Source organism: Anolis sagrei, chromosome 2, assembly GCF_037176765.1.
Source record: "Anolis sagrei isolate rAnoSag1 chromosome 2, rAnoSag1.mat, whole genome shotgun sequence".
Classification (NCBI taxonomy): Eukaryota; Metazoa; Chordata; class Lepidosauria; order Squamata; family Dactyloidae; genus Anolis; species Anolis sagrei.
The window spans coordinates 276,160,639-276,273,733 of NC_090022.1; the positions used below are offsets into that span (position 1 = coordinate 276,160,639).

Below are 113,095 nucleotides of genomic sequence, written 5' to 3' on the forward strand. Positions count from 1 at the left end.
ATCCTGACTTGAAAATGCCAAGGAATTTGCAACCTTAACAACTGGTATACGGGATTGCTTCTCTAATCCTCAATTCCTTTTTGCTTCCTCTCTTTCAGAGTTTAATATCTTGATCATGGATTTGGGAACTGTTATTGGATTGCAAGTCCTAGCATTCTCTCCTGTCTACATTGGTGAGGGCTGATGCTGATGGGAGTTGCAATACAACAACAAGTAGAGACCCAGGTTGCATCTATTCATGCAGTATGACAACACTTGAACTGCCATGGCTCAGTGCTATGAAATCCTTGGAACTGTAGTTTAAAAAAATGTTTAGCCTTCTCTGTCATATAGTGCTGGTGTCTCACCAAACTACATGTCCCAGGGTTCCATAGCACTGAGACATGGTAGTTCAAGTGGCGTCAAACTGCATTAATTCTATAGTGTAGATGTACCTTCAATCTAGAATACAAGCTTGCAGCTTAAGTACCGATCTTATTGTAAGCCTCTCTGGAAGTGCTTTCAACCAAACATGACAAAATTGCTAAAATTAAATAAGGTGTCAGAATGATCAAAAGAGCAAAAGGTAAATGTAATATCTGCAACTGGCATATGTTGCTCCAGGAAGTCTTTCTCTACAGGCAACAACATCAAATGTACTCAAAATGTATATTTATCTTAGATTTTGAAAATAATTTACTTTATGTTGCATATTATTGGGTTCACATCATGTTTCATAGTAAACTAATTCAGTATCAATACAGATGGTTTGACTCAATAAAGAAAGCTACAGCCGAGTCTACAAGACCTAAGAAATGCTATTAATAAAACATGATCTTCTGGAGGTCGCGGCACATAAAAGAGCAACATTAGATACAGTTTCTATAAAGCAGAGGGTAAACAATTTATTGATTCCAAGAACCATACATTATGCACACCAGTAAAACTCTTTCATTGCTAGGATAGAGTGTTTTCAGACACTACCCAGACAATTCAATCCAGATTGAGGGTGTTATTGTGATATAAAGGGATTTGGTGAAAGAAGGTAAATGTTCTGAGCCCCAACATTAAAAAAAACCCTTTGTAATAAATTTAAGAATACACAAATTAAAACCATAATTCATGGATGTAACATTCTCAAAAGAAGCAGAATTCCTATGCACATATACCACAAAGTCATAAACCCTTTCTACATTGCCATATAATGCAGTATAATACACTGCCATATAATGCCACATAATGTAGTTTAAAATTATATGGTCAGTGTAATTCAATGAAGTTAATGCAGTTAATGCATATAATGCAGTTCATTGCAGTTAAACTGAATTATAGGAGTATACACAGCAGTTTAAAGCATATATTGTGGAATTTTCTGCCTTGATATTCTGGGTTATATGGCTGTGTAGAAGGGCCCTGTGTTAGTTACTTTTGAGAGACTGGAAAATAAAGAATGAATTTCACATTGTAACTGTAATGGCAATTGATTCCTCTGGGGTCATGGGATTGTAATTGTAAATAGCTACGAAGTGAACCTAGGGCACATTCAGACAGTGCCTAAAATGTTTGCTTCCTCTGTTTTTCCCTGGCGCATCCAAACAACGCCTCAGGTAAAAACAAATTCCTCCGGAAAACCCTGCTTTGTGAAAGGCCCGGGTCTAAGGGGCTATGGGTGCTATGTGGACAGGCCCATGGGGAATCCTGGGACTTTCCTGGAGCTCTCCATACACCCATCTGGCACCTTCTGGGCTTCTAAAGCCAAGAGGTGTGAGATGGCCCCCACCCATCCCCTTCATAACTGCAAGAAGGTCCTCCATTGTGCATTTGGCAGGGCTGAGGTTGCATTGCAGCAGGTGGTCAGTGGTTTGCTCCTCTCCACACTCTCATGTCGTGGATTCCACTTTGTAGCCCCATTTTTGAAGGTTGGCTCTGCATCTCGTGGTGCCAGAGCGCAGTCTGTTCAGCGCCTTCCAAGTTGCCCAGTCCTCTGTGTGCCCAGGGGGGGAGTCTCTCATTTGGTATCAGCCATTGGTTGAGGTTCTGGGTTTGAGCCTGCCACTTTTGGACTCTCGCTTGCTGAGGTGTTCCAGCGAGTGTCTCTGTAGATCTTAGAAAACTATTTCTAGATTTAAGTTGTTGACATGCTGGCTAATACCCAAACAGGGGATGAGCTGGAGATGTCTCTGCCTTGGTCCTTTCACTATTGGCTGCAACTTCCCAGCGGATGTCAGGTGGTGCAATACCGGCTAAGCAGTGTAATTTCTCCAGTAGTGTGGGGCGCAGACACCCCGTGATAATGCAGCATGTCTCATTAAGAGCCACATCCACTGTTTTAGTGTGGTGAGATGTGTTCCACACTGGGCATGCATACTCAGCAGCAGAGTAGCATAGCGCAAGGGCAGATGTCTTCACTGTATCTGGTTGTGATCCCCAGGTTGTGCCAGTCAGCTTTCGTATGATATTGTTTCTAGCACCCACTTTTTGCTTGATGATCAGGCAGTGCTTCTTGTAGGTAAGAGCATGGTCCAGAGTGACTCCCAGGTATTTGGGTGTGCTGCAATGCTCCAGTGGGATTCCTTCCCAGGTAATCCTCAGAGCTCGGGATGCTTGTCTATTCTTAAGGTGAAAGGCACATGTCTGTGTTTTAGATGGATTAGGGATCAGTTGGTTTTCACTGTAGTAGGCAGTAAGAGCACCTAGAGCTTGGGAGAGCTTCTGTTCAACCATCTCAAAGCTCCCTGCTTGAGCGGTAATGGCATGATCATCAGCATAGATGACACTCTCTGTCCCTTCTGGCAAACTGACAGATTAGAGAGATGGGCCAAAATTAACAAAATGAAGTTCAACAGTGACAAATGCAAGATACTCCACTTTGGCAGGAAAAACGAAATGCAAAGATACAGAATGGGTGACGCCTGGCTCGAGAGCAGTACGTGTGAAAAAGATCTTGGAGTCCTCGTGGACAACAAGTTAAACATGAGCCAACAATGTGATGTGGTGGCAAAAAAAGCCAATGGGATTTTGGCCTGCATCAATAGTAGCATAGTGTCTAGATCTAGGGAAGTAATGCTACCCCTCTATTCTGCTTTGGTTAGACCACACCTGGAATATTGTGTCCAATTCTGGGCACCACAACTCAAGAGAGATATTGACAAGCTGGAATGTGTCCAGAGGAGGGCGACTAAAATGATAAAAGGTCTGGAGAACAAGTCCTATGAGGAGTGGCTTAAGGAGCTGGGCATGTTTAGCCTGAAGAAGAGAAGGCTGAGAGGGGATATGATAGCCATGTATAAATATGTGAGAGGAAGCCACAGGGAGGAGGGAGCAAGCTTGTTTTCTGCTTCCTTGGAGACTAGGACACGGAACAATGGCTTCAAACTACAAGAGAGGAGATTCCATCTGAACATGAGGAAGAACTTCCTGACTGTGAGAGCCGTTCAGCAGTAGAACTCTCTGCCCTGGTGTGTGGTGGAGGCTCCTTCTTTGGAAGCTTTTAAACAGAGGCTGGATGTCAGGGGGGATTTGAATGCAATATTCCTGCTTCTTAGCAGGGGGTTGGACTGGATGGCCCATGAGGTCTCTTCCAACTCTTTGATTCTATGATTGTGGATGTTGAAGTCCAAAACACCTGGAGGGAGGAGGCCTCAAATTGGCCTGGGTTTGAAATTAGAGCCAGATTTGGTTGCTATGGCGACCCGGAAACGAGAGGAACCCTCCTGGGCGGCAGGGGGCGCTGCGAAGGGATTTTGGGCGACGCAGCCAGGCGGGGACGGAGGGAAGGAGGGCGGGCGAGGGGGAAGGCCGCCCTTCGTCGGTTTTTGTGTGAGGAAGCGAAAGCGAAGCGGGTTCGCCTCCGGAGGAAGGAAGGCAAGAAGGGGCGGGCCTCCTGCGGGTCCCGAGAGCGGCCTCCTTCCCCGCCGCTCATGAGGAGGAGGAAGCGGAGCAGCGCCTGAGGCCGAACATGTCTGGCAACGGCTTCGACCGCGCGCCCGGGGCGGGGCGGGGCCGAGGCGTCCCCCTGGCCCCGGAGAGCGGGCCTCGGCCGGGAGGAGGGGGAGGGGCGGGCCACCACCAGGAGCCCCTGAGGCCCCCCAAGACCGCGCCCCCGCCAGCCCGCACCGCCGCCGCCTCAGGTAAGCGCCGCCATTCGTCCCAGGAAGGAGACAGTCCTCATAATAGCCAGAGAAAGGGCTTCTCCCTCATACCATTAAGGTCCTGTAGTAATAATAAGGCCCAGAGTCACCTCAGGTGGGATTGCAGGTTGTTCTAGCAATCGTAATAATAATAAGGAGGAAGAAGAAGACCCAATGTCACCTCAGGTGGATTGCAATGAGTAGGGAGAGGAAACTAGGATCACAGGTGGACTGCATTTAGTGATATAATAATTAATTAGAGGAATCATAGAATCAAAGAGTTGGAAGAGACCTCATGGGCCATCCAGTCCAACCCCCTGCCAAGAAGCAGGAATATTGCATTCAAATCACCCCTGACAGATGGCCATCCAGCCTCTGCTTAAAAGCCTCCAAAGAAGGAGCCTCCACCACACTCCGGGGCAGAGAGTTCCACTGCTGAACTCTCTGCCCCGGAGGAAGAAGAAGACCCAATGTCACTTCAGGTGGATAGGGAGAGGAAGAATAATTATACCCAGTGTCACCTCGGGGGGGGGGGGGATTGCAGTCCATAATAATAATAATAATAGGAAGAAGACTCAGTTATCTCAGGTAGGTTGCAATTAGTAATATAATATAGAGTCTTGATGTATTGTTTATTGCTTGTTGTTAATATTGCTTAACAGTTTTTAATTTGCTTTAGGTGTTGTATTATGTTGTGTTTTGAGGCCTTGGCTTTTGTAAGCCGCATCAAGTCCTTCGGGAAATGCTAACGGGGTACAAATAAAGTTAATAAAATAATAATAATAATAAATATTAATTAAATATTAATAAGCAAATAGGAGGAAGAGGAAACTAGTGTCATCACAGGTGGACTGCATTTAGTGATATAATAATGAATTAGAGGAGGAAGAAGACCCAATGTCACCTCAGGTGGATTGCAATTAGTAGGGAGAGGAAGAAGAATTATATCCAGTGTCACCTTGGGTGGATTGCAGTCCATAATAATAATAATAATAATAGGAAGAAGAAGACTCAGTTATCTCAGGTAGATTGCAATTAGTAATAATATAATAATAAATATTAATTAAATATTAATAAGCAAATAGGAGGAAGAGGAAACTAGTGTCATCACAGGTGGACTGCATTTAGTAATATAATAATGAATTAGAGGAGGAAGAAGACTCAATGTCAACTCAGGTGGATTGCAGTCCATAATAATAATACTAATAATATTAGGAAGAAGACGACTCAGTTATCTCAGGTAGATTGCAATTAGTAATAATATCATAAATATTAATTAAGTATTAATAAGCAAATAAGAGGAGGAAGAGGAAACTAGTTTCATCACAGGTGGATTGCAATTAGTAGGGAGAGGAAGAAGAATTATACCCATTGTCACCTCGGGTGGATTGCAGTCTATAATAATAATAATAATAATAAGACTCAGTTAACTCAGGTAGATTGCAATTAGTAGTGCTGGAGACAAGCCTTTGAAAATATGGGGAAATACAGTATGAAGACAAACATTTTGGGGGTGCAAACAAAGGGGATGTAAGGTCACTCTCCAAAGACCCAGTGTCAGCTGAGATGGATTGCAAATAATAATAATAATAAGACATTGGCCTGCACTTAAACATAATCGGCACTGACAAAATTACCATCTGTCAGCTGCAAAAGGCCACCCTACTGGTATTTGTACGCATTATTCGCCGATACATCACATAGTCCTAGACACTTGGGAAGTGTCCGACATGTGACCAATACAACAACCAGCAAGAGTGATCTTGTTTGCTGTGTACTGAGATGGATTGCAATTAGTAATCTATAGAAATAAAAATGTAATTTCGTTTGTGGACTAATTGACACCAAATTTGGACACAATACATGTATCAGGCCAACGAGTGACCGTCATTCATAAAAACACTGAAAAACACTTTAGAAGAGACTTTAAAAGCAAAAAAAACCCCCATTACAACGCATGTGCAAAACCACATACACATACATACACACACAAAACACATATATACAGACTGGGTTACAGCAACGCATGGCAGGGGACGACTAGTAACTGTAATAAGACCCAGGTGGTCACTTCAGGTGGATTTCTAATAAGAAGAAGAAGATGGCCCAGAATCATCTGTGTGATCAAACTACAAGAGAGGAGGGCCTTCTTGGTGGTTGCCCCACAACTCAAGAACTCCCTGCCCAGGGAAGTCAGAATGCCCACCTTCGTGCTGTACTTCTGTCAGCAAGCTAAAACCTTTTGATTCAGGAAAGTATTTAAAGAATAAAGGTGCTAAGACCGAACATTAGGAAGAACTTCCTAACTGTGAGAGCTGTTCAGCAGTGGAACTCTCTGGCCCGGGGTATGGTGGAGGCTCCTCCTTTGGAGGCTTTTAAACAGAGGCTGGGTGGCCATCTGTTGGGGTGCTTTGAGTGTGATTTTCCTGCTTCTTGGCAGAGAGTGGACTGGATTCCTTCTATCGTTCTATCTCAGGTCGATTGCAATTAATAGTAATAATAAGACCCAAGGCTGCCTCAGGTGGATTGGGGTTAATAATAATGCTAAGATCCAGCATAGCCTCAGATATATTGCAGTTGATAATAATAGTAAGATCCAATGTCACCTCAGGTGGATGTTGCCATTAGAAATAATAATAAGATTCACCATCGCCTCAGGTGGATTGCAGTTAGTCATGATAATAGTGAGAGCCAAACTTGCTTTTGGTAAATAGGCATTAGTAATAATAATACCAAGATAACAACAACAACAGCAATTTGGACTCAGGTAGATTGCAAATCTTAATAATGATAATAAATAATAATAATAATTCAAAGAAGAGTAGGGTTGCTCCCAGTATACAGCAGTTAGTCATAATAACAGTGAGATGCAGTATCACCTCAGGTGGGTTGAAATTAGGAGTAGCAGTAGTAATTTCAATTAATAACAAGATTCAGAGTTGCCTTTTTACTAACTGAAGTTAGAAATAATAACAAGCAGGGCTGACCCTGATAAATTGCTATTAGTAATAGTAAGATCCAGTGTTGCCTCAGCTAAATGGCAATTAATAATAATAACATCTGCCATGCCTTTTTTAGATTACAATTAATAACAGTAGTTTCCAAGGTCACCTCAGCTAAATTGCTATTAATATTAATAATATGATTCATCGCCGTCTCTGGTAGATTGCCATTAGCCAAAATGATAGTAAGATACAGCATTGCCTCAAGTGGATTGCAATTAGTAATAATAATAAGCTCCACCATTGCCTCGGGTAGATTACAATTAATAACACTAGCAAGTATACAGTGTCGCTTCAAGTGGATTGTAAAAAATAATCTCGGTAATAATATGATTTAGCACCGCCTCGAGTAGATTGTTAGCCACAATGATAATAAAATACACTATTACTTTAGATTGCCATTAGTAATAATAATAAGATCCAGGATTGCTTCAGATAAATTGTTATTAATAATAAAATCTAACATAACCTCAGGTAGACTGCAAATAATAATAATATTCAGTGTCTTCTCAGTAAATTGCAATTAATAATAATGATTCAGTATCGGCTCAAGTAGATTGCAAATAATAGTAATTGGATCCATGATTCCTCAGGTAGACTAATCAATAATAATATTTAGTGTCACCTCAGGTAGATTGCTAAAAAAATATCCAGTGTCAGCACAGAATCATTGCAATTAATAATAGATCCAGTATTGTCTCAGATAGATTGATAATGATAATGATAGGATCCAGGCTGTCTGGGGTAGATTGCAAACAGTGATAGGATCCAGCGATACCTCAGGCAGGTTACAATTAATAATTATAATAGTAATACGGCTTTTTCTCGAGTAGTTTGTAATCAATCAACAATAGTAAAAATAAAAAGATCCAGCATAACTTCAGATAGATTGCAATTAGAAATCATAATAAGATTCACTATGGCCTCATGTAGATTTCAAATAATAATAATAATAATAATAATAATAATAATAATAATATTTGATACAGAACAACCAGCATAGTGATCTTGTTTGCTGTGTACTAATCTTGTTGTGTATCAAATAATAACACTAATAATAGAATCCATTGCAATAAATAATAATAGGATCCATAATTACCTCAGGAAGGTTGTAGTTGGTAATAATTTGCATGGTTCTCCCTGCTCCACTCGAACCATCTGCCCTTATTGTTTCCCTCTCTTCCATTTGAGGCTCTTTATTTTAAAGGAGAAAGGGATTGTGGTGACCCCTTCACTCCATGTAACTGAACTTATCTGTATTGCAGAAGAAAGGTAGACGAGCCACTCAGTATGTCAGGTTTTGCAAATGCAGGTTGAGTATTCTTTATCTTCAGTGCTTCAGACTAGAAGTGTTCTGTCCCTCTCTCTCATTCACACACACACACATATTACACACACACACATACACATACACACATGAATATACATAAGGAGTTATCTTGGAGATGGGACCCAGGTCTAAACACAAAATTCTTTTAAGTTTGATTTATACTTTATACATCTACCCTTAAGTTGATGTCATATACACTATTTTAATACTTTTGTGCTTGAAACAAAGTTTGTGTATCTTGAACCATCAGAAAGCCGAGATGTCACTGTCTCAGCCCCTCACCTAGACAATTTTGAAGTTTGAAGTAGTTCAGATGTTAAAATTCTGGATAAGGGATACTCAAGGGATTCCGCAGTTTAAAGTCCAACTAAGATGGAATGAGGCCAGAAGATTGGGGTGATAGAAAGAAATGCTGCTATTGACAGCTTTAATTTTTTGCCCCAAAATTTGCTTTCTTTGAGCCTTTTTCTCCTTTAAAAACATGTAACTGGCAAAGACAAACACCTTACAAAGCAACTCAAAATATATTTTGTTGAGTTTGAAATGCCATAAACTAATTGGAGAATGCAGCAGAAGGGTGCATCTACACTGTCAAATTAATGCAGTTTGACGGCATTGGTACAAAGACTTTAACTACCATGGTTCAGTGCTGTAGAATCATCATGGGAACTGTAGTTGGCAGGCATTGTATCAAACAATTGCTTTTTTTTTGAAATAGGATTTGTTTGTGTTTTTTGTGGGAAAGGGGGGCAGCTAGCTTGAATTCCCTTTCTTGTGTGCCCTCAAGTTGTTTATGACTGATGGCAACCTATCATGCAGTTTTCTTGGCAAGATTTGTTCAGAGCAGATTTGCTATTGCCGTCCTCAGAAGCTGAGAGTGTGACTTGTCCAAGCTCACCCAGTGGGTTTTAATGACTAAACGAGGATTTCAGTCCTGGTTTCCCGAGATTTAGTTCAGTGCTCAAACCACTCTAACACACTGACTTCCTTTGAATTCCCATATCAGTGCAAAAAGCAGTAACAAAGGGGGGAACTCCACACATTTTACAATCAGTGAAGATTACAAAATCCTGTTTGTTCAAATGTATGCAGAATCGAATTGCAGTATTTACTAAATAAGTTGGAGGGTGAATTCTGCTGGTCAGATGACATGGTGGGGAACGAGTTGCTATATCCTAAGATTGCTATGCCATGTTCTCAAATAATTACACTCTTTTGTGAATAACTGTAACTGAAAGCAATCTGATCTAGTGAGAGATTGGTACAAATTTCTCTATTTCAATACAGCCTTGATCATAACCAGTCCAGCGTGAATTCAGTGTTCATTGGCTTGATGACCACCTCTCAGGAGTGGTTTAGCTGTGGGGCTGGAATAGATGACCCTAGGGGTTCCCTTGACATGTATGATTAGATTTCTTTTGATATCACACATTCTTTAGTCCTTCAAGTTACTTGGTAGATTTTCAGACCACCAGTAATTGAGTTGAATTCTTTTGTAGATTGTTTTTGTTTTGTTTTATTCAGAGATTAAGCCTTTCCTGCAGTCATTCTTTTCTCCCTCTTTCATTTGACTGTTGTGGTAGAATGCAAAATGCCCAAATTGATTGCTTATGTGTACAGATTCAAGTGAGTTCCATCAAAATAACCAGAGACAGGAAATACAAGGTGGAATTGAAGTAAATAAAATTAGATAAAATAAAGTCATTCTTTTCTAGTGTGGAGTATTTCTTCAGAGAATTTTAGTCCCCTCCAGTGGAAAAACCGATTTTCCCTGAATAGATACAGCCTGCTGACAATCAGAGCATGTCATTTCTGCTTTGCTGCATCATGGTTTGCTGAAGAGCATAATAGAGCATTTTTGCCCCATTACATTACATTGTCTATGAGAAACTATTCCAATGGCAGAAAGAAATAGATTTGTTGGGGCACTTTTTAAATCCCAGTTTTTATTTGAGGGAAACATGCACTTAACAGATTAATTGCTGTAGGATTTCTGCAATGGGGGTTGAACTCTGTGATGATTCTGCAATAAAATCATCACAGAGGTTGAACTCTGGGGATTGAAATATCTTTTCCAAAAATATGTGTTCAATCAAGTGACATATTTTTCTGGTTTATTAGTATCTTTTAAATTATTATATATTCTTGTGTGCCTTCAAGTCATTTCTGACTTATGAGGATCCTAAAGCAGACATATTTCATGGTTTTCTTGGCAAAATTTGTTTGGGTGAGGTTGCCTCTACCTTCCTTGGGGTTGAGTGTATGATTTGATAAAGGTGGAGAAGCAGGGACTCAAACCTTGGTCTCATAATCGTAGTCCAACACTCAGACCAAGGTACTATGCTGGCTCCTAAAATTATATATTTGAGTTAAATTCACATGTATTTATCTAGCTGGTGACGTTGAAATGTCATAATTCTATATTTTCTATCTGAATTTGTAAGTTATAAATAGAATTCATTGTTTCTGGTTATTGTTTCCTAGCTTTATTAAAATTCTCAACTATTCAATGCGCTTTTAAACCATTTCTCAGAACAGGCAAGAATTACACCTTTATCAGAAAATAATTATTCAAGCTCTGCAATGACTAAACCTAAGGTGATTATGGCACCAGCGTCAATATCAAAGCTGTCAGTGAATGCACCTGAATTTTATCCTTCTGGATATACTCCTGATTTTACTGTAAGTATTTAACATATTTTCTCGCATCTGTTTTCAAGTAATTTAGGCAAACGTGGAAGAGATGTCATTGATCTTCTAAATATTACTATTTTCTCCTAGAAATTTCCTTTGTTACTGTAGAAATCTACCACCACTAGTTTAATGTGAAGATATTGCTTTCTCTTAGTCGCTTCAGAAGTGCTGTTCTTCTATAGTTTCCTTACCGTAGAATCATACAATCATAGAGCTGGAGGTAATACCAACATTCATCTAATCCAGTGGTTCTCAACCTGTGGGTCCCCAGATGTTTTGGCCTTCAACTTGCAGAAATCCTAACAGCTGGTAAACTGACTGGGATTTCTGGGATGGGTAGGCCAAGACACCTGGGGACCCACAGGTTGAGAACCACTGATGTAGTCTAACCTCATGCCAGTGCAGTAATCCATAGCTAAACATCCCTGAAGGATGGTAATTCAACTTCTGTTTAAAAACTTCAAATGAATAGGATTCTAATTTTTCCACTGTGGTACAGTTCTTCTACTCATGAAATGGCTCCTAATGTTTAAGTCAGAATATCTTTTCTTGTAATTTGAATCCTGTTTATTTGGGACTTTCTCTGTGGAGCAACAGGGGAGATAGGTTGTTTTACGGTATCTTCCATGATTATATTTTAGCTAAGTCACCTAGCCTGTTGAGGAATTGAATTAAAAACAACTATATCTGTTGTTGTATAGAGTTGTGCAGTTTTTAAACCACAGGTATCTGGCATGTGTCGATAAGAAAACAGCACTGTAGTGATATCTATTGTGGTTTGGCCCTTAGATTTCCCATATGTACAATGTAAAATGTCACAAATGACTGTTTTTAAGCTTGTTGTCCTTATTTATTTTCAGGATTCTTCTTCAGAAGACGGGAATGGTGGATATTCAACACTCACGGAATATGTGCAAGACTTTCTAAACCACCTTGCAGAACAGCCAGCTTGTTTTGAAACTGAAATAGCACATTTTTCAGAAACTCTAAATGCTTCTGTTACTACAGATGAAGCATTGCAAGAACTGGTTGAACTCATATACCAACAGGTAACTTCATGCATCTGTGCATGAGTATAATTGACAGGTGAACATTACATCTATATGAAAACAATTGTGACTTTCTAATACCTTAATTGAATTTAGCAGTGCATTCCTTTAAACTGAACAGAAGACTGAACCATCAGAGTTTTCAAGGATTGGGATGTTAATTGTTTGCACTGGGAATGTGGCTTTTCATATAACTTTAAAGAAGTAGTAGTAGTAAAAAAAACCCCTTTGAACACTAGCCTGCAAAGCATTTGCCCTCACTTTATCTGTCTTCAATTTGAAATTAACTTCTTAAACTGAAGTTAACCTATGAGAACATCCTGTTTTCCCTCTTCTTACTTGGGAAGGCAAAACTAATCCAAATATTGTACGCTAGTTCCTCCAAGAGGAAGCAGGATCCAGTACTAGTACTTACATCCTTTCCCAAGAAGATATGACTATGAAAGCTTGGGGGGGGGAGCCATTTTTTACTGTGCGAGCCTTCCATTTTTTCCATTAAAAATTAAAAACTACAAGAGCTATCTCCTTGAATTTTCTATACAATGACACAAGATAACGGGATCACACCCCCCCCCCCCCCACTTTCAGAAGTATTCATACAGTTTCAACAAAAACGTGGGTTTTTTTGAAGCCACAACAGCTATCTTACTAAACGTTTCTCATATTAACCAATAGAACTTCCATTTAGGGATTTCTTCCTAGCTCAGTACTGAGATTTACTTACTAGAAGTATCAACCAGTTCTCTTCTTTGCAGATTCAACAATTCATTGGAACACTGGCTGGCTGCTGCTATGGAGGGATAAATCTCTCCCCTATCCTGCTTGGGGCTTTCTGATACTGAGCAGAATTCTGGAAAATGTAGTTTAGGGTAGGGCCTTTTGAGTTTTCTGACATAGGGCTCCTCGATTTGCAAGAATTATGTGCTTTCTCAGTCTCTTTCCCAGTGAACTCTGTTTTCTCCCGGCTTCTTCCCTCAATCGCTAGAGGCCATTAATTTAAAGAGGAAAGGAAGCCTTTTGGCTTGCTTTGCTTCCTTATGCTGAAAATGAAACTGACTTTAGGAAGCTTCCAAGATTTATAAAATCAAACTATTGGGCACATTTAGATACTTAAGTTTTTGTCGCGGCCCATGCCCACACGTCAGGTATCACATTGTAAGTACAAATTTAACAAATTTGATATAACTTACGACGACTAATGAAAAAACTGTAAGCCCCAATTAGACATCTTTAGTGATTTATAAATGTTTTACTTGTTGCAAACTTTCCAGAGTCTTGAGATCCTTAGATCAGGATTTATTTTGCTCCCACCACTGGTTGTATACAGAAGATCACTTCTGCATACAACCAGTGCTGCTCCCACCCTGTGGTCTTCCCTTTATCAAGGGGCTAGGATAGAATCCCTTCTGTCCTATGGCTCAGATCCAGGCTATTTGGCAGATCATATATCCTGGCACGAACCTGCCCAAATCATGCGATCCTCGGGAGAGGCATTCTCTTGGTGGGAACACAAGAGAGGGCCTTATTGATGGTTGCCCCGCAACTCAAGAACTCCCTGCCCAGGGAAGTCAGAATGCCCACCTTCCTGCTGTACTTCTGTCAGCAGGCTAAAACCTTTTTATTCAGGAAATCATTTAAAGAATAAAGTTGTCAAGACCGAACTTGGGGTGCTGCTTTATCTTTTTATTGGTTTTAACTGTGTATTCTTAATAAATTGTGTATTTGATTCTATTTTAATGTTTTTATGCTTTTGGCTTTAATTTACATATTGCGTGATTTTTAGTGTTATCCACTTTGAGTTTCCTTTGGGCGAGAAGAAGCAGGATATAGATAATGGTGATTCTACTTTACTTGATAGGCAAAAAGTTTTATTGTTCAACTAGCTTTTTAAAAGTAATTGCTTGCTCATAAATGGCCTTTTATGGCAGATGTATGCTCCCTTGTAACTTGGTTATGATTTTATTCCTTTTCAAAGTTTTAATGGTTTTACTGTGATTCAAACTGTGCTTTCATTTTACTTTTTAGGTTTTAAAATTATTATGTTTTCAACTTTGCAAGCTGCCTTGGTTCCCATGTTGGGGGAAAGGACAGTGTTTAAGTGGAATAAATAATTAAGAATTATATCTGTGACTGTAGAGATGAGACACATGTTTTGTTCTTTGGCCTCGTCAGATAACATTGGGCCCTTGGCAGGGGTTTAATTCCACCATGCTCTGTGGATACGAAAATCTTGGAGTGCTCAGGTCCCATTATATACAGTGGCATAGTAAAATGGTGTCCCTTTCTGCAAAATGGCAAAATTATGTTTTGTTGTATGGATTGTTGTTGTTGTTGTTGAGCATTTCCAAGCTGTGGATGGTTGAATCTCTGGCTGCAGAATCTGTGGATACAGAAGTCCAACTGTATATTTTAAAAATATTCTTTCTAGTAAAGCAGCCCATCATGATCAGTAATCAGAAGGGTATATCACAGGATTACTGCTTACATAATGACTCCATCCTCGCATTTCCATCTTGTAACCAGAGTTTGTTGTGAAGTCCCAAATGGTATTATTTCTTGATGATAAGAATAACCTTTAAATGATTCATCTGATTATGTTTAGATCAGTGTGGAAGTGAAAGAGGGAAGCTGTGGAAGGAAAAGAAACTGTATATGAGCCCATGACTTGTTTAAAATGCCTTAGAATTTGACTAATTTGAGCCACAATCATGCACACTTAAATCCTGCTTAAAATCCTGCTTAAAATGAGCAAAGATGCTGCCATGTTCCTAAGGACACTCTTGAAAAAAATCTAAATGTTATGCATTTAAGTTTACAAGGTCTGTGAGAAAACTAGGACCTAAGTATTCTATTTGTGTCCTTTTAATTAATGCCAACTTTGCTCCTTCACTAAAGATTTCCAGAAACAACTGTCTCCGTATTCACTCTCCTTTCCCCTTTTCCATTCATAAAGATTAGCACTTATGTGGTTTTGTGATTTGAGAAAGAAAGAGATATTTCAGAGGGCAAAATTATATTCTAAATAGCTTAAATAGAAGGAAAACGATGCAAGCTTAATTAATGTATTCACCCAAAGGAATCTTCCTCGTCTAAAGAAACTGTAGATCTGTTTTAATCAACAGGTTGGCATTGGAAAATAACAGTTGTATGTGCCATTTTAAAAAATAAATTAGTAATTTTTTTTAGGAGGGAACTAGGTTTCTAGGAAAATAGCACAGAGATTCTATCTTGCAAGCTCTAACTCTCTTTCCAGGAAATAAACAGCTACAGCTTGCAAGACAGAATCACACTGCTATTTTCTTGACACTTGATATTCTTGACCTGATGTTGTGCCCATGAAATTATATCTATGGAAAAACTTGGAGGAGGCCTTAGACATCTTTGTTCCATGCCTCTCCTTTCACAAGGAGATATGAATAGATAATCTAACCCAGGGGTTCTCAGACTTTTAAAGCTGCAGAGCCCTTTTTTGAAGGAAAAGTTTCTCGTGGAACCCCAAGAAATTTTTGGACATGGGCCGCATTGCATTTTAAAATTTGACAGATGGGCTGAACCAGTGGCAAATGGATGGAAAATGTTTGTTTGAATTGGGTTGATGTGAGTTTTCCGGGCTTTATGGCTATGTTCTAGAAGCATTTTCTCCTGACATTTTGCCCACATCCTCTGAGGATGCCTGCCATAGGTGTAGGCAAAACATCAGGAGAAAATGCTTCTGGAACATGGCCATACAGCCCGGAAAACTCACCTCAACCCAGTGATTCTGGCCATGAAAGCCTTCGACAGCACTTTGTGTGAACTAATTTTTAAAAATTGAACTAATTTTATGGACACTGCACATATGTTTATTTGTAGTGCATAAAAACAGAAAGAAAGAATAATGTAATATTTAAAATGAAAAACAATTTTAACCGACATAAACTTAACAGTATTTCAGTGGGAGACCCCAGGGGCCGCCTGGTCCAACTTGTTCGTGCCATGAAGTAAAAGCACAAATCAAATCACTCCCAACAGATGACCATCCAGTCTTTGAAATAATACTAACAATAATAAGCATCATTATCATCATCATAGGAGCAACCCAGAGGTCACGCAGTCCAACCTGCTTCTGCCTTGCAGTAAAAGCACATTCAAAGTGGTGGCAGGAAAGCCTTGCAGGCTCGATGGGGCTCCAAAAGCCATTTGCTTCCTAGGCAGAGGGGAATGGGGGCCCTACAGGGACCCTGCAGAGCCCGTAACTGTGCTTCGCGGAGCTCTAAGGGCTCCATGGAACATAGTTTGAGAACTGCTGCCTTCCTTACTCTGAGCGAAACCTCTTGCTTAATTGCTGCTTACCTAAAAGAGAGACAGAGTTCATAGGCCAGGTGCTTGCTCGAAGCCCCATTTTCCCAAAGGATATACTCCTAATAGATTTCCTGTGAGCTCCATCCTTGTTCTTCTTCAAATATCTTGTGGTGGCAGTCTACCTCCAGCAATAAGCATTCAAAGGACTTGGATTGTATGTTTTATTTGCATATTTTGCTGCCTTGGGCATTAGACACAATGGGCTTGCTAATTCTGTAGGAGTTCAGTTCTGGGACACTATATGAATACAAAAAAAACATAGATTTTACTCCCCATATTATTGGATACTAGTGACTTGAACATGCATGCTTCAGCCATGTAATAATATGGTATGTGATGAAATTGTGGATATGGAGAGCCCACTGTATACATTTAAATAAAAGTTGAGTTTCCTGACCCTTTAGTGGAGGGCTGTTGGTGGGCTGTTATGAAATCCTTAAAAGCAGGTTAGTGCATCATCAAAGGTTATTCAATTGAAATTCTAGTAGTGCATTCCAGGAGAAGGTTTCACAAAAGTCCAACTCTTCCCACAAAACATAGTGTTGGTTTTTTAAAAAAAAATCTTACAAATAAAATTGTTCTTTTGTTTTAAGGCTACATCTGTTCCAAATTTTTCATATATGGGTGCAAGGCTGTGCAATTACCTCTCTCATCATCTCACCATTAATTCACAATGTGGTAACTTCAGACAGTTATTACTTCTCAGGTGAGTATATTTTGCGCAGCATGATCAAAATACTTGGGGGGGGGGGCATGTGGAGGGTTGTGGCTTTGCTTAAATAGATGAAGAACTGAATTAGGAAGAACTTCCTGACTGTGAGAGCCGTTCAGCAGTGGAACTCTCTGCCCCGGAGTGTGGTGGAGGCTCCTTCTTTGGAAGCTTTTAAGCAGAGGCTGGCTGGATGGCCATTTGTCAGGGGTGATTTGAATGCAATATTCCTGCTTCTTGGCAGGGGGTTGGACTGGATGGCCCATGAGGTCTCTTCCAACTCTTTGATTCTATGATTCTATGATTTCAAGAAAGATTTCCCAACAGATAATACAATAATTTTTTTATGCTCTCTTTTTGGTCACTTTACATCCAAGGGATTTTTTTAGGCTTGATGATTAAAAAAAAAGAAAAAGAAAGAAACATCTTATTTCTGCTTGTGTTCTGGTGTTTTGTCTTGAATGTTACAGTAAAGAATTTTCCCAATTTTCCCTGGTGCTGATAGCAGTACAAGTGGTGTCAAATTGGGGCAGCTCTCCGCCAGTCTGCAGTTCTCCCCCCACCCCCAATAGCAAAAATTTTGAATAGTCACTTAATAGGCTAGATCATGAACAGCTGCATTCATGGCATGAAACACAAGGATATGTAATTAATTTTCCATGAATCAAACCATCTTTTGCCTTAGTATCTATTTATAACTCTATTTTTTTTACTCAGTATCTTTATCTTGATTATTGCTTTTAATAGCAAAAACTGATAAACATCAAATTATGGAAAAGCAAAACCATGATGCAAGTTTTCCTTTTTAGGTGCCACAAAGAGTTTGAAAATAAAAATGAAGCTGCAAAGGGAGATGAAGCTGCACGAAAAAGATTCCATGCATTTGTGCTATTTTTAGCTGAACTTTATTTAAATCTAGAGGTAAAAACATTTTTATCTTAGTTAGAAACATTTTTTAATTCATAATAATCAGAAATTGAATGAGGAAGGTGGCATCAGATTACACTTGTAACATGTATCCAACCCCAAGAATGTTTGGAGCATGACAGATTTCTAAGGGAAGAGATTAAATGTAATAGGTGCCACCACATTAAATGCCCTGCTTTGAACAGCTGCCAAGCACACTGTAGGAGCTTGTAGCACTAACAGGAAGGTTTCTCCAGATTACCTCAAAAACTGAGTAGATCTCTTAAAAAGCGTATGACATCTCAGATAGCTTAGTTTGTGTCTTTACAAACAATAAAGCATTAAGCCTGGCTTATTAGCAACTAGGCAGCCAACATAACTCTTTCAGCAGAGGTGTTATGCTGTTGATAGTTTGTCCTGTTCCGAAATCTAGCTGAAGTATTCCTAACCAGCCATCGTTTCCACATCAGCCTTCAGGGCAGCCTCTCATAGAGTGACTCAGCAGTAGTCCAGCCTTCAGATTGCCAGTGTCTGGAGCTCTGCAACCAGACGTAATTCTTATCAAAGAACAGCCACAATTGGTGTACCAGCCAAAGCTGAGAAAAGCAGTCTGAGCCACTGAAATCACTCAGAATCATCAGATGTGCGGCAGTATTCAAATAAATATGGTATAATCCAGTGTTTATTAAGTTACTTTGTGTGACAGACTTGCATGGTTAATTTCCCAGTGAGACAGAGGCCAGCACCATATTTGTGTCCATTGACTGTAAGTTCATTTTTGCTTTTCTGGAAACTTGCCATGGAGCTGCACTGGTCTATGGACTTCTACTTTGTGTAGCACTGGAATAGACCAGTTAGGCTTAAATCCGGTTGCTAATCCCAGCTAGAATAGGCTCACTGAATTGGTAAGGTTTATGTAAGTGATACACTGATTTAGTGGGTTTGCTGTAGTTGTGAAACATTATTAGACCAAGGCCTTACTCTTTTACTTTTTAATGTGCAACAAAACTGCTGTAGTGGATTAAGATGATTATGCTTATTTTTATGCTCTGTAATGTTTTTCGTTACATGTTTGTCTGCCCCTTTGAGTCTCGATTAGGAGAAAAGCTGGATAGAAATAAAATTAATAAGAGCTGTTTCCAAACTAAAATTCCTAAAATGCCCATAGCTTTCTATTGTATCCTGTTACATGGTAGACTAATATATTTTCTGTGTGCAGTTTGGTTAATATGGGGAACTACAATTCCAGATACATGTTTTCATAACTTCCAATATTTTTAAGTTCACACGGCAGTGGTTCCAAAGGTGACAAGACTAATCTTAGCATCTTGTAACTGTTCACATTTTTATATATTTATAGATTAAAGGAAGTAATGGCCAGCTAACCCGGGCAGATATTCTTCAGACTGGACTTCAAGAATTATTACACACCCTGTTTTCTAATCCTGTGGACAACAATTTAATATGTGCAGTAAAGCTACTAAAAGTATGACATTTTTATTATTTGGAATTTCATTCATTTTTGAAAATGATTACTTTACACAGATGTTTGAGTTTTGCACACTTAGAAGAGTATATAAAAGGTGAATTTGGATGAACAATCTTGGTTAAGATCATCAGTCATTCATAAAGTTCATGTATAGATATGCCACAATCTCTGACTAAGCTACTTCATTTGATGGTTGTGAAGATGCAAAAGGTTAATCCATCATATACCACCTTCTACTTTCCTTGAGAAAAGTGTAAAATAAAAGAACTATTTATGCTATGTATGCAGAACCCATCATGCGACCTGTGGGGCTTGATGAATCCAAGGCTGGACTTAAAATTGCTAGAAGAAACATTAAGAACCTTACATATTCAGGTGATACCACTTTGATGGCTGAAAGTGAGGAGGAGCTGAGGAACCTTATAACCAAGGGGAAAGAAGAAAGTGAAAAATCTGGGTTGCAGTTAAACATTAAAAAAAAACAAGATTATGGCAACCAGACTGTTTGATAACTGGCAAATAGAGGGAGAATATGTGAAGGCAGTGATAGACTTTGTATTTCTAGGTGCAAAGATTACTGTAGACACAAACTGCAGTCAGGAAATCAGACGATGTTTACGTCTTGGATGGAGAGTAATGACCAACCTCAATAAAATAGTGACGAGTAGAGACATCACACTGGCAACAAAGATCTGGATAGTTAAAGCAATGGTATTCCCTGTAGTAATCTATGGATGCGAGAGCTGGACCATAAGGAAGGCTGAGCGAAGGATGATAGATGTTTTTGAACTGTGGTGTTGAAGGAAAATTCTGAGAGTGCCTTGGACCAAAAGAAGATCAAACCAGTCCATACTTCAGGAAATAAAGCCTGACTGCTCATTGGAGGGGAGGATATTAGAGGCAAAGATGAAGTACTTTGGCTGCATAATGAGAAGACAGGAAAGCTTGGAGGACAGTGATGCTGGGGAAAATGGAAAGAAAAAGGAAGAGGGACCGACCAAAAGCAAGATGGACGGAGGTTATCCTTAAAGTAACTGGCTTGACCTTGAAGGAGCTGGGGATGGTGACGGCTGGCAGAAGAGCTCCGGCGTAGGTTGGTCCATGAGGTCACAAAGAGTCAGAAACGGCTGAACGATTAAACAACATTTATGCTATATTAAATTGGACTTCAGGCATTCCATGAATGGAAGGCACTTATTGTTTTCTCATCCAGTACCGTGATACCTTAAAAGGGAAGTTTAAGAGTAAAATATTGTCCATATTTATTAGGAAATAAACCTTTAAACTTAAAACGTGTCTAGTAATTATACATAGTTGGTCACTTCTTCAATTAAATACAACACTTTTTTTCCAAGCCCCCTTCCCCCCAAAAAACCAGCATTTTAACCCAGTTCTTTGTGAATTTAGCATATCTGGCAAGCCATTGACAAATGTAGACGCTTAAAGCATGATTATTATTTTTAAGAAATATTAATTGTAAATGCTATATAGCTTTTCTGACTGAAATATATCCACGTGTAACCTATTTAATTGACATCTTCACAAGTATTTATTTAAAGATTTAAAGAGTAAAAGGTTTTATGCAGGAAATTGGTCGCTGTGTAGTATGTGACATAAATTTTGCAAGTGTATCTGAACCACATTTACTTTTCATGGATAAATAATATATTATTAATAAAAAATATGTGCTCTTCATATGTCACCACTCAGTTCACAGGACCTTGTAGACCTTTTCACTCCTCATTGACTTTTCTAAATTTTGTTGAAATATAGAACTGGAAAAGGTTTTAATTGGCATTGCTGTACACAATGTCCACAAGAAGCTCAACACTGTGGAAGTGCTACATACTTTTGTTGTGAATCAAAAGCTAAGCACATAAACCAAACTGGTACTTGTTTGGTGCATAGTACTCGCCCCACTGAACCACTGCTTGGAAGAATCACAGTAAAGGGAGTGAATTCTTATTTAACCTACAATTGCCAGTGTTTGTGTCAACAGTTTTTGACTGCTGCACAGTGTTGAGTATCATATAAACATCAAGTGTTAACAATGCCAAATTCATCCATCTCAGTTCTGGGTTTATAAAAAATGTGACTAGTTCATAGAATTGGAGTGTGTGTGAATATTTGTGCTTCACATTAGAGAAATACATTTCTTTAGAGTTAGTGAGAAAATGCTTTTGAAACAGGTTGAGCACACAACCAATGATATAGAAATTTTTACTGACTTCTGAAATCACTTTTGAAAATGCCTTTGCTAATAGCATGCCTTCCCCAGTTGACAGGTTCTGTGCTTGAAGATGCATGGAAAGAAAAAGGGACAAGTCATATGGATGAAATTATACAGAAAATTGAAAATGTTGTCTTGGATGCAAATTGCAGCAGGTAGTAATAAAATCCAAGTGGCCTTTTTTAAACCTTTTACTTTTGTATGTTAAGAATCCCCTGCTATTTCTTAAGAGGTAGCAAAACGGTGGTTTATAAAGCTTTCTGCACTAATCTTTAGTTAAAGATTGGTGTTGTGATGTTTGTTATGTTTAATGATATTGCCAAGTATAATTCAGTCTTGTATTGCTTCTCTGCCTGGTTTATGACTGTTCATTTTACATTATAACAAGTATGTTCGGGGATCCTACAGGAAATAATTGACTTCTAGACAGCCTAGATTAGTTCTCTATAATATCTCCCATCATTTAGAGACCCATTTGGCAAAGATTAATTTGGCATAGTCAGTGTAAAAAAAGCAGTTGATACTTTTGGAATAAAGCAGTATGAAATAAGCAAGCAAATGTTGGGGTGGACAGGACTAATTCTTTTTTGGTACATGAAAGATAACAGACCACACCAGTTTGTAAGGTCCGCTATAGGGTATCCCATGGAATAACTCAATAGGCCGGAGCCCTTGTGCTGGCCAAAAGTTCGGCGGTTCGAATCCGGGGAGTGGGGTGAGCCCCCTTCTGTCAGCTCTAGCTTCTCATGCGGGGACATGAGGGAAGCCTCTCACAGGATTGTAAAGCATCCAGCCGTCCCCTGGGCAACGGCCGCCAATTCTCTCATACCAGAAGTGACTTGCTGTTTCTCAAGTTGCTCCTGACACGGAAAAAAACCACACAAACTCAATAGACCTCCATTAAAAAATAAAGCCAACTTGAAATCAATGTAGATGTACTGTTCTACTGCACTGCATTTTATAGCTGTTTTTATTGTACGGTTACATTGTTATTGTTTTTGTTATACCTATATATTTATCCCACTTTTTTCAACACAGCTGAAAACAGTTAAAACAAACGTAGCTAAAAGTAAACCACATACAAAAAGTTTTAACTGTTGTTCGGCTATCACAAATTTTTAAAAACCAAGCACATTATGAAAGGCCCAGCCTTCCAAGGCCTGCCAAAATTAAAAGAAATAATATTGTCCTGCCTGTGAAAAGATAGCAAGAAAAATTCCAGTTTGACTTCTCTGGGAAGAGAGTTTCAATTATTACCATTTTTGGAATTATGTGAGTGTGTGTGTGTATTCACTTTGTAAATTGTAGAATACATTGTTATGCACAGATGAAGCATATTTGTTTTGCTATCTTTGTTAACAACCCGACTGTTATATTCTGAGCAACCTTGGGGTTTCCAAACACATTTCAATTAATTGGGGATATTCATCCTTTAACTTTGGAGAAGGACAGGAAATAAATCTAAAGAGCAGTACCTGGTAAATGCAAACGCTGAAGTGTCTCTGTGTCTTATTTACTATATATACATGTTGATAAGTTACATCTATATCAATTACATGACAATAGTGACCTCATTTTAAAATCATAAGAAAAATGTGAATGATTATTGCTTCTAAGTTAATTCCCTTTGACAATGAGTTTGTTTTCGTATTTTGTTTACTAACAGCTATGAATGAATTACAAACGTATAGCAAAAGTAGTTTTTATTCCTTCCTTCGATCAGTTTTGATTGCAATTAGTTTGAATACATTTCCCCTTAGTGCTGGAAACATTGGTTTTTATTTTGTATGTTTTTCTCTGTTTCAGAGATGTAAAGCATATGCTTCTGAAACTAGTAGAACTCCGGTCAAGTAACTGGGGAAGGGTACATATAGCTTCAACATACAGGGAAGCAACTCCAGAAAATGATCCCAACTATTTTATGGTAATACTTTTAGATAGATTTTATCAGAATATACATGAGTGATAAGCTTGAGAACTTAGTGGAAACTTATAAATAGTTGTGTTTTAAATTTTAGAATGAACCAACATTTTACACATCAGAAGGCGTGCCATTCACGGCAGCAGATCCAGGTATGCCAGTGTTTCATTTTTGTCTGGGTTTTTAATCAGAAAATATCTGTAGCTTGAAGTGCTAATTACCGTATATACCAGGCATGGGCAAACTTTAGCCCTCCAGATATTTGGACTTCAACTTCTACAACCAGCTGTTTGGAATTGTGGGAGTTGAAATCCAAAACACCCGGAGGGCCGAAGTTTGCCCATGACTGGTATATACAGTAAGCTAAATATTAGCAGTTGCTTTTTATACTTTTTGCAGAGTTTAAATGGTTTGTCAAGGAATGCTGTAATGGGAAGATCCTTTGGATACTTTACTATATCCATGATAGAACAGACTAGCAAGAGAAGCTTAGAGGGAATTGTCTATGGGATACGCAGAGTTCATAATAAGTAATGATGATGAAATGGAGTGAAAAATGATACATGATAACCATGAAGCTTCCAGCTTACATTGTTTTGTTGCGAGCATGCATTGGCATATTGTTGTGTTTATTATGGTTATTTTAAATAAAATGAACTTGGAAGAGCAGTCTTAATTTTTTTAATATCACTGTCCTAGACTATCAGGAGAAATATCAAGAACTCCTTGACAGGCAGGATTTGTTTCATGGATGTGAAGAAAATGGAACAGATTTGTCAGGAACTGGAGACTTGTAAGTTCTGCTTTTCATAGCTGTATCATACCTTCAGTCTGATAGTTAGAAGTACTGTGTTAGGCACTGCTTTTCAAGAGCCATACTTAAAATAATTTGCGACTTATATTTTTAAAAAGTACTATTCATTTCTGATATGTCTATCTTCTTACATTTTTGCCTCATTGTTTACTTTGTTATGACATCAAACTATAGCAAATGTAAATAATGACTAATAATGATTCAGACCCTTGCACAAAAATAATGCTGACTTTAAAAATATTCTCTGAACAGCTGGCCTTTTAGTGCAGTATCTCTTCTGTTTCCAGAATTACTGTTTGTACAATAGACTTGTGCCCAAACCGCTTTTAACAAAAAGATTTGTATTTTTCGAAGGGCTGTTTTTGTTTAATTTCCGAAAACAGAAAGGGGAAGAAAGAGATGAAAAGACCAGCGAAACGGATTCAGAGAGACAATATTTTCGGAAAGAATTAAATCCACAAAATACCTGAGGCAGGGTATTTTTTCCTTTTTTTCTCCTGGGCAGAAGAAGCCTCCTCCATTTTTCCTTGGAAAGTTACCTCCTCTAAAGAGGGCCCTGGGAACTTGCTTTTCCAGTGGCACTAGCATAGGGTGGCCATTGAAAGTTCCTCTCGGAGCATGATGGGAGTTGAAGTTTTTCTCTTACCTCTGTGTCTCTCAACCAGTAAAAAGCCTGGTGGTGTCCATGATGTTCCTTATCAGGATAATCTGGTCTTTTAATACTCCAGACATCGTGCTTTTTGGCTAAACAAAATCAGATACAAAACACAATAACAGATTTTATGATTCCTGAGGTAATAAAATGACTTAGCATCTGTAAAGGATACTAATACCACTTTTTCCCAAACATTTCCATTTTTTCTGGGGGGAGAAATGAGAAGAATAGTTTTAATTTTTTCCATAGCTTCAGAATTTTCAGAAATTTTATGTCTCATGTCATATTCCATATTCATGTAGGGGTCCATGTATCTATATCTATCTATATATGGCAAAATAAGAAACTAACAGATGAATTTATTACAGATATTTTGACGACGACGACGATGATGATGAGATGGACCCAGAAATTGAAGAAGCATATGAAAAGTTTTGCTTAGAATCAGAACGGAAGCGGAAACAATGAAACACTGCACATAATTATTAATGTTTGTGTTTTTAAGGAAACCAGCATAGGTATGAATAGCAAGTAGAAGGGAAGAAAAATCCTGTTCCAAGTAAAGCAAATTAAGTTTTTCCAAGTTATGCAATTATCATTTTGTTAAAAATCTGCCAAAAAATGTAAACAAATTCTGTAACTTAAAAACAATGTGTATATATCATAGTTTATTTTCTGTACAGTTAAATAAACCATGCTTAGATTTGAATTTTTTTTTGTTTGAAACATGCCTGAAATCTACAAATGTGAGGGCTGTTTTAAAGGTTCCTTTTTTCTTTTTTTGCTGAAAGTAAAACCCTTGAAACCATAAAGTAAATTTTGAATTTGTGGAATCAAATTGTACTATCTCTCCATGTGGTACGTATTTTAAATTTATGGGACTATCAAATACATTTTTAATTGTTTTACAATCATGAACACGAACAACCTACTTCATAAGGAAATTGAGAGCTCCCCATTTTCATGGTTTAAAGCAGCCTTTCCAAGACTTAAGTTCAAAATGCTGCCATACAACTAGCTTCATCACTTATCATTGGTCTTTTTGGCTGGAGAAGATGGGAGTTGTATTCCAAAATCTAGAGACTTTAGTTTTAGGCAAACTGGTTTTAGAGAATTCAGAACCGTCTGCCTCAAAGGAGCCATTCTCTGTTAATTTCCCCTCTTCAAAAATACATTACATTGCTTTTAGTTAGAAGTGGCACAAACATCTACTTCCAAAATGCAAATACTGCATTGTAATCAACACAGCATTTCTGTTGCTCTTAATTTTAGTTAATTTAGATTTATTATACAGTCACAACAAGGAATAAAGCAGTTCCATGCTGCAGAAAACAACGCATTTTGAATGAGTCTGTTGGTCACTGTATTTTTGCTTGTAATCATCCGTTTTCGTCTCTATAAAAATTATCCCAGGAGACTTCTAAATTTTTTGTCCCTCGTTACATTGAATAGATGAAGTAGAGTCTATTTCCTAACACCAACTGTGTATGTAGACCTTTCCAAGAAGTAGGTTAAATAACATATACAGAGTGAGGCAGCATCACTTCCTTTATTCAAAACTTAATAAAACCCATTGTATGAATCAGGAAAAAAAATTATATAATGGAGGCGCATACCTAAAGTTTTGTTTTACGTAGTTTTGAAGATCAAATTAGGTAGGTTACGTCCCCCAATCTCCATACACTGAGTAAACTGATTTCTGGCGTTTGACATTACTCTGGCCAGCATAGCAGGCGTTATGTTGGCAATTTCTTCCTGGATGTTGGTCTTCAAATCTTGCAGGGTCCTTGGACAGTTCACATAAACACGGGATTTCAAAAATACCCATAGAAAAAATATCACAAGGGGCCAAATTTGGAGAGCGGGCCGGCCACTCCAAATCCGCTTGAAAAGTAGGCCTCAACAGCCAAAGCACGCTCCTCACTGTTCCAACGCATGATGGTGACTGAACTGTGTCAGGACAAAACTTTATACTCCCGCCTCTCGAATGAGATCACTAGTGCTTCGCTATGTCTTCCGCTACGTCTTCAACCGACATTTTAAAAAAGAAAGTTATGCTGCCTCACCCTGTATAAAGACAGAAGAGGTTGTAAATATGCATGTAAATAGTGCTGTTTAATATTGCACTGTTAAAACTTGGTACAATTTGTGACTGTTAATGCAGCTAGCATCTACTATATCTGGTTCTTCCATTTCTTTAGTTAACATATTTTGAAAAAAAAATAAACTGCTTGTTTTATTGGGTATGTTTTGGTCTTCCTGTTTGTGCTCTTCTATTCTTAACACAGAATCTTCTCAAAGTTTCCTTTCTTTGCTTTCATGCTAAGTTGGCCTCTCCATACATGCTGGCAAGTGCTTCCTTAACATTTCATTTTCATTATTATTTTTAACTTGAATAGATAACACTGCAATTAATATGCAGCGGTGTACTGTTTAATATGAGGCATACTGTTTAGGGCCCCCTGGTGGTGCAGCAGGTTCAACCGCTGAGCTGTTGAACTTGCTGATCAAAAGACTGGCGGTTCAAATCCAGGGAGCGGGGTGAGCTGCCATTGTTAGCCCCATCTTCTGCCAACCTAAAAGTTTGAATACATGCAAATGGGATTAGATCAATAGGTCCCACTTCTGCAGGAAGGTAAGGGCGCTCCAGGCAGTTATGCTAGCCACATGAATTTGGAGGCGTCTATGAACACCCTATGAACACCACCCTCCAGAGTCAGATACAACTAGACTTAATGTCAAGGGAAACCTTTACCTTTACTTTTTTTTACTATTTAGTAAATGAAAACAATATCGCAGAACAATCTTTTGCAGTACCTATTTGAGGATGTGTTATGGCCGTTCTCATTCTTCACACAATTGCATCCCTCCTGATACAACCTCATACATACATACATACATACATACATATTTATTTATTCGTTTATTTGTTTATTTATTTACAGCTTTTATATTCTGCCCATCTCACCCCGCAGGGGACTCAGGGCAGATTACAGTGTACACATATATGGCAAACATTCAATGCCAATTTTAACATACAACATATACAGACATACACAGAGGCTATTTAACTTTTTCTGGCCGCCGGGGAGCTGTCGCTTTCATCGTCCATCTGCGACACTGATGAAGTACTTCCGCATTCCCCGCATGCTTTTTTCCTGGAGTGCTTTGCTGGAGTTTTTTTACGGCCTCATAAATTAGTTAATTTAGCCTCCCCACACTTTAAGGTGGTACCCAATTTTCCTACTTGACAGACGCAACTGTGTTTTGGGTTGCAAAGGTCGACAACAGGCTACACAATTGGTTGGAAACCCACTCCAACCCGGGCTGGCTTTAAACTCATGACCTTTTGGTCAGAGTGATCTTAATGCAGCTGACACTCAGCCAGCTGCGCCACAATCCCGGTGCTATGTCCTCTATGGTGGGTTCTTTTGTATATTTGCAGCTGAAATCACAGCTAAGAAATATGAATCATAAACACAAAAGTTTTCTGTCCAATAATTAATCCACCAAAGCCTTTGGCCAATCAAATGTCTTGCTTAGCTTCCAATTCACTCATTGCATATTTTCTGATTCACACCTAGCTCCAACAGACAAGAGTCCTTTGTCCCATCCTGGTCATTCAACAGATATATAAACCCCTTTTTCCTAGTTCCAACAGACCTCACTACCTCTCAGGATGATCTGCTACTCAAATATTAAGAATTCAAAGGTTATAAAAACATGGTCTACTAGTATTGCAAGGGGAATCTGATTTGGGGGATGGCATAGGAGTTAAGAAAGATCTATAGAGACTAGGGGTGCATCCACACAGCAAAATGAATGCAGCTTGACACGGCTTTTGCTGCCATGGCTCCTTGATAAGGAATCATAGGAGTGGTAGTTTTACAAGGCATTTTCCTTCTCTGCCAAAGAATACTGGTGCTTCTCCAGACTTCAAGCCAGGGCTTCATTGCATTTAGCCATGACGGTTTAGAAGTAGCGTCATATTGAATTTAATTGTACAGTGGAGATGTACTCTCAACTCATGTACCACTGTATCTTGCAATTGTGATGCCAGCCTATGGCAGTTGAAGAGGTCTCAAAGTGCTATTCACAGTGTAGTGTGGAAGAGATGGGAAGAGACATCTCCTAGGTCATGTAGACATGTGGAATTAATGCAATTTGACACCACTTTCACTGCCATGTCTCAGTGCTAGGAAATCCTGGGACTTGTAGTTTTTGAGGCACCATCATTTTGGCAGAGAAGGCTGAAAGAGCTTGTAAAAACTTAATTTACAAACCCCAGATTCCATAGCATTGAGTCATGGCACTTAAAGTAGTGTCAAACCGTATTACTCAGTAGAATGAATGCAGTTTGACACCACTTTAATAATAATAATAATAATAATAATAATAATAATAATAATAACAACAACAACAACACTTTATTTGTACCCTGCTACCATTTCCTCAAGGGACTCGGTGCGGCTTACATGAGGCCAAACCCAAATACAACAATACAAGTAATAAAACAACAATACAAGCAATTAAAATAAAAACATAGACAATAAAATATACAACATTATCAATAAGACAACACACAATTAAAAACAGTGGGAAGGCCAAATGTAAAGTTAAAATTGGAAGTAATGCTGGGACATGGACGAAAAGGTGATAGTGGTGTTAGTGGAAGGGAATACGAGCAGACTTAAAGAAATGTAAAGTGCTTTGGAGGACAAAGTGTTATGGGATCATTATTCCGGGAAGGCATACTGGGACAGCCACGTCTTCAAGCTCCTCCTGACCACCATATCTCAGTGTTAGGAATCCTGGTAGTTGTAGTTTGTTGAGGCACTATCACTGGGCAGAGAAGGCTGAAAGAGCTTGTAAAACCTTAATTTACAAACCCCAGATTCCATAGCATTGGGTCATGGTAGTGTCAAACCATATTACCCACTCAGTAGAATGAATGCAGTTTGACACCACTTTGACTGCCATATCTCAGTGCTAGGGAATCCTGGGAGTTGTAGTTTTTGAGGCATCGTCATTTGGCAGAGAAGGCTGAGAAGCCATTGAAATCCACAAGCATGTGGACAATTTCAACAGAAAGGAGGAAACCATGAAAATGAACAAAATCTGGCTACCAGTATTTTAAAAAAACTCTAAAATTAGAACAGCACAACAACAGAGAGGAAACAAACAAGGACATCTAATCACCTCTCAACAAAAGATTGCTCCAGACACTGCCAGGCAATCAAATGCTAATCAAGGTAGTCAGTTGAAACATTCATACCTAGCTCCAATAGACAAGAGTCCTTTGTCCCACCCTGGTCATTCCACAGAGGAGGGCAACTAAAATGATCAAGGGCCTGGAGAACAAGCCCTATGAGGAGCGGCTTAAGGAGCTGGCATGTTTAGCCTGAAGAAGAGAAGGCTAAGAGGAGATATGATAGCCATTTTAAAATATGTGAGAGGAAGCCACAGGGAGGAGGGAGCAAGCTTGTTTTCTGCTTCCCTGGAGACTAGGACAAGGAACAATGGCTTCAAACTACAAGAGAGGAGATTCCATCTGAACATGAGGAAGAACTTCCTGACTGTGAGAGCCGTTCAGCAGTGGAACTCTCTGCCCCGGAGTGTGGTGGAGGCTCCTTCTTTGGAAGCTTTTAAACAGAGGCTGGATGGCCATCTGTCAGGGGTGATTTGAATGCAATATTCCTGCTTCTTGGCAGGGGGTTGAACTGGATGGCCCATGAGGTCTCTTCCAACTCTTTGATTCTATGACATCTAATCTCCTCTCAACAAAAGATTGCTCCAGGCACTGCCAGGCCATCAAATGCTAATCAAGGTAGTCAGTTGAAACATTCACACCCAGCTCCAACAGACAAGAGTCCTTTGTCCCACCCTGGTCATTCCATAGATATATAAACCCCTTTTTCCTAGTTCCAACAGACCTCACTACCTCTGAGGATGCTTGCCATAGATGCAGGCGAAACGTCAGGAGAGAATGCCTCTAGAACATGGCCATATAGCCCGAAAAAACCTACAACAACCCAAGGCTGAAATAGCTTGTAAAAACTTAATTTACAAAGCACAGATAACATAGCATTGAGCCATGGCACTTAAAGTGGTGTCAAACCATGAGCAAACTTCCACTCTTCGGGTGTTTTGGACTTCAACTAAAAGCCTAGGAATTGTGAAAGTTGAGAGTCCAAAACAACTGGAGGGCAAAAGTTTGCCCATGCCTGTTCTATAGTGTTTCCAGGTGCTTGGAGTGGGAGGGGGCGTGGCTAAAGAGGGGAAGTAGGCGGGGCCTCGGCATTCCCAGGGATTGGCGGCTCACTCGGCGGCTAGACATTGAGAACGCCCTAGCCACGCCCACTCTTCCTCCTTAGCTCCGCCCCCTGCCATTCTCCCGCGCTCTCTGGTTTGTTTACCCGCCACTGGGCGCGCCGGTTCGAAGGTGCTGCAGGTAAGACGCTTTACTCCTGATCAATACTTTGTGCAAATTGGGAGGATTGGGCCGGGCTGTGCGTTTCCCAGCAAAGAAGGTAAAAAAATGTATGTAAATAAGACCTGCAACCAAGTCAACCAAGAGACTTGGAATAGCAAAAGAGCTTGTTGCTGTTGTTATTGTGTGCCTTCTGTTTGTTTCATGGGATCCTATTGTGCCTGAGGCTGAGAGAGTGTGACCCGCCTAAGGTTACCCATTGTGTTTACATATCTGCAACCCTTTTGATTGATTGGACTGGTCTTTCATGCTTAAGGTGGGCAGCCTAAAGACCACTGCTTCTTAAACACTGTTGTGTTTGGGTTGTTGTAGGTTTTTTCGGGCTATATGGCCATGTTCTAGAGGCATTCTCTCCTGACGTTTCGCCTGCATCTATGGCAAGCATCCTCAGAGGTAGTGAGGTCTGTTGGAACTAGGAAAAAGGGGTTTATATATCTGTGGAAGACCAGGGTGTAATAATAGTAATAGCGGAGTAATAATAATAATAATAATAATAATAATAATAATAATAATAATAATGGGCTCCCCTTAGCTCGATGTTAGGGGTCACAAATAAATGGGCCACAGTAAAAGATTTCTGAATGTCAACAAGTTAATTTACATGAATGTACACATATAGTGTCTAGATCCAGGGAAGTCATGCTACCCCTCTATTTTACCTTGGTTAGACCCCATCTGGAATACTGTGTCCAATTCTGGGCAACGCAGTTGAAGGGAAATGTTGACAAGCTGGAATGTGTCCAGAGAAGGGCGACTAAAATGATCAAGGGTCTGGAGAACAAGCCCTATGAGGAGCAGCTTAAAGAGCTGGGCATGTTTAGCCTTCAGAAGAGAAGGCTGAGAAGAGACATGATGGCCATGTATAAACATATGTGAGGAAGTCATAGGGAGGAAGGAGCAAGCATGTTTTTCTGCTTCCCTGGGGACTAGGACACGGAACAATGGCTTCAAACTACAAGAAAGGAGATTCCATCTGAACATGAGGAAGAACTTCCTGACTGTGAGAGCCATTCAGCAGTGGAACTCTCTGTCCCAGAGTGTTGTGGAGGCTCCTTCTTTGGAAGCTTTTAAAGAGAGACTGGATGGCCATCTGTCAGGGGTGATTTGAATGCAATTTTCCTGCTTCTTGGCAGGGGGTTGGACTCCTGAAAGAAAAGGGGTCTCCAGTGAAGCTTTATCAACAATTCTTGTTTCAACATTGAGCCAAGTTTTTCAAAATCCAATGATCACAGGGACAGAAAGTGAGGTGACATCTTCTGAACAGGAGCACAGACAGCAAAACAAACATCACTGGGGTCCTAACCCTTCCCTATGCTATCCAAAGCTAAATAATATATATTTTTGACTGGAGTTACACTTACAAAAATGTACCTGTTTCAACTTACAAACAAATTCAAGTTAAGGACAAACCATCAGAACCTATCTTGTTTGTATCTTGGGGACTGCCCATAGTCAACGCAGTTTAGCACCACTTTAACTGCCATGGCTCAAAGCTGGGGGATCATGGCAGCTGCAGTTTGGTGTGACACCAGCACTATTTGGCAAAGAAAGCTAAAGATCTTGTAAAAAGGTGCTCTTGATGGCATAGCATTGATCCATGGCAGTTAAAGTGTTGTCAATATACTTAAAAACCCAGCATCCCCCACTCATACTACTTCTGCTACTAATACCTCTACTACTACTACTACTACTAATAATAATAATAATAATAATAATAATAATTGTTACCACTTCTTATGGCTGGAGGTGGGGTGCAACACATCTGAAACACATCACTATAAAATAGATATATTAAAGTACACCATCACTATACACACACACACTTTCATACTAAAAACATGGGTTTTTTTTTGTCGTGTCAGGAGTGACTTGAGAAATTGCAAGTTTCTTCTGGTGTGAGAGAATTGGCCGTGTGCAAGAACGTTGCCCAGGGGACGCCGGGATGATTTGATGTTTTTATCATCCTTGTGGGAGGCTTCTCTCATGTCCCCGCATGAGGAGCTGGAGTTGATAGAGGGAGCTCATCCGCCTCTCCTCGGATTCAAACCTGCGACCTATTGGTCTTCAGTCCTGCCAGCACAGAGGTTTAACCCACTGCGAAACCGGGGGCTCCAAAAACATGGTACAAGGATTAAAATACAATCCAAATAATAGGACCCCATCTCTGCAAAAGAGCCTAAACGATGTCTGTGCAGAAGTGATGCAGTTTTACTTCTGGTGGCCCAAAACAGTGGCTAAGATGAAGTATCTGTGCTGCAGCACTGAAAACTAAAGGAGCTGGAAAATGTATTTATTTATTGTATCAGAACCGAATTGAGAATACAGTTGTATGTTATGTCTGCACTGTTTGTTTTTGATAAGGCCAATTGGCTAATCAATAAAAATTGTTGTTGTTATCGTTGTAATGTATAGAAAAACCACAAACAAAGTAAAACAACTTGGCATTATACTAAATCTCCTTTGACCAGAAGCTGGCCACTTGGAGTGCCTCTGATGTCACTGTGCATGTGGCAGGGCTCTGGCTGCATTGTAATAGGTGTTCTGTGGTTTGCTCTTTTCCACACTAGCATGCCGTGGACTCTGCTTTGTAGCCCCAATTCTTAAGGTTGTTTCTGCATCTCGTGGTGCCAGAGTGCAGTCTGTTCAGCGCGTTCCAACTTGCCCAGTCTTCTGTGTGCTCAGGGGGGAGTCTCTCATTTGGTATGAGCCATTGGTTGAGGTTCTGGGTGTGAACCTGCCACTTTTGGACTCTCGCTTGCTGAGGTGTCCCTGCGAGTAGCTCTGTAGATCTTAGGAAGCTATTTCTTGATTTAAGGTGTTGGCTTCCTGGTTGATATCCAAACAGAGAATGGGCCGGAGATGTCAATGCCTTGGTCCTTTTGTTACAGGCCGCTACTTCCCGATAGATGTCAGGTTGTGCAATCTCGGCAGTATAATTTCTCCAGTTTATAATGTTGCCACTAGAGCTAGAAAATTAATGATGTTATTTCAGAGTTTACCTACTCCAGTGCTGGGTTTGCTTAAGGGAAGGTTGTTGTTGTTCTTCATTCGTTCAGTCATTTCTGACTCTTCGTGACCTCATGGACCAGCCCACGCCAGAGCTCCCTGTCGGCCGTCACCACCCCCAGCTCCTTCAAGGTCAATCCAATCACAGTAGTTTTAATGATTTCTTAACTTGGACACTGAGCAGATGGCCTCATCTCAAAAGTCATGAACTTCACCTGCACCACCCTGAGTTTTCAGTACACAGAACTGAATCCAAACAATACCGTTTTGCACTCTTCCAGGAAGTTAAATTTGGTTCTTAATTATGTTGGATATTCCTCACCGTCGATTGCACTATGAGTGAGTGCACAAAATTAAAGCTGGAACATGTGTGATATATCTGTACCTCATTAAATTCTCTGTTTCTTTGCAGGTTTCCCTCTGAATCGGTACCTTTTCTCTGCCACAATGGCCCCCGAGAGCCTCATGATCCTCTACGAGGATGATTCAGTCGAAGTGCACTATATGGATGGCTCCAGGTTGCTCCTTTCGCCTTGTGGGTCTGAGTTTTTGTTTGAGAAGGCACCTCCTGCCTCTGCCCACCCCATGCAGCCTCCAGAAAGGGTTCGCCAGAGGACACCGTTTGCTATTAGCGTCTACCGGGTAAACAAGGACATTCATTCTTTCATTCATTCATTTTTCCAAACAGAGTGCCAGGGGGAGAAAAGGGAAGGACACCGTGGGATAATAATAAGGTGGTATTCGGGCGAGTTTTTTATCAGCTCAGAATTAAACTCCAAATAAAGGTTTGCAATTCAACTTGCATGAACATATGGCCAAAGCTGGCATTTCAGAAGAGTAAATAGAACTGATAACTTAATGTTTATAAAGAATCTGTACAAATATGCAGGCAACTCAAAGAGCAAATATACAGTGGACTGTCTGACTTTGTTGCTGCAATTCTGTTTATTTGCAGAATTATGGTTGTAAGAATTGTTGATTAGACAGTAGACCGTCTACTTTCACAAGGGTTGGGGCTCAAGATCCCCACAAAATTGAAAAAAAAACATAATTTTTTAAAAATCTGGGTTGTTGTAGGTTTTTTCAGGCTGTATGGCCATAGTCTAGAGGCATTCTCTCCTGACGTTTCGCCTGCACTTTGGCAATGTCAGGAGCGAATGCCTCTAGACTATGGCCATACAGCCCAAAAAAACCTACAACAACCCAGTGATTCCGGCCATGAAAGACTTCGACAATACATTTTTCAAAATAATTTTGTGTGTGTGTCTAGGAATCTCTTAAGTCCTCCTGCTTCTTGGCAGGGGGTTGGACTGGAGGGCTCATGAAGTCTCTTCCAACTCTATGATCCTATGATTCTAATTCTTTCTAGTTTAAAAGTTGACTATAAACTAGAAAGCATTATAATCCTAGAGTTGGAAGAGACTTTGTGGTCCATCCAGTCATACCCCCTGAATCATAGATAGAATCATAGATAGAATCCAGTCCAACCCTCTGCAAAGAAGCAGGAAAATCTCATTCAAAGCAGCCTCAACAGATGGCCACTCAGCCTCTGTTTAAAAGCCTCCAAAGAAGGAGCTTCCACCATACACCAGGGCAGAGAATTCCACTGCTGAACAGCTCTTATAGTCAGGAAGTTCTTCCTCATGTTCAGATGGAATCTCCTTTCCTGTAGTTTGGAGCCATTGTTCTGCATCCAAGGCAGCAGAAAACAAGCTTGCTCCCTCCTCCCTATGATGTCCCCTCCCTATGATAGCCCTCATGTCTCCTCTCAGCCTTCTCTTCTGCAGGCTGAACATGCCCAGCTCTTTAAGCCGCTCTTCATAGGGCTTGTTCTCCAGGCCCTTGATCATTTTTGTTGCCCTCCTCTGGACACATTCCAGCTTGTCAACACCTCCCTTCAATTGTGGTGCCCAGAATTGGACACCGGTTTGGGAAGCAATCAGCATACTGAAAACGGAAAGTGACTGCATGCACTCAGATGGTCAGAGGCAGAGAGGCTAGAGAAGCACGTTACATAGCGAGTTTCTAAGCCCAGAATTGAAACCGAAGAAGTGGGTCAGACCGTCCATTGCCTCAGAAGCTTCACTCCTTTTTTCTGGCAGTTAAAATACAGATTGTATTGACTTAAATAACAAGGACCTTAATTATTTCTAAACTCTGCTGACTTTTTCTGCCGTGTGGTGGGCTTTGGGTCCTTTGTAATTCTGCAGTTCTGTGAGTTCAAAGGCATGGCTCATAATTGCTGAAATATATAAATCAAACATATGTAAATATGTATATAAGTATAAATATTGCATGTGTACAATAATTATATAAATATAAAAACATTTTGGAAGAAAATACATGTTTAAAGGCTATTCCTGTTTTAGAAATTGTGTCTTTGAGCTAATCGGATGTTTTTGGTAACCTACACATTCTGATAGAGGCCGCAGTGGCGTAATGGGTTAAACCGCTAAGTTGCAGAACTTGCTGACCAGAAGTTCAGCAGTTCAAGTCCATGGGACGGGGTGAGCTCCCGCTGTTAGCCCCTGCTTCTGCCAACCTAGCAGTTCGAAAACATACAACTGTGAGTAGATCAATAGGTACTGCCTTGGTGGGAAGGTAACGGTGCTCCATGCAGTCATGCCAGCCACATGATCTAGGAGGCTTCTATGGACAACACCGGCTCTTTGTCTTAGAAATGGAGATGAGTGCCCATCCCCAAAGTTGAACTCGGCTAGACTTAATGTCAAGGGGAAACCTTTACCTTTGCCAATCTTTTCTAGGTGCAGCTTTTGCGAGCGTTAGATTTCCGGAATCAATATGCTGATCATCCTTATTTACCTTCAAGTATTATACCTGCTGAAAGGAAGAATGTAAGTTTTGATTTGTATCTTTTTACAGTTACAAAAAAGATTACAGCTGCAATGTTAATTGATTGATGGTCAATCCTTTTCTTGATTTAAAGATAACATGAAATAATTTGTTTCTTTCAAGTCTGAATTCCTGGAATAGATACCGTATGTATGTAGAAGAAGGCAAAATAGAACCTCCGGGCCGCATTAATCTCCTAAGGCTGTTTTTGTGGCCCATAGGTTCCTCCAGACATGATAATTAATTAATTAATTATTGGTGGCCCTAAATGGCATTAATGGCCTGGAGCAGTGTTTCTTTAAAAGGAAGTAAACAGGCCTCTACCAGACTTTGAAAAGCCTGTAGAAAAAATGCTATTGTGCCCCCCCCCCAATGCACCACACCTTTAAGGCAATTGTAATCAAGGATTTATCTTTATTTTTACCCCCTGGAGAGTGTGATAGAATGGTGAGACTGTTGTTATTGTGAGATTTCATTATTATTTTTATTATGTTTAAGTTTATTTATGCCCCGCTTTTCTCTCCACAAGGAGATTCAAAGTGACTCTAAACCAGTGGTTCCCAACCTGTGGTCCATGGACCACCAGTGGTCCACAAGAATGAAAATATGACTCGCAGCCTCACCATTACTACACCGTTGCCTCGAAAACACGCAGCAATGAGAGCGACTGGTCTCACGTAACCCTCTTATAGTGCCGAGGCAACGGGGATGTCGGGGAGAGGGGAGAGGCTGACTACCCACAAAAGATTACTGCTACCATCAGCTCTAGATTATTAAATATGGTTTTCTGTAGGTGAGCAGATGGCGACTCCTGGATGGCATATGTTCTGTATCAGAAACTAGAGTTGATGCGGTCTATCCAATGCAGTTTTCTGAATCAGCACCCCAAATAACCAAACTGAATCTAAAGTTGACCAAAAACCAATTCGTAACCCTTTTGGTACTAATGTTGGAGAGTGGTCCCTGGTCAAAGTGGTCCCTGGCCAAAAAAAGGTTGGGAGCAACTGTTCTAAACCAATTTTCTCACCAACTTATTCATACCTATCAATAGGTAAGTTAAAGAAAGCATTAGGACTCCTTAAGTCTTTTCTATCACAGACTGGAAGGGCCAGGGTTAAACTGTCATAGCTGGAAATGTCTCCCTGCCTGCAAAATATAACTGGTTTTTCAATAATTATGTCAGTCTTTTTAAATTGCCAAACTTCAGGCACAGATTTATGATGAAAATGACATTGTGTTGAAAACCGAATGGCTCTGCTTTCCCCTTTTCAGGTTATTTTCATGGATATCTCTGAAGCCAAGTGGCCCGGTCCTGATAATGCCGAAGGGACAATAGTTGTGCAGAATGGCAATGTGACAGTCACCTCCTTAGATGGACACGCTTGTCTCTTCTTACCGGAGCTTCAGCAAGAATTTACAGTAGAGTTTTTATGCAAAGTCAGCCAGAAGGTTTTGACCTCATTGCCACCTTTGGAGAAGAACTGCAGTAAACTGATCCAAGATTGTTCTGGAAGATCGAGCCAAAATGCTGCCTTAAAACTGTCTTCTAAGCAGTTGGCAACTAAAGGAAAGGACAATATCCCTAGTGCAGAAAATCCTGTTCAGCAAAGCGATTCAGGATGTATGAAGCCAGATGGGATTTCAGGGGCTTTCCAGAACTCTTCGTCTGAATATTGTAGAGTTACACAGCATATGTCTGTGTCTTCCTGCCCCAGAGAATGGGAGTCCCCTTTGTCATTGGCATTTATGTTTTGTCAGTCAGCTCAATCTGAGGAAGCCAGCAAAGAAGGTGATTACTCCAAGTGGGACACATCTAGGGCAATCACCCATTTACCTTCAGCTTTGCCTCTCAGCTGCCATGCTCCATATTTGCACAGGTACATTATTTTTTTCTCCAGGCTGAACATTTCTTGTTCTGAAATCTGAAATACTCTAAAATTGTCCACATGGGTGGCTGAAATAGTGACACCATTGCTTTCTGGGTTTTCTAGGTGTTTTAGCTAATACATCTGTGTTTTATTCCCAAATGCCAGGTGATCTCTTTCAGTAACTTCATATTGGATATAGATAAAGTGTAAGCACAGGGAGCCACAGCTCTGTTAGGGAATTCAGGCCTCTGAAATATCATCATGCCTGAAGGAACTCTCTCTTTTTCCTTTGAATTCCATTGCATTGTTTGTTTACAGCCTGCTGTTTCTCCAGAGATGTATTGCATCGTCACCATGCTGATAATCTTTTACTTAGGAAAACAAGAAAGATATCATAATGACAAACTGTAATAGGAAAGAAAGCAGGAGTCATGCTTAACTAAAGCAGATATCTGAGGATCCATGTTTGCTTCCAACCCAGGCATGGGCAAACTTCAAACTTGGTCCCTCCAGGTGTTTTGGACTTCAACTCCCACAATTCCTAACAGCCCCAGACCCCTTCCTTTCCCCCATCAGCTGGAAAAGGAAAGGGTCTGAGGCTGTTAGGAATTGTAGGAGTTGAACTCCAAAACATATGGAGGGACTAAGTTTGCCCATGCCTGTTCCAGCCTCTCAAGAAGACAGCCAAGGTGTAAGCTCCCCAGTTGAGGGTGAAAGGGAGGTCAGAGCAGACAAAAGATAGTTTAGAAAACACAATCAAACTTTCCATCAAACACAATTGTCACCTCAAATATCAAGGTGCAGTGTTGATAGAATAATACTGTTGGGTTTAAGTAAGAGAGAATAATATCAAAGTGTATCAATACAGTCAGTCCAAAGATTTGACTGTATTAATACACTTCCACGGATTCTACCATTCACTGCTTGACATTTTTTAAATTTATTTATTTATTTATTTATTTGATACACTTGTATACCGCTAATATCTCAGCCTGTGCGGCGACTCATTGCGGTTTACAACTTGTTAAAATGCAATAGTCACTTAAAAATATAAAATAAGATATCAAAATACAAGACATAAAACATACATAGTATGAACATACTTAGTATCGGGCCACCAATACAAGTCGGAAACATCTCATAGTTAAAATCGTAATTCAGTTCGTTATCCTTGGTTGCAAGTCCATGGTCAAAATAACCTTACATCGGAAATTAGTTAAAAACTTGCTCGAACATCCAAGTTTTTAGATTTTTCCGAAATGCCATTAGCGAGGTGGCTGATCTTAGTTCAATAGGGAGGGCATTCCAAAGCCGGGGGGCCACCACAGAAAAGGCCCTATCTCTCGTTCCCGCGAGCCGCACCTGTGAAGCAGGCGGGATGGAGAGAAGGGCTCCTCCTGAAGATCTTAGGGTCCTGGTGGGCTGATAGGCCGAGATACGTTCGGATAGGTATGTAGGGCCAGAACCGTTTAGGGCTTTAAAGGTCAAAACCAGCACTTTGAATTGGGCTCGGTAGCTGATCGGTAGCCAATGGAGCTGGTACAGCAGAGGAGTTGTGTGCTCCCTGCGCCCTGCTCCTGTTAATACCATGGCTGCCGCCCGTTGGACTAGTTGAAGCTTCCGGGCCGTCTTCAAAGGCAACCCCACGTAGAGAGCGTTGCAGTAATCAAGGCGGGATGTAACCAGAGCGTGGATTACCGTGGCCAAGTCAGACTTCCCAAGGTACGGTCGCAGTTGGCGCACGAGTCTTAACTGTGCAAATGCTCCCCTGGTCACCGCCGAAACCTGGGGATCCAGGCTCAGCGATGAGTCCAGGATCACACCCAAACTGCGAACCTGTGTCTTCAGGGGGAGTGCGACCCCGTCTAACACAGGCTGTAACCCTATACCCTGTTCGGCCCTGTGACTGACCAGGAGCACCTCTGTCTTGTCTGGATTTAATTTCAATTTGTTCGCCCCCATCCAGACCGTCACAGCGGCCAAGCACCGGTTCAGGACCTCGACAGCCTCCTTAGTAGCGGGTGGAAAGGAGTGACAGAGCTGGACATCATCTGCGTACAGATGACACCGCACCCCGAAACTCCGGATGATCTCGCCCAGCGGCTTCATGTAGATGTTAAACAACATGGGGGACAATATTGAACCCTGAGGAACCCCACAAAACAACGGTTGTGGGGTAGAACAGGAGTCCCCCAGTAACACCTTCTGAGACCGACCCTCGAGGAATGACCGGAGCCACCGCAAAGCAGTACCTCCGAGGCCCATTCCTGCGAGGCGTCCCAGAAGAATACCATGGTCGACGGTATCGAAGGCTGCTGAGAGGTCGAGAAGCACCAACAGGGACACACTCCCCCTGTCGAGCTCCCGACGGAGATCATCCACTAAGGCGACCAAGGCTGTCTCGGTACCATGTCCCGGCCTAAAGCCAGACTGCGCCGGATCTAGATAATCCGTGTCTACCAAGAATGCCTGGAGTTGTGAGGCCACCACACGTTCCATGACTTTGCCCAAAAAGGGAAGATTGGAAACAGGCCGATAGTTTACCAATTGAGTGGGGTCCAGTGATGGTTTCTTCAACAGCGGTTTTATCACAGCTTGCTTTAAGCTGGCTGGAAAAATGCCTTCCCGAAGGGAGGCATTAACCACCACCTTAACCCACTCGGCCAATCCCCCTCTGGCCTCCTTTAGAAGCCAGGATGGGCAGGGGTCTAGGATGCATGTAGTAGCTCTCATTCCTCCAAGCACCTTGTCCACATCCTCGGTTTGAACCAATTGAAATGAATCCATCAAAATCGGACAAGCAGATGCTCGTGTTACATCCTCAGAGACTGCCGTTAATGTGGCATCCAGTCCAGAGCGGATCAAAGCGACTTTGTCTGTAAAGAACCGAGCAAAAGCTTCACAGCGAGCTGCCGAGTCATCAGGGCACCCATCCTGGATGGTGGGTTTTAAAAGGCCTCTGACAACCCGGAACAGTTCAGCCGGACGGTTCTTTGCAGACGCAATAGAGGCCGCGAAGAAGGTCTTCTTAGCGGCTCTTATTGCCGCGGCATATGACCTTAAAAAGGACACAAACCGTGTTCGGTTTGGCTCGCTCGGATCCGAACGCCACACGCTCTCTAGTTCCCTCTTCTTTCGCTTCAACACCGCCAGCTCCTCAGTAAACCAAGGGGCTGGTTTAGCTCGGCTACTTGAGAGGGGACGTTCTGGAGCGATCGTGTCTATTGCTCTAGTCATCTCCCCATTCCAGAGAGCGACCAGGGCATCAACAGGATCACCAACCGAGGTGGCGGGGAATTCCCCAAGAGCCATCAGGAATCCCTCCGGATCCATAAGCCTCCTGGGGCGGACCAATTTAATAGGTCCTCCACCTCTGCGGAGGTTAGGGGGTGCAGTAAGTCTAAAGCTGACCAGGTGGTGGTCGGTCCATGGCAACGGAGAGATGGATAACTCCTCAACACCGCCACCTTCCTCCCATCCCTGACAGAAAACCAAGTCCAATGTATGTCCAGCACTGTGGGTGGGGCCAGATACTTGTTGGGACAGACCCATGGTCGCCATGGTAGACATGAAGTCCTGAGCCGCTCCCGTTAGGGCAGCCTCGGCGTGGACATTGAAGTCCCCCAGCACAAGCAGCCGTTGGGACTCCAATGCCAGGTCCGAGACTACCCCCGCTAGCTCAGGTAGGGAGACTGTAGTGCAGCGAGGTGGACGGTACACTAACAGAATCCCTAAACTGTCCCGGTCACCCACCCTCAGGTGGACGCATTCAAAATTTGTTGACTGCGGGATGGGGGTCCTGGTCAGAGAAATGGAATCTCTATAGACTACTGCAACCCCGCCTCCCCGCCCTCCGGATCTCGGTTGATGCTGCACAGAGAACCCGGGTGGACAAAGCTGGGTCAAGTTTACACCTCCAGCTTCGTCCAGCCAGGTCTCTGTGATGCACGCCAGATCTGCCCGTTCATCCAGGATTAAGTCCTGGATGAAAGTTGTTTTGCCATTGACAGATCTGGCGTTCAACAGCACCACTTTCAATCCCGAGGGACCGCCATCCTGGTTACACCTACTTACCGTATCAGGAGACCGGTTTGGAATTACTAATCCCAAAATGCAAAGGTTGATTTTGTCATTTTATATAAGGGAAACCATTTTATTACACCATTGTATACAATGGGACTTGAGCATCTACAGATTTTGATATCCACAAGGAATCCTGGAACCAAGGCTCAGCTGATGCCAAGTGACCACGCTACTCTCACCAGAGCCCAGCCATGTTTTAAAGGAACTGTTAATTGATTACACTATAACACAATCATTAATAATATTCATAGTTTTTCAGCTCCTGGAAAAAATCTTGCACAGGTTCAAGTAGCTAGAATAAATAAATAAATAATTTATATCCCGCCACCATTTCCCTGAAGGAACTCGAGGTGGCTTACAAAGCACTCCAGGATGCACATATAACATACAACAGGTAAAAACGGTGCAAAAGTATAAAACAAGTCACATAAAATTATAACCACAACCCTTGTCAACACATGTAAAATAGAAACAAAATAATACAATTTTAAAAACAACAGTAGATAAAACTAACTGCTATCAATTTACAAGATGTCAAGTGTCAGCTTCATATGGGCCCATTCAGCCTACTCAAGGTCAAAGGCCTGTCTGAACATCCATGATTTCAGGTTGAAATGGAAGGATTGAGGGGTGGGGGCTAATCTGATCTCTTTTGGGAGGGTATTCCAAAGCTGGGGGATGCCACAGAGAAGGCCCTCTCTCTGGTCCCCACCAACCACGGTTGAGACAGTGGTGGGACCGAGAGGAGGGCCTCCCAATCTATCTTAGAGCCCGCACTGGTTCGTGAAAGAGATGCAGTCATGAAGAAAGGTTGGACCCAAAGATTTCTTCACTATTAATAAATTGGTATCCATCTATTTTTGAAAATAGTTTTCTTAGGCTGGAACTGAGTCTCCAGTTATACCCGGAATACGTCTCACCAAACACAGTGGGACTTCTTCCTGGGTAAGAAAAAAAACAAACAAGAATGAAGTTCAGTTGCAATTGGACAGAGGCTTAAAGGCAACATTTATTGTATGTTTCCTGGTTCTTTTAAGGATTCCAGTTGGGTTTTGCATAATGTTCTGTTCCTTTGATCCACAGGTGGAATTTCACCAACTTCTTCCAACCAAAACAGGAAGATAGTAAACATTATTTGCACTCTCAGCCAATCAAAGTACTGTGGAGCAAGGACGTCATTTACAGGTTTTAAAAAAAAAACCAACAAAAACTTGTATTGTGTGTTTGCATTTGAGCACAAACATGATTGTTGACATAGAAAGTTTTTAAAAATGTGAGCTGTATTTCCTTAGTTAATTTAAAGAAAACTGGTTTAGGCAGCACTTGCAAAATTATGTTTAAATATATAATAATAAAATAATAAACTTTATTTATACCCTGCTACCATCTCCTGGAGGGACTCAGAGTGGCCTGCAAAGCACTCCAAGGTGCAAACAGGAAAAATACAAAAATTGCAGGAAAAAAAAGAACACCAAACAATAACAGCCTACATAAATATCTCACTTCACAAAACCCCATGGTAAAATCAATAAAATACAGCAATGGCAGGTATAAACAACAGAAATCAATCTCAGTCATGTAAAGTTCTTGGTGAAATATATGGGTCTTCACATATATTCATTAAAGAAAATTAAATATGATCAAAGGCTTGTTGAAAAAAACATGTCTTCAGTTGTATATGGAAGACTTGGACAGTGGGGGCTAGCCTGATCTCCCTCCACCGAGAAAGCCCTCTCTCTTGTCCCCACCAACTGCACTTGAGATGGAGGTGGTACCAAGAGAAGCACCTTCCCAGTAGATGTCAGCGCCCATGCCAGTTCATAGAAAGAGATGTGATCTTGAAGATAGGCTGAACCCAAAGTGTATAAGATATATATTAGCATGGATCTAGAATTCCTTGGATTAGACCCCCAATTTGGTACTAGATTCAATGCAACCTTGGTACTAGAGTCAATGCAACTAGAGTCATTGCAACCTTTGAAAATCTGGTCTGAAGGGCAATGCAGAAGGGATTCAGTTGAAAGAAAGGATGGATGAGAAACAGAAATGTAATGGAAAGAGGGCTGCTTCTAAAGTTTCCTTTTGACTAGCATATTTTTAAGAAGTGAGTTATATATATTGTAAATTTTCTAGTTTGATGCAAGATTTGCATATGTTTGCATAGGAATAAAAGTAAAGCAGCAAGTACATTCACTATGGAAAGATCAAAGTGTAGAAATGAAATGATTTTTTTCTTATGTGTTTGGTTTATTATAATTCAATTTGCTTCTGTGCAAGAAAAGGCAGAATATTAATAAAATATTAAATTAAATATGAAATTAAAACTAGAACCACAGTCTAGGCCAGTTACATATACTGATACTTAAATCCTGCTGAACTCAATGGAGTGAAAACCCAGAAAATTATATTGTAGCAAGTGTGACTTCCACCCAGTGAACATGATTATGATTGTGGTTATATTTATAGCACATCCATTATTTTCTGTGGATTGCTGGCCCCTGTTCAGTCCCTGTTCAGTCAGTTTATTTACAGTTTTCCCACATAATATCCCACAGTAATAAATGATGTAGAGAGTCTAATGAAGCATATTTTTTTCTTAGATTTTTTCTTAGAACTAAAAGCATAGAAATTTACCCAGGTGATGGATCAGTTTTCAAATCAGAAGGTACCTTCTGGGGGAAATATTTCACTCGTTATTATATCCAGGAGCAAACAAAGCAGGCAAGTGGCGGAGTTTTAAAAAAAAACTATTTATAAAATGAATTAATAAAGTTGGATGTGGATATAAATTACAACAACGGTTTACTGGTTGGAATTACGATTATGTACCAAATATACTACATTTTCCTTTTTATGCTTTTTTTTTTTATCTTGAGGGATGAGATGAGACATAACATGCAGAAATTTGTTTGTTTAATATATCCATTAGTAAATGGATATAATGGATATATTAGTATGGACTGGCTTGCTATTGAATGGACAAGTTGTTAAAACCAGCTGTTAAAATCATAAGTTAACAAATGTGTTCTTTGTGTTTGTTTTGCGGAATTCCTGAAGCAGGCTAGAACGTATTATGATGAGGAAAACTAGGATTTAAGTACAGCACTTATAATTATTAGAATGGGACTCATGCTTAGTGTTCATCTAAATATACTTTGTTTTTTTTTCCCTCAAGAGAGAAGAAACCACATATTCTGTAAGCAGTCTGCCTCCTGATACACCTGGAAGCCTCTATTCTGTGTGGGGCATTATTACACAAGCAGTAAGGTGAAATAGTTTGGCTTTGTACTTTGAGGGGATACTTATCCATTACTGATTAATTAACGACTGGCCTGTATTGTTGTTGTCGTTGTGTTCCATCAAGTCTTTTCCAGCACACAGCAGCTCTAAGGGGCTGAGAGTGTGTGACTCATGCAAGGTCACCCTATGAGTTTCAGTGGCTGAGCAGGGAATCAAACCCTGGTATCCAAAGTCATTAAAACATTTGCAAAATTAGACATTGATGATTACATAGGAATGTATTATATACAGAGGGAAGCATTCAGCCAACAAGGTAGTTGCCTTTTTAACTTGTATATAGATTTGTTCGTCTTGTCTGTCTTGTTTGTCAATTTGTCTATGTTGTAAAACCTTTTCCAGTAAAAATAAATTAAAAAAACAAACAATCACTCCTGACACGACAAAAAAAGAAAAAAAAAGAAAAAAGAAACTGTGCAAAAATTCATCACAGGACCAATATAAACACAACACATTCAGAATTCTTAATTCAATATAAAATGCCAAGAAATGAAAACCATAAAGCCAGGTCAACTTCAAATAGAAAAAAAAAGAGTGATAAAAATTGTGCAATACTAAAATGACAACCTGGGAACACTGAAAAAGTATTTGGTTGGGGCTGAAAAAGTATTAGAGTAGATACCAGGCAGACTTCCTTGGTGAAGCCGCTATTGAAATGGTTTTTCAAAATTAAAACAGCTTCAGATGTTGATTACAGAGAAGACATCCGTATAATTGGGAAGCATATTATGAAGGGCTTAGAATTAGGTCTAGAAAAGGCCCAGATGGAGCAGATAGAATATTAAATAAGGCGGAGTACTGGTATGATATATTATACTCCACCTTCCCATTCTTATTTCTTGCCCTGAAGAAACTACAGGTTTTTATTATTTGCCTAGGATCCTGAAGTGTGTGTGAGGGTGGAGCCAGTTTCCCGTAGTACTTCATAAGCGACTGGTATACATATGCAAGTTCAAATCTTCATCCTAAATTATTATAGTTCACAAATTGAGCCAAAGCCACAATAATTAAACAGCTGGGAGTCAGAAAATTTTGTCAATCTATTGCCAATCAGTGTGTTATCGAAGGCTTTCATGGCTGGAATCACTGGGTTGCTATGAATTTTCCGGACCTTATGGCCATGTTCCAGAAGCATTCTGTCCTGATGTTTCACCCATTCTGTCCTGATGTTTCAGAGGTTTGTGAGGTTTGTTGGAGACTAGGCAAATGGGATATATAAACACTGTACTCATGAAATATTTTATTTTATTTTTACCTAGAGTTCTTCAACACGATCTTGAGAACATCCTGTCATTAACACATAATTTCAGTGCCTGCTGCTGGAAGATGGTAAGTAAGTGAAAAAATGGATTGCTTTGTTCAATAAGGATGGGCAGCTCTGGCCTTCTGAATGTTTTTGGGCTGCATCTTTTGGCAGCCTAGCCAGGATTCCCAATAGTCATCAGTTATTATAGTAATGGTCTGTGGCTTTTCGATATCAGGGCAGCCACGTTTCTTTGCCCATTATAAAAAAGTGCCTGAACTTTGCTTTCAGATTAAGATGCCAGGCTGTTGGGAATTATGGGAGTTGAAGTCCAAAACACCCAGGGGGCCAAAGTTTGCCCATGCCCAGTTTAGATGCATATCCCTAGGAAACATGGAGATTCAGAGCAGGCGACAATATTGAAAAAAAGATGGAATCATAGAGTTGGAAGAGACCTCATTGGCCATCCAGTCTAACCCCCTGCCAAGAAGCAGGAATATTGCATTCAAATCACCCCTGACAGATGGCCATCCAGCCTCTGTTTAAAAGCCTCCAAAGAAGGAGCCTCCACCACACTCTGGGGCAGAGAGTTCCACTGCTGAATGGCTCTCACAGTCAGGAAGTTCTTCCTCATGTTCAGATGGAATCTCCTTTCTTATAGTTTGAAGCCATTGTTCCTTGTGATAATCTCCATGGAAGCAGAAAACAAGCTTGCTCCCTCCTCCCTGTGGCTTCCTCTCGCATATTTATACATGGCTATCATGTCTCCTCTCAGCCTTCTCTTCTTCAGGCTAAACATGCCCAGCTCTTTAAGCCGCTCCTCATAGGGCTTGTTCTCCAGACCCTTGATCATTTTAGTCGCCCTCCTCTGGACACTTTTCAGCTTGTCAATATCTCTCTTGAATTGCGGTGCCCAGAATTGGACACAATATTCCAGGTGTAGTCTATCCAGAGCAGAATAGAGGGGTAGCATGACTTCCCTAGATCTAGACACTATGCTCCTATTGATGCAGGCCAAAATCCCATTGGCTTTTTTGCTGCCACATCACATTGTTGGCTCATGTTTAACTTGTTGTCCACGAGGACCCCAAAATCTTTTTCACACGTGCTGTGTGAAAAAGATGTGCGTTTTTAAAGGATCGAGGAAAATGAGATAAAATTAAAACTAGAATGACTTCTGAATTTAACTGGGAAACAACACCATAAAATCATGAAGTGCATTTCAACCTGTTGAAATTAGGGGAAATGTCTGAGAAATCATCATGTGATAGTGGGACATTCATCTGGTCACCTAGTAGAGCTGGATTTTACCTCTATGCCTGAGGTTCCTTGTCCCTGTCTTGGACCATGATCTAAACCTTTGAAATGGCCAATGAGTATCAAATACTAGCATTAATATGTACATTTGTATTGAACTTATTTTTGTCCCATGTGGTTTCTTTTGTAATAGTCTCCTGAAACTGGTGGAGAAGAAATGCTGCCAGTCCCTTTGGCTTCAAAGTTTTTTGCTAATGTGGGAAGATTATTTGCATATTCGGATAATAAAGTACATGTTGTTTTTAATGATGGAATGGCCCTGAATATGATGTGGGATTTTCATTCTCGTGATGGAGACACACAGGTGAGACTTATTGGGAGTTGGTTTAAATTATGCTGTGTCTGAAGGGAGAATGCACCCTGTTTTTCCTCTCTGTAGAATGTGTATCGAACATGTGAGCGACCCCAATGTGACCGTTGCCTTTTTCATTTTCACTACGTTGATATTCTGCTAATGGAGATAATAAACACACCAGTACTGGAAGATTTAACATGTTTATTAACTGGCAAAATGTCATAAAAGCAATTCTAATATTCTGGATCAGAGGTGGGAAACTATGGGAGATTTGGGGGCCACATTACTCTCTAAGAAAAAAGCCCCTAAATGTCCCCCAGCACACTGTATAGGTTGTCTGAAGTATTGTCATTATGAACAATCTGGATAATCTTAGAAATTAAAACAAATACAATAAGTGCTGAGAAGTCACTTCTGGTTTCTTGCCATTTTAAAAGAATTCCTTTCCTGAGCTAATTTTTTAATATATTTATTTACAGTATTTATATTCCGCCCTTCTTACTCTGAAGGGGACTTAGTGCGGATCACAGAACACATATATGGCAAACATTCAGTACCGTTATACACTGACAAGACAGACAACTGTACATAGATAGAAGTATATATAGGCTTTCCCATCTTTGGCATCTTGGAGGCTGTTCTCAGTTCTGGCTGCAGGGGATGCTCTCGCTCCATCTCCCCTGCTGAAGAGCTTTGTTTGTTTGTAAACTTCCTTCTTGATCGAACTGCCGGCATTTTCAGGCATTTCCTTGTGGGTGTCTTAAAGACCTCCCTGCTTTAAAGCAGTACCTATTTATCTACTCACATTTACTTTCAAACTGCTAAGTAGGCAAAGGCTGAGCTGAAGGCCAGGAGCTCACTCTGACCTTGGCTCTGAACTGTCAACCTTTTGATTGGCAAGATTTACTACAGCCGGCGGTTAACCTGCTGTGCTAAAACCTGGCTCAATTTCCACATAAAATAGAAATAAAACCCATAAAGCAAACTCATATCTTGTTCAACTCCTGAGAGTCCTGGTGAAGCAATAGCAGAGACAGTCCTTTTTTGTCCAGTTTGCAGCACCTTGTCAGCCTTTCTGATCTGCACTAAGCTCACCAGGGCAAGTCCATAAGGCTTTCTATAGTCAGATAATAAAGTAAGGTACAAGAGTATTTGAAGTACAGTCAGCCCTCACATTTGGTGGGTTTAAACACACAGGACCCCTATGAAAGTGAAAAACTGTGAATCAAAAATGACTGTTTTATTGTGTTTCTTGTCTCTTGGTATAAATCTCAATAAATACTTAAATATGTTTTTGCTTAAGAGAAGTCCTCTTCAGGAATTTCTAAGTCCTTTTGTATGATTCTGTAGTCAATTTCTGCTGGAAGGTGAGCATAGAATCTCACTGGAGGGAATAAATTTTTTTTAGAGAGAACATCAAATCCATGAATGATCAATTCTGCAAAAGTCAGAACCACAAATATAGAGGCAACAGCATTTCATTTCTGATTATATGCTTTTCCAGTAGGTGGCAATCAGGCAACTTTTTAAGAAACTCGACTATTACAGCAAAAGGAGAAAGAGTTTTTCATGCTCTTGGAAAACACTGGTTTGGCTTCTGAGTTCACAGAAGAATTCGTCTCCATTGGGCTTCCAATCTGTTCTTAGGCATAGTAGAACTGTTAATCCACCCATCTGACTTCAGCTTTGAAACAGAAAACCAAACATAACTTTAAACAAATTATGGTGAACAGAAAGGAGCCAAGAGGGAAAAGTATCGTATATGCTTGAGTATAAGCCAAGTTTTTCAACCCTTCTGGATCAGGGCTGAAAAAGCCTCCCTCAGCTTATACTTGAGTCAAAGTTATTTATTATTTTACTTTATTTTTATTATTTTAATTAAATGTATTATTTGACATTATTATTATTACATTTACATTAAGTAAAGGTAAAAGTTTTCCCCTGACATTAAGTCCAGTCGTGTCCGACTCTGGACTTAATCCAAAGAACTCTAATCCAAAGAACCAGCGTTGTCTGTAGACACCTCCAAGGTCATGTGGCCGGCATGACTGTATGGAGTACCATTTACATTACTTTATTCTAGTATTATTTTTGCATTTATTATTTTATTCTATTTATTATTATTACAGTTATTACATTAATTATTTTACTCTATTATTATTGGAAGGATACATAAGCACAGTATTTATATTCCGCCCTTCTTACTCTGAGGGGGGGTGTTGCGCCAGCCGAGGGGCCCCCATAGAAGTGGTGGTGGGGAAGGGGAGATGCGGGAAAAGGAGACCATTAATTCGGCCTAGGGATCGTGTAACAACATTAGTGATTCCAAACCGGTCTCCTGATATGGTAAAATGGTGTAACCAGGATGGCGGTCCCTCTGGATTGAAGGTGGTGCTGTTGAACGCCAGATCTGTCAATGGAAAAACAACTTTCATCCAAGACTTAATCCTGGATGAGCGGGCAGATCTGGCGTGCATCACGGAGACCTGGTTGGACGAAGCGGGAGGCGTGAATTTGACCCAGCTTTGCCCACCAGGTTTTTCCGTGCAGCACCAGCCGAGATCCGGAGGGCGGGGAGGCGGGGTCGCAGTTGTCTATAGAGATACCATCCCTCTGACCAGGGGCCCCATCCCGCAGTCAACAAATTTTGAATGTGTCCACTTGAGGTTGGGTGACCGGGACAGAATAGGGATTCTGTTAGTGTACCGCCCACCTCGCTGCACTACAGTCTCCTTACCTGAGCTAGCGGGGGTGGTCTCAGGCCTGGCATTGGAATCCCAGCGGCTCCTTGTGCTGGGGGACTTCAATGTCCATGCCGAGGCGGCCCTTTCAGGAGCGGCTCAGGACTTCATGTCTGCCATGGCAACCATGGGGCTGTCCCAGCAAGTATCTGGCCCCACTCATAGTGCAGGACATACATTGGACTTGGTTTTCTGCCAGGGATGGGAGGAAGGTGGTGGGGTCGAGGAGCTGACCATCTCTCCGTTGCCATGGACCGACCACTTCCTGGTCAGATTTAGGCTCACTGCGCCCCCTAACCTCTGCAGAGGTGGAGGACCCATTAAGTTGGTCCGCCCCAGGAGGCTTATGGATCCGGATGGATTCCTGATGGCTCTTGGGAAGTTTCCCGCCGCCTCGGTAGGTGATCCTGTCGAGGCCCTGGTCACTCTCTGGAATGGGGAGATGACTAGGGCAATTGACACGATCGCTCCGGAACGTCCCCTCTCAAGTAGCCGAGCTAAACCAGCTCCCTAGTTCACTGAGGAGCTGGCAGTGATGAAGCGAAGGAAGAGGGAACTAGAGAGTGTGTGGCATTCAGATCCGAGTGAGCCAAATCGAACACGGTTTGTGTCCTTTTTAAGGGCATATGCCGCGGCAATAAAAGCCGCAAAGAAGGCCTTCTTTGCGGCCACTATTGCGTCTGCAAAGAACCGTCCGGCTGAGCTGTTCCGAATTGTCAGAGGCCTTTTAAATCCCACCACTCAAGGTGGGAACCCTGACGATTCGACTTCTCGCTGTGAAGCTTTTGCTCAGTTCTTTACAGACAAAGTCGCTTTGATCCGTTCTGGTCTGGATACCATGTTAATGGCAGTCTCTGAGGATGTAACACGAGCACCTGCTTGTCCAGTTTTGATGGATTCATTTCAATTGGTGAAACCCGAGGATGTGGACAAGATACTTGGAGGAATGAGGCCAACCACATGCATCCTGGACCCCTGCCCATCCTGGCTTCTAAAGGAGGCCAGAAGGGGATTGGCTGAGTGGGTTAAGGTGGTGGTTAATGCTTCCCTTCGGGAAGGCAAGTTTCCAGCGAGCTTAAAACAAGCTATAATAAAACCGCTGTTGAAGAAACCATCACTGGACCCCACTAAATTCGACAATTATCGGCCAGTTTCCAATCTCCCCTTCTTGGGCAAAGTCTTGGAACGTGTGGTGGCCTCACAACTCCAGGTATTCTTGGTAGACACGGATTATCTAGACCCGGCACAGTCTGGCTTTAGGCCGGGACATGGTACCGAGACAGCCTTGGTCGCCTTAGTGGATGATCTGCGCCGGGAGCTCGACAGGGGGAGTGTGTCCCTGTTGGTGCTGCTCGACCTCTCAGCGGCCTTCGATACCGTCGACCACGGTATCCTTCTGGGACGCCTCGCAGGGATGGGTCTTGGAGGTACTGTTTTGCAGTGGCTCCGGTCATTCCTGGAGGGTCGATCTCAGAAGGTGTTGTTGGGGGACACCTGTTCAACCCCACAACCATTGTCTTGTGGGGTTCCTCAGGGCTCAATATTGTCTCCCATGTTGTTTAACATCTACATGAAGCCGCTGGGGGAGATCATCCGGAGTTTCGGGGTACGGTGTCATCTGTACGCGGATGATGTCCAACTCTGTCACTCCTTTCCACCTGCTACTAAGGAGGCTGTCCAGGTCCTGAACCGGTGCCTGGCCGCTGTGACGGTCTGGATGAGGGCGAACAAATTGAAATTGAATCCAGACAAGACAGAGGTACTCCTGGTCAGTCGCAAGGCCGAACAGGGCATAGGGTTACAGCCTGTGTTGGATGGGGCCACACTCCCCCTGAAGACGCAGGTTCGCAGCTTGGGAGTGATCCTGGACTCATCGCTGAGCCTGGATCCCCAGGTTTCGGCGGTGACCAGGGGAGCATTTGCACAGCTAAAGCTTGTGCGCCAGCTGCGCCCATACCTTGGGAAGTCTGACTTGGCCACGGTAGTCCACGCTCTGGTTACATCCCGTTTAGACTACTGCAATGCTCTCTACGTGGGGTTGCCTTTGAAGACAGCTCGGAAGCTCCAACTAGTCCAACGCTCGGCAGCCATGATTTTAACAGGAGCGGAGCGCAGGGAGCATACAACCCCCCTGTTGCGCCAACTCCACTGGCTACCGATCTGCTACCGGGCTGAATTCAAAGTGCTGGCGTTGGCCTTTAAAGCCCTAAACGGTTCCGGCCCAAGCTACCTATCTGACTGCATCTCTGCCTATGAACCCATCAGGAGTTTGAGATCTTCCGGGGAGACCCTGCTCTCGATCCCGCCTGCTTCTCAAGCTCGGCTGGCGGGGACGAGAGATAGGGCCTTTTCTGTGGTGGCCCCCCGGCTTTGGAACACCCTCCCCATAGAGGTACGATCAGCCCCTTCGCTGATGGTGTTTCGGAAAAGATTGAAGACATGGATGTTTAAACAAGCATTCGGTTAATCCGTTGTAACGAATTGTGATGACTAAGGATTGGTTATACACGGACGATGAATTTTGGATTACGATTCCAGTTATGAGATGCATAGGATTGTTATTGGTGGCCCAATAATTTGTACTGTATATGTGTTTTATGCTTTTAACTGAATATTGTTTTTTAAATGTTGTAAACCGCAATGAGTCGCCGATTTAGGCTGAGATATTAGCGGTATACAAGTGCATTAATAAATAAATAATAATAAATAAGCACATTTACATTGAAGAAGGTTAGAATAATGGTTTAATCAGACAGTCTGATTTTACATTACAGTTTTATGTAAATGTTTTTGAATATTTACATAAAAGTGTAATTTAAGATAAGTCTGTCTCAACTGATGTAATTTCAGATAAGACTGCCTCAGTTAATGTAATTGTATTGGTATCTATTTTTATTTTGGAATTTATCAGTAGCTGCTGCATTTCCCAACCTTGACTTATACTCAAATCAATACGTTTTCTTAGGCTTATACTTGAATATATACAGTAATCAATATCTTCATTTTTCCTTCCAAGAGACCTCAGGATGCAAACACAGGTTGGTGCAAGCTGACTTCTCCTGATGGAGCTCAGCAACTTATCCAGATAGATCAACCTGGGCTTTATGAAAGGTACTTGGATATTTTTTATACTTTCAGAAAATTCTGCATAATTCTAACATTAAAATGTTTGGATTTACCTCAAAAAATATAGAGATCCTTCTCACCAAATTACATCACTACTGGCAAAATTATTTTCTAACATCCCAAATTTTGGGAGGTCCACCAATTTGTAATTCTCTATGGTGCTACAAGATCCTTTTGCATATTGATAGTCCAGATTAATATGGCTATATCTTTGAACAGTAAATTATACAACATTTTATATCAAAGGTTCATGATATCTCGGGCTGCTTCAGTCAGTGGACATCTTTGCCTTTAACTGCTGTTATGGGTCATACCTAGACTGGAAATACTGAGAAAAATGGAGAGGGGGATCTGTATCTACAAGGGTTATCCGGAAAGTAAGGTTACAAAGCATGTAGCTCTTGCAAGGAATTTTCTTGGGGGAAGTTGGTATCACTGCTGTGTAGCGGGAAGCCAGTGGAAGCTAACGAGCAGCACCAGTCTTCAGTAGCTCATTGACTGCCGTTGTGGTGAAGGCTAGAGATGAATATCCTCATTCCGTTTCCCTCCAAGTGCGAAGTCCGTGCTGTAATTTGCTACCTAAATGCTAAGGGCATGAACGCCACTGCAATTCATCGCGAAATAGTTTCAGTTTATGGACAAGACAGCATGTGACAAAATGCGTGTGGAATATATTGTGAGACCATGAAGAAACTTTGCAGAGCCATTCAAAAGAAACATCGTGGGATGCTGACGGTGGGAGTCTGTCTCCTTCATAGCAATGCGCGTCCACACACCGCTCATGCAACACAAAAGTTATTGACTTCATTTGGTTGGGATGTTTTAAGGCACCCTTCTCACAGCCCTGATCTTGCCCCCAGTGACTATCATCTGTTCACTAAACTGAAGGAACACTGTGGTGGAAAACACTTTCCCAATGACAACGAGGTGAAAATCAAAGTGATGAACTGGCTGAAAAAGGCAGAGGGAAACTTCTATGAAACTCATCCCACGGATGACAAAATGTATTGAATTGAATGGTGATTATGTGAAAAAAAAGGATGTAATACCTATGTTACAATCCATGTAAGTTTTATTAAAATATGTTCTTTGTATTTTAAAAATATCTTGTAACCTTACTTTCTGGATAACCCTAGTATTTCCAGGTTTGATTAGGAAAAGGGCTTTCCCTTTCAGTGGTTAAAACAATCCTCCTTTCCTAGAGGTCTCCAGTGTCAAGTTCTACAGCGTATATGCATTGAGGGTCTCTGTATGAAATTGAAGGTCATAAGAAATGGCCCTGGAGGCCACGTTTAATCAGGGTTGCAGTCTGCTCACTCCTGAGCTACCCCACTTGCTTCTGTTCCCTTGCTCTGAAAGATAGAACATAGGGCTAAAACTGTGCCATCCGTTGCTTAGAAGGGCCTCTACACTGCTCTGATACCGCCTTGTGATTAAGTCCACAAAAGTTACTGGCCTACTTTTCTCCTTGTACATACCTTTTCATTTATATAAGAAACTGACAGAGAAAGAACACTTCTTTCTTTCTTTCTGTGCTGGGTATAGAGAAGGGAGTTTGATATATACAGCATGGTCTCTGAGTCACAGAGGGAAGTACAGCTGCATGGTTTCCACATAAAGGTTGGAAGAGGGGTGCTAAACTTCCTACACACCTAACATAGGAACACCATCAACCCCCATGGTCTTTCCAGGGTCAGAGAAGGCTTTAAAAAAGCCCTCCATCATGTCCGTGAAATAAATGCAGTCAGCTACTAAAAGAAGATAAGTACCAAGTGTTTGATCCAGCAGCTCACTCATCTGTATCTTCTTCTCAGATGTGTCATGCAAAGCAAGTAGTTAAATAAAAAGCTACCCGTCGTTATTTTCGACGATGGCAGTACAAAAGCCAGTATTAGTAGATTGGTGGTTGTACAGTGGTTGACCCTTGGTATCTGTTCCAGGAGCCAGCCACCCTCCTGTGAATACTAAACTCCCTGGATGCTCAAGTCCAATGTTATACAATAGCATAGTACCATGGTGTCCCTTAAGCTATAGCTATACTGTACAATTAATGTGGTTTGACACCACTTTATCTCTCATGGCTCAGTGCTATAGAGATTTGTGAGATTTGTAGTTTGGAGAAGCACCAACCCTTTAGCAGCGAAGGCTAAAGACCTTGTAAAACAACAACATCCCAATTCCATGTCATTGAGCCATGGTTAAAGTGGTTTCAAACTGCATTAGTTCTGCACTGTAGATACACTGTTATATAAAATGGCAAAATCAAGGTTTGATTTTGGGAATTTATTTGGAATATTTTCAAGCTGTGGATAGCAGATACAGAGGGCCAACTGTACATAGGCTGAGACATGATGGCCATATATAAAATATGTGAGAGGAAGTCATAGCGATGAGGGAGCTGGATTGTTTTCTGCTGCCCTGGAGACTAGGATACAGAAGAATGGCTTCAAACTACAGGAAATGGGATACCCCCTGAACATTAGGAAGAACTTCCTAACTGTGAGAGCTGTCCAGCAGTGGAACTCTGACCTGGAGTGTAGTGGAGGCTCCTCTCCTTCTTTGGAGACTTTTAAGCAGAGGCTGGATGGCCATCTGTCATGGGTGTTCTATATGCAATTTTCCTGCTTCTTGGCAGGGGATTGGATGGCCCACAATGTCTCTTCCAATTCTTTGATTCTATGATTCATTACTCCGCCAAAGACTACCATTTGTAGGCATTTCTGCTTGAACTTTCAAGGTTTGCTTTGGGGCCACATGTCTGAGAGGAATCAACAAAGGCTCCGAATGTCTGAACATCTTTAGAACAGAGCTTGATTTATTCTGAAATGTGTGCATGCCGAGAGTAAGAGACTTGTGCCCCTGCTACAGCTGTCATGGGTATTCAATGGCCTCATTTAGTGAAATAACACATTGTCTTCCTTTCTAACGCAGATACATTACAACAGCAGTAGAGTGGTGCAGAAACTTGAATGAGGACAGAGATAAATGCACTGAAACAACGCATCTTATTCCTGAAGAGAACTGGTATTTTTTCCCATTTCTTTCACTAACAAAAAACGCCTTCTGCAAAATCTGCAGTGCTTGTGTGAAGGAGAGAAGCCTTCTGTTAGATTCATTACCTTGAAGGCCTTTCTATAGCAACAGAGCTATTTTTCCCACAAAAGAGACAGCATGTTCTGCCAACAGTTGACAAGTTGTCCAATATTTTGGTACCTAAATGTGTTGAGGAAAAAAGCAACAAAAATCCCTCTAGCATTTGTGAGTGATCTTATTTCCTTGTTTTATTTAAAACATTTTTACAGTCAGGATGCTGTAAAATAAAACAGTAGCATCAATATTGTAATATAAAAAGAGGCAATAAATACAACTGTCACCATCCCATTCTTTGAATGCCAGGGTTGTCAGATTATGGGGAGGATATGCCTTGCTGGATACAGACTATTTATCAGTAAAGCCACAGGGAAATTACAGAAGCATTTGTTGTTATTTGCTATTGAGGCAGCTTTGACTTATGACAACCCCATGGCATTAACTCTCTGTAAAATAGACGGTAGTAGGAAAAGGAGAAAGACCATGTGAGAATAATCACAACCCTGAGCTTGCAAGCACTGAGCGAGGCTGTTGATGACCACTGCTCATTAAGGCTTCTCATTCATTGGATCATTAACAGCTCTATACAGGTGCCATAAGCTCAGGGTTGTGACTTCCATTTTTGAATCAATCCATCTATGATGTGGTACTTCCTTCTTTACCAGGCATCGTTGTGTTCTCCAAAGAGTCATGTCTCATGTTATGGCCAAAGTACAAATCTTGCATAAGCTTAAGTATAATGCTACTGAGGGGAACTTTCCTGGGTGCTAAATTCTTGAACCCTACTTATACCACCACTAAAATAGACCTCTTTCTTGTACTTAAGATAGTCCATTTGCAGTTATGAAGTAAGTTGGAGCCACACTTGAGGAGCAGATATTAAAACCTAGGCAAGCTAATATACTATTCAATAATCATAATGGTTGTATCATATTGCGTGTGAAGGATAAATGCTGTAATTGTTCACCTCTCAGGGGGGAATACATCTTTAATTTCTATAAAATTGTAGTGGTGAGCAAAGTGAAATGGCACTTCCAGGAACAAGTTCTCAGTTCTATTTTTATTTTATTTTTAATAGGTCCGTTGCTGCCGAACTGGAAAAAATTAAAAGATTCAATTGTATCCTTTGGGGACATGTTTTGAATACTACCAGTAGGCCTTTTCTATACATTGTACCAGTTTGTGAGTCAAAGTAGCAGTAAGGTATCTGTAAAACATCACAGCTCTTTTTGCATAATTGTGTTTGCCATGTGCTCAGCTACTAATTGTAATAGAAGCTTTCAGTATTTTTGTTTGTTTGCTTAATCGCTTATTTAATTTGGCTGTTTGTATTTGCACAATACCTTGTATCCATTGGAGGTGTTTTGTACTGTGATCCCGTTGATGTCTGGTAAGACCTCATTGAGTCCATGGGACTTACTCCCCATTGAGTCTTTATATTATGCATGCATTGGATTCTGTAATGGTAACACAAACAATGCAGAATAACTGTCGGTTACTCCTGTTGGTTGAGTTTTGCTCTTAACGTCATTTCTTCCTTAACTACACAACTACAGTCTTAGTGGAAAACAGCAATATTCCAAATACGATTTCTGCTGTGAAAAGAACTCCATCTGTCAACATAAATATGCAGAACGGTTCGGAGGCAATCTTTTTATCTGAGGATATTGATGAAAAGAGCATAGCTGATACTTTACACAGAACATCAAAGATAATCAGTGATATTGACTCTCTTTTATCTTCCTCCACAAAGCCAAGCATGGCCAAAAGCATTTCACATGATACTGCCTTTCATTAGCTTGACCTGCAAAGGAAAAAAAGAAAGAAAGAAAGAAATCAAACTTCACAGTTAAAAAGTAAAATGATTTGTCCTGATTTTGCTACTTTATAAATAATCAAAGCATTTTCATAATGGAGCCAAAGGTGACAATATTTCTTTTTCTAATATCAAACATGGCTTTTAAAAGGTATTCATTAATTAAAATGTAAGATTCAATAATAATTTCTGACATACATGAAAATCTTTCTGCATGAACTGAATTTTCCATTCTATTTCTTAATAACACAGTTTTCTAATAGGGGTGCTGTTGATCAAGAATAGACAAGGAAACCTGTAAAACTATTTGAAAGATAATTCCTAAACATCTTCTCAGCTAGATCTCAACATTTTCTTAAACTTTCCATTCTGTTATTTGATTGTCAAGTAAACATAGAGCAATGTTCGATTGCCACCTTTATTTATTACTGTTATGGACTTGCAAAAGATTTGTTCTAGTTTCATTGAGCCAGAATATGGTTTATCCTTAGTCGGGTATCATTTGGGCTTTCAATGCATCAGTTATTGCAACCACAATGTGTGTTTTTTCCCTAAATGAATGTTACTAATAAAACATTACAAGATGAAACTCCTGAGTATTCTATATGTTTCAAAATGATGCCATACCATGACTTTTATGCCTGGTTGACCAATTTGTCATTTCTCTTATTTTATAATTTGCATAAAGCAGGAAGTTCCTGGAGCAATATTTCTTATTCTTTCCAACAGGTCCTCTGCAGCAGAACTCTTGCCTTGCTTGTCACTCTCATGCAGACATTTCAAATATGTATGTATATGTCTGTCTCAGAGCCCCTGCCATGAAGCCAGGATCAAGAAAACTGCAAGAGAAATGTTGTATAACAAGGAAGAAAACCAGTGGCTTTACTGCTTTACAGAACCTTTACAGAAAACAGGATCCCAAGTGATAATTTTAAACCAGTATTAGAAGAATTAATGAGGAACTAAAGTGTTGTGTAGTGGTTTGAGTGTTGGGCTGCAACTCTGAAGAACAGAGTTTGAATGCCCGCTCAGCCATAAAAGCCCATTGGGTGACCTGGGTCAAGCTGCTCATTATTAACCTCAAGAAACATCATGAAAAGGTCATCATAACTCAGAAATTACTTGAGGACATAACACTTATCTTTGTGGCATTCCAGACATTGGTGTTCCCAATACTCTATACCAGCTTTGATCAATCGGTTTATCCTAAAGTAGCCCCCAAAATAATGTTCAGGTCTCAGGGAATCTGTTACATAAAATAGATATATGAACAACTCCAAAATATTTTTTCAACTCGGTGACCCTTTGCACAATTGTACTCTACTATATTAGCTTACTTAATTACTTAGGCGATCCCTCGTTGTCCGAGTATGATTAGCTAGGGTTGATGGGAATTGCTGCCAACAGCATCTGGAGGCTACATATTTTCTCACACTTTTAACAGTTTAGAAAACATGTTCCTGAATAATACTTGCAAGAAACAGATGGAGAGAGCAGTTGGCCTCATGTCCTCCTTGTAGGTTTTTAAGGATATCTAAAAGATATGGGCCATGTGACTATTCTTGAAATGCAGAAAGAAATAGATACAGGACCTGGAAATAGATCAAGGGCCAGAGCCTTGGGGAAGTTTATCTTGGAGAAATACAGTGGTCCCTCCATATTTGTGGATTTGACTTTTGCTCTTTTTGTATAGTCTTGAAGGAAGAAATCTCCTGATCATCCCATGGGATTCTGTGATCAGCTTCCAGCAGAAGTCAACTATAGGGTCATGCTGGAAGACCTAGAAATCCCTAGAAAGGGTTTTCTTAGGTTCAAAATGAGCAATTTTATTATTTGCACTTTTAAACTTTTATAAGGGGCCTGTGATCCCAACCCCAGCAAAGGTGGTGGACAGTCTATGGTTTGCTAGACTGAAACCTGGAGAGGATTTCCATACTTTTAATGGCTGTCTAGAAGAGGAAGTTTCAGCAGGGGTTGTTTATTTCTTTGCTATGTGATAAGCAGCCCCTGCTGAAATGTTCTCCCCAGACAGCCATTAAAAATACAGGAACAATCTCCAGTTTTCAAGCTGGCAACCTTAGTGTGAAATAGGACTGGATCAGGTTTGACTGTGAGGTTGTTTCCATGATCTTAAGCAACCTGCATACCAATCCTTTTTGACACTTTTCACATTATTAAATATATTCCTTCAGATTACATTCTAAACAAGCAAAGCCATATGTTACAGCAGTCTTGTGGCACCTTAAAAGAGGAACAAAGTTTTTTTTAAAAAAATGTAATTGGTAATTCATTAACAATAAACACAACAAGATTAAACAAACAACATAACAGATGGGATATAATCATATGTGACAGTTCCTCAATGGAAGGCTAAAGCAGATGGTGACAGTATTCATAGTAAGTAATCTGGTGCTAAATTGAAAACATCTTTCCAAAGGGGAAGTTGATGAGAAGGTGGACGAGGAAAAGCTATTTACATCATTAAGCCTTTGTAGATAAGAGGCCATTTCATCGGGTGTTTTGTGCCATAATACATTCCTACGCCATTAAGACTCTTGTTCTTTTTTTATAGTAAGGATTGTTCTGTTTTTCTTGTATAGTGATGCTTTTTTCCCCTTGTGGGTTTTGGGGTTTGTCCAGGTTTCATGAATAAAATATACTCACACTGATATTCCACTACTTATCTTCACATAAAGATTTGAGCTCTTCTGTATTTTGTGGCTGCTCTTAGCATGATTATTGTAAAACAAGATTATTGTAAAACTGAATGCCAAACCATATCAGTATAAGATCTTAGGAGGGGCCCAAAATTGCTATTTGAATTGTCAATCTCTTGTGGCCAGAAGTGTTTTGGATTTAGGATTTTTCTTTCTTTCAGATTTTATAATATTTGTATTTGCCTATACGTACACAATGAAATATCTTGGAGATGGGTCCCAACCTTAAACAAAAATCCATTTATGTTTCATATACACATGACGTGGAGGTATTGTAAAGCATGAAACAAAGTTTGTCTACACTGAACCAACAGAAAGCAAAGGTGTGTCTCCGTCACTCATGTGGACAGTTTTGGAATTTGAAGTGCCTAATAATAAAAAATAACAATAATGGATTTCGTATCACAAAATCACAAGTTGAACACTTCCCAAGCATATAGGATTGTGTGATGTATTTTCGAATGATGCACGCAGATCCAAGTAAGGTGGTCTTTTGCAGTTGACAGATCGTGATTTTGGCAATGTTTATTGTTTCCAAATGCCGGCTGAGATCTTTTGGCACAGCACCCAGTGCGCCAATGACCACTGGGACCACCTGTACTGGCTTATGCCAGCCTTTGCAGTTCGATTTTGAGGTCTTGATAGTGGCTGAGTTTTTCCTGCTGTTTTCCTCAATGCGACTGTCACCTGGTATGGCGACATCAATAATCCAGACTTTTTTCTTTTACACAATCGTGATGTCTGGTGTATTATATTCCAAAACTTTGTATTTTTGTATGTTCATTTTCCACAACTTTGCGGGTTTATGATCCCACCAATTCTTTGCTGCTGGCAGGGGGTACTGGTGACATAAGTTCCAGTTAATCATCTGGACCACAGAGTTGTGTCTTTGTTTGTAGTCCGTCTGTGTGATTTTCTTGCAACAGCTGAGGATATGATCCATGGTTTCATCAGCTTCCTTGCACAGTCTGCATTTTGGGTCATCCGCTGATTTTTCAATCCTGGCCTTAATTGCATTGGTTCTGATGGCTTGCTCCTGGGCTGCAAGAATCAGGCCTTCTGTCTCCTTCTTCAGGGTTCCATTCATACAAAATCCAGCATATAGATCTCATTTGCTGTGACATACTGTGCTTTTGTGTCAATAATAACAATAATAATAATAGTTTTATTTCTTACCTGCCTCTCCTCATGGCTCCAGGCAGGTTACAGCATTACTAAAACATAAGCACATCCTTTTAAAACACTCCGTAAAATACACATACACAGTCTTAACTGACATTCAAACATGTAGTCACTAGAGCCTATTACCACACTTTAACCAATGTGGCTGTACCCCGTGGGATTCTGGGGTTTGTAATCCAATGAGGCCCAAAAGCCCATTGCTTGAGGAGTCTAAACTACAGATCAATTTCCCATGGGTTTATGATGGGCTTAATGGTTTGGCTCTGGTGGGCAGAATGGGGTTAGGCCAAAGTACACAATGTGAAAGTTGGTAAATGTAAATAAGCAGAATCTTTACTACAGTTTTTAAACCAAGATATACCCTGCAGTATAATAAAGTCACTCAGGTTTGTGTAACAAGTAACTATTATTACTATTATTTGATTGTCAAGTAAACATAGAGCAAAGTTCGATTGCCGCCTTTATTTATTACTGTTATGGACTTGCAAAAGATTTGTTCTAGTTTCATTGAGCCAGAATATGGTTTATCCCCCCTCGGGGGTTGAGAAGGGCGGGGTAAAAGTACCAGAAATAAATAAATAAATTGCCTCAGTCATTGAATGCCATATTCCAAAGCCAGGTTTTTACTTGTTTTCTAAACGATAGGAGGGAAGGGGCAGATCTAATCTCTAGTGGGAGGGAGTTCCAGAGCCGAGGGGCCACCACCGAGAAGGCCGTCCCTCGTCCCCACCAGACGCGACTGTGAAGATGTGATTTAATGCAGCTGGCTACTAACTAGTTGCGCCCCAGCCCGATCCTGATCATATCTGATAAAACAGACAAGGAAAGGTTTTGAAGGGACAGATCTAATCTCTAGTGGGAGGGAGTTCCAGAGCCGAGGGGCCACTACCGAGAAGGCCCTGTCCCTCGTCCCCACCAGACGCGACTGCGAAGATGTGATTTAATGCAGCTGGCTACTAACTAGTTGCGCCCCAGCCCGGTCCTGATCATATCTGATAAAACAGACAAGGAAAGGTTTTGAAGGGACAGATCTAATCTCTAGTGGGAGGGAGTTCCAGAGCCGGGGGGCCACTACCGAGAAGGCCCTGTCCCTCATCCCCACCAGACGCGACTGCGAAGATGTGATTTAATGCAGCTGGCTACTAACTAGTTGCGCCCCAGCCCGGTCCTGATCATATCTGATAAAACAGACAAGGAAAGGTTTTGAAGGGACAGATCTAATCTCTAGTGGGAGGGAGTTCCAGAGCTGAGGGGCCACCACCAGACGCGACTGCGAAGATGTGATTTAATGCAGCTGGCTACTAACTAGTTGCGCCCCAGCCCGGTCCTGATCATATCTGATAAAACAGACAAGGAAAGGTTTTGAAGGGACAGATCTAATCTCTAGTGGGAGGGAGTTCCAGAGCCGAGGGGCCACTACCGAGAAGGCCCTGTCCCTCGTCCCCACCAGACGCGACTGCGAAGATGTGATTTAATGCAGCTGGCTACTAACTAGTTGCGCCCCAGCCTGGTCCTGATCATATCTGATAAACCAGGAAAGGTTTTGATGCAATTTCATTGTGTGCGTCCCTTTCATTCATCCCAGTTCATTGTGCAAGGATTATGATAATAATTTCCCCTGGTGAGGCTGAAGTCCAAAACATCTGGAAGGTATAAGTTGCATCTAACACAGTGGTTCTCAACCTGTGGGTCCCCAGATGTTTTGGCCTTCAACTCCCAGAAACCCTAACAGCTGGTAAACTGGCTGGAATTTCTGGGAGTTGTAGGCCAAAACATCTGGGGACCCACAGGTTGAGAACCACTGACTTAACAGGTCATGAGGCCATATAATTTCAGCCATAGCACTGAAACTATGTCAAACTGCATGGATAGAGATAGTACAGCAATAACACACAGGCCAATCTATCTATCTCTGAGAGAAAGAGGAGGGAAAGAAGGCAAGGGGCGGGGCTTCGAGTGGCATTCCCAGAATGCCGCGCGGCCGGTGGGCGGGGCTTTCTCTTGCTCGAGCGCTTGCTGTCGGCGGTTGGAAGGTGAGCGCGGCCGTTGGGCGCGTGCGGGGTGGGGGGGATGCAGTTCAGAAAGGCGACCGTTGGAAGGGCGAGGGAGGGGGCGCTGCTTTGAGGGGTCCACATTAAAGGCTGGGGAGGCCTCCCGAGGAAGGTGACTCCCTGAGAGCCGTGTGCTGACATTGTCTTGCCTTCACAGCCCGTTGGGCTCTCTCTCTCTCTATGTGCAGTGTCCTTCCCAGGCTAACGCTGAGGCATTCTGGGCAGGAATTCAGCAGGGACAGAGCTTGGCCCACACAACCCGCAGGCATTCAGCCTCCTCTTTCCTTCGCTCCACCTGTCAGTTCTCTGCCTTCCAAATGTTGACTAAGGTCTCTTCCACACAGCTGTATAAAATCCACACTGAACTGGATTATATGGCAGTGTGGACTCAGATAACCCAGTTCAAAGCAAGATATTTATTTATTTATGACATTTATATGCCGCCACTCCCCTGGGGCTCGGAGCGGCTTACAAGAACGGCTAAAATCGAACAACAATTTAAAACAATTTAAGAACAGCAATATCTAAAATCAAAGGCCTGTCGAAACAGGTATGTCTTACAAGCCCTGCGGCAGAAAGCTGAGGCATGGACTTCAGGTGGCAGAGTATTCCAGAGTGATGGTGCCACTGCTGTAAAGGCTCTGCGTGTGATTGCTGATCTATTGGGAATTTCCAATAGATCTTGGTCCTCAGAACGGAGGGATCTCTGGGGTTGGTAGGGGGTGAGCCGGTCCCTCCGGTACATCGGCCCCAGACCATGCAAGGCCTTAAAGGTGAGCACCATCATTTTGAAAGTGATCCAGTGCTCAATTGGTAACCAATGCAGCTGTAGTAAGATTGGGGTTATGTGGCACCTCATCAGAATTCCCACAAGAAGCTGAGCAGCTGCATTTTGTACCAACTTGAGCTTCCTGATCACCGACAGAGGAAGGCCAATGTAGAGGGCGTTACAGTAGTCCAGTCTTGAGATGACCGTGGCCTGGATCACCGTAGCTAGGTCGTCCCTGGACAGGTAGGGGGCCAGCCGTCTAGCCTGCCACAGATGAAAAAAAAGCAGTTCTGCTAATGGCGGAGACCTGGGCCTCCATCGTCAGCAGAGGGTCCAAAAGGACTCCCAGACTCTTTACCAGTGACGACGGGCGTAGTGCCTCGCCATCCAAGGTAGGCAGCTGGATATCCCCACTGCCCAGTTGACACAGCCATAGGATCTCCATCTTTGCTGGATTCACCCTCAACCTGCTGGCACACAGCCATCCAGTAACGGCCTCGAGGCACTGATGGAAACAATGGGGTACAGAGTCCAGTCAGCCTTCCATCTTCAGCACAAGCTGAGTGTCATCAGCATACTGATAACACTCAAGCCCAAAACCTCGAACCAGCTGAGCATACAATACATTATATTATTATCATAGTACAATAACAGTATTATATATTCCTATATTGTACTATACCATTATATTGTAATATTAGTAATATTATGTGGAATATAAATATATAAATATAATATATTATTATATTATATTACATTATAATATAACTATTATATGTATATATAATATATTACATTACAATATATTGTACTATATTATATTATTAGCATAGTGCAGGAGACAAGGTGGAATCTGGCCCCCTCTCTCTTCACTCTGGCCCAGAGTGGCAGTTGGTGCTGTGGGGAGGGGTCCCAACTGATGACATATGTAGGAGACAAGATGGAACTGTCCCCTGCCCCCCCCTCTCTGCACTCGGGCCCAGAGCGGTGGTTGTTGCTGGGGAAAGGGGTCCCCAACTGATGACATCTGTAGGAGACAAGATGGAACTGTCACCTGCCCCCCCCCCTTCACTCTGGCCCAGAGCGGCAGTTGGCGCTGGGGGGAGGAGTCCCCAACTGATGACATATGCGGAAGACAAGATGGAACTGCCCCCCCTCCCTCTATGGACAATCTGCCATGATATTCTGGGTTATATGACTGTGTGGAAGGGCCCTTCAAGATTCCCAGGACCCTTCCACACAGCACTATATCCTAGAATATCAAGACAGAAAATCCCACAATATCTACTTTGAACTGGGTTATCTGAGCTCATACTCAGATAATGTGGGATTTTCTGCCTTGATATTTTGGGATATAGGGCTGTGTGGAAAGGTCCCCCAGAGAAGAGAGTCAACAGTATTGACTCAGGGCCCTTCCACACAGCTATGTAACCCAAAATATCAAAGCAAAAAAATCACACAATATCTGCTTTGAAGTGGATTATCTGAGTCCACACTGCCATATATTCCAGTTCAAAGCACAAAAGGTGGGGTTTTATTCAACTGTGTGAAAGAGGCCTCGGAATTATTAAACCAGGGGCAATCATCCAGTGGCCCTACAGATGTTATACTGCAAATCTTGAAATCCTTAACAATTGTTTACATTGAGTAGGGTTGATGGGAGTTGCTATTTGAAAATATCTGAAGTTGCTCACCCTTGAGTTGAACCTGGCCTTTCCTCTGCATGCATCTATAAGGGCCCTTCCACACAGCCCTATAACCCAGAATATCAAGGCAGATCACCCCAAATATCTGCTTCGAATTGGGTTATCTGAATCCACACTTCCATATAATCCAGTTCAGTGTGGATTTTATACTGCTGTGTGGAAGGGGCCTGAATCATAAGTATTAATACCCTTCCTCCAAAGACTTTCTTCCTATCCCTTGTTTAACTCTCCTTCTACTGGGTTGCTGTGAGTTTTCTGGGCTGTATGGCTATGTTCTAGTAGCATTCTCTCCTGAAGTTTTGCCCACATCTATGGCAGGCAGCCTCAGAAGATGTGAGGTCTGTTGGAAATGAGATAGTGGTATTATATGGGTTGTTGTAGGTTTTTTCGGACTATATGGCCATGTTCTGGAGGCATTCTCTCCTGACGTTTCGCCTGCATCTATGGCAAGCATCCTCAGAGGTAGTGAGGAACCACTGACCGCAATGAGGAAACACAACATACAAACTATCTACAGACCCCCCAAGAAAATCCAACAAATGCTACGTTCAGCAAAGGACAAAAGGGATCCTCTCACTTCTGCAGGAGTCTACCGTATACCATGCAGCTGTGGACAAGTCTACATAGGGACCACCAAATGCAGCAATGCCCAAACACGAATCAAGGAACATGAAAGGCACTGCATACTTCAACCAGAGAAGTCAGCCATAGCAGAGCACCTGATGAACCAACCTGGACACAGCATATTTTTTGAGAACACAGAAATGCTGGACCGCTCTCACAACCACCATGTCAGACTACACAGAGAAGCCACTGAAATCCACAAGCATGTGGACAATTTCAACAGAAAGGAGGAAACCATGAAAAAGAACAAAATCTGGCTACCACTATTAAAAACTCTAAAATTGAAACAGCAAAACAGCAGAGGGAAAACAATCAGGCACATCTAATAACCTCTCAACAAAAGATTGCTCCAGGCACTTCCAGGCTATCAAATGCTAATCAAGGAGGTCAGTTGAAACATTCACACCTAGCTCCAGCAGACAAGAGTCCTTTGTCCCACCCTGATCTTTCCACAGATATATAAACCCATTTTCCTAGTTCCAACAGACCTCACTACCTCTGAGGTTGCTTGCCATAGATGCAGGTGAAACGTCAGAAGAGAATGCCTCTAGAACATGAACATATAGCCCGAATAAACCTACAACAACCCAGTGATTCCAACCATGAAAGCCTTCGATAATACATGGGTTTTATATATCTGTAGAATGACCAGGGTGGGAGAAAGAACTCTTTTCTGTTTAAGGCAAGTGTGAATGTTGCAATTGATCCGCTTGATTAGTTTTGCAGTTTCAAAGCCTGGCTGTTGCTGCCTGGGGGGGTCCTTTGTTTGGGAGGTGTTAACTGGCACATGACTGAAGGCAGTCCGGAATTCCCATATTTTTGAGTGGTGTTCTTTATTTCCTGTCTTGATACTGGTATTTTTTATTACTGGTAACCTCCAAAATAGTGAACACTTCACAGGTATATATATACACCCCATTTCCCTCATTCACACAGACCTGTGAACAAACCTCTGAGAATACTTGCTGTGGATGCAACCAAAACGTCAGGAGAGTATGCTACTGGAGCATGGCCATGCAGCCCGGAAAACCAGGAAAGCCTTCGACAACACATTTCTTTCCACTTCTTTTTGTTCCCCCATCCTCCGCCCCTGCACTGCTTTTGAAATCTGAAGCTTCATTGAGGTGGCATTTGCTCTCTGGTGCTCTGTGAAGTGTCATGGTGCATCAATATATTAATAGGATTATAAAAGCCTGGAAGGAAACCAGCTATAACAGGAGCTGTTAAAATTTGAATGCCAGGAAGCTGGGGAACACATTGTGTCTTAAGTAAGAGTAGGAACTGGGCTTTAAATTTTAAATTCTCAAGGAAAAATTGGATGTTTAAGGAGGTTGTAGGTATGAACAGAGCTGAATGCTGAAAATGGGAGAAACAGAAATGGGAGACTGTACATACCTACAGCATCCTTATCTGGACTTCCAAAATATAAAACATTACAAAATCAAGCATTGTCTACATGGATACCTGAGATAGTGACGTTTGTTTTCTGATGGTTCAGTATACACCTCTTAATGCACAAAGCTATTTAAAATATTTCATAAGATTACCCTCATGTTGTGTGCATATAAGGTGTTTGGAAAACATAAATGAATTTCATGTTTAGACTTGGGTTCCATCTCCAAGATATTACATTGTGTGTGTATTTGTATGTGGATATATGGATGGGTGGGTATGCAAATACAGGCATTCCAAAAGCCAGTACACTCTGGTTGCAATACTTTTGAATTCAGGATACTCAACCTGTTTGGAGCCCCTGGTAGCACAGTGGGTTAAAGCGCTGAACTTGCTGACTGAAATGTCGCAGGTTCTAATCCGGGGAACAGCGTGAGCTCTCCCTGTTAGCCCCAGGTTTTGCCAGCCTAGCAGTTCGAAAACATGCAAATGTGAGTAGATCCATAGATACCACTTCGGCGGGAAGTTAATGGTGCTCCATGCAGTCATGCCAGCCACATGACTTTGGAGATGTCTACGGACAACACCGGCTTGTAAGAGTCGGACACGACTGGACTTAATGTCAGAGGAAAACATTTACCTTTACTAACCTGTTTTTTCTTTAACTTGCTGTCAACTGCCTTTAATCCTGTTAGGAAAAGCTGGGATATAAATTAAGTACTATTAATTAATTCATTGCAGGGGTGTATTCTTGAAGAAGCCATGGGAACAGATCCAGGGTTTGATCTTTATGCTTCAGAAAGGTTAGAAATTGTTTATGTAGCTGTAAGCAAATGCCTTTAAGATGAAAAGGAAGCTTAGTGTAGGGAGTCAGGGAGGAAATATAATAGCTGTGCAGATTAAATTCATAAAGTTTATTAGAAATATCTGCCTAGATTGCCTGCTGTTGAAAGTTGCATATTGTTAAACCTGGACAGGAAAGAGGAGCTGTAGGTTTGTGTTGGTACATTGAGGAGATCAGTATGAGGTCAATCTTTTCTGAGCTGCAGGGATCAAATCCAAGCCAGCAGACTGGATACTCAATAGGCATATCTGAGTGAAATCAGGACAACCAGAAGAATAATTTTAAAAGTTTCAGTATCATACAGTACATGATTTTCATGTGTTATTACATTATGCAAGATTGTGTATTTTACACATTACAGTATTATACGTACTATAAAGGACTTGGGGCAATGGATTCAAATTTCAAGAAAGGAGATTCCACATGGACATTAGGAAGAACTTCCTGACCATAAGGGCTGTTCAGAAGTGGAACTCGCTGCCTCAGGGTGTGATCAAAGTTCCTTCTTTAGATGCTTTCAATCTGTCAGGAGTACTTTGATTGTGCTTTTTCTACATGGCAGAAGGGGGTTGGACTGGATGTAACAAGGTTATGAAAATAATATTCAAATAGTAGCTTTCCTGAAGGTTACAGTTCTATGAGTGTTGAACTAGAACTTCCAGAGATCCAGGTTTGAATATCCACACAGCCATGGAAACTCACAATGTGATTGTGGATAGCTCTCATTATTTCTGCCTAAGGGGAAGGGCAATGTCTAACCTTCTCTAAATAAATCCTGCCCAGAAAACCCTATGAGATGAAGTTGACTTGAAGACAGAAAAAACAAAATTGGGAGTCATATGATTGGAAGTGACAAGAAAGGGAAAATGAACTAGAACCTGCTTGTTAATTACCAAGTAATACTAAAGATGACTTAAACATTCATTATCTTAGTGAATGATATCCTTTTTAGCTAGTTTTGGTAATCCAGCCCGTTAACTGATTTGAAACATATATACTGATATGACCTTCCTCAGAACAGCAAAAATTGTGTGGTGATTATCTTTTTGAATATGTATGTATGAAAATTTAAAAAAAACGAATGCACAGCTAAGTACAGTGAGAGCTTCTGATGGAGTCAGAACAGGTGGTGGGACAGGAGGAGGCAAGGAAGAAGAAAGCTTATGTAAAAGCAGTCATGACAGATCAGAGACAGAATAATAACTAGAAGAGATGCTGCTTGGGAGCTTTTGAAAATTTGGGCAAGCAGATGGGTGGGTGGAGGGAAAATGCTATGATGTAAAAATGGTGAAAATTCATAGGATGCATCTAGGACACTTTGATACAACTTGTACAGCAGCCAAAATGCATGAGACTAGTTTAAATTTTTTGCTGTTCTATAATTCTTTCCTCATTTAAAACAACACATTGCTGATAAGCTCTCTCATTAAGCTCTCTCTATGACAATTACAGAATGACTGAAGATTGAACAGACAATGGGATTTACGTATCCTGATGGAATTTTGTGCATGGAGACAGATTGTTTGCTATGGCATCTGAGACAGAAAAGGCCCATGCTCTTCTCCAGTCGTTCAGCACAGCCTCTATCATTTCAAGCCTAGGACTGGGGATTTTCTGCTTTGTAGCTGATAGACTTTTGCAGTTTTCCTTCATTCAGCAAAATGACTGGTTGCGGGCGATCTCTGATAACACTGTGCATGGTGTTGTGGGATTGTGGTCTTGGGCAATAGTGATTGGACTCAAGAAGAAAAGTGACTTTACAGAAGTCTTGTTAGCTGGTTTCCTCTCATCTGTAATTGACATGGATCACTTCGTTTTAGCTGGTTCTCTTTCATTAAAGGTACGTAAACCACAGATAATTATCTGAATTGTTTTGAAGGAGTGACAAGTTTCTGATGATTTGTGAATTTCTTTGTTGTTAATGCTATTTTTGTCACTACATCATAGTAACAAGTTTATCATCTTTTTGATATCAAAAGAAACAATTGGAGCATGTCTTAGCCTGGAAGCATAGAGTATAAAGTTAATATTCTGGATGAATTATTGTTTGGATTACTGTAATGTGCTCTGTGTAGGGTTGTCTTTAGAAAGCATTCAGAAACATCACTTGGCCCAAATTGTTAACAGGTTGAGTGCAAAATGGATTCTATATTCTATTCTTTAGACGATCACCCATGGCCGAGTCTTAAATCATAGAATCATAGAATCAAAGAGTTGGAAGAGACCTCATGGGCCATCCAGTCCAACCCCCTGCCAAGAAGCAGGAATATTGCATTCAAATCACCCCTGACAAATGGCCATCCAGCCTCTGCTTAAAAGCTTCCAAAGAAGGAGCCTCCACCACACTCCGGGGCAGAGAGTTCCACTGCTGAACGGCTCTCACAGTCAGGAAGTTCTTCCTAATGTTCAGATGGAATCTCCTCTCTTGTAGTTTGAAGCCATTGTTCCGCGTCCTAGTCTCCAAGGAAGCAGAAAACAAGTTTGCTCCCTCCTCCCTGTGGCTTCCTCTCACATATTTATACATGGCTATCATATCTCCTCTCAGCCTTCTCTTCTTCAGGCTAAACATGCCCAGTTCCCTAAGCTGCTCCTCATAGGGCTTGTTCTCCAGACCTTGATCATTTTAGTCGCCCTCCTCTGGACACATTCCAGCTTGTTAATATCTCTCTTGAATTGTGGTGCCACAGTCTTTATCCCTCACAAATGACTTGTTTCCAAGCTCTTCTCTCTTTTTGACTGTCGTCTCATTCTTGTTTGGTGGGAACAAGAGAGAGGACCTTCTCTATGGCTGCTCCGAGATGTTGGAAGTTCCTTCTTAGGAAGGCTAGGTTGGTTTTAGCCGTGCTCTCTTTCTCTGCCTATTCAAAACATGGTTATCCTACCAGGTTTTAAAATTGTTTCTATAATGGGCTTCAGCACTTATGTTGATTTTTATATTGTCTTTCAATTAGTATTCAACATTTTAAGCTACAGTGTTGAATTGTTTTTTAAGGAATGCTATAATTTTTAATCTGTGCTGTTTTTAATAATGTGTAAGTTTCTTGAATCCTATTATTGAGGAAAGTCAAGATATAAATGGGTAGAGAGAGCCACCTTGGTTTGAGTGTTCAATTACAACTCTCGAGATCATGGAAACCCATTGGGTGTCCTTGGAAAGTCACACTTTCTCAGCCTCTGAGGAAAAAAGGCAACCTTTCTCTGCACAAATCTTGCTAAGAAAAAACCATAATAATTTTTTTTTAGGATCACCTTAAGATTGAAACAAGGCATGCAACAACAAATGAATAAAATATGTGGCTCTGTACATATGTGGCTTCACCTGTTGATTTATGTTGGGCCCATATGTTTGACGGGGTTTTCTTGGGCAAGGAAATATAACCAACAGTATTCATTAGCACTCCAATTGTAGTACTAACTGCGACTAACCCTGATTAGCTTCCAAGGTAAAATAAAATTTGGTGCAGTTAGCATATTTAAGATGGAATAAAAATGACGTTGTCATCCTTGTTGTTGCTTCTGGGGCTGAGATTTCTTGTCCACATATGCATTGTTAAAACCAAAACGGTGATGAATATCCACTCCAACATTCCTTACCATTCTTTGGTTGCACGAGCTAGGGATGTTTGTTGCAGTGTAAATTTCGTTATGGAGAGAATTGGATTTAGACAATATATGTTCTATGACACTAATTTTCCCCATCCACCAGCTCTTTTACTTGTCCACAGTCTTTATCCCTCACAAATTAAAAGAAACAAGATTGTTAGAACATAGATTTGAGTTTGAACCCAAAAGCACCAGATTCAAGTAGAGAGACCACCATGGTGACATGTCCCCAGAGCTTGTGTCATGAATCCTAGAGCAGGAAGACACACAACAGCCTTTGCTCAGTATGTGTGCCTCACATCTCAAGCTGTAGAAATGGTTTAATAATCCCCCCCAAAATCTAGTCAGATACATATTTGTGAATGTAGTCTGTGCATCTCCAGTTCATCCACTCTGTGGACTTGTATAGAGATCTTGCTAAATACAGTGTACTGAAATCTTTGTAATAATAATGTTGGAGGAAACTTGCTCTTCAGCTTGTGATGCCATCCTGCAGGCTTCAGTTGTGCAGAAGTCAGATTCTAAACAGTAGAAATGAAATGGAATGGAAACTGAACCTGATGGTGTGGATCCCCAGAGGCCCATTTCTTCCTCCACGGCCCAAAGCTGAAGCATATTACGTTAGCCTAGCTCTGAACCCCATCATAAAAAGCGGCATGAGAATGAGGGACTCTAGATGGGATTCTCTAGTGTGATTATAGTCCCAGATGAAGCACTGCTTCACACAAGGTATAGTTAAATAGTGGAGATCCGTACCACATGATATACCGATATCTAGCAACTTTGGTTTTAAAAAAAGGATTAGTTAAATTCATTAAAGGATAAGGTTTTCATAGCTACTAGCCAGTGCCTTTCTGATTGCTCTCAACAGACCCTTATTCTGTCTTAATTCTATACAGTACTACCATTCCTTTGTTGTTTACACTATTGATAACCACTAGGTATGAATGAAGAAAATTGAATTGTTCTATCAGTCTTACTGATGCTTCAGATGCAATAGGTTTGGCATAGTCCTACTAGCATCTGTCAGAAAACCCATTGTTCTTAACTTCTACTATGTGTTCCACCATGGATCAGTGAATGAAGTACAAGAGGAGAAGATATCATCAAATGCAATCCATTATAAGAACAAAGGAATGACTGGATAAATCCCAGCTCCTGTTGAGTGGTATCAGTTATGGCAATGTGGCATCAAAATAGGATTGTCCCTTCTTTGCTCTTGTAAGATCCTGGTGATTTTGAATACAATACCATAAGTTTCTTACAGAGTGTTTATGTGTCTTCATGTTACCTGTCAGTCTATGGCAACATCATGAATTTGATAGGATTTTCTTAGGCAAGTAATACTCATAGATTGTTTTTGCCAGTTTCTTTCTCTGAATTATAGCCTACAACACAATGCAGTGGTTTGAGCATTGGACTGCACCTCTAGAGACCAGGGTTGGATTCCTTGCTCGGCCATGAAAACCAACTGGGTGCTCTTGAGCAAGTTGTTCACTCTCAGCCCCAGAAAGCACCATTTCCTTAAGGTCATTAAAATTTGGAAAGGACTTGAAAGCCCACAGTAACCTGATATTCATTGGTAGTCTCCCATCCAGGCATTAATCAGAGCTGATCTTGTTTAGCTTCCAGTATTAGATGGAATATGGTGTTTTTATGTTATGAAAAAACAACTTGGAAAGAAAAAAGTGACAACCACATTGTACTACATCATGGATAAAAGCTATCCCATTTCAGAATATTTTCCCATGTGAATTTTTTCATTGTCATCATATAGGCACCATTCTCAAATATTTTTCTAAATATCAAATTCTCAAACATCTTTTTTCATCTTTTCTGTCTATTTTTTTAAAAAAACATCCTGGATAGTTCTTTATTGCACTTTTTTCATCTTTGCTTCACCCATCTTTGGAAACTACACACTTTCCGTATAAATGGATTTGATTTTAATTATCCAATTTGCATAGCAGGGCTACACATTATCAATTTGGTCTTGTATTGAAATTCAGAATACATTCTAAGCATTTTGCTATAGAACTACATGTGATAGCATTTAAAAAAATGAAAATAAAACCAATTTAGTGTATTTTATGCATTTCATAATGTTTATGGAAACCTACTTAGTTTTTTCCTGGTTTACTGTCTCTTGTTTAGTGAGTGTTTATGTAGGAAATGATGCATTTGAAGGGAAAATATAAAATAGGAGTGTGAATTAACTATGTATTAGATCTTGACTTTGGAAATCCATCTTTTCTTGTTTTAAAACAGAAGACATGAAAGCTGTGTCTTTTCACCCTGTTCCAGTAGATGGCACACTTCACAAGCGATCTAATTGCAGACCAGTTTTGCAAGTAGCGTTCTTAATTTAAAGACCAAATCTATATCTAAAATTGGAGTGTGGGGGATATGGTTATGTGTTAAAAATATATTTGTAATCACAACCTCAAAGCACGTCAAAAATGATGGCTAACCTTGTTAACCTAAGGCTTTAATTGCATTTAGATAGGTGAATTGAATTAAAGTAAAGTTTATCATAATATATCATCATACTGTGGTTTTACAGTTCATATGCCCTGCTGGAAGAAACAAATGGTTTAGTAAGATCAAATGTTTTAACATTTTTAATGCTTTTATTCCAGCAAGAACAGTTATTTTCTGTTCTTACATGTTTTCAGTAATTGCAATGATTCTGTTTTAAGTTCTGTTAATTTGACCTATGTACTATTTATTTTTTTTGTATTGTTTGAACTGTTACTTGCTGTAAGCCGCTCTGAGCCCCTTCTGGGAGAGCAGGTGGGATATAAATAAAACTACTACTACTACTTCTCCTCCTCCTCCTCCTCCTTATTATTATTATTACATGGTTGCTCTTAAACACAACAATAATTTTAAAAGTATCAGGCATCAAAGCAGCATTAGTAGCATTGTTTTTCTGGACAGAGATGAAGATCCGTTTAGTCTGATAACACCCATTAGAATTATAAACATATTGTTTCTGATCATAGCACCTCTGCATACAGGTAACAATGTAGGTCAGTGATCAGAAATGATAAAATAGTGATTTCAAAATTAGAAGATAACGAGTAGAGACTTGCAACAAAATAATACAATTAATTGCTGCTGTGCATTGTCTACCTACGTTTTTTGCAAGATGTCCCTGCTCTAACTCAGATCTTATTTCCTCTAATAGTAATAATAACAACAATAACAACTTTATTTATATCCCGCCACCATTTCCCAAAAGGGACTTGAGGTGGCTTACAAAAGCACGAATATACAAAGTACAGTAAAATACATTTATAACACAATAACAATGTCAATCAAAATAAAACAGATATACATAAAACAGTATAGAAAAGCCCCTACTAATTTAGATAAAATACTTGATAAAACGCATCCATAGCTGCAGATTAAAATAGGCTGTATCAATTTCAGTCGCATTAAAGTGCCGGAGTCTTGGTCCTCAAATTTTAACTGATGTTTTAACCATGTTTGAAGGCCTGCTTGAAGAGCCATGTTTTCAAGTTTTTCTGAAAACATTGGAGTGTGGGGGCTAGCCTAATTATTTATTTCATTGTCTACATGAAGTTAGTGGAATGTAGAAATGCTGTCTGTAACTGAGGACTTGATTTGGCCTACTAAGGGGTCTGGGTGACAAAAATAACATTGATTTTTGCTTTAATTTTAGAGATATGAAGATTATTGCCTTAAAATGACTATTACTGTAACATGTGAGGAATGGGAATTTGTGAGTGGAAATCCAGACTAACCACATCTTAGATGTGAAATCTTAATAGTGTATTACACTGCTGAAACTTAGCTTTTGTCAGCATAGTCCTTCAGCCTCTATAAGGACTGCATGGTAGGATAACTACATAATTTGTTCTTGTTGTGTGCCTTCAAGTCTTTCCCAACCTATGGTGATCCTAAGGCAAACCTTTCACAGGGTTTTCTTGGCAAGATTTGTGCAGAAGTTTGCCATTGCCTTCCTCTGAAGCTGAGAGACAATGACTTGGCCAAGGTTACCCAGTGTGTTTCATGGCTGAGCAGACATTTGAACTATGTTGGAACATGTCCAGAATCATAGTCCAACACTCAAACTACTATGCTACATAGTACTCTTTGAAATGGTGTTCCACAAGACCAGCCCATAAGCTACCAGTTTGCAGCGAGTCTTTAGGAAACTATGGAAATACAACAATAATAATATGGTATATATGGGACTGGTCCTTGGCATATAGAAGGGAAAAAATACCATCAGATGTCTTGGAAGTCATTTTTTCAGCACAGAATGGGGTCACAAGCAGTGGATGGCATTGCAGCATTGTTTTAAGACAGGTCTGTACAACTTGTAGTTCTCCAGGTGTTTTAGCCTCCAACTTCCAGAAGCTCTAGTTAGCTTTTCCAATAATCAGGAATTCTAGAGCCAAAGTCCTAAACACCTGAAGGACCATAAGTTCTGCAGGCATTTTTAAGCCATTCTTTCAGTCAAATCTGCCATTAAAATGTAATATATGTGAACACTATTGCAGGAACTTGATAAACCTCTTTCTCCAATGATCTATTAGCATTCATTCAAGGAGAAATATTTCTGTAAATTCTCAAGAAATTCCAACGAGACTTCAAATTTAGTAGACAAGTATATGGCCCAGCTAGGTGTCAAAGTCACCCAAGGGCTGAGAAAAGCGGTATATAAATGAAGTAAATAAATAAATAAATAAATAAATAAAGTCATGCTGGCCACATGACTTTGGAGGTGTCTACGGGCAACGCCGGCTCTTTGGCTTAGAAATAGAGATGAGCACCAACCCCGAGTCGGATACTACTGGACTCAATGTCAAGGGAAAACCTTTACCTTTACTAGGTGTCAAAGTACTTATCTTGAGTGGTAACAGACACTTCCGTTTTTCTCGAAACATGTTTACCAATTCAGTAAATAGCTGTTGGAGGGAACTATCCCAGTATCACAAACATCCCAGAAGAAGAGGTTTGAGCAAGATAACAACCAAAAGGAATGTTATACAAAAATATACAGGAGCAGAGATAGTGAGGCACACAGAATAATCCCTGCCAAAATATAGGCAAAAACTGGGTTCAGTTCTGTGTAGATTCTAATTGTTAACATACACTTTTATTGTAATGCAAGCAACTTTGTGAATTGTGTGTTTCTTTCACTCAGGCTGCCTTGACTCTTCCACAAAGACCATTCCTTCACTGTTCTACTGTGATCCCCGTTGTGTGTCTGACGTTGAAATTTATTATGCATCTCTTGAAGCTGAAGGATTCTTGGTGCTTTCTTCCCTGGATGCTGTTTATCTCCTGGACTTCACATCATGTTCGAGATGGAATTCGCCATGGTCTGTGGATCTGCCCATTTGGAAAGACTGTTCCTCTGCCTTATTGGCTTTATGTGGCAATCACAGCATCTTTACCTCATCTGTGTTCTTTTATTATGTATTTAACAGGGACAAGGGAACTAATGTCGATAAAACATGGGATTCATATCGATGTTTAAGGATGGTTGTGGTTGTGTCACCAAATAATTCACTTGTGATATAAACTCATGTCACAAAGCTTTATATAGCAGGAGTATTGATTCCTTGAGGCCAGTGTTGCACAAGGTAATGTAATCCACTGATGTCTTAAGTTGTTACTTTATCAGTGTCTCCTATAGACATTTTTCTTTCTTTTTATTCAAAAATTGGTTAAGTATTAAAAAGGATGAACATCAGGAAGCAGTTGAAATATGTTACCCCTTCTCTGCTTCTTTATTAGAAGAATGAAAGAGTCATAGACTGGAAACAGAAAAATGTTATGGGCCATTTAGGGCAGCATTTTTCCTGGGAAACAAAGACGACTATTGTGGGCGTCCTCCTCTTCAGTTCCAATTTATTTATTAAAGCCTTCCTCTTCTTTTTCCTCTACTATAACTCCTTTACTCCTTGTCATTTTCTGTTCTGAGATTTCTGTCTCTACGCCTTGTGCTTTCTTTAATTCACTGTTATATGTACTGATCTGTTCAGTTAAAGAATCCTTAAAAAGCTGCTAAAAACCAATACATGTGTAATAATATATATTACTTAGAATTGCATTTTAATTGTATTTATTATGTTTTAATGGTATTTTTAACCAAACACCAAGTACGATTTAATTGTTCTTTTTATTTTTATAATCACTTTATTTTAAATGAATCATAGTGTGTGGTTGTTAGCTGCCTTATATTTCCTCATGGAGAAAGCTGGGGGTTATCTATAAAGGTAATAATAATAATAATACCCAAAAGTGGTGATATACCACTTTATATGATTTACACTTTGTTTAGGTTTGGGATCAACAACTGGATGCTTCAAAGCCACAGCTCAGCTTCCCATAGAGCATTCCCTAATCCTTCATTGCCACATTGAGAGACCATTGAGAGACGGTTTGCGGAGATCTTCTATTTGTACAGTTTAACATATTTAAAAGATTGCCTTATCTCTAAAGGTAAGAGCTTGGGACAGATTGCAAAAGGAGTGAAGCAAACTCCTGATTGTGTTAAAATGCTGCTTGTGGTAAAAGTGATTGATGTATTTCTTTAAGGGTTTACACTGACATAAAAAAACGAACAGTTCTGGAAAGGTATTGTGGGCTCGGCGTCATGTAAGCCGCACCGAGTCCCTTGGGAGATGGTAGTGGGGTATAAAAAAAGATTATTATTATTATTATTATTATTATTATTATTATTATTATTATTGGCAGCTCAAAAGATTTTCCAGTTACTGTACATGTGTTCTTGTTCTGTTTTAATTTGCTAACTAACTGAAGTGAATTTTAATATTCTTTCTGCTTTGCAGAAGGATACTTAACTGCTATTTTATTTTATTGCAACACGTTAGATTAATGATTTTCTAATAGAAATACTGGTGCATGTAAAAATAGTGACAAGTTTGTGGAAATGGAATTAATTCAAGGTAAGTTTCTCATTATTGGTAACTTTCTGTAAGAGCACTTTTAAATCAAAACTACTGATGGAATCCAATTTCTTGGTTTTTGAAGATCTTCTTAAACAAATCATTCTCAAATTTGCCTTAGTGGCTGAATCTTTTACATAATAGTGTCTGTTAAATGTAGGTGACTGTAGAATAGTATTGTACGGTCATGGTAACAAGAAGGCTTTTCATTCTTCATGCATTTTACAGCTGCTTTTAACAACATAATTGTGACTAAAATAGAGCTAATTGTCCCCCGCACCTTAAAATAGAGATGGGGGTGTTTGTTTGGTTATCATGTTAAGCCAAGCAGTGGTTGTATTCCCAAATTGGGAGAATTTTAAAATGGAACAAAATGCAGTTAGGCCGTAAGTTCCATACTGGAAATGATTATATAGTAGTTATGATGTAAACAATAAAGAGACCACATTTGTACACTTGCACATTTCAGAACTAGAGTAAAAAAGATAATGGGCGACATCCATGGATGAGCATATGGTCACGACTGTTTGTACTTTACATTTTGTTGCACAAAAAACTATTGAAAATAGTTGTCTATGGTCCAGTGCCAGTCTGCAAACTGGCTGCTGTAGCACAGAGGCTATCCAGGGAGTGGGAAGAAACAGTTGTATTCAGTGGGCACAAATATGGTATTGATACCAGGCACATTAGGGGGAAATTCTGGTCCTCACATCAAATAAGGGCCTTAACGTCCAGTCCATTATTCTTTTTCATAAATGGAAGTCTAAATGTGGGACAAAAGGTAATAGCCATATCTCACAGTTGTTCCCCTTCGGAGACATGATATATTGGGACCTTGAGGTACCATTTGCAGGGCAAAATTATGGATGGTGTAGTGGCAGCAAGAGTTGAGCAGCTTGGTGCTTCTTTTATTTTCTTTTTATAAAAAAGAAAAAAGAAAAGAAACAATAACAGTTATTTTTCTTTTCTTTTTTCTCCCCCCCCCCTTTTTTTTTTTTTTTTTTTTTGATAAAAGTTAAGATAAAATGCTTACATTGACCACTGGATAAATAGACCCAGGTTTTGGGGCAATCTTTTAACTAAAAAGTTCTAGGCATACATTAATATATAGAATGCTAAATAACATTCATTAATAGTAGGCACTGGTTCGTTTTTGGCTGTTTGGGCCAATATTTTAGCATAGTATCAAACATTTTCTTGCAGTCTGTTGCATTCAATCATGTTAATGACAGGTGAGCTAAAGGTCTGTGTCTTAGATAACAAATCTTGAGATTTTATGAAGCCTCCAGAGAGAGGCTGAATTGCAGTTGCTGTTATTGCTCACATTGGCCAGGGCAGATGGAAGTTCATTCCAACAATATCTGGAGGGCCACATATTCATAGCCTGTTTTATTTGATGACAGTTGCTTCTATAGAGCTAAATCTATTTTAGTCCCACCTAAAGTAAATGTATTGAAATTAGGATGACTTTTAAGCTATACTGCCATGGGTTCTTGCTCTTACTGAAAGATGGAATACTTATCCAGTGCCCCATACAGACAGATTTCAAGGGGATGTTTTCTGGGATGCTATAAAAGATGGGAATAACTAGAAAATGCTTAGGAACATAGGACACAATGAGTTAAATCAGGGGTCCTCAAACTAAGGCCCGGCGGCCAAATACGGCCCTCCAAGGTAATTTATCCAGCCCTCTCTCAGGGTCAACCTAAGTCTGAAACAACTTGAACACACACAACAACAACAATGCTATCTCATCAGCCATAAGCAGGCCCACACTTCCCATTGAAATATTCTTAAGCTTATATTTGTTAAAATTATTCTTCATTTTAATTATTGTATTGTTTTTAAGTGTTCTTTGCACTACAAATAAGATATGTGCAGTGTGCATAGGAATTCATTCATGTTTTTTTCAAATTATAATCCGGCCCTCCAACAGTTTGAGAGACTTTGACGTGGCCCTCTGTTTAAAAAGTTTGAGAACCCCTGAGTTAAATTGTTTGTCCATTTTGGCCTAGATTTCAGAACTAGCATTGTCCATTTCAGTCAGCAGCCATTCATTTGGGCACCTGGCAGAGATCTTTACTAGCAATCTGATCCTTTTAACTAGTGATTGAATTTAGCATCTGTCTCTTCTTCAATACCAGAGTAACTGCTGCTGTCAAATAGAGACTTTAAACAAGTCTTCCTAGGGCATGATCACTAGCTAATTTTTTAAAATGCTTACTTAGACAATCAGGCCTGAAATGGCATTTATGTTCCCTGCAGTCGACTTCTAAACATATATAATAGGTGAACTTATGCAACCTTTCAGGTGTGAGTAAACTTCCTATTATGTTTTAAGCCATCCTTTCTATGTTGAGCAAGAGCCTTATTTGTTTAGCACAATGCCAAAAAACCTTAATTTTTTAGTGTGAAGAGATACGTATTTTTTCTCAAAATATTTTAGGAATTTGTGTTTTTCTCTATTTGGCACACTGTGTTGAGAATGGTGATAGCTTACAATTTGAACCTTGAAAATGGAATTTTGCCACAAACATTTACCATGATATGAAAATAGATGTATTCCTCCAATGTCCTTAACTGAAAAGTGATAAGCAGCCAAATAACAGAATGGTACAATATGTTTATGCTTTGTTCTGAAGTTGCATTTGCTCTCTAATACAGTTTCCTTTTAAAACCTATTTAAGTGTTTGGAGTTGGGTGCCTAAGATTTTGTAATGCACACAGCTTGTTTATCAGCTTTCCAAAGTCATGTGTTACTTTTACTTACTTCTTCTACTACTTTAGTACAAAAGTGTTACAGGATTCAATCTTATAGTGGTACAGAGTTCTAGAAAGGTGTGTTCAGTGATAAATGCATGCTTATGCAATAATGTCTGGAATTGGACATGTTTGTCTATTTAAGCATGCTTCAGTTGGAAACAGTCCACCTTGTCCGCACAAAGTTTTGTTCTGTTCCCAATTGTTTTATGGAAGCAAAAGTATTCACTCCTCACTTGCATAAAAGTATCATAGCCTCCAAAATACTTTTCATTTGTACTATTTGTAGGATGATGTCACAGGCATTTCAGATCTTTTAAAGAAACATAACATATTTTAAATTGTTAGAATTTTCTTGCTTGTTTGCATGCTGCAAGTCGCTTCTGGTTGCTTCTGGAGTGGTTAGGATGATAAGAAATACTACCTTTGGGGTTTAATTACAAATGATGAAATAATTACCTGAAATGCAGAGAGTCCTTGAGTTACAAACATTCAACTTATAAATGACTCATAGTTCATAATGGGAGTGAGACAACAGGAAATGAGAGAAATCTACCCCTAAGAAGAAAGTTCACTCCTGAAAGAGTTATAGGGAAGACTTGTCTCCAGTTAAGCTTTCTCACCAATCCTTGTTTCCACAACAAGCCATTTTTATGTCCAATTGTCACAGGGACAGAAAGTGAGGTAGAATCTTCTGAACAGGGGCACAGCAAAACCACTCACACAGAGGTGTTAACCCTTCCTTTTGCTATCCAAGGCTAATATACTCTTTTAACTGGAATTACACTTAAGAAATATATCTGTTTGGGCTTACAAATGAATTCCATTTCAGAACAAACATAGAGCCTATCTTGTTTGTAACTTGGGGACTGCCTGTATACATAAGATTATCAAGCCCTATCTGGGTCCTTTGGGGAAGTCACCCCTACTCATCACACTATAGTAGCTAAATTTTAAATGGATAGTGAAATTTGTAGTAGAATTTCTTTTTTTGATCCTAAATACCAAATGTTAAAGGAAGCTAATGGGTGAAGTGACATGAAGATGCATCATCATCATCATCATCATCATCATCATCATTATTTATACCCTGCTTTATCTCCCCAAATGGGATTCAAAACAACTTGACATAAAAGCATTAGTATACAATTTAAAATATACAAACAGTAAAACAGAATTAAACACAAACAGCACTAAACATTCACAGTTAAAATCCACTGAAAACATTCGAAGTTAAAAAAAACACCACACCCCCTGACTAGATCTTCATTACTTTTCTTTTAAGGTACGGTGGAAACTCTGAAATTAACAAAAATAGTTAAATATTGTGGGTGGTTTTGAGTTAAATTGTTCTAGGGTGTAATGAAGCAGAAATCAAAACACTTAACAGGCATGAATTACCATCTAATATTGACTGTACTGTCTCTATATTAATTCAGTAATCTGCTCTTCATCTAGGATTATCAAATCATCTTACAACAATTGATATTAATAACACAAGTCCAGTCTAAGACATTGTGTTTCTTAGCACTCTGTTGTCGCCCATAACAAAAGATGCACTTTATGGTATAATGGATTTGCCTAATTGTAGCTATTATATGAGAGCTTGTTATGACAAGTGAATTACCTGGCTTAACATTTCCTAGACAGGTATAAAGCACGTTAGTAAACATTTCATACTATCCATAAACTATATCATCTCTAGTCACACAGAAAATAAATCAGAATTGAATAAAAATCTGATTTCATCAGAACTTGAATACGAATTGAATCAGAATAAAATCAGTAAAAAAAAAAAGGAATGCCTCGGGTCAAAAAAGTGCTTGAACATGTTCTTTAAGAGCAATCTGAAAAGTCTTGAGAAAAAAAGTTGAATTTTGCAGGGAAAAGATAGTGTAGATATCAGGAAAACTACTTTAGAAAAGGTATTCTATAGCTGGGATACTATCACTGAAAAGCCTTCATTGACACTTGAAAATTTCCACTTGGCCTGGTTTTATGACTGCTGTTATAAGAACCAGTCAATGAAATCATGCCATCACCAAGAAGTATCATTCCCTGAAGCACGCACTTGTTCCAGTTTCTCAAAAGAAAAATATTTTAAGTTACTGTAAATGAACTGTATGAACAATGTGTAATAAAAAGTAATTGTAGAGTTTTGTGACTACTGTTCCTTTCATTGATTTCAAAGTAAAAGCATAAAGAGTCTAAGAAGTTTAGCTTGGCTGAAATGTAAATTTATTTCACATTACTTCTACTCTTCTCCCTGCTTTCCAGCATCTCCACAGTTACAACTTCGCAATCCCTGAAAAGGAAAGAGGTTTTCTTTCAACATACTGATATATGTTCACGTTATCTATACATTTTGTGCAAATTGTTGACCACAACTGTGACTGTATTGTTTCCAGAGTTAACAGTAAAATGGCATTAAAATGTTTATCAGTTGTATTTGCATTGGGTATTTCATCATGTTCACTCATGTGTTTTCTCAATGTAACTTATTTTCTTCCTTGTAGCTTTTTTGTTTGTTCAGTACTGTGATAGCATCATATTCTTTACCAGAGCAATGATATTTAAAGTCATATTTTATCAAAATACCAGTGTTGTATGTATTGTAGTTGCACAAATTACTTTTCTAAACTAAGCCAAATATCTCTAATTCCCAAGCTGTTTCCAATAATTACAATTTTCAAAAATAATTTTTAGGTGAAAATTAAAGGAGATAGTAATCTCATACTATTCTGTTTTCGGAAATATTTTTAAATCAAACCCTTCAAGCATTGGCTGCTTAGAGAGTACAGTTTATCCACAAGTAGCTGAAAGTAAGTCCCATTGAAAATTGAATTTACATCTAAGTAGACATTGCAGCAGGAGTTGGCAACTGTAAAGAGGTGGAACCATTTCTCAATTACACATTTCCTGCAGAGGCTGCTCCAGTGCTGTGGACATAACTGGAAGTGACATGTCACTTCTGGTTTTGTTTTTGGTGTTTTGCAGTTTGGCAGATTGACAGCATATAAATCAAAATAATGTTGACAAAAATGGCTTTGATAAACTGAATCAGCATTTACATGGGTTAGTGCTGGAAATAGATGACAACAATGCCATTAGGAAAGCTAAATATCATTGATCCATTATGCTGTGTTGGTAGCCGGGAAGCGATTATCTACATAAATAAAAATGTAATGCTCGTTTGTGGGATTAACAGAACTCAAAAACCCCTGGACGAATTGACACCAAATTTGACCACAAAACACATTCTAATCCGATCTATGTATTTCAAACAAAAAATCTTCAAAAATGAAAGGAAATAACTTTAAAATCCTCCCCAAAAAATACCTAACAGAGCATGCGCAAAAGTCCCCCCCCCCCCCCCAGTGCACGAGAAGACTGATGCACCAACCGTTGTGAGGAAAGAGATGTCTTGCCATGGAGTCTTTTTTCATGCGTGGGCCCTCCTTCCTTCCCTCCCTCCCAGTCTGTGTGGATGCTGCTCACCAGGCTTCACCCTCCCTTGCCTGGGCACCGAGAGAAGGGAGTTCTGCAGCCTTCAGCCTTGCAGTGCCCGGCGGGGGCAAGAGGCATTTTTTGAGGTGGCTCTTGCTCACCCACATTGCCCCCTTCTTTATGCTGCAGCCGCAGGGTGTCTTCCATATGTCCCTGCCTGCGTGCCCACCCACCAAACAGGGAAGGTGCCCTACAGCCATGGCAGAAAGAAGAAGGGCTGGGGCAGCGCTGGGTGAGCGAGGTCTGCCTCAAAAAGCGCCTCCCCAGCCCGGCCCTGCAAGGCTGCCTTCCTGCTGGAGCCCAGGGAAGAAGGGAAGAAGGGAAGGAAAGAAAGAGGGAGAAAAGAAAGGAGAGAAAGAAAGAGGGCAGGAAAGAAAGAAGGAAAAAGAGAAGGATGGAAGCAAAGAGCAAAGGAAGGGAGGAAAGAGGGAGAGAAGGAAGAAAGGAGAGCAAGAATGTAAAGAAAAGGGGAGGGAAGGAGGAAGGAAAGAGGGAAGGAAGGGAGAGAAAAAGGGAGGGAAGGTTGGCCACAGCAATGCTAACAGACCAATGAGTGTCCATCAATCATAACCCCCCCCCCAAAAAAAAAACAGTGGAAAGGACTTAAAACCCCCCAAAATATAAATTACAAAAAGATAAATGGCATACAGAAAAAGGGAAGGAAGAGGGGGGGAAAGGAAGGAAGGAAAGAGAGCAGGATGCATGGAAGCAAAGAGCGAAGGAAGGAAGGAAAGAGGTAGAGAAGAAAGAAAGAAAAAGAGAAAAAAGAGTGATGGAAAGAAATGGGTAGAGAAAGAAGGAAAGAGAAGGAAAGAAAAGGAAGGAAAAGAGGGAGCGAAGGATGAAGAGAAAGGGAGTGAAGGAAAGACAAAAGGAAGGATGGAAGCAAAATGCAAAGGAAGAAAGGAAAGGCAGAGAAGGAAGAAAGAAAGAGAAGGAAAAGAATAAGGTAGGAAGGAAAGAAGGAGAGAAGGAAAGAAGAAAAGGGAAGGAGAGAAAGAGGGAGGGAAGGTTGGCCACAGCTAGTTTACTAATATAAAGCTCCTGTATTCTAAAAACTGACATATCTAAAACAGTAGTCTTCAAGACTACAGAGGTGTTTGCAAAATTGACTGTCAAGCTCCCTCTAAAGTATTAGGGAAAGAAAAATTGTAAAAGTAGCTGAGATCCAATTAGTTCTGTAAAGAATTTTCTGCCTGCAACAGACCTTCCTGAGCAGATTTCTACACAGAACACTGGATAGTAAAATGAGGTGATATCTCAATTTATCTCTCCACCTATCAGTGGTTCCCAAACTGGAACCACTTGGATTTCAGAAAAGAAAAGGATTTTGGATTTCAGTTCCCAAGAGCCTTAGCTAATGATCAGGGATTCTGGGAGCTGAAGTCCAAAACATCTGGAAGACCAGAGTTTGGAAACACTGACCAGCTGCCATTGCCCCCAGGAAATTCCAGATGCTCAATGAAAGAAGACTGAAGAACTTTGCCTGTCTAAATAGTTCACTCATTTAGAAGCCTTAAATGGGCACAAGAGGGCCCTCGTTTTCTGAAAGGAAACATCTGGCTCATAGCAATCCATGGAATAATTTCTTCAAGCTGTTGTTAACCTAACATATTGCCTTACATAAGAATTATGGGATATAATTGCTTCAGCTGTCTTGCAACAGGCAACAGGTTTCTCAAATGGCCTTTGGTACTAGAAGGAAAGAGTTTCCCCCTCTGCTTTTAAGGCAAATGAATTGCCCTCAAGCTTAGAGCACTTGAAAACTTACAAGAATCTTGCACTACTTGTATTGCATATCAAGGGGAAATATCAGGTCACACGTTGAAGTTTTGGCAAGTGTTTGCTTTTGTGTACTTTGACTCCTTTCCTGTTGTGCGTCAAAAGACTTGCATAATCATAAAATGCAAGCAAGTATTACTTATGGAGAGTCTGCCAAGCACACAGAAATGTTAAACAAATGCCCCCAGATATGTGCATTTGAAAGCAGGACTCTTTTCTGACTCTCACATGCTTTTAAAGACCCTCCCTGTGTGTGTATTTGTGTGTGTGTGTGTGTGTAAAATGGGAGAAGTGAAACTCCTGTGGTTGTCAGTTCCCAATTATTGAAAATGCAAAGGTAAATACAGTGAAAAAGAGTGGCAAAGATGTTAACACATTTCACATATGGCTGAATTGCCTATGTATATTTGTAATCAAAGCAATTCACTAATTAGTAGTATGCATAGACAGTATTTACTTATTTCTTGAAGCTAGAAAGAATATTATAGCTAATATACAAGCAAGAATTACATAATGCAATCTAAAATTCAAACGTAAGAGGGGAGGAGATAGAAACATTTTACTATTTACATTTGAAGATGTGTGTAATACTTTCGAAATGCTCCAAGTTATTTCCTTTTAATGTTAAATCTACGATCAGAAGAAAAATCTCTGAGGAGCATCTTTGAGTATGCTTCAGGCACACTGTTGGAGTTTTCTGTAAGTTACTCCGTTGGTTTCATGTTGTTTCTCTTCCTCTGAATCATAGTTTGCTTAAATTGTATATATATGCACTCTGTTCTACACCTCCATCCTATTCCCCACAATGCCATTCTAAATAAAAAGCTCTGAAAACAGAAGGGACTCCCAACATTTTCTTATGTCTTTCTGATAAGTAGTTGAATTCTCACTGATTCTCCTGGGTCCTTCTGAGCTATACTTTCCTATTTTGCTTCAGGCAATTTTTAATGTTCGTTTTAGAGCTGACGTGAATCAAGAAGCATAAGTCAGACTTCCATGACCCCGGGGGGGGGGGGGGAGGAGATGGCTGATTATTCATATGCTGCGTTTAATACAGGTCCAAATAGATTTAACCCTGATACCCACTTGTTCTGTATTATTGGAAAGATTTCTGTTTGTAGAGCCTGGAGGTGCAGATAGGATACTTGGAGAGGTGAAAACCACCACATGTATATTGCATCCTTGCCTTTCCTGAGTCTGGTCAAATGGATAAGGGAAGTAGTTAATGACATGCTGTAGAACAGTGGTTCTCAACCTTCTTAATGCTGCGACTCCTTAATACAGTCCCTCATGTTGTGGTGACCCCCAACCATAACATTATTTTGCTACTTCATAACTGTAAATTTGCTCCTGTTATTAATTGTAATTCAATTATCTGATAAGCAGGATGTATTTCCATTCACTGGACCAAATTTGGCACAAATAGCCAATAAAAAGCCATTAAATGCTAATCAAGGTGGTCAGTTGAAACATTCACACCTAGTTCCAGCAGACAAGAGTCCTTTGTCCCACCCTGGTCACTCCACAGATATATAAACCCTTTTTCCTACTTCCAGCAGACCTCACAACCTGTGAGGATGCTTGCCATAGATGCAGGCAAAACATCAGGAGAAAATGCCTCTAGAACATGGCCATATAGCCCGGAAAAACCTACAACAACCCAATACCCAATATACCCAAAATTGGATTGGGGGGGGGGGGTTTGATTGATTTTGTCATTTGGGATTTATAGTTCACCTACAATCAAATTGCATTCTGAACTCCAGCAACGACGGAATTGAACCAAATTTGACACATAAAACTACCATGGCCAACAGAAAACACGGGAGGGGTTTGGTGGGCATTGACCTTGAGTTTGGAGTTGTAGTTCACCTACATCCAGAGAGCACTGTGGACTCAAACAATGATGGATCTGGACCAAACTTGACATGAATACTCAATGTGCCCAAATATGAACACTGGTGGACTTTGGGGAAAATAGACCTTGACATTTGGGAGTTGTAGTTGCTGGGATATATAGTTCACCTACATTCAAAGAGCATTCTGAACCCCACTAACAATTAAATTGGACCAAACTTCCCACACAGAACCCCCAATGATCAACAGAAAATACTGTGTTTTCTGATGGTCTTTGGCGACCCCTCTCACACTCACTGGCGACCCCCGCAGGGGTCCCGACCCCCAGGTTGAGAAACACTGCTGTAGAAAGATAGCTTTCTGTTCTTCCTAAAAGAGGCTGGGGTGAGGCAGTTACTGAAAAAAAAAAACTTCAAGTCAATATGCTAGATAATTAACAGACTAATCTCCAACATCCCTTTCCTGGACATGATAAGTAATATTCTTCCAGTTTTGTTCCTTCAAGGGGTTTTGCCTGAAATTTCCAGGAATTCTAGGAGCTGACAACCAAAAACTTATGGAGGAACAAAGGTTGGGAACCACTGACCTACAACTCCCAGAAATCCCAGCCAGTTTACCAGCTGTTAGGATTTCTGGGAGTTGAAGGCCAAAACACCTGGGGACCCACAGGCGGAGAACCACTGATCTAGATCCATTTGAGACTGGCTCCAGGTTGATCTATGGGACATGTATAGCTTTAATCAGTTTGCTGGATGACTGGTGGCAGAAACTGGGCATTTGTTTATTTATTTACTATATTTATACCCGACCCTTCTCAACCCCGTAGGGGACTCAAGGCATCTTGTATATAAGGAAAACAATTAGATGCCAAAAAACTATATAATAAAAAAGCATTAAAACAATAATTAAAACATCATAAAACCTTTAAAACCAATTATTTAAAATCACGCAATCCACTATCGTAGTTTGTGGCTGTCAATTTGTCGTCACACTGTTTCATCTTATTGTACTGATAGATTACTCATTAAATGCTTGGTTGAACATCCATTTTTTAGCCTTTTCCTAAAGGTCAGGAGGGAGGGGCTGATCTAATTTCACTTGGAAGGGAGTTCCATAGCCAAGGGGCCACCACTGAGAAGGCCTTGTCTCTCGTCCCCACCAACCGTGCCTACGAAAGAGGCAGGATTGAGAGCAGGGACTCCCCAGAAGATCTTAATCTCCTTGCTGGCTCATAGAGGGAGATACATTCAGACAGGTGAACTGGGCTTTATAGGCTAAAGCCGGCACTTTGAATTGTGCTCAGTAGCAGACTGGCAGCCAATGGACCTGATGCAACAGGAGGGATGTCCTCTCTATGTCGCTTATGTTCTGCCCTATTTATTAAAATTCTGACAGGACTCAGGATGGATTACAACAAAAATGGCAAATATTCAGTGCCAGGTTCCAATACATAAGTAACAACATAAAGCAATCAACCCACATCTAAACATAACAGATATTAAACATAAATTATATAAACAACGTATTAACATTCATTTAAAATCATTACTAAAATATAATACTGCCAATGAAGCTAGCGAGGACAGCTGGATCAACTAAGCTAGAAGCCAACCAGAGTCAGAATGTGATGAGAATTTCAGAACGGCTATTAAGTGACTGTAAAAACACATGAGGTCTCATATCAGACCACACTGTTTTGGCCAAACAAATCCACACAGATTTAGATTCTGTCCAAACTATATATTCCAATCTAAATAGCATGGATAGATCTCCTAAGACTGATTTTTTTTAAAGTTTGGAAAGTCACTTTTTGAAAGTAAGTTTACCAATTACTAATTTCAGTAATTGAAAAAGGTAACATGATGAAGGAATACTTCAAGTCAGAAAACAAATTAGGATTCACAGAAAAAGAACTTCTTTGGGAAAAAGTGATTTTAATTTAAAAGAAAACAATTACGAAATTATATGAGACAATGTTACAATGGGCCACGGAAACAGCAAATCAAAGACTGTATGGTGAAATGGACTTCGAATCTAAGGTCAAACTTACAATTAGAGGAATGGGAAAAGATGTGAACAAAAAATTAAATTTACTTACACATCAGACCTTAAGGAAAATTGGCTTAAGATGATGTACAGATGGTACACCCCCCCCCCCCAAGACTATCAAAATGTTATAAAAATATGTCAAATAAATATCGGAAGTGCAGAGAACAAATGGGTACTTTTTATCATACCTAGTGGTCATGTGATAAAGCTAAAAAATTCTGGAGGGAAATACATGATAGAATACAAAAAATACTACAAATGAACTTTAAAATGGAACCAAAGTATTATCTACTAGGGATGTTGGACTTGGAAAAGGAAAAAGATAAAGATAAAGATAAAGAATCTTTGTTCAGCTATATGGCTAGGATAACATGGTAGATACTGGAGAAATGAAGAAACGCCTACAGTGGAGCATTGGTTACTGAAACTGATGGAATTTATGAATGTGGACAGATTAACCTACTTGATGACAATGTATCAGCAGAAAAGAAAAAACCAGATAGACTGGACAATAGTAAAAAAAAACTATTTTAGAAAAGAAAACATGACAATATTGGTATAAACAGAACAAATAGTCTTTATTTTGATTTAGCTATAATAATTGGCTGTTTAGGAATAAATGCTGTAGTAAAAAAGGGGAGAGAAGGGTAAAATTAAAGATTAAATGTAATAATGAATTATTAGTACTCTGGTACCACCACCAAGAGGTGGCGGCTCGGGGTAGATGGAAGTCAAATTGTATATATTATTATTATCCCTACATGTATTTTGTGGGTTTTTTTTTTCTTTCCTTTTTCTCTTCTCTTTTTGTTTTTGCCTTCATTAGTTGTATTGCTGTAGTTGATATTTAGAATTCTGTAAGTTAAAATTTAATTAAAAATATTTTTTAAAGAAAAATTAACATGTTGATTTGTTGCAGTGCTGAAAAAGTTACTCCTTGCTTGATGCTCTGTTTGCTACTTTTTCATGGGTTTACTTTCTTCTTGCCTTGGAGGTAGACAAAGGATTGAAAAGATAATGTCATACTACTTGAAGAATCCTGTTCAGATGTCTCTAAAGGGGTTTTAAAAGTTTAAAAGTAACTGAGAAACACTACTAATTCCACCATGAAACACATTTATGTCATGTTCATGGCTTTGTTTTTGGAATATAACTTTATCACACCTCTCTTTTGCACAGTTAAGTAACTACATAGAGGTGATCAACTTGGTTTGGAATTTGCAACTTTGACATTTCTCTAGTTCAAGGTTGGGTAAAGGGTGGTTCATGGGCTGTGAGCAGCCCCTCAAGGTAATTTTTGAGATTCTCAAGGCATGCAGAAATACTCCCACACACGATAAGGAACATTGGGACCCATTCTTTGTAGGGAGGACAGGCTCAGAAAAGCCCTCCCCTGCCCCAAGTAGAATATCAATAGGAAATGGACTTTTATATTACTTGCTGCTAGAAAAAGGCCTTTGCTGGGATCAGAGCAGACCAAAAATATGGGGAAAGTGTCTACTGGATCAGTGGTTCCCAACCTGTGGTCCATGGACTACCAATGGTCCACAAGAACTAAAATATGTTCCACAGTCTCTTGAGAACAAATACATTTACTTTTTTAACATGTGGGGTTGAGAGCCTCGCCAAGGTCCTTGGGGGTGAAGCAATGAAGCATCAAGCTCCAATATTGTCCAACTGAATCCTGTAATCATATGTGTTGTAAGCTAATAGCAGCAATTAATGGTACTTTTCAATTTGTTTTTTCCTCACAACCATTGATCAGAGATGAGCAGTTACCAAGAAGAGTTTAACGTCATATGAAGCAGTTGCCAAGGAAGCGAACGCACCCAAGCTGTGTCTACAAACACGATGCTTCAGGGGGAGTGACACACCTCCCCACACTCCCACCTCTACCTCTCTTTGGGGCATATTTATCTGAGCTTTGGACTTCAGAGAATCAAATGTTACAGCACTTAGTTCCAGCCAAGTTGCCCAATCTTGTTTCTGTGCAAGTGTGTCTCTCCCTCTCCTCACAATTTCTCTGGATCAATTTCTTCCATGTGTTGCAAATTTATGAACTTTAATGTTGTTGCTTGAAAAACACAGAAAAAAAATCTGTTGCCAAATTTATTTAGTTAGTTATTTACAGTATTTATATTCCATCCTTCTTACCCCACAGGGGACTCAGGACGGATTACAATGGCAAAGATTCAGTGCTATAGACACACAACATATATAGACAGACATACAGAGGCTATTTAACTTCCCAGCTTCATGAGGGTATGTTCGAATGCCAACCACTGGGGGAGCTGTCACTTCACCATCCACTTGTGACGCTGAGTCCTTGATGGAGTACTTCCTCATTCTTTTGCCCACTGCTGGAGATTTTAATGGCATCATAAATTAGTTAAAAATTTCCCCATTATCTCTTCATTGATGAGAGGCATTATATCTGGTAGTGAGAAATATTTTTACTTTTTATATTTGCAAACAGAGGAGTTTGTTCCATTGCTTAAATTGGCACCTCACTTTTTCTGTTGAAATAGAAGGGGATGTGTTATGCAAGAGCCTGCTGCACCTTTGTTAGAGAGAAGAATTTGACTTTGGTGTTGGGAGTTAGTTTCTGGTATGACTGCTATGACAGATGGGATTTGTAGTCCAACAACATTTGAAGGAATGCATGATTCCCAAACATGAAGGTAAGAACGGAGCTGATCTGGGAAAAATAAGGGACAACCCATATGCAGGATGTGAGAGGTAGTAGATGGGTGAATTTTGACTGTACCTGGTGGTGCAGTGGATTGAACTGCTGAGCTGCTGAACTTGTTGACTGAAAGATCACAGGTTCGAATCTGGGAAGTGGGGTGAGCTTCTGCTGTTAGGGCTAGCTTATGCCAACCTAGCAGTTCAAAAACATGGAAATATGAGTAAATCAATGGGTATCGCTTCAGCAGGAAGGTAATGACGTTCCATGCAGTCATTCTGGCCACATGATCTTGGAGGTGTCTACGAACAATGCCAGCTCTTTGGCTTAGAAATGGAGATGAGCACCCCCCCCCCCCCCAGAGTTGGACATGTTAGGGGAAACCTTTGCCTTTACTAACTTTTGTTCCCTGTGATGTCAGCTATGAAAAGCCTTGTTCTTGATAACAAACCCAAACACAGATACACCTGAAAATCCTTCATACCAGAATGATCTGATTACTAAATGCTTGGAAAGTTTCCAGGGTAGAAAAACAGGCTGAGTGGTCAAAGAGATCTACTGTAAGTGGATGTCCTTCTAGTGGACTTTTCATAAATATATGGTTGATCATTGGAGGAACATAATGCCGCATTTAGATAAGCTTTTGGTCTGAACCAGAATTATTGCTCTAATACTCTTTGTTGTTATTGTGGGCCTTCAAGTTGTTTCCAATTCATGGTGACCCTATCACGGGGTTTTCTGAGGCTAAGACTGGATCTACACTGCCATATTATGCAGATTAACTGCATGGAACTGGATTATACACTCGTATTCACTTTAGTGCAATTAATCTACATTCTGAAACTGCATTATATGGCAGTGTAGATCCCGCCTAATGTGTGTAACGTGCTCAGGGCCAATCCAATGGATTTTCATGGCTAGGCAGGGATTCAAGCGCAAACCACTATAACCACACTGGCTCACTTCTTATGTTCTTACTTGTTCCATACTAAAGATTAACAAATTTAAAAAACAAACAGCCAAGCCCACATGATGTTTTTTCAAAGAAGCAGAAAATCCATTTTAAGGCAGCTCAGATGTTCTTTCCGAAAGAGATTGCTAGGTTATGTCCCCAGCTACTATGGGTATAGAAATAAGGGTACAGTGGCCCCTTATTTCTCATGCCAGTAAGGTAATGCTCAAGATCCTGCAAGGAAGACTCCAGCAATACATGGAGCGAGAGTTGCCAGATGTTCAAGCTGGGTTTAGAAAAGGCAGAGGAACAAGAGACCAGATTGCCAATATCTGCTGGATAATGGAGAAAGGCAGGGAGTTTCAGAAAAACATCTATTTCTGCTTCATTGACTATTCTAAAGCCTTTGACTGTGTGGATCATAATAAATTGTGGCAAGTTCTTGGTGGGATGGGCATCCCAAGCCACCTTGTCTCTCTCCTGAGGAATCTGTACAAGGACCAAGTCGCAACAGTAAGAACTGACCACGGAGCAACAGACTGGTTCAAGATTGGGAAAGGCGTACGGCAAGGCTGCATACTCTCACCCAACCTTTTTAACGTGTATGCAGAACACATCATGCGATGTGCGGGGCTTGATGAATGCAAGGCTGGGGTGAAAATTGCTGGAAGAAACATTAACAACCTCAGATATGCAGATGACACCACTCTGATGGCCGAAAGCGAGGAGGATCTGAGGAGCCTTCTAATCAAGGTAAAAGAAGAAAGCGCAAAAGCTGGGTTGCAGCTAAACATCAAAAAAACCAAGATTATGGCAAGAAGAATGATTGACAACTGGAAAATAGAGGGAGAAAATGTGGAGGCTGTGACATACTTTGTGTTAAACCCTTGTGCTGCTGAACTGCTGACCTGAAGGTTGGGAGTTTGAATCCGCAAGGCAGGGTGAGCTATTGTCTTGTCAGTCCTAGTTCCTGCCAACCTAGCAGTTCGAAAACATGCAAATGTGATTAAATAGATTCCACTTTGGTGGGGAAAAAGCAAAGAGACACTCCAAGCAATCTTGCCAGCCACATGCAGGCTCCTAGGCTTGAAAATGAAGAAAAGCACCTCCCAGAGCCAGAGATGAGCACAGCTGCCAGAAGCCGGAAATGAAAGAAGAACCTTGCCTTTGTTTGTGTGTCTCATGTTATTGTAAAGGCACTGAATGTTTGCCTATGTATGTAAATGCTGTAATCCACTCTGAGTCCCTTAGGGGAGAAGGGCAAAATATAAATAAAGTGTATAATAATAATATTAATAATAATAATAATAATAATAATAATAATTTTGTTTTAAATTCTTGTAAGCCACACTGGAGTGTATGTTCAGTATGCCAAAAACAAATGAAATACGAGGAGTATTTTTAAGTAAGGTCCGTTGGAACATAAGTACACAACAAAAGTTTATTTCAAAAAAGTAAATTTATTTTCAGAAAGTACATACTTCACTCTATTTTCGTCATAGTTGCCAAGTTTGTTCAAACACTTATCATACCTCTGAACCAATTTTAAAATACCCTTTTCATAAAAACTTGCCGCCTGCTCCGATAACCAAGAGTTAACTGTAATCAAAGAAGGGCGACCGGAGCGGTCCTCATCATGAACGTTGTCACGGCCATCTCTGGATTGTCGTACCCACTTACACACTTTGCTTTCACTCATAACAGTATCACCGTACACTTCACAAATCTGTTGATGAATTTCTGCAGCAGGCAGGTTCCTTGCTGACAAAAACCGTATCACTGAGCGAACCTCACATGTGGCAGGTAAGTTGATAGTCTTAAACATTTTAAAAGCACAGAACAGAACCGTACAGGTTAGCTACAGAGCGGAAACGAAGCACAGTTGTTCCCGAGGCATGCCGGTACACGACGCACGTGTTCGTTGCGGTATGCGCGCGAATGACTAGTGTCTACAACAAAACAGACCTTACTTAAAAATACCCTTCATATTTCACCCATATATATCAAAACAATTATGCACTGTATTCATATTGATATGTTTGCATAATTGTTTATTCTTTTGAGTAATCCCATATTTTCTTTGAAGCTTCTTTGTGGAACGGTTGCTGCTGTTTATTTTGGTTTTATTCTGTTAACTTTATCAGTTTCGTTTCCCTGCGGTAATGAGTGGGGTGATGAAATAAAAGTCCTGTTTCAGCCAATCAAAATATTATTCTGACATCTGAGTGCGGAATATTTACATGCATAGGACTAGTTCACTGCCAGACATGCTGGAACCTGATTACTGTTGTGTTTAGGAATGAATACAGAAAATAATGAATCCTATTACGATGTTCTGTGGAATGACAACAAACACACATCTCTAATACCAGCTCTTAAGATGCTAGAGTGGTAGTTGAATGAGGAATTTATTGTGTGCAAAATACTACTATATTTCTGAAGGGCTTCCAAATGCCAGGTATTAACTCTTGCATGGATTAGGTAAAGCTGGGTAACATATGTCCTTTGTAATCATTGGCTGGCTTGCATATAGACATCAGTCAAGCTCCTGATTGGATCAGAAACTGTCCAGCTAGGATCTGCGTTCTGAGTGGGTCAGGACATCATTGGTAGGTGGCTCTTTGTGGTTGTGAGAAATTCAATAAACTGTCATTGGAGCATTTGAAGTGTCAATCTATTTAATGGGTTGCTGTGAGTTTTCCGGTCTGTATGGCCAAGTTCCAGAAGCATTATCTCCTGACATTTCACCTACATCTATGGCAGGCATCCCCAGAGGTTGTGAGGTCTGTTGGAAACTAGGCAAGTGAGGTCTATATATCTGTGGAATATATAAGGGTGGGAGAAAGACCTCTTGTCTGTTTGAGGCAAGTATGACTGTTGCAGTTGGCCACCTTGATTAGTATTCAATAGCTTCAAAGCCTGGCACCTACCTGCCTGGGGGAATCCTTTGTTTAGAGGTGTTAGCTTGCCCTGATTGTTTCCTGTCTGGAATTCCCCTACTTTTTGAGTGTTGCTCTTTATTTACTGTCCTGATTCTTTTGTTGTTGTTCATTCATTCAGTCGCTTCTGACTCTTCGTGACCTTATGGACCAGCTCACGCCAGAGTTCCCTGTCATCACCACCCCCAGCTCCTTTCAGGTCAAGCCAGTTACTTCAAGGATACCATCCATCCATCTTGCCCTTGGTCGGCCCCTCTTCCTTTTTCCTTCCATTTTCCCCTGCATAATTGTCTTCTCTAAGCTTGCCTATATTCTCATTATGAGGCCAAAATACTTCACCTTGGCCTCTAATATCCTTCCCTCCAATGAGCAATCGGGCTTTATTCCCTGAAGTATGGACTGGTTGGATCTTCTTGCAGTCCAATACACTCTCAGAACTTCCCTCCAACACCGCAGTTCAAAAGCATCTATCTCCCTTCGCTCAGCCTTCCTTATGGTCCAGCTCACACACCCGTAGGTTACTACGGGGAATACCATTGCTTTTACTATGCGGATCTTGGTTGCCAGTGTGATGTCTCTACCCTTCAATATTTTATTGAGATTGGTGTCCTGATTCTAAAGTTTTTAAATACTGGTAGCCAGATTTTTCTCATTTTCATGTCTTCCTCCCTTTCTGTTGAAATGGTCAACATGTTCAATGGCTTCTCTATTTAATGGTCAGCCTTCGAGAGGGGCACGATCCCAAAGGAATGCAGTGTGGTATCAGGTAATGAGTCCTTGATGGGTTTAATGGGTTGACTCCAGTGTAAACAATAGGGTTAGTCCAAAGTACACAATTGGAGATAGAAGAATAGGATTGTTTCAATTGGTGAGGTTGCCTTGGGGCATGAGAGGCTAGTCGCTGCCATCGATTGTCCAGATCATATCAGGAGGAAAACAGGAAACATACCCTGGAGCTCTGAGGCAATACATTGTGTTCTCCCCTCACGTCTCCCAATTCATTGTGAGGGGATTATGGAGATATCTTTCCTGAGGTCAGGGTGTGTTGAGCAACATTCCAAAGGTAATCAGTACAAAAGGTTTCTATAAGGCAAGAGCATGCTTGCTATAAATCCCCAGGGAGCTGTGTCTCAGAATTCATATATTTTTTTAATATGCTTTCATACATTTCATAATTTAGGGGTCCAATTTCTTGCTATCATATTTATGTCACAAATCTCTCTTTCACCCAGGAAGGAAAGGACATTATCAGGTAGAACAGAGACTCACGGCGCACACACCTCCTAAACAGTTCCCCTCATTGACCTTCTGAGGATGGAGCTGGCATATGGCAACCCACCCTTTGCGAGGTGGATATGTTCCACACTAGCAAATAATCAAAACCATGAGTGTGAAAGTCATGAAGGCGGAGGACAGGCTGTACTGTCATTTTCAAATCATTTTTAAAACTTCAGAACTATCTGGGCAAGAGCTTCGTTGAACATGAGAGGACAATACTAGAGCAGCTTTCCCTCAAAAGGTTGGCCTTTAACTCTCATGGTACCTCAGTCAGGATGGTCAGAGGTTTGTTTTGTTTTGTTTTGCATGTGAGGAGCAACTTGAAAAACTGCCAGTCACTTCTGGTGTGAGAGAATTGGCCGCCTGCAAGGACATTGCCCAAGGGACACTTTTGATGTTTTGATGTTTTATCATCCTTGTGGGAGGCTTCTCTCATGTGCCCACATGGAGAGCTGGAGCTGACAGAGGGAGCTCATCCACGCTCTCCCCGGATTCAAACATCCAACCTGTCAGTCTTCAGTTCTGCCAGCACAAGGGTCTAACCCACTGCGCCACTGGGGGCTCCTGGTCAGAGGTAATAGATCATCTGTACCCGCAGTGGCACAATGGATTAAACTCTTGTGCTAGCTGAACTACTGACCTGAAGATCTGAAGGTTGGAGGTTTGAATCCGCAAGACAGGGGTGAGCTCCTGTCTGTCAGCCCCAGTTTCCCATGCAGAGACATGAGAGAAGCCACCCACAGGATGATAACACATCCGAGCATCCCCTGGGCAATGTCCTTGCAGACCGTCAATTCTCTCACACCAGAAGCAACTTGTAGTATATTCTCAATTTGCTTCTGACATGATTTTAAAAAGACAATCTGGAGAAATCAAAACTTTTTAAAGTTTGTGGTAAGCTGTCTAAGGTCCCTTTGACACAGCTGTATAAAATCCACATTGAACTGGATTATATGGCAGTGTGAACTCAGATAATCCAGTTCAAAGAAGATATTTAGGATTATCTGCCTTGATATTCTGGGTTATATGGCTGTGTGGAATGTCCCATATACTGTAGATGCCAGCAGAGGAAAGACCAAGGTTCAACTCGAGGGTGAGCAACTTGTCACTCTTCAGATATTTTCAAATTGCAACTCCCATCAGCCCTGCTCAATGTAAGCAATTGTTAAGGATTTCAGGATTTGCAGTATAACAATATCTGTAGGGCCACTGGATGCTTGCCCCTGGTTTAACAATTATGAGGCCTCTTTTACATAGTTGAATAAAATCCCACATTTTCTGCTTTGAACTGGAATATATTTTATTTATTTATTTATTTATTTATTATTCAAACTTTTATGCCGCCACTCCCCTAGGGCTCAGAGCAGCTTACAAGAACAGGCTAAAATCTTACGCAATTTAAAAACAATTTAAAGCAATTTAAAAACAGCAATATTAAAAGTCAAAGTCCTGTCGAAACAGATATGTTTTACATGCCCTGCGGAAAGCTGGTAAGTCCCGCAAGGCACGGACTTCAGGTGGCAGAGTATTCCAGAATGATGGTGCCACTGCTGTAAAGGCTCTGCGTCTGGTTGCTGTTAGACGCAAGGTCTTGACATTGGGAATTTCCAACAAATCTTGGTCCTCAGAACGGAGAGATCTCTGGGATTGGTAGGGGGTGAGGCGGTCCCTCACCCCCTACCATATGCCAGTGTGGGCTCAGATAACCCAGTTCAAAGCAGATATTGTGGGATTTTCTGCCTTGATATTCTGGGATATATGGCTGTATGGAAGGTCCCTGGGTCAATACTGTTGACAAATAAAGGTACCATTCTTGAATTTTTGTGCTAGGTTATGGTTTACTGGAAATAAGGTTAAAGGAAAAGGTTTTCCCCTGACATGAAGTTTAGTCGTGTCCAACTCTGGGATGTGGTGCTCATTTCCATTTCTAAGCTGTAGAACCGGCATTGTCCGTAGACACCTCCAAGGTCATGTAGCCGGCATGACTGCATAGAGCGCCGTTTCCTTCCCGCTGGAGCAGTACCTATTGATCTACTCACATTTGCATGTTTTCGAACTGCTAGGTTGGCAGAAGCTGGGGTTGACAGCGGCAGCTCATGCCGCTCCCTGGATTCGAACTGCGACCAACAAGCTCAACAGCTCAGTGCTTTAACCCACTGCACCAGCAGGGGCTCCATATATTACTGTATTACTGGAAATACAAACCCATAAAACAACACCAGCCAATTTTTAAAGACAAATACCACTATGTTAAATGGAAGCCGCTGCAAAAGGAGGCAGCTGGGATTGCCTCCTTAATAGGCAAATTAAATTGCAGAATCATTGTTTTTAATCTTTTCATTGGTAGCTCTTCTGTTAATTAATTCTCCAACGAGTCACACAACACCAATTAACACAAGGAAGTATGAAAAATCCAATACAATTCCAAAGTAATAAAACCCCAGAAACATACAACAGCAGTGAAAATTATAGACCGAGCAAGATATGAAACCAGCAGAGCAGTAAAATAATAATTATTATCAGCTAAAATTGAGCCCAGGTGACAGGTTCAAAGGCCTGAGGAAGTAATGAAACGGGGAATTCCCACAAATGAGAAGTTTCTTGTTACACATTTGCTCTGTAATTTCAGATATTTGGAGACTTGGGTCTGGATCTGCAATGAGGATCAGGCTTGTGGAAGGGCCCTGAGAGACTTCCAAGTCACCTTATCAACAACCCTGATTAGGTCCTGCAAACTCTGGTTTGTGCTGTCCTTCGATTGAGTCTATCAATCTGAAATGCTGTCTTTCTTTTTTCCTACTGCCATCTACCTTTAAAAGCATAATTGTCTTTTCTAGTGACTCCTGTCTCCTCGTGATATGGTCAAAGTATGTCAGTCTCAGTTGACTTCTAGAGAGTTCGGGATTCATTTGCTCTAGGACCCACTTGTTTTTCTTTTTAGCAATCTGCAATACTCATAGAACTCTTTTCCAGTACATTTTAAATGAGTTGGTTTTCATCCTATCCGCTTTCTTCACTGTCCAGCTTTCACAACCATATATAGAAATAGGAAATACAATGCTATGGACAGATCTAGCCCTGCATTTAGGTTCTGGCACGGGCTGTGGTGGCACAGGGGGTTAAACCGCTAAGCTGCAGAACTTGCTGACCAGAAGGTCAGCGGTTCAAATCAGCGGAGTGGGGTGAGCTCCCATTGTTAGCCCCAGCTTCTGCTTTGATATTCTGGGTTATATGGCTGTGTAGAGGGGCCTTGGGACATTTTAAAAGCTGCTGAAAGAATGAGATAGCAGGCAATTATCCAGGACTATCTCTGCCAGTCAAAACAGCTGGAGAGCATACACCTGGGACTTGGAATGGCGCTCAGAAACAAAATGTCAGCCAGTGCTCTTCTTTAAGGAAAGATGTGACCATGTCACCCAGTTCAAATAATAATAAAAGAAATAATAATAATAATAATAATAATAATAATAATAATAATAAGTTTATTTTTGCATCTCGCCTCCATCTCCCTGAAGGGACTCAGGACGGCTTATATGGGGACAAGCCCGAGGTTCCACATAGTTAAAATAAAATATAACAACAAAATTCATAAAAACAATATAAAAGAACTACAGAATACAATACATAGCAAACATCTAACAACCTTCAAAGGTCTGAGTTCGAGCAGTGGCTGATGCAAATCACTTGCCAAAGGATGGATCAAATGTTAATGGCAGATGACAAGATTAGGACCTGGGGGGTTAGTGTAAGGAGAGTACGATGTCTCTAAAAGGGAGCAGTGATAATGAGCAAGATCTAATTATGGATCAAACTGGGAACCAGATTTTTTTTGTGGGGAACTATCTAGTCAAAGGCACAGTGGAACATCCATGTCTTTAGTTCTTTTCGGAAGGTGGACAAGGAGAGAGTTCCAGAGTTGGGACGCCACCACCAAAAAGGCCCTCTCTCTCATCCCCATGTTTGTGACATTGGTGGGATCGAGAGAAGGGTCTCCCCAGAAGATCTTAGAGATCGCGTAGGTTCATGGGGAAGATGTGGTCACGAAGATAAGCTGGATAAGATAAGCAAGTTGGAGCCTCCTTATTAAACTTATTATTGTTTTTGAGACAGTTTCAGGAGCAATGCATCACAGTTGTATAACCAGGAGGTTATCAAAGCATGAATCACTACGGACAGCTATTTCTGCCCAGAGAAACGGGACTCTGGCGAGGACCAAGGTGATAGGACATTAGGGCAGACTGGGAGAGTATATGTTTGACATACAGAAGGGCCCAAGGCAAGCAACACATTATCATGCACACCCACTGAACCCACAGAAGCCAACTGTACTAGCAATTTAATACAAACGTTGGCCATAGATATGTGAAAACATCTTTACAATCCCACCAGAGGGCATCTGGTAGACTTGTGGAAATGCAGAAGAGCAGGTTGGCTAGAACATGCAGGTCTGTTCATCCTCAGAAAGAAAAGCCCAAAGGCTGATAGTTATCTGGTTCAGACAGCTCTAATTTTGCTGCTTGAGCCATTTGCCTCACTCAACATCACAGGGTTGAGGAACAAACCTGCAATTTCTGGTCTCTAAGTTTTAAAGGGTTCAGATATACACTTAAAGGGTTCAGATATACACTTAAAGGGTTCAGATATACAGATATGCAAAAGATAGAAAATGACTTGGCAACGTTGAGATTTAATGATTAGTAAGAACAGGTTATTGAAAGTACGGATTATGCGGAGATCTTGGAGAGAGAGACATGACTAACCACTCTAAGGAAGACTGGAATTCACTTATTTTTCTCCTTTCTTTTTTGCTCAACATTTGTGAATTTTTATTTTATTGCATTGCTTTTAAATTTTTTTGTCTCCAATCTTTGTAATTTTTAAAATATTTTAAAATCTTCATTTTTAAAAAAAAAATCATATAAAAAGGTTCAATCAGAAGGGGAAGTGAAATCCTGGGAAACTACCACTACTAAAGGCAAGTAGGCAACACCCAGACAGATGGACCAAAGGAACTAAAATAGGCATGCAAATCATCCAGCCTTCCCAATGATGTTGGTCTGCACCTCTCATCATTCCACATTCTTACCTAGGCAAACTGGGCCTGCTGGGATTTGCAATCTAGCAATAGCTGGAGGATCACATGCTTCTGACAGATCATGATTTCACAGGTAAATGTGGGACATGTGGCCATTCAGCATCAGCAGGTGCTCGAAAGAGAAAAATCTATTAATGAGAAGGAATATCCAAGTGAGGGAAGGCTGCTGTAGCTTGCTTTTGCCTGAGCTTACTGCAGTGGTTCACAACCTGTGGTCTGTGGAACACCAGCGGTCTGCAAAAACTAAAATATGGTCTGCGGCCTCACTGTTATTACACCATTGCAATGAGAGCAACACCCTCCTATAGTGCTGAGGTTTATTGAATATAGTTTTCTGTGGGCAAGCAGATTTATTTATTTATTATTTCCTATATTTATACCCTGCCCTTCTCCCCCCGAAGGGGGACTCAGATGGTGACTACTAGATGGCATATGTTCTGTATCAGAACTAGAGCTCATGTGGTCTATCCAATGCAATTTTCTGAATCAGCACCCCAAATAACCAAACCAAATCTAAAGTTGGCCAAAAACTGATTCGTAGTAATGTTGGAGAGTGGTCCTTGGCCAAAGTGGTCCCTGGTCAAAAAAAGGTTGGGAACTACTGGCTTACTGGCAAATTGACTGGCTCTCGAGGAGTGATGCTCATCTCTATTTCTAGGGTTGGTTCTCATTTCCTTGTCTAGGCCAAAGAGCTTGCATTGTCCGTAGACACCTCCTAGGTCATGTGGCCGGCATGACTGCATGGAGAGCCATTTACCTTCCTGCTGAGGTGGTACCTATTGATCTACTCACATTTGCATGCTTTCGAACTGCTAGGTTAGCAGAAGCTGGGGACAACTGCGGGAGTTCACCCCGTCCCACGGATTTGAACTGCCGACCTTTTGGTCAGCAAGTTCAGCAGCTCAGCGGTTTAACCCACTAGGGGCCTTAACTCAGTTTGCAGCAATCCAAGTAAAATGAGGGCAAAAGGGGTGATGTCAGGCACCTCCCCTCAGAATTAAGGGATAAGGACTTATAGTTCTGCAAAGGGCAAGGTCACCAGACTACACAACAAGGGTTAAGTCTTGGCCACATTGCCAAGGCACTGACAACAAGTACCCCACGAGGCTTTTTGGGAAATGGCTGGATCTTGGGACTTCTGCCCTTTTGTGAGAGTTGTAGTTCCCCAAGGGCTGAGCGATGGATTCTGTTATTGATCAACTCAGCGCCCATCTGCTGATTCCAGCCTGAATCCATGACTCTCTGCTGAGTGGACTGGACTGTTTGCCACAACCCTGGCCATGAACTTTCTATCAATTGTTGATTTGAACTGCTAGCAACCTCTGCTTCCACACGCCCTTCCTAAGAGCATGGGATTTCCAGTTTGGACCTTAATAAAGATCAAATATTGAAATAAACTTTATGGGGTGGGATGGGGGTTCCTCTTATGAACTAACTCTGTATCAGTGATGCCTATTACCTATGATTTTGATGTATGTAACCCTTATGAACTTCCTCTGTACCCTCGCCCCCTTGACCTCTGCCCCACAAAATACTGTGACCAGGAACTGCCTAAGGGAGAATCTCTCTATCTCCCAAGACTCACCCTTGATTAATTCACCCTGCATGGAACCATAGCCATAATGGACCCTGCCCCATTCTCTGAGCATGTCTGATGGGATCAGGGGACTTATGGACACTTGGAATGAAAAGATTGTATTTACATAAGGCATCATTGATCCCCCCTGAGGTCCAATGTCAAAAAAAAAGCCATTCATATTTCCCCTCAAAGCTCATCAAGGACAGGAAGACCTTTGTTTACAAAGATCACACCTTGCCGGCCTGAGACAAAGGCTTGCTGGCAACTCCTAATCCCATCATTTCCCCCCTCCATTGTACACGGCCGCACCGCCTCCTCTCTCCTGATTTGTCCATCTTGCGAGGCGAGCGGAGGGCGCTCATTGGCCCTCTAGAGGCGAAGAAACGCGCTGATTGGTCCAGAGCAGGAGCGGGCCGCCCAGCCTCCTCCCAGCTGTTCTGCAGCCAGCCAATCAGCGTGAAGCCGGCCGGCAGAGGGCGGGCGGGAATTTCAAACTGTCTTCCTTTGTCTGTATGCTATAAAAATGCTTGGAAATTCTGTACTGGCATGCTTGCGGTGGAATGATCCCTGCAATGCATTTGATCTCAGCTGAATCAAAAACAAACCTCGGTTGCTGGAAACTTCTTCCACCTTGATGGGGCATTATTATTTTTAATATTTTTATCACAATTTGGTTTCGCTGGCCTCACCAAGGTATCCAGGGCCCTTTTGGCGCGGTCCTCGGGTTCTCTTCTCTTGAGGAGACCCTACTAAAAGTAGCTCGATAACAGGGGCAAACAGTAATTTTTAAAAAACTGGGACATTTCCGAGCAACTGAAAAAAAAGTGGGCTGGCAGAGGATTAATTTGGATTGTTCCAGCTGAACAAGGATGGTTAGAAGATATGTATCCCCATCCCTGAACTAGGATACATCAATGAATAATGGATAAAGAAAGTTTCCTTTTCATAGCAGAAGTGGCAATGAAGTAAGAGTCCAAAATCTTGGATGGACACCAGGTAGTGTTTGCACTTTGCTAGGGGTGGGGCCCTGAACTTCCTTTCTTCTTCTGCAACTAAGGAGGTGAAAGTAAATCTCCTTGGCAGTTTTGCTTTCTGTCCCTTCCACTCAAGTCGTATGTGCCCAGCTGAGAAGAAGCATGAACCTAAACATTGTCCTCCTCACTTTTGGAATGGTGATAACTCACCATATATCTGAAGGTAAGTCCCAGCTTAATCTGCATGTGATCTGTTTGAAGAAAAGGCTTTAATTAAAACCAGCGCCTAGAAAAGTTGTTGCTTGAAGTCATGCATTAGAAATCCTAGGTTTGTATGTAAAGCAGTGGAGAGATTGTGCGAAAAACTCTTTTGTATTCATAAATGCATAAATAAGAATGATTGTCCACCTGAAGGAGGAGGGAAACTGCAACAGAAAGAAATGTGAGAACTGGACAAAGGTCATCAGTGCAGGCTATCTGTATCCAGAAAGGTTTGCTTTAAAATAGAACACCAATAACAGGGTGTCATTTTTGTCTTTTGGGTACGAAACTTTGGTTGAGCTGATGTAATGAAGGAGAAGTTGAGGAAGCAGGTTGCTCCGACAACAGCTGGGAGAAGCTGCAAATTCTATTTCTCCATGTTTGTTTAACTTTTGCAAGCCCCCTGAGGAAAAGGAAGTATATCACTAAATAAATAAACAACAGCAATGGACTCTCATTTGAATAAAACTTAAAATAAACAGGTTGGGAAGATTTCCTTGAATTATACTTTTGTTACACTTCAAGCTGCAGTCTTGCACAAGCATGAAAGATTAGGCATGCAAGATTGTCACATCAGACAAACTCCAAAAATACCATCTTAGGTGCAAAGGACTCTGAGCCTATTGTAATGCTTGGAATGAAATATGGCATATATACATTGACTGGGGTTAGGGATACAGGGCCCCCATGAAAGTGAAAAACCATAAACAAATAAAGAAAATACTATTTTTTCCTCTGTAGGAATTTCTGGAGCCCCCAGTGGTGCAGTGGGTTAAGCTGCTGAGCTGCTGAACTTGCTGACCAAAAGGTTGGCAGTTCAAATCCGGGGAGTGGGGTAAGCTCCCACTGTTAGCCCCAGCTTCTACCAATCCAGCAGTTCGAAAACATGTAAATATGAGTAGATCAATAGGTACCACTCTGGTGGAAAGGTAACAGCGCTCCATGCAGTCATGCCAGCCACATGACCTTGTCTACAGACAATGCCGGCCAGGCATGTAGCCGGGGGGGGGGCTCGGGGGGCTGAAATTCTCATGGTGGTTCGCGAAAAGGCCTTACTGGTGCATTATTTAAACTGTTATGTTTATTCATATCATGATCTGATCACCATACTCAATATATCCCATATGCATGGGGGTATCGGGGTAATGATACAAAAGGTTTGCTAGGGTAGACCCTCTTTCACTCAAACTCAGCCCCCCCCGAAACTCAGCCCCCCCAACCCCCCCTGAAAAAAATTCAGCCCCCCCCCCCCGAAACGAAATCCTGCTACGGGCCTGATGCCGGCTCTTCGGCTTAGAAATGGAGATGAGCAGCACCCCCCAGAGTCGGACACAACTAGACTTAATGGCAATGAAAACCTTTACCTTTACCCTTTTAAAGGAATTTCTGGGTCTTTTAGCATGACTCTATGGTCAACTTGCATTGGACACTGAAGGTCCCAGAAATTGCTAGAGAGATCTTTGACCATTGAGTTTCACTGGAGGACATATCGATTTGTAGAGAGGACATGTAAATCAAATCAGTGAATAAGCAGATCTACAAAAGTCAAACTTGCCAACGTAGGAGGGGTGACTGTATCGGTGCATGCATACATTTGCCTTTGCTTTCCTCAAAGCATGGCTGAGCAGAGATTCAAGCCCTGGATTCTAAGTTATAGTACAATACTACAAACATTATCTGTTTCCTGTTTCATTTTATTGGCTCATAAAGGTAAAGGTTTCCCCTGACATTAAGACTTGCCGGGTACGACTCTGAGGGGGGGTGCTCATCTCCATATCTAAGCCAAAAAGCCAGCATTACCCGTGGACACCTCCTAGGTCATGTAGCTGGCATGACTACATGGAGTGCCGTTACCTTCCCACCAAAGTGGTACCTATTGATTTACTCACATTTGGATGTTTTCCCTCTGCTAGGTTAACAGAAGTTGGGGCTAACAATGGGAGCTCACCCCATCCAGGGATTCAAACCACTGACCTTCCAGTTAGCAAGTTCTGCAGCTTAGCGGTTTAACCCACTGCGCCACCACAGCCCATACCAGAACCTAAATACAGGGCTAGATCTGTCCATGGCATTGTATGTCTCATTTCTTCATATGGATGTGAAAGATGGACAGTGAAGAAAGTGGATAGGAAGAAAATTAACTCATTTGAAATGTGCTGGAAAAGAGTTGTATGGGTATTGCAGATTACTAAAAAGACAAATAAGTGGGTCCTAGAGCAATTCAATCCTGAACTCTCTAGAAGTCAACTGAGACTGACATACTTTGACCATATCATAAGGAGAGAGGAGTCACTAGAAAAGACAATAATAAGACAAGGCAGATGGCAGTAAGAAAAAAGGAAGACTGCATTTCAGATTACAGTAATAGACTCAGTTAAAGGACGGCACAACCCAGGGTTTGTAAGACTTTATCAGGAATGTTGATAAGGTGACTTGGAGGTTTCTCAGGGCCCTTCCACACAGCCATATAACCCAGAATATCAAGTCAGATAATCCAGAATATCTATTTTGAACTGGATTATCTGAGTCCACACTGCTAGATAATCCAGTTCAATGTGGATTTCATACAGCTGTGTGGAGTGATGCTCATCTATAGGATCACCATAAGTCGAACTCAATGTAATGGCACTTAACAACAACATGTTTCTGTATGTCAATAAAAATGCCCTGGAGATAAATAATAAGCAGATTTTTATGAACAGAGCAAAGCTTTTGGTAGTATTAGCCACTCCTTCAGGACATCACTAATACAGTGGGATAAGGATGTGGCTTTTGATATTCAAATGTTGTGGTTTCTTTTCTCGGCAACCCTCCACAGATTATAAGTGAAATATCCAAGAGCTTCCTGGTGAGTAAACAATGTTCAGGAAGACTGCTGTTCAAGACTACAATGCCTCCAAAGACCAATTCAGCAGATCGGAGATTAGCTTAATTTAATCCTTCCCAGCCCAGGGATGTTGGAGATTTCTCCTGCCCTGCCCTAACTCTGTGCCAGAATTCTGACTTTGCATCTGCACTGGAGAATTAATGCTATGGAATCATGGGAGTTGTAGGAGTTGTGATT

The 113,095-nt window shown here is 40.7% G+C and overlaps 3 protein-coding genes across 6 annotated transcripts; all 3 read left to right on the forward strand.

The window, feature by feature from the left end:
- Positions 1–3,733: 3,733 nt before the first annotated feature.
- PAIP1 (poly(A) binding protein interacting protein 1) lies at positions 3,734–27,493 on the forward strand. 3 transcript variants are annotated; one of them, XM_060761459.2, is made up of 11 exons: positions 3,735–4,109; positions 10,975–11,123; positions 11,996–12,184; positions 17,119–17,231; positions 18,044–18,155; positions 19,501–19,626; positions 21,908–22,014; positions 23,666–23,783; positions 23,878–23,932; positions 24,480–24,573; positions 25,618–27,493. In XM_060761459.2, exons 1-11 carry the CDS (start codon positions 3,938–3,940, stop codon positions 25,715–25,717), a joined length of 1,335 nt encoding a protein of 444 aa, XP_060617442.2. In that variant the 5' UTR covers positions 3,735–3,937; the 3' UTR covers positions 25,718–27,493. The 3 variants fall into 3 exon arrangements, with proteins under 3 accessions (XP_060617443.2, XP_060617442.2, XP_067320714.1); XM_067464613.1 differs by having other exon boundaries at positions 4,028–4,109; positions 10,980–11,123; XM_060761460.2 differs by lacking the exon at positions 23,666–23,783 and having other exon boundaries at positions 3,734–4,109.
- A 7,667-nt stretch (positions 27,494–35,160) lies between these two features.
- Positions 35,161–60,651, forward strand: C2H5orf34 (chromosome 2 C5orf34 homolog). The gene is made up of 12 exons (XM_067464612.1): positions 35,161–35,387; positions 37,511–37,600; positions 38,871–39,475; positions 44,633–44,734; positions 46,150–46,270; positions 46,725–46,816; positions 48,106–48,175; positions 49,540–49,710; positions 55,459–55,553; positions 58,500–58,592; positions 59,737–59,777; positions 60,215–60,651. Exons 1-12 carry the CDS (start codon positions 35,193–35,195, stop codon positions 60,454–60,456), a joined length of 1,917 nt encoding a protein of 638 aa, XP_067320713.1. The 5' UTR covers positions 35,161–35,192; the 3' UTR covers positions 60,457–60,651.
- A 5,693-nt stretch (positions 60,652–66,344) lies between these two features.
- Positions 66,345–87,520, forward strand: TMEM267 (transmembrane protein 267). Of its 2 annotated transcripts, XM_060761456.2 has the most exons (4): positions 66,358–66,406; positions 71,657–71,718; positions 73,212–73,599; positions 80,542–87,520. In XM_060761456.2, exons 3-4 carry the CDS (start codon positions 73,288–73,290, stop codon positions 80,875–80,877), a joined length of 648 nt encoding a protein of 215 aa, XP_060617439.2. In that variant the 5' UTR covers positions 66,358–66,406; positions 71,657–71,718; positions 73,212–73,287; the 3' UTR covers positions 80,878–87,520. The 2 variants fall into 2 exon arrangements, with proteins under 2 accessions (XP_060617438.2, XP_060617439.2); XM_060761455.2 differs by lacking the exon at positions 71,657–71,718 and having other exon boundaries at positions 66,345–66,406.
- The last annotated feature ends 25,575 nt before the right edge of the window (positions 87,521–113,095 follow it).

Bases quoted from the DNA above. Each gene is read 5' to 3' on its own strand.
- PAIP1 (XM_060761459.2), top strand. From the start codon at position 3,938: ATGTCTGGCAACGGCTTCGACCGCGCGCCCGGGGCGGGGCGGGGCCGA. The intron at 23,933-24,479 runs GTATGCCAGTGT...TCACTGTCCTAG, and splicing joins ATTCACGGCAGCAGATCCAG to ACTATCAGGAGAAATATCAA. The intron at 24,574-25,617 runs GTAAGTTCTGCT...AATTTATTACAG, and splicing joins TTGTCAGGAACTGGAGACTT to ATATTTTGACGACGACGACG.
- TMEM267 (XM_060761455.2), top strand. From the start codon at position 73,288: ATGGCATCTGAGACAGAAAAGGCCCATGCTCTTCTCCAGTCGTTCAGC. The intron at 73,600-80,541 runs GTACGTAAACCA...TCTTTCACTCAG, and splicing joins CTGGTTCTCTTTCATTAAAG to GCTGCCTTGACTCTTCCACA.
- C2H5orf34 (XM_067464612.1), top strand. From the start codon at position 35,193: ATGGCCCCCGAGAGCCTCATGATCCTCTACGAGGATGATTCAGTCGAA. The intron at 37,601-38,870 runs GTAAGTTTTGAT...TCCCCTTTTCAG, and splicing joins TACCTGCTGAAAGGAAGAAT to GTTATTTTCATGGATATCTC. The intron at 46,817-48,105 runs GTGAAATAGTTT...ATTTTTACCTAG, and splicing joins ATTATTACACAAGCAGTAAG to AGTTCTTCAACACGATCTTG.